The sequence below is a fragment of the Argentina anserina genome, chromosome 6 (genome assembly GCF_933775445.1).
Source record: "Argentina anserina chromosome 6, drPotAnse1.1, whole genome shotgun sequence".
NCBI lineage: Eukaryota > Viridiplantae > Streptophyta > Magnoliopsida > Rosales > Rosaceae > Argentina > Argentina anserina.
The window spans coordinates 8,394,346-8,531,255 of record NC_065877.1 but is presented as its reverse complement, the minus strand read 5'-3'; the positions used below and the strand labels follow the sequence as shown (position 1 = coordinate 8,531,255).

Here is a 136,910-nt window from a genome sequence, read left to right as displayed (position 1 = left end):
TTCAATGCGAATCGGGCTATTGGGCATGGCGCATTTGGGGTAGTTTACAAGGGGATATTATCAGAGACTGGTGACATTGTTGCGGTGAAGAGATGTAGTCATAGTACTCAAGGGAAGAATGAGTTTTTGTCCGAATTGTCCATAATTGGAACTCTTAGGCATCGGAATCTTGTTAGGCTTCAAGGTTGGTGTCATGAGAAAGGTGAGATTTTGTTAGTCTATGACTTGATGCCTAATGGTAGTCTAGACAAGGCATTGTTTGAGGCGAGAATGCCATTGCCATGGCCTCACAGGCGAAAAATTCTGTTTGGGGTTGCGTCGGCATTGACCTATTTGCATCAAGAATGTGAAAATCAGGTGATCCATAGGGATGTTAAGACCAGCAACATTATGCTAGATGAAGGGTTCAATGCGCGATTAGGTGATTTCGGGTTGGCAAGGCAAATTGAGCACGATAAGTCGCCAGACGCTACAGTGGCAGCAGGGACAATGGGTTATTTGGCGCCGGAGTACTTATTGACAGGAAGAGCAACTGAGAAAACTGATGTGTTTAGCTATGGAGCAGTGGTGCTTGAGGTGGCTACTGGAAGGAGGCCGATTGAGAGGGAAGTCAGTGGGGTAGGGAAAGCTGGTGCTTGTAGTAATTTGGTAGAGTGGGTTTGGAGCTTGCACAGAGATGAAAGGCTGCTAACTGCAGCTGATCCAAGGCTAGAGGGTCAATTCGACGAGGCGGAAATGCGGAAAGCGCTACTAATCGGACTCGCTTGCTCCCACCCTGACCCCAATGTTAGGCCTACAATGAGAATTGTAGTGCAAATGCTAGTTGGTGAAGCCGAAGTCCCAATTGTCCCAAAAACAAAACCCACCACAACTTTTAGTACTTCACATCTCTTATTGAGCTTGCAAGACAGCGTTTCTGATTGCAATGGCATGATCACCATCTCTACCTCCTCATCGGAAAACAGCTTCACTGGTCGCGGTGGTGATCATATCGTCTAAACAAACGGTCTTTGATTCATTTCATTTGTTTTTTGTATGAATGACACAATAACATCCAAGGTTAGCTAAAGCAGCAAATTTTTCCCTGTTAATTAGAATTCATGATCATACATTATACTCCATCTCCATTGAAAGTGGGTCTTATAGTTTGATGGATTAGACGACAATGGCCATATTGAAATGGGTGGGGGTCATTTTCTTAGTTTGATTGGTGGAAATTGAATGGTGGGCAACTAGTTTCTTTCACAAGCAATCGCGGTTGTCAAAAGGAGACATGTATGAGTAGGGTTTTGGTATCACATTGTATCATAGGAAGGGAAATAATTCCATATTTATGGTTAGCTTTTAGGAAACTTCTCTGATTTGTTTTGTCCGTGGTGGACCGGTGGAGGTGGGTATAACGGCAAATAATGATCTATCTATCATATATAATTGAAGTGGGATGATTTTTCCTTTCAACAAAATTTCTATTGCATTTAACTTCGAGTTGCGTTACCCTTTTAATTTTCCAAAATTGGGTACTCTTTTATTTTGCTACACTCAATCATGAAGGTCTGTTAAGTCACTCCTGGAATAATCTTATGACATTACTCCAACATTAGGAAAAGTAGTTCATAAATTGCAACTTGACCTTTAACTTTCCTTGAGGCTTTCCCACTACTTTGAGGAAAAAGATATGGTAAAAACTCAAAAAGAATATTTGGGAATAAAGGGAAGGTAAAGTTTGAAGTTTAAAGGTGAAACCACGGTCATAGTTGAACTCATTTAAGGTTTAAGTATCGTCGTATTTCACAATTTTTTTTCAACAAAAAAAGTATATCACAATTTAAACTCGTATTCAGTAACAGTTAATAGTTTGCATTTTTTAAGCCTTACATTTCATAGTTGGTTGATTGCTCATAGTTTGTAAGTAATAAAATATGTTAAATATCCGAATCCGATTATACAACGGCTGAAATGGAGTACAGGTTGTTTGTTTGTAACTTTGTATTATTACACAGTTCAATTATTGATAATATAATCTAGTTGACGATTAAAACCATAGAAATCTTTGCATAACTTATCCACAATTCCACACATGAAGATATAGAAAGAATTTCAAACATTCAACTAGTACTACATGATATTCGATTCGTGAAGATCTCTAATCTCCACTACTATAAATGGAAGTCTGACTTTGGTATCAATAGTCTCACTAAATTTTCAAACTTCCTATAATACCCATGTCCAGACAAAAAAGAATTATGCGAAAAAAACCCTGAAGGGGTAGTATGGTAAAACACATAATAAAGAAAAAATATATTAGTGTTTCAGAATGAAATAATTGTGTTTTATTGAATGATAAGGGTTGCCTATATATATGCATTACAAAATCACAATCTCGTAGGATTCGGAGTCCTAATCTATTACGGAGATGCTAATCTATCTCCTAACAAGAAACTTATTAGGCTAAGACACACATAAGAGTAGAATAGTAATTCTCCCGAAACACTCCCCCTTGTGTCGCATGCCTAGGTTGCATGGTGCACACATCGTTGCCTCGGTAAAAACTTTGTCAAGTAAAATAAAAACCTCTTGGGTAAAAACAAAAGCTTGATCGAAGGAAAAAAGAGCACAACGCACCGTCTACATTTGATAGCATCATGTGAGGTAGACTCCTCCTGAAGTCTACGAAACAACTCCCCATGATTAGTGCCATAATCGTGGAGTACAAAGAACAACGTATACAACGTTCATTACATGCTTCTCAAACTTAGTCTTGAGCTAATGATTAATCATTAATCTAGCCGCACATCCTTAGATCATTCATGCTATACTTAGCCAAACTTAGATATTAGGAAACAAGATTGCATAACAACTCAAAACAAGAGTTTGCAATGAAAATCAGATTCTAGGATAGAATGACATTCACTCACTTAAACGGCCATAACTTCTTCGTCAAAATAGGTATCAGTGAACCGTAAAATGTTCTGAAAAGTAGACACCCGTGGCTTTCCAGTGACATAAGGTTCACAACCTAATCCGATCGGAGCAGTTCACAATGCTCTGTCGAAGTTGATTGACTTGAAAATTTTTGGATAGAACTGTCCTACTTTGCTAAAACGGCCATAACTCACTCAATATGATAGTTATGAACAAATGGTTGGTGTCCCTAGAAAGTAGACACATAGGTCTTTCCAATGGTACTAATTTCACCATATTTAATCGAGCGAGCTGTTTTATAGGTCTCGTTGAAGTTAAGCTACGAAACTGGATAGATTCTGATTTGCCACATTCAATGTGTCTTTCGCAAAAAGAATGGGGGAATGGACCAATGAATGACTGATTTTGGTCAGAGACAGAACCGTACGCATCCTCTACGCTACCAGTGTCGACTACTACACCAAGGCGTACGTTGATGTTGCTGGAGCTGCTGGTGGCGTTGGTGTAGATAAGATTTGTGTTGGTTCACTAAGTATAGAACTAAACCCATGTCGAAGAAGCAATGCAAGTCCAATGACGATGCATAGGCGCATAGTTAATCACGTCATAATGAAAGCAATAGTGTCCCAACAACACTTACATATATGAATCTATAGCTCATTGAATCTCTTCATCATCTTTACTTAGACGGAATAGAGAATCAAGGATTAGCTTTCATATGAACACATATGGATATGAGTTCTTGCAACCGATTGTACTACGTTCTCTCGAACGTCGCAATCTCATTACATAAGTTCTCCGTGGTCTGGAGGCATTTAAAGTCCCTCGGGCACTCTCATATCTGCGTCAAGATCCCTTTACAGATATTTTATGACCACTATCATATGCTGCAAATCAATTTTCATGGACACTACTACTGATCAAGTAGCAGAAAACAATTATGTCCATAACGAGAGAATATAACTCATTGTAGTCAATACTAGGATAATGAGACAATGTTTGCGCCATAAGTCCTGCATATATCGCATGACTTCATCTTTCTCATTACACTTACGAACAACGATCAACATAACAAGTCTAGTTCAGCCTGTATTGATTCTTTCCACTTCGGTCAAGTTGCTCATCGTTGATACTTAGCAACGGAATAAGAGCATAAGCGAATACATCATCAATCATGGGAGATCAATCCATTAAACACACCTGCGGGCTGTATACGATTAATTTGTGAGAATTATATTCTTCTCTAACATCAACAAAAGGAGTCTGTAGTGTCCCACAGAAACTTAGTTGATACACATGTTTAGAGAATATCTCTTGATGATGGGCGACATACTTGTGCCTACGCATCTCGCTTCTTTCTAGTTTTGATTCCAGAGAATAATGGTCTCCCCCTCATCTAGGTAGGAGCCAAGACCGAAGCTATGACCCTTACTAGTCCATCTTTGCGTTTGTCGCCCTTGTTTTGTGGTGCAATACCACGGGCGCCGACAACACCACAACGTATGATGGTGCCATCGCCAACTTCCTTCCCACTGTCAGGGATGGTGCCAACGGTGCTAGGACCAGGTCATATGAAATTCTCTCATATTCTGAGAGTTCCAACCTTACCGGCACATCACAGCATTTATGTGCGATCTCATCACTTTCGCAATATCGATAAAGTCATTGAGCATCGAATCTTTGACTTTCTGGAGGTAGATAATGCGTTGCACATTTGCTCACTTTGAGTAGTGCGGGATCTTAATGAGACATAGTGCCACACCACGTCAAATCCTGGCGTTAAAACCAGAATGTGAGCATTCCATATCTCCCCCTAACAACGGGAAGTATGTCTCATCAAAGTGACCGTCTGCTAATATCGCAGGATAGAGATCAATGGTTGTAGATTGGAAATAGCGGATCGAGCTACCACTGTATTCTGCTTCAGCACTAGATCGAGCTACCACTTTTTGTTTCTTACTCTTCCATGTAACAAGATTACCCCCAACAAATGTAAAGTATCCTGATGTGGACCTTCGATCTGTAATATTTCCAGCCCAGTCTGCATCTGTGAAGCCACACACCTCAAGGATATCGTTGTGATTTGAAAACATTACTCCTCTCCCTGGAGCTGACTTCAAGTATCTCAAAATCCTCACAACAGCATCCATGTGATCCATACTTGGATTATGCATGAACTGACTTACTATACTTACTGCATATGCAACATCTGGTCTGGTATGTGACAAATAAATCAAGCGTCTAACTAGTCTCTGATAACGAGTTTTGTCGGTGGGCACTTGATCTGGGTACTCTGCTAACCGATGGTTCTGCTCGATAGGAGTATCAATGGGAGTGCAATCCAGCATACCGGTCTCTGTTAGTAGGTCAAGGATGTACTTCCTCTGACACAAATAAATACCATCACTTCCCCGGGCTACCTCAATACCCAAGAAGTACTTGAGTGTACCTAGGTCTTTCATCTCAAACTCTGTGGCTAGCTGTTTTTGTAATCTATCCACCTCAACAGTATCGTTCCCAGTAACTACCATATCATCAACATATATAATTAAAGCTATTATTTTTCCTTGTTGATGTCTGAGAAATAATGTGTGGTCTGAATTACTCTGTTTGTAGCCAATTCTCCTCATGAATTGTGAGAATCTTCCAAACCAAGCACGAGGTGACTGTTTAAGACCATACAAAGATTTTCTCAATCTGCACACAAAGTTACTTGGAGAAGCGGTCGCATACCTCGGCGGAGGATCCATGTACACTTCTTCTACAAGATCTCCATGAAGGAATGCATTTTTAACATCAAACTGTCTAAGTGGCCAGTTTTAAGTTAGCAGCAAGAGAGAGTAATACCCGAATAATGTTTATTTTTGCAACAGGCGCAAATGTCTCATCATAGTCTATGCCATATGTCTGGGTGAACCCTTTTGCTACTAGGCGTGCTTTATACCGGCTCACTGACCCATCTGGATTATGCTTCACTGTGAACACCCAACGACATCCCACAGTCTTCTTGCCATGTGGTGGAGATACAAGCTCCCAAGTATTGTTCTTCTGTAATGCTTCCATCTCTTCTTCCATTGCTTTCATCCATTTTGGGTCTCTCAATGCATCCTGCACTTTGTTAGGTACTGATACAGTAGATATTGATTCACAAATGATTCATATGACTTAGACAATCTTTTGGTAGACATAAAATTTGCCACAGGGTACTTAGTTTTAGTTTGAAGAGTAGGTTCATATTTCTTTATTGGCTGACCCCGAGTAGACCTATCTAGCAGGACATATTGTCTCATATTAGCCTCACTAGTATTAGTCCCAATAGAATGACTAACCTCAGAGGAGTGATCTTCCGTACCAGGAGTTAATTGGTCAGGTGTAGAAACAGTAGTATGAGAGACATGAGGGGCAGTTGTGTGGTCATCTTCTGGCACTTGAATATCTAGAGTGACTATACCGGAATCACCCGGTGATGCTTGTATAGTGGACACATTGGTGATCTCAATTGATCCTGTCACCATATCTTCTGGCTTTCTTGTCTCCCCCTCTCCAAGATACATCTCTTCAAAATATGAATTCTCCCCCTGAAGAGTAGTATCGGAAGAGGGAAAATAACTCATGTCTTCAAAGAAAGTAACATCCATAGTGACATAGTACTTTCCGGTAGGCGGATGATAGCACCGGTATCCTTTCTGATGTCCACCATACCCAACAAACACATATTTAACGGCCCGGGCATCCAACTTAGATCTCTGGTGTTTTGGAAGATGGACAAAAGCAACACAACCGAAAACACGGGCAGGAAGATTATGAAAAGAGGGTAAGGAGACATGAGATGCAAGCACCTCATATGGAACTTTTCCCTGAAGGACACGAGAGGGAAGACGATTAATGAGGTGGGCGGAAGTGATCACAGCATCACCCCAAAGGTATTTAGGCATATGGGCACTAAAAAGAATACACCGAGCCATTTCAAGTAAGTGACGATTTTTCCTTTCAGAAACGCCATTCTGCTCGGGTGTATAAGGACACGTTGTTTGATGAACAATGCCGTGCCTATTAAGAAACTCCAGAAAGACATGATTCACATATTCCCCCCCCCCCCATTATCAGAACGAATAATTCTAATGGTGGCATTATATTGGGTTTGGACAGTGGTATAGAAGGCTTGAAAAGCGGGAAAAACCTCATCTTTAGTTTTGAGGAGAACAATCCATGAAAGACGGGTGCAATCATCAATAACTGACACATAATACCGCATCCCTGACACAGTAGCCTCTTTGGAAGGTCCCCAAACATCAGAATGAATTAATTCGAAAGGAAGAGTATGTTTATTAGAAGTACTAGGGGAATAAGTAGATCGATGACTCTTGCCCAAAACACATGTTTCACAATGTAAAAGTGACTCATCCACACTAATGAATAAAGATGGCATAAATTTTGTTCATAACAGTAAAAGATGGATGCCCTAAGCGACGATGCCATAACCAAATTTCACTTAACTTGTCAGAAGTTGAGACTAAAGCGGTCCGAGACTGTGCCCCTGGTTTCTCCCCCGCATATGTCTGATCCAGATGAAACAACCGACCCCTCAAATACCCCCGACCAATTAACTCTCCGGTGAGAAGATCCTGAAATATCACATACATAGGAAAAAATGTCACAGAACACTTAGCGTCAGCGTTCAATTGGGGAACAGATATCAAATGATGAGATAAAGCAGGTACATAGAGCACATTGTGAAGCTCTATTGTGGGAGTAATACGAACGGACCCTTGTCCTAATACGGGGAATGCCTCACTATTAGCATTAGTAACATAAGATACTGGTGGAGGAGACAATATGGTAAAATAAGATTTGTCGTAAGTCATATGATCAGACGCACCCGAATCAATAATCCATGTATCAAAACCAACAAAGTTAGAGATATTTAAAGCCATACCAATTTTGACAGATACTTCCAATTTCGAAACTGTAGTTGCGTCTTCAGAACCCATCGAAAAGGAATTTGAAAGGATTAGGAATTAGACAGCGGAATTACCAAAAAATTGATAAAAAACCTGCCTTTGGTGCACGGACACCGTCGGTGAACGTACACTGACAATCAAGAATACCAATCTGGCCGGGTCGGGTCGGGTCGGGTCCGGTCGGTATGGGCCGGGCAGGTATGGGCCAGGCAAGTATGGGCCTGGCAGAAATGGGCCGGCAGAGATAGTGAGCCGGTTCAGGCGGGTCGATTCTGGGCCGGATCGGTCGTGTCGGATCCGAATCCGGAAAAAACGGCAGTGTGGATTAGCGGCTTGATGCGGCGGCGCTGGTAGGAGTAGGGCTCGACGCGGCGACTCGAGTGCTCTGGTGGAGAAGCGTCAGTGGAACGTTGGCAGCGGAGGATGGAGATAGCACCGGTGGAACGTTGGCAGCGGCGGAAACGAGAGGCGAGCTCGGGTGGAGCGAAATGTCACCGGTGCGAGGAGGAGCTTGAGGCGGCGATATAATCGGAGCAGTCGATCTGGATCGAGTTCTGCTTGAGCCTGACAAGGTTGCGGCCGGACTTGTCACCTACGCCGGTACACGTGGTCGGCGCCGAGGGTGTTGTTGCGGATGATGGTGCGGATGAGACCCGCGAGGAGGAGCACGGCGGGGAAGAGGAAAACCCGCGACCTTCGGTTTTAGTTCCAAGGAAAGAAACCGACTTGCTGACGTCGCCGAACCGAGCTCCAAGGTGGGTGGTGACTGCAAGCTTAGTTTCCTCTAGTTCACCCACCGGAAAACAAACTGCAACAGCAAAAAAAGAACCCAGGAAACAACAGAGCAGTGCTCTGATACCAAGAGGAAAAGTGTTTTACACAACTTGAATTACACTACTTCATGAATCGATCTATACATGATATCCTATATATAATAAAAAAAAGCAACTAAATTCCTCCACTACCTTCCCTAAATTCCTCCACTATCTTCCCTAAATTCCTCCGTGATTCACGCCAACATCATGTGTATATACTGGGTCGGGAATAAAATTGTGTACAAAAGTTGATATTTAGTAATTTGGTGGGTGAAAATTCATAGTCGACCTAATTTCATGTACTGTTATCATATTTTCCTTTTCTACAAATGAATGGCTAAACTTCTTCTACGTCCCTCTTTTATATAATTGTTCTTAAAGTCCATGGCCCCATGCGTATGTTATATAAAGATGTCTTTTATGGCTGCATTGTCGTAGGTGTACGTACATTGTTGCATATGAGCTTTTATCGCCGAATCTCCAATCTTTTTCCAAATTCTTAGATACCCCCACCAAAATAGTACATCGATTAATATTACAAACTTTTCCGAGAAAGCACTAAGTGGGTTTATCACTCCCCATATTCTTAGACTTTTAGTACTTTGATCTTTTTCTCGATCCTCTTTCATCAACCACAGTTCTTTCATGGCTGATGTTTTGAACTTTTGATGATGGATTCTATAATCCCGTTTCAAGTGAGTTCTATAATAGCAGAAATTTCATCTAACCAAATAATATCTAAATAAGATTGATAAGAAATATGAGAATTACAATGACGAAACCGATCTGCTTAGCGGCATTTTGTTATTGGATACTCAACTACCTTAAAAGAAATTCATATTTCAAAACCTAGAATCTTAGATATAGTGAAGTGTGCCTTTGTACCAACCATATATAAACGAGCGTTTTCTGGTGGCACGGGACCATCGTTGCTTTGTTAAGGTTCACAAACATGTGTAGTTGGGAATATCTTGTCTCCGCACAAAGTAATGAACTAAATACATAAACTATGATTAATATACATGTAAATACACTAGTTTACATAATATCATATGTCAATTGGTCCGTGACAGCCGCATATCACCCACCAAAAGAAGTAGCATTATCATTTATCATGGCCTTCGTTGTTTGGCATTCTAAACCACTTTTAATACTAAGAGTTGAGAAATGAATGGGGTAGCCCGCCCGTAGCCATGTTTATTTGTTTAAGCTACGCCGGCCCGCCTTTGTACCAACCATATATAAACGAGCGTTTTCTGGTGGCACGGGACCATCGTTGCTTTGTTAAGGTTCACAAACATGTGTAGTTGGGAATATCTTGTCTCCGCACAAAGTAATGAACTAAATACATAAACTATGATTAATATACATGTAAATACACTAGTTTACATAATATCATATGTCAATTGGTCCGTGACAGCCGCATATCACCCACCAAAAGAAGTAGCATTATCATTTATCATGGCCTTCGTTGTTTGGCATTCTAAACCACTTTTAATACTAAGAGTTGAGAAATGAATGGGGTAGCCCGCCCGTAGCCATGTTTATTTGTTTAAGCTACGCCGGCCCTTATGCCTTCTATTCTCCTAGTTTAATTTGTTTGTACTGCTTGAGGGCTTGAGGGTAAAGAACATCGTGAGTTTGGCTTTAGTAATAGAGCCAACCCCTTACAACTCCCCATATGAGAAATGTCGACAGTGAGTTGTTTCAGTCATTGTCGTCAGAATTGAACCTAGGCATCGTTGAAATTGATTGATGATATAAACAAGATCTCCTCATAATTCAAATCCAAGTTAGATTCGGGTTATGTACGTAGTGAACCTGACCTTCGTGTTCAGAGTTTTTGGTACTCGGCTTGTATATTTAAAACACAATATGAATGGTTAAGATATATGATTTTTGTACAGATGCACGGTGATCGCAACATATATATGTGGCTAAATAAAATTACACCAATGTATTTGCACGTTGTGCATAAAATAATCTATTGTCTATGTTTCAGACATTAATCCTCTACCTCCTCGATAAATCAAGATGAATTGCAGCGATAGCCAATTGTGTAACCACGAACATCTCCCTCAAACCCCAGTAATCCACCGTTTGGCGGTTCCTTCGTACGTCGCTTACCCAGAGAAAGAAAACTGTACACGAGTAGGGAAACCTACCACCGACTACTGGAAACTCTCTCTGCATGAAGCCGCCACACACCACATCCTTTCCCAAATTTGACTCTAACTAGTGGATTTTTCTACCACAGGTTTACCCGTCAAATGATGACATCTTGAGGACGTGTCGTCGAACAGAATCATTTAGAATTCCTTGGGATTTTATCCGGTAACCAATGTCATCTTAGTCAATTGTAGCATGAAATTTTATAAATCAGCTTATATCTTTTCGATGTAGGATGGAAGATTGTCTTCTCTAGAGAGCTGGACATAATAATGGTGTAGATTCACAGAACCCAAGCCCATAATCAGTCAACTCCACAATGAGTAGCAAAGCCCAGTTTGTTCCCAAATGTGGTAGGTAAAAACAAAAGGGCTGAAATTGGATAATTCAGAGATCGATATTTAAAAGCGAGTCGCGTGGGTAGATCTCTCGGTTGTCCTCTCCAACCTTCACTCTGGTCCAGTTGACGCAGTGACCCCGGATCTCTCTCTCTCTCAAATCTCAGAGCTTCAACCATGGCGGACGATGTCCCTCCATTCGAAGACGCGGTAATGATCATCCCCCCACCTCTCTATTGCTTCTCCGATTATTCCACATGTTGTGTTCCTCAGTCAATCGTCAATTCGATTTCTGATTTTGAGCTGGGGGATTGTCTCTGCTCATCAATGTCTTACATTCTTGGATAAATCTGTTGTATTTTTACGCGTATCGTTTTGTGTTTGGTTGATCTCGTCTCAATTGTTTCGTGGAAGATTGATTGTGGTGATCTGTGGATTAGTCTAGGAAAATTCAAGATTCAATTGAGACTTTTTTCTGTAATTTTGACTTGATTTTGGTTAATCTCTTTTAAAGCGGCTCGATCCCTCTGTGTTTGTTATTATATATGAGCTCAATGCGTGATTAAAGTCGGGTGAAGTCTGGCCTATTTATTCCATATGGGTTGTGATTATTTAAGGTTAAAATGCATGTAATTTGGTAGAACCTATGTGCATTTGTGTATTTCAAGATTTACACAGAAAATCAGTGTTATGTTGATTGTGTAATTTGGGGAACCACATGTAGGCTGTCTTGGTTAATCGGCAAGATCCTTTGAACTATGTTGGGCATACCCCTAGAAAAGATTTTATTAGTTTGGTCGGCTGAAAGAGTTCTCAGACTTTACGATTCACTATGCATAGCTCTAAGTATTTTCTTATACAGATGCTTTCCAATCGCTCTGATATGCATTTTGTTATCTGCATTTCCTAAGCCAAGATTCGTATCGGATCTCCTTTAAATGTATTGGCTTTGTTCTATTTCTGACTTGGATGAATAACCAGGAAACTATGGAACACTAGTTAGCTCACTATATTTCCTTGCATATGAATCTCATGTGATTGTGATTGTGATTGTGATGCATAAGCAGTTCACACAGGCTTCTTGTGTGGAGTCGGACAATTTAATATGCCGGTTCATTGATGCAACTTATCACTGGTTTTAATATGGTTGTTATCTGCTTTGCTAAGTTTCCTTTTGTAGTGTTTTGGTCTTTCCTTCTAGCTTTTCAGGAGTGGCAAGAATTAACTAAGTGGCTTTGAATCTGTAATTTCTAAGCCCTATAACCACAGTAATGTTGCAGTATAATTTAAAAATAAGGTTTAAGTGGAAAAGTTGTGAAAATTAATCTTCTACTTATCAGGATTGATGTAAAAAGTTTGCATAAACGGAAGTTAGTAAAGAATATTAATAGCTGTGATTTGTATGGAAGCATTAAGGAAATGTTGCTTATGTTGCAGCAGACTTTCTGTAGTTCCTTCTATATTATTTTCATCCCCCTGATTGTTGGTGTCAAAAAATAACTTGCTGTGTCCGTTGTGCAGGTGACAAAAGGGTTCAACCCTGGATTAATTGTGTTGCTTGTTGTTGTTGGGTTACTGGTGACTTTTCTTGTCGGAAACTATGTACTTTATGTTTATGCTCAGAGAACTCTTCCTCCAAAAAAGAAGAAGCCAGTGTCTAAAAAGAAGCTGAAGAAGGAGAGGCTGAAGCAAGGCGTCTCTGCTCCCGGGGAGTAAATATGGAAAAAAGATCGCAACTATGCATGTTGAACACATGTTGAAAAGTTGTTCTTTAATTTCCTTGATACTAGATGGAATTGAACTTAGTAATTGGAAGTAACCCTGTATTGGCCTAGCGAGACCAGGGAGTGAGAACGTTGTTCCTAAGACAGTTTTTACCTCTTAAATTTACTGTCTGTACTTGATTTCCTTTCCTTAAACAAATAGTCAGAACTTAGAATGAGTTACCTTTCCAAATTTATTTGGTTGTCTATTGTTTGGTTTCAATTTTCAGCTAGTTTTTGAATATGTTGGAGATACCGACAGGCAAAGGTAAGAACTTGGTCCAACTTGATGGATACCCATCTGTATGGTAAAATGAGGTATTTTAGTTGCCGAGCCAGGTTGAGTTGGTGGCTGGCGGGATTGGAGGGCCGTTCCCTTCACAATTTTAGTGCACACTGAAATGGTGACACTGCAAGGATGGGAGCATAGCGGGAGAACTGCTCCGCCCTCAACCTCGGCATTCGAAATAACCAATACAATCCCCTAGTGTTTTGTTAAAAGGCGCACTAAAAGCGGCAGGGTTTGATAGTTAAAATTGGTTAGTATCGTGAGGATAAGTGAGACAGGGTTTGATAGCGAAACTTATTCGGTACACGTGCCGTATATATACACAGGGCATCATAGCCGTTCGTTTGTCCGCGTGGAGAAAAATTTTGAGCATCTGAGTTATACTCCAATTTGGCAGAAATTTGGCGAGTGAGATCGAATGCATTCACAGATTAAAATATTGTCGTTGGGCCACAACGAATTCACCTTGTTATATCCTGAAACTGAGATCGATGATAGAGGGGTCGATGATAGGGGGGGGGGGGGGCGGGCGTAGTAGATCAGCCAGGGCCGTTCTCTAAGTCGACAGAATAGAAGGAGAAGACACAACCACCGAAGAAAGAGAGATTGATTATGTGTAGTATGCGTGTGTTCAATTGGGTTATGAAGATGGGTTGAATCCATAGGGTCAGGTCAAAATCGAGGTTGAAGGCCTCGTTCTCGATCTCAGCGGCGAGGGACGACGGGGCGAGGATGAGGGAGGTGACAGAATATAAGGAGAGGGGTTTTTCAGAAGACGAACAATCGACAAAAGGATAAAGAAAAAAAATCCTATCATCTTGTTTCTCTTTGCACCCGAGTGTTTACACTGCACCCAAACGACTGCCGACACCCACCGTCGCCGATCTCCTCCTCAACTTCTCGCCCACACTTGTTTTTGAAATAGTAAACAGCCCATGCATGACCTCCAAATCAATAATACTTCTAACCCCATGTGAGTTCAATCAGCGGAGCTGGGGCAAGGCTCTTGTCGTCGGCGGCCTCGGTTTTGAGGTTGTATTCGATTGGATAGTTTGAGGCTGCAGTGGCGCTGGAGCAGAGGACGGCTGGGAGGACTGTACAATCGAATCAACCACCGAGCATAAATAAAACCCGAAAACCAACCGACGTAAAAATCAACCTCAGAGAACCAAAACCACGAAATCAGATCTTCTTGATACGGGCCAAGGGGAGCTGGTGGTTCTTGAAGTCGTTAATCCGCTCGATCTCCGTGCTGGTAGTTGCTCTAATCTCATTCTTACGAAAGAGAAATGATGATTCAAACAGAACAAAAACGAATGAGAAAGGAAGAAAGAGAAAAGGACTGGGCCATGTTCTATATAATTAACACAATCACTGAGCAGCCCCAGTAGCATTAAAGGCGCGTGAGTGGAATTTCAACCCTGAGTGGAATTTCAACCCGTGTATATACACGGACCGTGTATGGAATAAGCTCTCGATATGAGTAACAACTAATCTGATATGTTGGAATCAGTTTGCAAAGGAACTTGACACAAAACGGGCTTTTGCCAATCTCTTCATCAGCTTCCAACCAATAGCAGAGGCAAAATCATAAAAACACGTAATACTAAGATATTAATCATACATTCCTTGAAAAGAGCAACGGAATAACCAGAAGCTGCTGAGAATCAAATCATCCTTTGAAAAGTGACTCAAAACATTCACAGCCAACTGAGGTTTCACTTTCAATAACATTTCAGATATCAAATACTACAATACGTAAATATAGGCACATAACACATAAGTCCATGCTTTCATCTTCACATTATTTATACTAGTTGGAATAAAACAAGCAAAAAGATGCAGTTCAGAGGACTTGATGCACTGTTAACATAGTTCTAGATTTCGAAGCACACGTAGATTATACACAGTGAGGGTGTCTCATGCCTGAGGAGGCACTCTTAAGCTTCACGGCCCATGCCTTGCTCTCCGGGAGGAATCATAACCAGAACAGGTTGAGCATTGAAACCGGGATGAGGCAACCTGCGACGGACCTCACGACCTTCCTGGCAAAGGGCACATGGATGGCAGAACAAATGAGTACCAACATCACAGAAGGCTTCACATTGTTCCTGATCCTCATCTCCCATTGATCCGCAGCAGCCACATGAGTTTTGAAATGTTTCGCAGCCACCCTGCTCATCACCAAAAACCAAATACACACCCACTCAAAATGTTTTCCTCTTTTGACTTTCACCTCAAATAATATATGCAATGCAAGACAAGGATATGTACCAGATGAAGGCATTATAGATTTTGAGCATTATACAACCACCATTATTAGAATATAAACAGACACAAGTGGAAATATAACTTGCCTGCAGGTTGAACTTGTGTCGCATAACAGTACGGTTACGGGCAGCAAACCATGGCGCAAGGCAGTTCCAACCAAAGAAGGCATTGCCAATTAAATACAGACCAGAGTAAGTTAAACAGTGAGAAGCAAACGAGCTCCCAGATGAAGAAAGTCTCTCGGCATTGGTTCCATACAGCACACAAGGAGCCACACTTCCAAGAAGGCCTGGAAAGATGTCACGACCATTAGTATGAAAGCCAAGGATGACATAATGTAGTAAGGAAAACTGAACAAGAACAGATACAGACTACAGAGAAATCTAAACTTAGGATCTAAAACACGCCGTTCCTACTCATATCTTGTTGTGCTACCATAGAAATGTACTAAACTATACAAGCAAAAGCTATTATTAAAACTACTTGTTTTAATCACAAATTTTCAGGAATCTAGAAATCACACAAATGCGAATCCTAAAAGTCCGTAAACAACAATCCGGCACTTCTAAAGAACATTGTCCAAAAAACAAAACCCAAATACCCTCATAATAGACCTATCATCAGCTTCAAAATCTTCAAGATCATGACTTGAGTAAAAGAGTTTTTAATCCAAACCGATAGCAAAGATAGCAACATAGCATGGCACTACAGAACACATTTTGTGCATTACAGTATTTACAAAATCGATAATTTTTCCAGATAATTCCCAAAACCTCATCCTTTCTACGAAACCACAACGAACAGATATCCAATCCAGACAATATTGCAACACAAAGTCTTGATTAATCTATTACCGGTCAAATTGCAAAGCATTCTTATCTCACAAACCCAAATTAAATCATTTCAATTGCTATCATTAAGCTAATTGAGCTAATAACTCAATACCAAATTGCGACCAAGATCTAACAAAATCAAAAGCCGAAAGAGAAAACAAAACTCACAAACTTCAAGATCGCTGCTGCAGAACTCATCATTACGGCCAAGACAGGCAAGAAGGTCCGAGTCCCACTGGCTCCGGCCCATGGGCTCACCAGCCACCACGCTGCCGTGAGTCAACGGCAGCCCATCGGCGGTCCACCCGCATCCATTACCTCCTCCGTTGACCTGCCCCATCTGAACGGGAGACTTTTCGTCGGACTGAACCGCCGGGGCGGCCTTGGCCGGCTTCACAGGCTCCGGGAATTGCTCGCTCAGAAGAGGGCTCGATTCCTCGTGGACATTGCTCTCCCCGTTTCCCGCCATGGTTTGAGAAATCAAGACAAGCCTAGAGAGAGAATTCGGAATCGGAATCGGAATTGAAAACCCTAGAAAGTTTGATTTGATTTGGTCCGAAATGAAAACAAGGGAAAGAGAAAAGCGAGGTTTGTTTTTGTTTTTTTAGGGGTCTTTCAGTCGTCGGTAGCTATAATCAAACCCACCGTGTTAACCGCGTCTTCATTCCTTTCAGCCACGTCACAGCACCAAATTTCTATTGTTTTAACTTTTAACCGCGTAACGGTTATGCTTCCCTGTGGCGCATATGTAACGTCGACTACTCATTCAGATATTGCCACGTGTAATGACGGTGACGACAAGATCTATTTTTATGTCAATTTTACTTGGTTGTCTAAACGGGGAAGGGACCGAATTTGGACTTTGGAGACAGATACCTTCTGGCAAGGGCAAAACGACCCGGTAGGGATGAAATTTCAACAAAAGGGTTGATTTTTCATGATGACATAAATTTCCTTTATTGACACCGTCTACATGCTTTAAGCACTAAGAAGACGACATGTAACTTAAGGCCATGTTTAACAATTGAAATAGGATGGATTAAGATAAATAACCGGGTTGAACTGGAGTAAGATTAGGGTTCAAGGAAAAATCCTTAACCTTATATATACTTTGTGCGTTTTATATAGATTTTGAATAGGAAATCACCTCTCTAAAGGTTTTGAGAATAACGTTTAAAGCTTAATAGCTATGTGAAACCCGGTTCTTTTCTAGGGTTTCTAAAACGCAGTTTCTTTTTTCCTTCGATGATGCTGTTGGTTGGACGGATGTTAAGGGTGTACAAGCAGTGAGAAGATTCCTACAGTGAAGGTCGTCGTTGAACTAGTTGAGTGGTGAATCGGTTGGTGGGGATGTGGAGGTGACTGGAGAGAGCGTCGAATTACAGGGAGATCGTAGTGGAGACGACATGTCCGATTCGACTACCAATCTAGCGAGGTCAAGTCTATCGTCATATATATTCTATTACAAATCTGGCAAGGGGCCGCCTATTTGCCACAAGGACTTTGCAGTCGTTGATGCGAACCCCGGGCGGCAGACTTTTGTGGTGGAGCTCTGGGACGACGTTTGAAGGTGCCCGTGGTTCTTTGGGACTAGTCATGGGGTTTTTTTTTTCCATATAGTATATTTTAGTTGAGTTAGATCGGATTTTTGTCGTCCATAGTTCCTTTTCAGTGAGGATTTAAGATTTTGGTAGGTGGTGTCATTGGACGTGTTGCATGGTGTGTCATGGCTATGGTGTTGTTCCTGGAGACATGCCCCATGGCCAATTAACAATATGAACCCAAGACATTAGGTTAAATGAGATTTATTGTGTGTTGTGGTGTGAAACGATACAACATTTTATAAGAATTAAGGAGGTCAAATGTCAAGTGTCCAAAGTGTCTTGGGAATCAAGGACTAAACTTGAATTTAGACTTCTCACGGCATGTAATTAGTAACTCATCTCATCACTCTAATGGTCTAAATAGCGGTCATCATATTGTTTTTGTAAAATAAAGATATAACTGGGATATATCGGATTTATCATTTTTACTAATTTTTAATTAAATTTAATATATTTATAAACATATACATCAAAAATATACCAAATAAATTTGAGAAATTAAAACTTATAGAAGTAAATGTACTAAATAAACTTCATAAAAATTTTTTGATTGTTTTGACAATTAAAATACATAAATAGTATTAATATATTAATAAAATAGAGGTGATCATTCATCATAAACTCTCTCATAATCGAATACTATAGACGAAACTTTCATTTTCTTTAAATTATTTTTTCAAAACGACGTGGTTTTAAAAAAAAACAAAAAAAAACACCGATATATCGCTATTTAACTTGATTTTTCGGGTTGACCGATATAATAGACCGATAAACAACTTATCGTATCGTTTTTTTAATATCAGAGATATATCGGGAATATCAAAAATATATCGGGATATTTAGAATATTACATCACCCTAAAGCTTTAGAGAGCATCTAGTGTCACAATCCACCTCAAGCCATACCCTATACCACCACAGTTTTCAACTAAATAGCATGAGGTAAACCTAAGACCCATTTGTATTCTAAACTCATGACACTTGGTGTTGCAAGATCGGGGCTTCTTTGCTCGGGTCTAATGAGAAATGGAGTTTGTTCCCGCTTGACCCTTCATTACTTAGTCTTATGACATGGTTTTCTCGACCAATGAAAGAATTATACAGGACAACTTAATCTTCATTATTAATTTTTTTCACATATAAGAACTCAGACCGTAAGGTAGTTTCCAATTTCAGTTGCCAAAACATTAACGTAAGTGCTAGTGAAATGGTCAGAACACCTACAAATCTAATATATAAGAAGACTCTCGAAGTTGCTCTTCCACTCATAATTTTCGAGCGGCTGGGCTATAGGTGGTGTACTGCCAATGCTGATGTACCGTGTACGTTATTTTGAAATGCACGGGACTGTTTAAGCATTCAGAGTTGCAGACTTTCACTCGATTGGATACAAGTCATTCAACTCACGCGCGGATGTAGTACATAGCTCGGGCACTAAGTCCCTCCAAAATTCTTGGAGCAAAAAAATTTATTACTATATATATAAATTCTCAGCTGCGGACGTCTGCAACATCCGGACGGTGCAGATTCGACGATTTCGGCAACCGGAGACTTGCAATGACGGCACGAATAGTGATGGTCGTGCTCCTCTCCTCTCGATGCTCTTATCTGTACCGACCGGAGCTACAACACTGGCCCACGGCGGTCGGAATCTCGAAGTCTCCGCACGATGCCCAGAAACTTGAAATTTTGAGATTCCGGCCAACGATGCAACTTCGATCAGCACAGGCAAGAGCGACGGGAGGAGAGGAGCATGACCAACACCATTTGCACCATCGTTGCGTGTTGGTGATCGTCGGAATTGCCGAATCCGCACGGTGCGGACTGTGCGGACATCCGCAGCAAAGACGAACTATATACATACACACACACACACACACACACACACACACATATATATATATATATATACATGGCCCTTCCACTAATGGATATTTTTATTGGGTATTTTAAAGGAATAACTCATTCACCAACTTTTCGATTACATATTCTCCACCGTTCAACTTTTAGAGTCTAATGGGTAGATCACCTCCATAAAATTTTAGCTAAAATGGTGATCGTTAAGGTATCAAACTTGGTGAAAACAATGAACGCACTAAATCTGTCAAACCAGAACCGTTCATGTTTATAAGTTTAAATTCTAGTTTTGAATGCCTTAAACACCTCCATTTTGGCTACAAGTTTATAAATGTGATCTATACTTTAGACTTTAGAAGTTGAACGGTGAAGATGTGAAAATATATCATGAAGAATAGACTCAGAAATAAGATGGAATACGAGTTTCTTGATGATTGCACGGTCCTTCACATTGAGAAGGAGTGTGCCAATTTTATTGACAATGTGGTGGTGATTCAGGATTTCGAAAATTTATCGAACCATAGAGTCAAATTTAGTTAGTTTATGCTTTTGTATTGTGTTTGAGAGGTAAGGCTCATTATTAATGTAAGTGTATTTTTTTTCTAATTAATAAAATTTTCTTGTCCCATTGAGATTTCTTATTATAACATTTTTATTTATTTAATTAACAAACTAAAAACCCCTGTACTCCAATTTATAGATCCGCCGTTAATTCAACTATGCTAGAGTTTCAGCGGATCCGTAGATCAAATAGGGAAGCATTAATATATATAAATCGAGAAGAACCAGAGGGAGAGAAGGGAAAGTACTTTTGTTCGCCCTGTGATCTCCAATTTAATCATTCGTAGGCATCTTTATCATCTACGTACGTGAAGAAACGTTGCAAAGCTCACTGCCACATTACATGTATGGCACACATGCTTACATGCCCCCAACTCAATCTAATGTGGTATCAAAACTTAGATATGCAAGCTATCATATTAATTAGCACATCTCATACATTACACCGCCAATACTTACTCATTTAACCGTTCACGTCCATATTAGAAATGAGGAATTTCAACACTCACTCTAGAGCACACTAGCGCGCACTTTTCGAGATAACAAGCAACTTTAAGAGAGCATGATCAAAATTATGAATACTAATTCTACTAATTTTTTTTACTATGGACGAGGCGCTAGGAAGTTGCATGAGACATCATATATTAAAAATTAATCAAAGATAGTTATTCCATCATAGCTATTAATTCATGATGAATCTCAGTCCATGTACTAAAATGAACCATTAACTGGCGACACTTAAACTTATATAACGTACTGATCGATCATCCATGTATATTCTTCGCCTGCAAAGCAAATTATAATAAATGAGTCCACTGTCCACAGATGATCGAGAACACAGAAATACAGTAATATATAGCAAGCAGCATCGTGGTATTAGAGCATATGATCGACAGATCGAGAACACAGATACAGTAATATAGCTGGATTAAGAAAGCTGAGCTCACAGATATACAATAAGTCAATAAATTAATACATAGCAAGCAGCATCGTGGTATTAGAGCATCAGACTCGATCAATAGATCGAGGCTTAAAACTAAAACATGTATGAAAAAACAATGCTTGACATTCCGGATGTGAAGTATTTATATGTATAACTCAACGAATGCCCTAAATTACTGGTAGGCAGCATATATACCCTAACTTCAAGCTATATAATTTGTATAAACCTCTAAACCTTTCTTCCTAATAAAATTTGTACGGGTAATATTGATAAACTTGTATCTTGTATCTAGCTTACCTTTCTTCCCATATAATAGTTGCCACCCCTAAACCTTTTAGATTTGGGACTCCCCGTGACGCTTTCTTTGTGGATCACACTAGGCGAAGGCGAAGGCTTCTTCTTCCCATGTAAGTGTCCAGGAGGTGGAATTGATGAGTGAGTCTCTGGGCCTCTGTAGTCGATTTCATAAACCTCAGTAGTACTATCTACCATCTCTGATATTCCAGTACCTTTAAAAACCCAGAAACCAGTTAGATGGACAGAAAATAATTTTCGGAAAAGAAAGATTAACCCGATATATCGATGAAGTCTACCTTTTGCAAAGAAAGGTGTGGTAAGCAGGAACAGAAGAAAGATGGTGATGAAGATAGAGTGATACGTGAGCTCCATGGCATGCCTATAATGAGGAATTGAGGATCGCCAAATATATATCAAGCTGAGTCGTGTGTCAAGAACTCAGAACCCAAAAGAGGTTTTATATAAAGAGAAGAAAGGACTCACGGAAGAAGCGAGGCAGAGGTAGATTTGGCATTTCTCTTGAGCTTCTTATTTCACAAGTGAAACCGTCGCAATCTTGCACATCAATAAGTTTAAGTTTTTTTTTTTTGAGAAAAAGTTATAACTTTATTCAGGTACGGATATTGATGCATTAGGTTGGAAACATTAATGTTATGTGCAAGTATTACCTGTATATTGCGCATATATATATATACATAGTCTATCTCATGTGCGGATTTCTATTTTGCACAACTTTTCAATTAAATTTCTTTATTTTTACCGTCTAGTACTTAGATGATATTGTGTAGATCATCTTTGTAAATTTCAGTCAATTTAGTAATCGTTAAGGCCCTTAAAATTACGTTTTTCTATTAAAAACATAAACGGTTTATATTTGAAATAATTCAGTCTGTCAATTTGTTTTTCTAGTTTGAGGGCTTTAATGATTTTAAATTGACTGAAATTTTGCAGAAATGATCTACACAATATTATCTAAATACTAAATGATAGAGATAAAAAAAAATCAATCAAAAAGTGATGTAAAAATAAAAATCCGCACTAAAATCATTGGTGCGGACCAGCACATGAATTTTCAGCCTTAATTTTTAGTACTAATTTTTTTTCTTTTTTTTCCTGTTCAATTTGTTATGGGACAAATGCATGTGTTATAGTATAATTGCAGGGGCCGTGAGGGGGACATCGCATTTCGCTCTCCTTGGCTGGATTACTACGTACTGTTACGTGGTTTTGTTTCTGCTTCTTTTTGTCATCAAAACTACATATAATGCATTTTGTTTACAAGTAGCTAAATATATATAAATTAAATTAAAAGCGATTTTGACCGATAAATTGGTACGTAGCCGCTGTTTGATGAATTCGATAGTTATCGATCTACAATGCCAAACTTTTCGATAGGAAAGAAGATGACAATCAATAATTATTTGGCGAAAGTATTATACTCGATGCATGTGTTTTTGATCTTTTTCATAAGAACATGAAGTGTTGATCGACATTCGCAGAACGAACACATAAAAGCAAGAGCGCAATCAGCCAATCAAATAGTCTAGTTCACTTAAAAAGACTAATGTGCGTACATGCAAAGAAGAAGCACATATTGAAACAAATACTTCATTTCACTTAAAAATTGAAGAGAAAAAATGACGGCAATGGATACTAAATTATTATCTCATATTTTAGTGATTTAGTGTAATTACATTATAGACCGTACGCTGCCGGACGAGCACTTCGGGATAGAAAGAGGACTGCCGCTGCTTGTTCAATTAGGTATTCAAGTTGTTATGGTCTCAAAAGTCTTGGTATCTTATGCCAAAATTGATCAAAACTTAATGAAGACCGAGTATAGGAAGGATATATATATATATTACATCTTACATCAAATACAATTTTGAACGGCTGTCTGAGCATATAAACGGTCCATCATCATATAAGAAAAAGGAGGGAAAATTTGAATTTGTGGACAAGAAAAAAAGAATTAGTCATTTACATTGTCTTGTTGACCATAATTACTTATTACAGTACTTCTCATCAAGCAAGAGAGATCGCCTGCATATCATTTTTGTTTATGTTTTTTTTGTGTGGAGAAAAGAGTTTGTGAGACTTACATTTTACATCTATTGATCCCTACCCATTATGTGACCAAATGACTCAATGACCTATCAACCTCATTTGCTCATTTGCTCATTCACAGCTTTTGGACAATTACAGGTTGAGTAGTGAAGACAAATAGACAAAGAAGAATCGACTTCTCTAATAAATTGTGTCTTTTGTCTCTCAAAAAATGAAGGAAATTATTGAAAATGAAAATTATGAAACCATTGAGCCTTATATGCATTCCTCCTATGGTACCTGATGTTTGGCTACTTTGACAATTTGATACCTGATTATATGAAAACAGACAATTTGGTACCTAAAGTTCTCAAATTTACGCCATTTTGGTACTTATGTCAATTTTGACCATATTTTCAGGGTTATTTCCGTCATTTTATCTCTACTTTACTTCATTTTTTCATAATACCTTCAAATTGCCTCTAAATTGTCACAAAAATTTGATAACTCATCCACTTAGTATTTTTGATGATTTACGTATATAATTTTTCATAATGTAGCTATCAATCTAAATTAATTTTAATTATAAGTAATTTAAAAAATATATTTTAATAAAAAATTACAATTGCATAAAGGCAATTTATTTCCTTTGTAAAAAATAATTATGATACAATAAGTATATTAAGAAAAAAAATTATTTTGATATATGCGAAGTAGATGTTAAGTGGAGTAAATATATCAATTTAATTATCTCCAAATAGGCCACAATTATATGAAGAAATAAAGAAAAATGTGAATTTAATGAGTTTAGGGCTAGAATGACGAAAATAACCCTGAAAATATGATTAAAATTGATAGAGGTACCAAATGGCCTACAAATGAGAACTTCATATACCAAATTGTCTGTTTTCATACATCGGGTACCAAATTGTCCAAATAGCCATACTTTAGGTACAATATGAGGAATTAACTCATCTTATGGTACCTTTACTAACATGGAATATAATTGAGAATAGATGAATTAATTACAGAATAAGAGAATTCCGTCGTTTATTAATACATATGAGAATTACTTTCATTTTATTATAATCTCATATTTTTCTCATAAGTTACATTTTTTCTCAGTTCAAGTATTAATTTTTGTTACCTATATAACACCCACACCCGGATTAAAAGGATTAATCCAGATTAAAGTGTTAGAAAATGGTACTAATCATCATACCATCATCGATCTCGACCCCCAATTGCGAACAACTTACCTCTGGCTACCACTTTATTCTTTGACAAATAGAGATACCCCTTTGTTTCAATCGGTACTCCATTTTTTTTTTCTTATAACCTCTCTTCACAGGAGAATTCCAAACCCTCGCTATTTTCCCCCAAGGACTCCACAGATCGAGAGAAAATATCCCTCTGTCTTTTCTGGGATTTTCCATACTTGAGAGAGAGATAGAGATAATTAAGGAGAACGAAGGGAATTTCTTTTTTCGTTTGAATTGTTAAGGTTAATTAAGGAGTTCAATGGTGTGATTGAATCAAGGAGAAAGGAAGTCGGTCGTGCCCTCTCTCAATTAATCTAGATTGGCATAACTCAATTCCAAATTCGATGGTCTAGATTGAATTCTAACAATTTCCCAAATTCTCTTCTTAATGTTTTATTTCATTTATTACCTTTAAACTTCTCTAAATTATATAATTAAACTAAAATTACATGTTATCACAACCTAAACTGTCTTAATTTAATTGAGAATATTTCTAAATTATCTAATCCAAATTAAGAATATATATATATATAGTATTGTTAAAATTCACAAATAAACAACCACATATATTCTACGGGAGTACTTAAGGTTAGTTCTTATATTTCTCTAATAATATTCTCCAATTTTTTCCTTTTGAAAGAAGAACTAAAACGACAGTTATCACACCGTTGTCATTAATGAAAACGTAAAATACAAGGAGGGGGGCTTATATGTCTATTATAAATAGCTATCAATTTAGTTGTTAAGCAAAATGCGGGGGAAGTGGAATGGAAACTTGAAATCAATCTTAAATGGAAGAAATGTAGTTGAGGTTTGATCAAGTCCACTAAGCTCAAGAACACACTTGAACCCCGTATTGTAGAAACATCCCAAAATAATATCATGAGACACAATAGAACCTATGCATTATAACACACACAATTTAGCAAAGAGTGCAACATTGAAAACTCTATTTGCTTTACAATTTTGGCGAAATACCGGAAAGAATATGCTCAAGATGAGCCATAAAATTCTATGTATATCGGTTTTCCCACTATGTTGCCACTGGAAATTTCCAGTGGCATTAAGTTTCATCATACCACTAGGAGGCTGCGACCATTTGACATCGCTGCCTAATTAGAGCAGATTTGGCACACATGGTGCAACTACCGGGACATAGCCAACTTCTTATTAAGAAAAACAACCAACTAACATCTACCTATATAAGGTAAACTAAAACAGTAAAAATAGAAGCTCTAAATAGGCTATTTTCCTTACCCCAAGACATGCCCAATAAGATGGCCCAAGCCCAAGTAAGGCCCATGAGAAAGGAGACACCACTACCAACCGAACCCCAACGATTGCCACCTCGCACCAGCCAAGCCGCCACCGCAAACTCTCTGCTACCAAGCTCGTGCGCCGATTCGATCCAAGCCAAAGAGAATAGGATCTAAAACCAAATCAATACCCTTTGCATGGAAAATCGGCCGAAAACTACTCGGATTCATGACCAAAGCCTCCACCGACAAGAGAAAACCTCGATCTGAGATCGCCTAGCCATCGATTTATCGTCCTCCAAGCCACGAAGGAAGCGTCGTGAAGCTCGGCAGCCACCATTGTCTCCCCCTCTCCTCTCATCACATACCACCACCGCTTTGAGACTCCTCCACACCACGTAGGAGCCCGACGTCCAGCCTCACACGAAGGCAACTAGCTCGTTTGACGACGGTGGGAGAGCTCGCCGCTAGACATAGAAAGGCACTGGATTTGGGTTTTTCCACCGAAGGGAGAGTCTTTTATTACACTTTTTGTTTTTCCAATTTACATAATTTATGATCAATATGTTAAATCTAATTGGAATTAGATTTGTCTTATTAGGTGTTAAAGGAAAATAAGATTAGTGTAGTGACATTTGTATGCCGTTCTACTAATAAAAATTAGTGTGGCACAGTAACACTAATGATAAGTAGAGGAAATAAGTGACTTGATATATATATATATGGGTATTTTAGTGATGGTAAGTAAACAACATCAATCGTAATTAGTATTGTTTATGTTCTAATTCCATGTTGTAAGTAAACAGTTCAATACAATTAAAATCTCCATATCTAAATCCATTTCATCTTCTACTCCTTATGAATTCCATTACTGATGAGTTTCATATCAAGTTAGTAAACGTGCCCTTAGAGAGCTTATATGCATTTTGATAAATGGAGTTTGAGTGTTTAACTACCAACTTGGAGCGGCAAGACGTATCTAATTGTAGTTTATGCGACGGGAACTAGTCTAGTACGTCACTACAGTAGTATGACTTATTGTTTTGTAACACTATGAAACTTTACCATAAATTTTCCAAGTTATGTTCTTAATTCTTGTAGTGATCAATGCTCATTAGTAAATCCAGAAGATTTACATTATATATATATATATATATATATATATATTAAATTCGAAAATTTGATGTGTGAAGATTCACCCTAAATTATGGTTTGCCGGTATAGCAGAAGCACTTCTTTGCTCCCCCGTCAGATCGGCAAAGACCACCTTCCTTTGCCTGTTCCTGGTCTCTGCAAACTTTATCGCACTCTGAGTGAGTACGGCATGCCCCTTTAAACTGTTTACTTGGCACCTTACCCTGCTTCGAGTTTGCTTCAACCATTGGCATTACTGAAACATAATAATAGATACATGAACTAACTTTACGTAAATTAGTGCTAACTTAATTGTGCAAAATGAATAATCGATTCTTAGTTTTCATCGAGTTTCTATCATATTCAAGGAATATTATCAAACAATATATGATCTATAATTAGTGATGTCGAGTCATTAGTAATGAACAAACAAACTATTAAGTATCCGTATGATGTTTAGATTTTTATAAATCACAAAAACAAAAATCTTTCGTGGTGATCGAGATTTGTAAAGGGACATTTGTAAATGGGATAATAAAAAGAATTGTAAATCCGGGAAATTTTAAAGTCAATAGATTAGAATCAAAAGATCAGAGATAGAAATCACCCTTTCAAAAAAAAATGTTTGAACCATTGATGCCCATTGTGGTATAAGAAACATTTCACCAGCAATGGCGTTGTGGTTTTGATTTCATGATCCACAACTGTTAAGGGGACGAAAACATAAAATAAAAGATGTGCAATACCATTAGAGATCAATTGGAATTTGATAAATGTTGGTTTAACTCACCCAAAGAAGCAATTAGAAGGAAAGCAACCACAAGAACCACTGTAGAGCTAACAGATTTCGCCATCTTTAAAAAAACTTTGAGGTGGAGATCTTGTTACTAGCAGTAGAATAGAAGCTCCAACCAAATTGGCAATCCTATTATAAAGTGGAAGTGAGGAATTCCAAAAAAAAATTTCAATTTATAGGACATAAGTTTTCTATTTCTACTTTTTGATTGACTTGTGGTGATGAATATTAGCCCTGTCATTAAGGAGTTGGATGGCGACGACAGTTGAGCTCGATTTTTAAGCAACATAAAATAGAACTTAGACAGGGTCAATTACTAATTTTATGAGGCTAATGGGTTGTGGTTCTAAAAACAAGCCACATTTTACAACCAGACAATTTCAAGTGTAATAAACGAGATTGTAATGCTTTTTTTTTAATAAAGGGCTAGTGCAGCTGTCTTCAAACATTCATTAATAAAACTGTCGAATATAAAAAGGACCATGAAGTCTAAACCTCGTATTACAAATACATGAAATAATATCATAAATTCCTATAAATAAGTATTTAACAAAGCACTAATTAGTAAAAAAATATTACTATAATAGAGACTCTATTTGCTTTAGAACAACGGTGATATAGTTGAGAGCACAGTAGACATGTGACCCAAAAAACGATGAAACATTGGTTACATACTCTAATATCCAATAATGCAGCTCCCAAACCATGTTGCCCTAGAAAATAAATTCAACGACACTTAGTCTCACATTGCCACTAGACGGTAACGATCATTTGACGAAATAAGAAACTCGTTATTGACCTAGAACAAACAAGTCACTTTTAGTGTACACACGGACATGATGTCTGACTAGTCCTACTAAAGGACTTATTAAACGCCGAAGTAGCAGCGTAACTAAATAAACAATGTAAATAAAAATGATAAACATATTGCAACTTAGGTCATGGGCTAGAAGCAAGGCCTAAGCCCAATCTTTATTCAAGGAAGGAGGAGTTCCATACGTCGCCGGCCAAAGTTGGTCGGATCCCGCTAGAGCCACCGTTGACGGAACACCTAAAGGCGTCACCCATCCACTCTTGTTGGAATGCCCTAACTTAGAGGTACTAAACCTACAAGGAAAGATGATGATGCTCCGAACAATTCGACAGATACCATGGAGCAGGACCTAAACCCACCTGATCCAAATCCTACTACCACAGATTCGACACTGCTGACCTTTACACCAGAAATTCGACTCCGCAAACCCGGAGAGATCAACCAAAAACCCTCTGATTGACCAACCCAGCAAGGTACCAACCAAAACATGACTCCCGACTCGAACTCCTCCTCCTAATTTCCGCGATCTCCCCGATTTTCACTCTAGCGAGGAGACCACCACCACAACGCCCACATAAAGGCAACAAAGCCTATTCGATGACGGCGCAAAGGCTCACCGCCGGAAAGGCTACAAGAACAATGTTGTTTTCCTTCAACGCGTGCACCGCGTTCTATTGAATCCTAACCTTTTTTTTCTATTTGTTTTTGCTCTTTTTTATTTTTTATGAGGAGATTGTATTGCTCTTAGTTCCTAAGGATGTGCATAGGATTGAAAAATAAATCATCAAAGGGATCTCTAGCTTCACACTCAATATTAGGTTTAGTTAGGGTTTCTCTAACATGTCCTGGGGGTTATTGTTCTTTCTGGGGTTTTTTTTTATGTAACTAGGGTTTTGCCCTGTTTGGTAGGTACTAGGTAGTTTCACATAGTTCAAATGTTTCATTGCCGGTGATAGTGTTTTGCTGTTTTCATACATTTACATCAATATATGGAGTGCAGGGCCGGCCTGAGAGATTCAAGGCCCGGTGTGGGAAGAAAAATGGGCCGATAATTTGCATAAATTTTTCAGATTTTGAAAAAAAAAAAATTCTTTTACACTAAGTCTTTATAAAAAAATTGGTCTTTTTACACCAAGCATTTTAGTTGATTTTCTTGGGCCCAGTGCGGGTGCACAACCTGCCCTCCCTCAAGGCCGGCCCTGATGTAGTGACATCTTTTTTATATTATTTTTTTTTTGGTAATGAAAAAAAAAGTAGATTATTATTATCATATCATTGTCACTATTTTTTAGATTCTTTTGATCATGAGGCCAGACTATAGCCCACAAGGACTAGATCTCATAAGAACGTTGGGAAGAACCCGATCGGGTAGACTGATACCAATATCTAGTGAAAGCACGGTCCATTGGATCCAACACTTCAGAAGTAAATCCCATGGATACCTCTATGAAATTACAACAAGGAACTTTTAAACCTCACAGATGCATCGGCTCATATCAACTGAATAAGAATCATCAAACTGGACGAGATTGATTTGGAATTTCTCTCGCTCCCGTGTGTTTAATCAAAATAGGGCTCATCATTTATATGCCAGTTTACCTTCTTCCCCTTCTTCTTTTCAGGCATCACAGAGTGAAACTTCACCATTCACATTAGGCAAGACTCTTGGTGAATTAGAACACAACTAAATAATACATCACCGCCACGTAACATCTATACTCACTGTTCTAAAAAGCGGCCGCTTAGGCGGTAGGAGGTCGGTCACCGCCGCAATTTGCGAATTAGGCGGCCGCATAGCCAGTCAAAATCAGTTGATTAAAAAAACCTAAAAGAAATTGAGATTTAGTATTGTACTTGTGTTGTTGGAAAAATGGAATTGGTCTACTCATCTTACTGCATAATCATTTTATATAGGGAGAGTATTATAATGGTAATTACTTCATATATTATGATCACAATAATGACTAAACATTACACGGTAACTATTGAATGTTGATTACTTAATCACCTCTCGCCTGTTACATTGACGAAGACACATAATGTGTTTTTTCCTTCAACACTCCCCCTTATGCCGAGTCAACAATATTATGGTGCATAATGTGTTGTCTCATAAAAAAATTTGTCAAGTAACAAAAACCCAGTGGGAGAAAATAAACTTTGGTCAAAATAGAAAAAGAGCACAACACACCTATTAGAATTGAGAATAACATATATGTGCTAGACTCCCCCTTATGTATGTACCTCACCCTGATTTTTACATTAATTGTGGGAGCTTTGATAACTTTTGCATATTTATGCGTTTCATTTGGTGCGTATTTCTTTACGCCAAATATGCAACGACGTGAATAATGTTCATTCTCATCATGTCGTTTTCTCTTTTCTTTATAGAGACTATAAACCTAAACCTTTAGGTATTGTCGTTGCATGGACGCTGAGCTATACAACGAATAAGAGGTCGAGTCAAGTATATTGTGTTAAATGCAGTAATGCATCTTTGAATTTGTATAAGGAATTTCATTTCCTAACACGTATTCGTCATCTTCCATTTAGACAAAACAGATCTATCTTTAAAGACTTCGACTGATTATGGGAGTTATATAGGTCTCACTTTTATCCTTTAGAGTGCCTAAGCCGATTGATTGATGATTAATCATTAACATTACAGTCCTCGAGATCCATATCGAGACTGTGTCTTCCCAAATATCTTTTTCATTCTCAACTACGGATTGACAATACATATTAACATCTCTTTAGTTCATTATGAGTTTATGCAAATCCATTGAATTCGCAACGGCATAATTTATCTGATTCCTATGCCAAATCAAGTATTTACTTCTTAAATGTTTCAATTCCTTTTGTAGTGCTTCATAGTCTACAACCACTTCTTCGGTTGATGAAGTTGGTTCTAGGACTTCATGTATATCTCTTAATTTCGATCCCTATATAGATATCTTATTTTACCATTCATAAGCTGATTTTATCAATTTTTCGGAAACTACCAAACTGATAAGGTAGTGGATTGTAATGACATCCGTTACGAAAATATCTCTTTGTGGTCCATTACAAAGGATTATCTCCTCGTAGTCGATTCCAGTGTGTTTGTGAGAGACCTTGCGCCATCAGGTGAGTCTAAGCTCTTATTTCTCATTATGTATCCTAACAAAAAATATGATAGGGTTTACACTTGCGGTGTCGGCTTCACTTGCCCAAATATCTATCTATTTTTCAGTGAACATTGGTTCATACTGGATCGCTTCTTTCCATTATGCCAAAATTACGACGTTGGTATTTCTCAACGAACCATTATTCGTATTAAAAATCAATATCATGTATCCTCATGTGGTTTGTATTTGTAGAGATATTTATATTTTCAAGGATTTGTTCTAACATTTGAGGCGTCCCCCAGTGATAACCAAGATCCAGAAAATTCTCATGAGACGGATTTGAGATTATGGATCAATGGATCAGATTGTGCTAAAACTTGCTTTCTTCCTTCAATTGAGTATATATTGAACTTAAGGTGGTCTCCCCCTCTTCTTTGTAGATTCACGGCCAGTGACACCATTTATATCACTTTATGACGTCACCATGCCACCATTTATGCGACTCAATGCCCAATTCCTCTTGGGTGGCGTCATGTCCTCTTCTTAGGACATTGAACATTGCAAGCATATTTTCAACTAATTTATGTGAACTCATCACTTTTTACAATAGGGGGATCAAGATGAGACATAGTGGAGACAAACCACAACAATTCATGTCGTTCCACTTAAACATTTTTTGTTCTTATCTCCCCCTCACGACGAGAAGACTGTCTCATCAAAGTGATATTCCACATATCTAGTGGAAAAAGAGATCGCTTGTCAAGATTGTAATATGGCGGACTATCTGGATGCTCGTCTCTAATAAGAACACTTATTCACATTAATTGGTTTCACCATTATGCGATGTGGCGTCGCAATTTGACACGTAGGCTAATCTGGATGAGCTAAAGGATTGTAGATTTGTGTCAATCCTAGCGAGCTCAAGGATTTCAATCCTTCGATGTCATAGATTGTAATTCCTTTTACAATGATGATAATGATGACTGAGCAGTAGTGAATAAGAGGTTGTGTATGCAAAAATTATATTACCCTAAGAGGAAAGTAGTGAATAAGAGGTTGTGTATGTAAAAATTATATTACCCTAAACGGAAATTTTAGTGCGCATTACCACTATTAAGACTATTAATACCGTAGTCGTTTTCCGTGAGACCAAATATGCTTGTAATTAACATAATTAGCATTAGTTTGAGTAGTGCATAATGTGATGACACGTTACATAATGAGAAACATAATAAGAATATATGTACGTGTCCTTTGCATAGGATGGTCTCAATCCTATTTCTTGAAGTGATAGGCTTTGAATGATTAACTTTACATACGTAATCATAATGGACATAAGAAACATAATATAGACTTAGTGCATATACTTATGCATCAAACATTTCACAGTTCTGAGGGGACGACAAAATGTGGGAATGAAATCATATCTTCAATTCCTCCATAAAATTATATTTTAAGGATTTTTATAATTCTTTGTTTCTTTTGTTTTTGCTTCTATTTATCCAAAACATGAGTGTCCTTATGCAATTCCTTAAAATATACATATACATATATCACGACTTGGGGTCTAAATCAAAGCCCAAATATGTCAAGATCCTGAAATTCATTTTCTTTTGACGTTGTGGGATTCAATTTAGCAGTTACATATATACTCGCTAAAGGGACATATAAACTTCTCTAACACTCGGTTACATCTGCAGTCATTAGAGTTAATACACAAGAAGTCAATTGTAATCTCACTTATTCTTTTCACATGAAAAAATCGTTAACTAAAAATATTTAAAAATGTAAAACGGTTTGATTGTCTCTTGTTGGCTCTTATTACATAAAATGCAAATGGACATAGTTAAGACATAAAAATAGAATGTAACCCCAAATTCTTTGGAGTAACTTGATAGAATCGTAAAACGATACTTCCATCCGATAAAGTTCATACATTGTGGATTCCAAAGGAGTAGAAATGACTGATCTTTATTAATATTACTAGTTATATCCACATATATAGTACTTTTGTTCTCAATTACTATTACTATGGGGAACACATGATGCATTTTTTTACATTTAGTTATTCATGTCATACTAATATTTTGTGAAGTTGACTTTATGCGGTACGTCGCAAAGTTAAAATATTGAAAATCAAACGACGTATATTAATATTCAATTATTCTGAATTCATTGAGAAAAATTCAGAACCTTGGTTGTATGTCTTTTTTTTTTCAACGATTACATCAAGGTTTTGTCCAATCCAAGGACTATAACTTTAATATCAAAGTCTAATTAAATTTTAAGCATGACAACCATTACAATAATATCTTGCAAAAGTAAGGGTAGACTATAATCAAAGTCTGGAACCTCATTGATTAAGCTAGGTTTTTATCGCTATTTTTGATTGAGATTCTTTTTCAATCATGTTGTTCGATATTGGATATACTTTTTTAAATCGTCGTACTCTCATTATTCTGCGTTCTTTTTGTAAGAGGGCGTTTCATTACTCATGTTTATCCTCTATGCATTTTTCACACGGTACATTGTTATCAATTGTCATTGATCAGTTTATATGAAAACTACATGTCCATAGTAATTGTCATTTGCTTTAGGGTTATTATTGTATTATTATGCAAAATGATGGAAATTTCTTTTTCATGAGAGACCTTACATTGTCATTCAAGATTTTAATAATTCTTCCAAGCTACGTGCATGAAATATGTTTGCATAATTCAATCAGGGTTGAGCCTTGACTGACTTGCAGGGGAGGTTGGTACTCAACTACTTGAGAGTCCAATATATAAAAGTCATGTTGTGCTGGTTTAGCCAACTAGAGATAGAGTATACGACATTAGTTTTGCAATCTATATAGACAAACACGACAACTAAACACACCAAGGTACATTTTGGTCACTTTGAAGCTTTGTGAAGTTACATCATTGTAACTCCTCAAACTGCACCTCACTAGTTTAAGCACGTCACAGTGCTGCGAGTCAATAAAACGTAAGCCGAAAACCTGATTTATATTTTAAATAAACGCAAGGCAATTTGTAGGAAAAGATTTCGAGTAACACAACGAAAGCTTAAATTAATTTTGAGGTGAAAATAATTATTCTTAAAATACATTTATCCGTTCAGAACTTGATACAACTGATATTCTAGAATAATAAATTGAAATAAAAGAATACCGACAAAGCTAGAATAAGAAAGTAGCTTTAATTAAGTTATGAAGACCACGAATAAGGGAATATGATCTACAATAAAACCTGGAAACGGTTTAACAAAACCTGAGTAACCCACCATGCCCCATCGTCCATTATCCCGTATCAGTGCACAGTACATGCAGACACACTGGTGTAGGGTTTTTCGATTAGCTTTGAAAACATTATTAGGTACCCAATGTAAAACCAATTTAATTAAATGAGTAAGCGAATGACAAACTTTAATAAAAATCTTGACTCGAGAATCGGTGTATAGATTCTCAATACAGCTAGCCAAAACCAAATGTTACCTGATGGCCAGTCCTATAAACCCACTACACGACCTTACCTCATAACCATTTAAAACAGGTAAGTGTAGCGAGAACGTCCACTACCAAGCTACAGAACGTTTCGAGTCCGTCCTAAAGATCGGAACTTGTACGACCAGTGCAACTAAACCCTCTGGAGGTTAAGGGGATCAAACTCAAGGAAACCAGTGTCACCCTTCGCTCTTAAGCCATCAATCACTCACGGTTCGGTCAATACATGAAGTATTAACACAACCAAACCAAAACATGCACCATTTTATAAATAAATTGTAGAAATCTCTAATCGAGATAAATAATGAATTCCTACCTGGATTCCAACAATTTCCCTCGCGTACTCTGTGAGTCACAAGCTTTCCACTTCCGTTCACCGGGTAATTGGAGTCCCTAGTCTGACATAACAGTCATTAATGACTTGACCACAGTCATATACAATTACGACGACTAATAAATCGTCTAATCCGAGAATTGATCAACTCAAAGCGAAAACACGATTTCAACAAATACCACTCAATAATGTAATATCGACAGATACTCAATTATTTACTTTTATCTTCAATATTGGTCACATAGTAATTATATAAAATTACTAAGGACACCCAGTTCCAAATTACCATTTTGGTTTGCACCCATAAATTTAATATGGGCACCCAAGACATGTTCCAATACATGTTCATAAACATACAACGACCAATTCCCCATAATTCTTTTCTTTCTCACTTAATCTTTGCCCAAAAAGAGAACACAAACAAACTGTAATGGATTGAACTTCTTCCTCCTCAAACCATCACAACCATATTCACTTAATAGATTAAAGCTTCATCCCAGATTAGCCATAATTAACTTCACAGACCAACCATTTAAACAAAGCTTCAAACTCTCTTACAAATGAACTGGACATATTAAAAACCAAGAGACTTCCTTCTATACAGTTCAAGTACAAGTACAAATTCACAGGTCCAATCTAAAACTTAATCCAATTAACATCGTATAAGCAAATCCAGGAATTATCCAATTTACAGAGAAGCATCTTCACCGAATTATCAGAAATTCCAACTTCAGATACAACAGCATAGCAGCATAATTCAATTCAATCTGCCTTTGAATTTCAAAGCTGCAATTACCTTAGAATAATCAATTCCCAGAAGCTTCTCCACGATCTCGGTGGAACAGAAATCCACCAATTCGGAGTCAAATGATCAAATCGATCCAGAAGGCTCCTAATCGGGTTCAAGGCTTCATCACAGATGCCAAAGAGGTAGAAATCAAGCCAAGAAACACCAAAACAGTCCTAACACCGAATAACACCAAGAACCCAGAAAACAATTTCATCAAAACTTCATCCAATCCAAAAAATAATTATTCAGACTTGTAAAACGTGAAGAGGAGGTGAAGATTGATACCAGAATCGACCTAATCTGTGGCCGGAGACGCCGTGAAGTCGCCGGAGAGTCCCAGAACAGTCGGCCCTTCATCCTTCTTTTCTCCTTTCTCCGGCAGCGATGGAGCAAGCCATGGCAGCAGGGAGGACGGAGACGGCGATTCGATCAAGATGGGACCAGTTCGCCGGCCGGAGATGGTCTGACGGCGGAGGAACGACGGCGCATGTCGTCGGAGTCGCGAGGAAGGAGCGTCGGACGACGCGCGACCAATTTGGGAGAAAAATCTGATTTTCTCTCTCTTTTCCCACTTCTCCTTATATATATAAAACCAGTTCATTTAAAATTCAATGGCTAAGATTTGATCGATCAAAATTGATGGCTCAGATCGCATTGTAACAATTTCTGATTTTCCAAATAGTTTTGTTATAATTCCAAATTTCGGAAAATAATTATAAATAGCTCGGTCATCCAGAGAATTCACCGAACATTTTTAAGTATTTGTCGTAACGTGTACGACTCTTAATTTAAGAGATTTAATTATCTGAAAACTCTAAAAAATATTCTCGAGTCTTTACTTTAATAATTACTAAGATCATAAAATAATCACCAAACGATCTCAATTTAACTTGTTAATTTCCGGGTCTCACAATCATCAAAGTAAAGACATACAAGTAAATTAATTTTCAAGAAATAAAAATTGAATTGCAAGACCAAGATTTGCAATGGTCATCTTTTTCGATGCTTCGTGAAAATATTTTATCACATTAATATGTTTGTCTGTAGTACAATGCATATGAAGTTCTGTTATCATGACAATGCTGATTTCGTATAAACATGCTAAATAAAATAATTATTTAAACGCAAAAAAGTCAATTTGCACCCTAAATTTGGCTATAATTGTCAGTTTGCACCCCAAACTTGAATTCGAGTCAATTTACCTTCTAAACTTGGTAAAAATTGCCGATTTGCACCTAATCCGTTAAATTTAATGTTTTATATCCAATTTTAAGTCACATGTCATGCATTTAAGGGGCAATATTGTCATTATATATTTATTTATATTTACTATTGAAATAAATTAATAAAATTAGTTAAGAGTAACACTCTGCTATTATGTTTTTTTTTGTTTTTTTTGAAACATGTTATTGATTTATATATTTATTATTTTACGTGATATGTTATGTTAAAATATATTAGAAAATTAAAAATAAATGTGTACATATAAAAATATATATACACAACACACTATTTGAATGAGTGGATATGTTGAATATATAATTCGAAGTATGGTTAAATATGTAGAAAAATAATGTAAAAAATAATTTGATTACAAAAATATTCATTCTTTAAAAGAATATTTTTATTTATTTTTAAGAAATTTATAAATAGAAAATAAGAACATTACCCTCATGTACATGATATGTGACGCAAAACTGGATACAAAAAGTTAAATTTAACGGATTGGTGCAAATCGGCATTTTTTTACCAAGTTTAGGAGGTAAATTGACTCAAATGCAAGTTCGAGGTGTAAATTGACAATTTCAGTCAAATTTAGGGTGTATTTTGGCAATTTGGCCTTATTTAAAAGAATATTAAAGAATAACATCATAAAAACATAGCATTTAACATGGTCAAATGATTTCGAAACTTGGTCAAAAAATTGTAGTCATATAACATGCTTAAGAATGTATTGATATAATACTTAAAACATAAATCATAGCATTACATGCCAAACAAAAATTAAATTGACATAGCATATAACATGTCAGAGGTTTAAGACAATACATTGCGTATGTAACATGTATAATTTCATATTTTTAAATGAAATGTAATAGAAGCATCAACTTTAATTTAGCTCTTACTTATAAGTTCGCTAAATAAATTACATATCAAGCGATTTTTGATCTCATGATTCCATGTTCCTCATCACGTGGTAATGAATAAATCACATTTGACTTACCTCTGACAAAGGTAAATTATGATTCACCATAGGTAAAAAACATTTGTGGTGAGGGCGAGTAGATCCGGTCGAGAGTGGCCAGATCGAGATTACATCGGGTCTGATCCGACAAATTATGGTCAAGCAAAAATTGTAGCCGTCAATTCTGGGTCGGAAAACGACCGTTTTAAGACGTCGTCGTCGGAGATCTGGGCGGCAAGACGGAGGGCCTAGCTTTGGGACGACATCCACGATCCCAAACGAGAAGGATTGTCTGTCGTCGATGGGCTTGGCCGGCCGAATCGTCTAGATGATTGGAGAAAATGATTTGGGTTATGGCGGATTCGGGAAAGGTTGACTCGCTTCAAAAATCCGGACCACAGTGGGGTCAACGATTTTGGATCGAGGAAGTCTAGTCCTTCGTCGATGGGTCAAGGTCTCAGCGGCGCTTAGATGCGTTGCCGGCGATGTGAGGGTAGCCATGAAGGCGTGGCGCTGCAGCGAGAGGAGGCAGCTAGCGTCATTAGTTTAGGTGCCCATAGTGGAAATCTAGGTGCCCAAGGTAAATAACGACTTTTTTTTTTACTTCTTTCGTCGGAGGAAAGGACCTAACGGTAACTGTATGAAATTCTAAGGTTTTTTTTTCTCTTTTTGTCGGAAAACTTGAAGTTAAAGTGAAGTGTTGATAACGTGTTGTAGAAAAAATGAATTTGGTCTACTCATCTTATTGCATAATCTCTTTATATAGGGACAATATTATAATGGTAATTACATCGTACATTATAATTACAATAATGACTAAACATTACACGGAAACTATTAAATGCTGATCATTTAATCACCTTTCGTCTGTTATATTGACGAAAACACATAATGTGTTTTTCTTCAAGAATTTATTTTATAATTTTTTTTTGTTTAAATATTTTTATATGGACTTTGCATTTTAGTTATTGTGAATTTAGACTATTTTCAAAATTAATATTAAACATCATTATATATTTTTAATTCTAAAAATAATTTAAATACATATATAAAAAATATTTAATAATTCGAACACGCCGACTAACCGTCTAAGAAGTGGTTGTCCACCGGCTTACGTTTTTTCGAATCTTGTCTATACTTAACCCTAAATATTATATTAGCTTCAACCCTTCGTCCAAACGGTAAAGGTTGGTCAGAGTATCCAATAAAGCATTATACTAATCCAAGTCTCATATGGCCAAAGAAACCAGAAACGCCCAAAAGGATCCATGGAAAGTGTTACCATCACAACTCCAAGACGCAGAGAAACTATTTTCTATAGTGAATGGCACTAAAGTCTGCAATAAATAAAAAGATGGACATGAGGTTGTTGATGATGGTGATACGACTCGTAGCTGAATCAAATGCACAGAGAGAAAATAATGAATTTGTTTTAGACTTATCTCTCTCTGTTTTATTTTCTTTCAGATTCCAGTTTGTACAATTTTTATATAACCAAAACTCATAGAGGTGGAGGCCATGGCCCATGGAGATTCTCTCGTACAGCCCTAAAGATTTGAAAACTATATTCACTGTTCAGTCAGATACTAACATTAAACAAACGAAATTGAAAACAGATGACCGAATTGAATACTAATTAATCACAAACACTTGGTGGGAATGAATCAAGGAATCTGGGTCGAGTTTCTCTGCCGCTGTTCTGCTTGCTGGTTCTGATTTACACCTTGTGAGGATCAAAGGCCGAGCTGACTCTGATCCAAACTCCCCTTCTTTCGAATCTTCAATGCTTGCAGACTTGGCCATTCTCTCTCTGATTGAGTTCTCCAATCCCTTGAAAAATTCAATCCTGTCCTCGTTTTTCTGCTCAATTCTCGATTCTTGATCCGAAGTGGACTCTCGTCCTGATTGGGGTCTCTCATTTTCTCTGTTTCCAATGCTCTGTTCTTCTTCTTCTTCCTCCCCTGTTTTGCTCTGTTCTTGTTCTTCTTCCCCTGTTTCTTCTTCAGCTCTGTTTGGTGAGCCCCAAAATCTACAAGCCAAAGAAGACGACCTGTACGGCGCAGATCTACACCGAGTTAATAGCAAAGCGTTCTTCGGCGGTGATGATGAAGAAGCAGCAAGAGCAAACACCTTGGCTTTTCTCTCAAATTCTTGTTCTTCACGTTCTTCTTCTTCTTCATCAGAACTAAACCCTCGGACTTCTTCCCCAATTCGGGTCTCAATTTTCGGTGGGTCATCTTCAATTTGAGCTCTGGAGCAAAACCCAGCTTGAAAAAACGGCACCCATCTCCGCCAGAGGTGCCTGCAAGATTTGGGCTTGATTTTGCCGGGAAAGTCGCTGCAGAACACGGCGTTATGGATCCACCCGCACCTTTTCCGGGTCGAAGCTCCGGCCCTTCTCCCCCTTCCGGGTCGGGAAGAAGCCGCGGAGGAGGCACGGCGGACCCGGACCTGGCCCATGCAGGTGACTTTGGGAGAAGAAGGCTCTTGGGTTTCAACAGCGGTGGCGTTCTTCTTCCTCACAAACATCGGACTCGAACGTAACCGACCTCGGCTTTTGCTCCCGGCATTGGTCCTCAGAAACCTCATCAACGGCGGCGGGAACTTGTCGCTCCGACCCGGACTCGATATGGGCTTCGCGGGTAGCATCATCTTCACCTTTGGCCTCTGTTTTTCTCTGTCTCTCTCTAATCTATGAAGCTCAAGATTGAAGCTCTTGAGAATCGGAAATGGGTGACTCTGGGAGCTCTTTACTTGAGTTTTGGTTTCTTTTAGTTTTGTTTTTTGGGTGTGAAAATTATTTTATCCTGTTATGGTTGCACGGATGGTGAATCGGAGTGTAAAGATTTTGGCTATTTTTCGAGGTCTGTTTAGATTTTGGGGGACTCCCTCTATTTGTAGCGTAAGCAATAAAATATAGCATTTTCTCTCTGCAATCACCTACATTTGTATCAGAATCTTGATGCAATCTCAAGCGTTTGATGTTGAGTAGATGGTGACTGATGCATGCCTTCTTGCCAAGGATATGCTCATTGCACTAGTCTTCCCCTAGGAGAAAACTAAATTATAAAGTTATGGCGCAAGGGCAAGTAATACAAGAAGTATCTAACAACAAAGCCATAGTGATGTAGCTATCTAGGTTATGAAAGGGAAAGAAACATGTGTGGGTTATGTGGATTTTGTGACATTTAGAATGATATAAGCAAATATGGTATATGGATTGATGCAATTCTATGTGGTTGTATCAATAAAACAGTCCAATCGACTATACCATACAATACACATGCCTTAACACCCCAAATCTGATGTGAAATTGACAAGTCAGAGCATCTAAACCCATAACTTGATTTTGCTCAAGCAATAGTTGGGGCAGAAGTAAATTTTGCTCTAAATCAAATCAGTTTCGTATTTTATTTAAGTAAATATATTTTTGCACATACTTATTCAAAAGTTGCTTGAGTAAATCAATTTTTTCTTACTGTGAAATGATAAAAAATTATTTACTGGATAGATTTACAACAAATAATAATGTGTTACGTGTCGTTATCGACTTAATAATTACACATGATTTCCTATAAGAGTTTTTACTAATAGAGAATTGATACGTGTCACTGCCACGTGTCATTGTTGGCAAAATAACTAGACCAGATTTCTGATAAGATTTTCGATTAATAGATAATTGACACGTGTCAACACAAATTAGTGTGAGTTGATAAAAAATTGAAGTAGTATTTATAGGCAAATTTTTTTAGAGAGTTTTGAAATTTTAGGGATTTTTAACTATTTTTTGGATTTATTTTCATTCTGATTAAATAGTAGTCGTTGCCTATCCTAACCGTTTGATCGAAATTTCTGATTTAAAATAAAAGGCCTAGATCTATTAAACCATTGGAGTTTGAATGGCCCAGTCGGTAATCTACGTGTCATCCGTTCATTGGTTCGTAATTTTTTTACTCTTTTACTGGTTGACAAAAAAAGAAAAAAAAAACCTGACGTCACCCACGTGTTGTGGGCTCCGCCAGGCGGTCGAGCAATTGCTCGAGAAAATTTTGCTCCACCGATCAAGTGAGCAAAACGCTTGGGTTTACTGGGTGAGCACCATTGATTCCGGTGCGAGCTCGAAACTCAGTTTGCTCGAGCAAACCCGGACGGTCCCAGTTGGTGCTCGAGCACCACCTCCCATCCTACTCGCCTGTGCGGATGCTCTCAGAGACTGATTTGGCTATACAACCAAGCAATATCCATGTTTCTAAGATTACCTATTTGCTGAAGTGTTTAGAAATATTCCCTTGTCATAGGCCTAAACAGCAGGAAGCTCAAGAATTATTCAACCAAATCTTAAACAAAAGGGAAAAGATAAACATTAGGCCACTTCCATTACTTAAATCCCATATTCGAGGAACTAATCACCATCAGTCCAAAATGAGAGCACTAATCCTAATTTAGGTAAATCGTAATCTCCCCACTATTTAGTGACAGAGACCCTAGCCATATACAGAACAAATCATCTTTGAAATTCTCCAATACGCAACTTCTTAAAAATGGCTCCACATTCCTATCAACTTGTTTCTCTGCAAGAACCAGCGACCCATCCACCACCCCACTAAAAGAAACTTTTCATTCTCATAATCAGTCTCACAGTCTCACTACTATTTTCCAACCTTAGCTCTACCCAATTCACACCAGCCTACAGTCTGCTCGATCAGTACGTACCATAATAGTAATCTGATTTGCTGCAGAATATATTATAACCCTTTAGACCAAGCAGGAAAACAGAAAGTCAGCTTGGGTTTCGGAGGCACTGAGGAAATTAAGAAACAGGGCAGGCTAGTCAATGTAGGAGTTGGAATTAACAAAAACACAGAAAAAGAAGCAAACTTTGGATCGGAGCCTATAATTGGAGTCGGAGACCGTGGACCAATCGAAGGAGTTCTGCGGCGAGGTCAGCCCGAGCTCTCTTAGTCAAAGACCCTCGATGCACCGCTCTCGGTTCCACGATATGATGGAGAACTACTTGAACTCCTCCTCCGAGTGGCCCCATTTGCATTACCAGGTCGGTGTAACTCCGGGGGAAGTACGTGGAAGTGCCACCGAGAAGCCTTGTGGAGTTGTGGATGAAGAAATGCAGCAGAAACTGAAAGAAATGCCGAAACAAGTGCAGCCTGCAACTCCAAAAGGCCCTGATTGAGTGATTGATTGCAAATGGAGAGTTGGTCCTCGCCCTTCCAAAACCGGCTTTCTGGAACTGAATGCGGAGCCGGTTGTGCCCCAGGGTTTTCCTGAGGGGAAAGAAACTATATATTCATGGGGGTACGATCAAGATGTTATCAGCATTGCAGTTTCCTTATTCAAACTGGAAAGCAGATATATATATTGGTTAACCGGTGGAGATTTCATAGCTGGAATGCATGAAGTTGTCGTAACAAACAGGACAACTGATCGATGCAATCAAACTAGCAATGGAGCAAAATCGCATCTTATGGAGAGTGTCTTCTAATTCTACATTCTTTGGCCACATAGCATCTGATGCTGTGTTGAAGCCCTTAGGCCACTTTGCCGCAAGTATCCGCCCATTTATGCTGGGGAGTTTGTTGAACAAGAGTATTCTGTAATCAATTTTAAAACAAAACAAAGGACAACTTTGAAGACATGGAGTTATGTTACAGATCCAAACAGCATCTTGCGGAGGGCCTTTGGGACGAGTTAAAATAGAAAAGGCTGAGGGCATGATTAACTGTGCTTTTAGAACACGCATGGATTTCACAGAATTTCAATATTTATGAAACATTCAAATGAAGAACGTACTGACCTTCATGGATCCTTAAATTGTCTTATTTTCCTATATTTATCAATGAACTAATTTGGGATCTTCCTTGGTTGATTCCATTTTGACTTCATATTTTAACATGGTGCACCTTGTTCAGGTTCTATTGTTATTCAAAACTCAAGATGCCTAATTGAAATAATATGATATTTCTGTGAATTTTTGCTTGCAGATTGGCGAGGTGCCAAGCTTGTTGTTTGAAGCTTTAGTTTGTAGATTCATACATATTTGGGTAGGCCTTCAGGGCATCATCCTTCAGTAAGGTTGATTCATATTAATATTAGTCAAGTTAAGAGAATGAGAAAATTTGAAATTGGATTGGCACTTTTAAAATGTATAGGAGGGTTGCTAAACCAGATTTGCATATTCATTTGTTGAGACTTGAACAAATTCATAGGGTCATGAAGGTTGTGTTTGACAAATGACAACTGCTCTACCAGCACACAATGCACGTATTTCTCCCAATTTCTGTTTTATACATCAGATCTGGAGCAAAGCTGGTGATAATGGCATCAGAAGTGTGACCTCTGGGTAGGATGGAAGTGCAAGGTTGCATGGACCTCATCGATCATCTCCTATATATTTAGTTTTTAGATCCCAGTTTTCTGTATCATTTCAGCATCATCAGTAGTCAGTGTAGTTGAAACCGAAGATGAGCCACACTAGAAGCTCCATGGTTCTTGCAACTTTTGTGCTTCTGTTAGTGATGTCAGGTTTGGAGGTGCAAGGCCAAACCTCTACTTGTGGTGTTACCTTCTTTGCATCAATAATTCAGCTAATACCTTGTAGACCAGCTGTGGTTCCTTTTAGCCCCATCCCACCAAGTGAGACTTGCTGCACTGCACTCAAAGCTCTAGGCCAGCCCTGCCTCTGCACTCTCGTCAGCGGCCCTCCGATCTCTGGCGTTGATCGCAACATGGCAATGCAGCTCCCCGATAAGTGCAATGCCAACTTTGAACCATGCTCGATTATGAATTAGGAGATTAGGCATAGAGCGGGGGAGTATCAGTTCTGGAATAAGTGCGTCTTAGAGTTCTAGGAATCCATCCTTTCTTTTGATTTTGTAACATTAGTTAATAAGAGGATGTCTATTGGAACATTAAGCTTTGATTTGAGATCTGTACTGTATTTTAGTTTGATTTGTGTTGTAATGGATTGGTAGCTCAATAATGATGTATTTGCAGTGAAAAATAAATGTAGGAGTTGGGGTTCAACTTGGTAAAGAGTGTTGAGCTCTAGACACAAAGCATGAGAATATGGACTAGAAGATTTAATATTACATGGGCAGAATGCAAGAAAGGCAATCTCCTTGTTTTGTTTACATGGGAAATTTGCACGTCTGTACACAGGTAATGTAGGCTAGCTATGATTTCATAGCCAACCCATGAGATTTAAATTGCCTGCTAACATCCTATCTATATATAATATTCTAGCAACAGGCTTCATAATCCTAAACCCTTGGCTGTATCATCAGGCTTCATAATCGATGGGTCTTTTCATCCCAACAAGTGGTTTTATTGACTCAGATCCTTCCATGTCGTGATGACAATGAGTGGTCTGCTCTTGTTCATTGTGAACCTCATTTTCATCATCTGGGAAACAAAGGTTTGTGTTAGTTAGGGATCCAAATAGAGTTCAAATTTATGCAAGGAAAATAAGCTAGGTTGAGATGAAGTCTTGCCTGAGACAGTTGAAAGAGATATCTGAGTCAGGCGTTTAACGCAGTCCTTCAATGCTTGAAGTTCAGATTCTTTTTCTTGGAGTTTTGATTGGGCAGACTGCAGTTCAGATTCCAACTCCACAATATGGCCTTCCTGCTGTTCAATGAGCACATGGCATAATTTCTGGTCTAGTTCAGCTGGTAATACTCCTTGAAATTGCTCAACATTAATACCCTGTGCTGCTTGTCCATGAAACCTTTGCGCTGAAACTTCAGAGACAATATCCTGAAATGGGAATAGGCAATTTTGTCATAAAGGAAAATAAGTTATGCACAATCTGATTTTCATTTCATTAAGATTGACAGCAAAAGCACAGTGCTACATTACACAGTCAGGTCACACAAGGAGGAGGTTTCAAAATTTGCAACATATGGTTGCTTTCGTACATCTATGGTATACTTAAAAACCTGGTGGTGATTATTTTTTACAACACTGCCCAACATGCATGATTCAGGAAGGCTAAATTTGGGTCCTCTATTTTATAAATAGTATGAGTTAACTGTTAGCTGTAGCTAATAGCAACAGCATTAAGGCACATATTCAACATTTTTGAAGATGTAATTGAATAAAAAGACTGACCTTTCCTGGATTTCTGAATCCCCCTTGATGAAGAATTTCTGTAGAGCACCAAGGAAGCTTTTGCAATTCAGATTCAAGTTCTGCTTCCAATTGATCCATGTCCATAACCTCTGGCTCTGGCTCCGGCTCCTGCTCTTCTGTAAGAACACTACTTGGGCATTCGATATCATCAGATATTTGGAAGCTGGAAGCTCTCATATAATTAGGTTCACTGTTGTCCGCATTTAGCTTCTTGAGTTCTGTTGGAGCACGCTTGCAACTAGGGCTCTGATATTGTGTATTGGCTTCACTTTCAGAGCAAGAGACTTGTTGACTTTGTGATGCTTTTCTTTTATTTAGCTCGGATTTTAACTCTTGCACAACTTTTGCAGTCTCATCCATGGTCGTGTTAAGCTTATTGATTTCATCTTTTCCAGCAGTCATCATGTACATGATCCCAATGTTAAGTCCCCAGCTAAACAATGAGGCAGTATCTGCAGAGTACAACAAAAATAAGACATCAGCATTGTAAGAGTTGCCATAGCAAGACAATAGTCACCTAAATAAGACTAAAATTTCTGGACTATTTCATAGTTTTTTATCTGATTATATCTGCAGAATAATGGAGATTAAACGCTTTCGTAGAATGTAATAAGAATTACCCTTGAAAGTTGAAACTTAAAGGATCTCAACCCTCTGATACTTTTGCGATGTGATCTTCGCGTTGTCTTGAATATGACCAACAATGTTGGCTTTTCCCTTCAATCCAAAATCTTATTCGGAAATGAAAACCGGATATGCTTAAATTTTTTTTATAGTTTCAGGGTTCACTAAAGCCTTCAGCAAAAGGAAATTTAATCATGTCAAATGAAAATCTAACTCCCTTGTAATAAGCTTGGCCCCAGAAATCTAATTCACCAAAGTGATTATATTCTAAACAAGATTCTTCCAAGATTAGTAGGTCATGGTCTCATGACATATGAGTCAAAGTATTTTCTTTTCAACATATTACCAACAACAACAACAACAACAACAACAACAACAACAACAAAAAACTCTTCTCCAAAAGAAACCTTTTCCTCCTCAAGACCCTACTTGTTTAAAATCCAATTGAGTATACTAATTCATCTAATTAAATCCAAGATCCACAGAGTTGACACTATCTAATCAAGAATCTCAACTAGTAGATGATCAAACAGAAAATCAATATCGAATCGGAAACCAATAAATTCCATAAAACAAGAACATTGATCATAATTCCTTATAAACTTTAAACAGCGGTCAAATCAAGATCAAAAGCACAAGCTAGAAATCAACCTTTGGAATTGGAAGACGATCCACATTTGGAAGCCACATTCGTCTTCCTCTTCTTCTTCAAGCAAACACCAACTCTCTTCCCACTCTTCTTCTTCTTCTTCAGCTCCTCCTCCACCGCCGCCGCCTCTTTCTTCTTCTTCTTGAGCAACAATCGCGACCTCGTCTTCTTCTTTTTCTCGCTACTCCCATCGCCGTCGCTCGAAAACCTAAAGATCCCGTCCTTGAACTGATCCTCGCAGTCGCTGTCCCACAGCAGCGTCGGCGATCGAGAAACAGAGCGCTGCGGCGTCGCGACCTCCGAGACGGCGTCGTTTCGGGGATCAGAGTCGGTGATCCCGGCGGCGGACATGGAGGAGAGGTGGTTTTTAGCGAGGAGTGCGGTGGAGGCGGCCACCGCGGCGGCGAAGAGAGCCGGCCACATTGTTTTTGACTCGGTGAAGAAGTGACTCAGTGAGTGAACAAGAACTGGAAAATGCATGCGAGTTTAGGTCCACCTAAACCACGTGATTTCCGGCTCTGAGGGTTAGTGTGCAGTTGGGGAATATTAATTTGGGGTTTGAATAGTGTCTCTCCCTCTGTTAGTCTATTCAAATTTTCAATGTGTTTGAGAGAGAGAGAGAGAGAGAGAGAGAGAGAGAGAGAGAGGTGCAGTGGTTTGGAGTCTTTTGACTGTTTTTACTTTTTGGTGTTGGTTTAGTAAATTTAAGCCAGTAGTGATTATTAAGGAAATTACACTTAAGTGAATCTCTAATTACTATTTATTTTCGCTGTCAGAATCACTAATGAAAGTCCCAAATAGATAGTAGTTATTAACCAAAAAAAAAGAAGATAGTAGTTTCTTACTTACCCATCATTATATTTTTACTTACTTCTTTTTTTACCGTGTGACCTATGAAACAGAGTGGTAAGTCATCAAGTGCAGCATATAGACCAGGGCACCAGGCCAAGTAGTTGCCAAGGAGTCTTTGAGAGATGCGGACGACTGGGAATGCTGAGTTTCCCATAGATAGATGTTTCCATCAAGATCAGACACACCTGTTTAGTGAAAGCTTTGGCCACTGAGGGATAGTCAAAGCTGTGGCTAATTAACAAGCTATTTGATAGAGAATTTTTAACTATTCTGGGGTGAAGGCTCATTTGGTTGCCTAGAGCATTTTATAAGGGTTTTCATATAGAGATGCATACAAACTGATAAGAGTTCAATTATCTCATCCATGCAAATATAAGCATCCTATATTGAGATGGATCTTGGGCTACTTACCTAGAATAAGAAGTAAGAACAGCGAAAACCGCTGAGACAAAAGGATGAGATACAGGGGAAATGGTTATAGGCAAAAGAACACAGGCAAAAAAAAACGAACACAAACACAAATAACAATCATAACATGACTACGCATAGCATCTATATACGCGGATTACATCCGAAGGCAGGTCGAAACATGACTAAGCTTAGCATCTAAGCTTCAGTTAGAAACCAATTATGCTCCTACTAAAGAGATTATGCTTAATAATGGAGACAGAAAGTCTTAACGTTGGGGTGATGCGACTGATGTCAATTGATTAATGTTGGACGACTTTGCTGTGAGCCTATGACAGAACAAAAGACTGTCCCAGATGAAACGTGCATGACCAAGCAGAATGCATTTCTAGTACTTCCAAGCTTAATTCCAACTTCCACCTAAGGGTCCTAAATATATAATAAGTTGACAGCTTCTCCTAGCTGCAAGTAGTTTTGAAAATTAAAGATGCTAATTTCTCAGATCTGAGGAAGTCTCCTCCACTGACATGTCCTCTATCATAGTATCATATATTATAAGTTGTAACTCTGTCTCTTACCATTAGTTTTGAGCCTCAGTTTATGAACCTCTCTATATCATGTTGTTGACATTTATATTTCCTTTCTATTGTTCCTCTCCTGCTTGTTATTGAGATACCGTTTTGTTCTTCTGGCTTTCAATGGCTTCAACCTCCCAAGTAGCCCCTGCATCATCAATTCCTTCATCAGCTCCTTTCTGCAAGTATGATGTGTTTTTAAGTTTTAGGGGTAAAGATACTCGCAAGGGTATAACATTCGAATTATACGATCGACTGCAAAATAGGTGTGGAATTAAAATATTCATGGATGACCAAGACCTTGAAGTAGGGGATGTTATTTCTCCAACTCTCCTTGCGGCAATTGAAGAATCAAGGTTTGCAATTGTTGTTCTCTCACAAAACTATGCATCTTCTCCTTGGTGTTTGGTGGAACTTGCAAAGATATGTCAATGCATGAAAGACAATAAGAGAATTCTGCCACTTTTTTATCACGTCGATCCCTCTGATGTACGATATCAAAAGAGGAGTTTTGAGGAGGCATTCACTAAGCATGAAATTTCTGGGAGACACAGAGAAGAGGTGCAGCAATGGAAAGATGCTTTGAAGAAAGTGGCCAATTTTTCGGGTTGGCATACACAGAATTATAAGTAAGAATCATGCTTGTGTTTTGAGTTTAGTATTGATAATGGTCATACTAGTTTACCTGATTTTTTGACCCTCAATTGTGCCTTGCAGGACTGAAAGAGAACTTATTGCAGCCGTTGTGGAATCTATGTGCAGTAAAATACGGCCTGGTGAAACTAAGTTTACAATGTCTCAGGGAGATTTTGAAGCTTATGAAGCAACGACAGAAGCCATGAATGAGGTTATGAAGGCCCTAAAAGATGATGAAGTCACTGTCATAGGACTCTATGGAATCGGAGGGGTGGGAAAGACAACCATGGTGGAACATGTTGGTGCACAAGCCCGCAGTACAGGGATTTTTCATTATGTGATTATGGCCGTTGTATCCCAAAGCCCTGACTTCAGAAAAATTCAAGGAACATTGGCAGATCTGTTGGAGGTCAAATTAGAGGGGGAGACAGAAATTGGAAGAGCTAGTAGATTACAGAAGGAGATAATTAGAAGAAATAAGGTCCTTATAATTTTGGACGACATTTGGGAGATGATAGACTTGTCCAAACTAGGAATTCCTACCTATGCCAAGCTCCAAAGATGCAATTCCAAAATCCTACTCACCACAAGGAGATTGAATGTTTGTCATTCTATGGAGAGCCAAATAAACATCCCTCTCAATATCTTATCAGAAGAAGATTCTTGGAAATTGTTTGTGAAGAAGCAAGAAAGTCTTTTGAAAAATCGACTTATTTCTATGATATTGCAAGGAAGGTCGCCAAAGAATGTGCTGGTCTACCAATTGCGTTAATAGCTGTTGCGAGGGCACTTGGAGATAAAGATTTGGATGAATGGGAGGCAGCAGCTCAACGACTGAAGGCTTCTCAACCTGTCCACCCTGAAGATGATGGGAAAGTTGTTTTGAAATGTGTCAAGTTAAGTTATGATTACTTGAGATCTAATGACGCCAGATCATGCTTCTTACTTTGCTGCCTATTTCCAGAGGATTATGATATCCCAATTGAGGACTTGCTGGGGTATGGGCTTGGCAATGGAGTATTTGAACACTGCAACACATTGCAAGAGGCCCGTGCCGCTGCTCATTCAGAGGTCAAGTACCTTAAAGCTTCTAGCTTGCTTTTGGGCGGTAAACTTGACGAACAAGTTAGGATGCATGATGTCGTTAGGGATATGGCCATACTAATTTCGTTCTCTGAAGACAGCCAACGGTTTTTTGTGAAAGCTGGTTGTGAATTAAAGAATTGGCCAAAGATTAATACACAGAACGCCTACTCTGCGATCTCACTAATGTGGAATGAAATCCGCAAGCTACCAAAAGAGTCGGTATGTCCAAGACTTCAGATTTTATCACTAAGGCATAATGTTGATTTGAATGAGATCCCAGAACCCTTTTTCTTATGTCCGAGTGCATTAAGGATCTTGGATCTGAGCGACACAAGTATTTCTATATTACCCCGGTCATTTAGTCTCTTGACCAACCTCCAAGCTTTGTATTTAGATTTTTGCGAAAAAATAACTGACATTTCCATAGTTGGACAACTTGAGAAGCTTGAGATTCTTAGTATGAAAGAGTATACTCTCAAAGAGTTGTCAAGAGAAATAGGAGGTTTGACCAATCTAAGGAAGTTGGATGTCAGTTTTGATAGTTCTCGGTTCGGAGGTATGGTCACAATTCCATCTGAAGTTATATCAAAGTTAGGTAAATTAGAAGAACTGTACATGTTGTACTGTGGATTTTGGCATTGGGGGAGTAAAGTTCTGGGAGGAGGAGAAGATACTAATGTTGACTTTGCTGAGATAACTCGCTTACCATACCTGAACATATTGACAGTTTGCATATCTGATGCAAAATGCATCCCGAATACTGTTGAGCTGGATCCGAATTGGGTTTACTTTGATATATGTATCAGCAGAGGCAGAAGAATGATACCTAGTCAGTCTCAATATGGTCATAACATACGATCTTTGATCCTTGACAAAACCATCAGTACCTTGCCGTATTGGTTTGTGAACGCGGTGACAAAGAAATCAGAGAAGCTAGAGTATGAAGACTGCAGAGAGTTAGATAACATTCTTGTGGAACATGATCATGGGATGTTACATGGACTGAAGCATCTCTCTGTAAGTGGTCCGTGTAAGAAGTTGCAGGAGTTGATGAACACAAGAACTGTTGAGAACTTTGAAGATAAACAATATCACAACAGAAACTGGATTGAATGACTTAATCTTATTGAACAAATCTGGCTCTTTAAATAGCCTTACACATCTAACAGAAAAGCTGAAATAAAACTGATGACTTAAGATAAGCTAACACAGAAAAACCTGCACTCTCCTCTATCAGTCCTAAAGACCAGGAGTTATTGAAACAGAACATGACTAAGTAAATAGGACTTAGTAAACTCCTAAAAACAAGCAACAACCTTTCAATCCCTCCCCTAAACTAACTGTGGTACACAATTAGTTTAGTTCAACTGCTTTGCAAATTCCCATCTGACTTCTAAGCTCCAGGAAAGTCTCCACCTTTAATGGCTTTGTCATTAAATCAGCAATTTGTTCCTTAGTTCCACAATGATGTAATTCAATGATCCCATCTTTGACAAGCTCTCTCAGAAAATGAAAACGCACATCAATATGCTTACTCCTTCCGTGCATGACTGGATTCTTTGACAACTTGATAGTGGAGCTGTTATCACACATAATAATAGTTCCCTTCTTTTGACCAAGCCCCAACATTTCTACAACTCTCCTCATCCACACTGCTTGACTTGCACACCCAGCTGCTGCTACAAATTCGGCCTCTGTAGTTGACAAAGTAACAATTGGCTGTTTCTTGGAGAGCCAAGATACTGCTCCAGAACTTAAAAGAAAAACATAACCAGAAGTACTTTTCCTATCATCCAAGTCACCTGCATAGTCACTGTCTGTGTAGGCAATCAAAACATATGAACTCCCCTTCTTGTACATGATTCCATAATCAAAACTACCCTTCAAATACCTCAATATTCTCTTGGCAGCTTGTAGATGAATCTCTGTAGGTTTAGCCATATATCTGCTGATTAAGCCTACACTGTACATTAAATCCGGACGAGTTGTTGTGAGATACATGAGACTCCCCACAATTTGTTTGAAGTATGATTCATCAATTGCAACTCCATCTTCATTCTTGTTAAGTTTGCACCCTGGAACAATCGGACTATTGACTTCATGACTCTCTTGCATTCCAAAACGCTTCAAAACTTCCAAAGCATATTTTTTTTGGCAAATAAAGATACCACCAGATTGTTGTGATACCTCAATGCCAAGAAAAAACCTCATTTTTCCCAGATCAGTCATTTCAAATGCTTGCATCATTGAACACTTAAAACTTCTCATCATCTCTTCATCATCACCAGTATAGATTAGATCATCAACATAAACACTTACAATAAGAACTTTACCTTCCTTGCTCCGTTTTGTGAAAAGTGTCGGCTCATTTGGACATCTTTCGAAACCCTCACTGATAAAATAAGCCTCTATACGACTGAACCAAGCTCGTGGAGCCTGTTTAAGCCCATATAAAGCCTTCTTCAACTTGTACACCTTGAGCAGATCACCATCCTTCTCATAACCTCTTGGTTGATCAACATAAACATCTTCTTTCAACTCCCCATGTAAGAAGGCTGATTTCACATCAAGTTGATAAATTGTCCAACCCTTTTGAGCTGCAAGTGCAATGATCATCCGAACTGTGTCCATCCTTGCTACTGGTGCAAATACTTCTGTATAATCAACTCCATGTTCTTGTGCATAGCCTTTTACAACCAAACGTGCCTTGTACTTATGCACCTCTCCATTCTCACTAAGCTTTGTTTTGTAGACCCATTTAACACCAATCCTCCTTGCTCCAGCTGGTAAGTCAGTCAGCACCCAAGTATCATTCTTCTCTATAGCTTCTATTTCAGAATCCATCGCCTCTCTCCAATTTCCACTTTTCACTGCATCTTCGTAATAAAGAGGATCACTTGACACCATTAGTGCCAAATTTCCTTCATCTTCAGATAACCCGAGACCTTCCCCACTAACATAATCCTTTGTCCATGCTGGCGGCTCTCTCACTCTCTTACCACCTTCATTATCTTCATTATTCTCACTATCCCCACTGCTAGTTTCTTCTACCTCACCATTTTTTTCAACTCCATCACTGCTAACCTCATCTACCTCACAATTTTTTTCAACTCCATCAATGTCTTTACCTCCTTCACCCTTATTGTCAACTTCTCCTGCTCTATCATCATTCCCCCATTCTAAATCTACTAATATCTCCTCTTTATAACTAACATCCCATTCCCACTGCCTCTCTTCTTCAAACACTACATCTCTACTCACAACAACCTTTTTAGCAACAGGATCATACAACCGGTAAGCTTTAGACTCCTCACTAACACCCAATAGTACACAAACAAAACTTTTGTCATCAAGTTTTTTTCTTTTTACCTCTGGAATACGAACATGAGCTATGCTACCAAAAACTCGGAAATGCTCTACTGAAGGCTTCACTCCACTCCAAGCCTCCTCTGGAGTAATGTCTTTGACAACCAATGTAGGACACCTGTTTAGAACATAAATACTCCAATTCACTGCCTCTGGCCAAAAAGTCTTGGGGATCTTCTTTTCAGAAAGCATTGAACGAACCATATTTAACACAGTTCTATTCTTCCTCTCAGCCACACCATTTTGTTGTGGTGTATAGGCAGCGCTCAGCTGCCTCTTAATGCCATTTTGTCTGCAAAAATTATTGAACTCATTTGAGGTGAATTCTCCTCCCCTGTCAGTACGCAAACACTTCACAAACAACCCTGTTTCTTTCTCAACCATTCTCTTAAAACATTTAAAAGAATTGAAAGCTTCTGATTTTTCTGACAAAAAATACACCCATGCTTTTCTACTGTAATCATCAATAAAGCATAAAGTGTACCTCTTCTTGCTATTGGATTTGGGAGTGATTGGACCACAAATATCAGCATGAATGAGTTCCAACTTCTGAGTTGCTCTCCAGGTACTTTTCTTAGGAATAGAGTCACGGTGTTGCTTCCCAATGATACAATCAATACAAGTTTCATTTGAGGCTGGAAAGTGTGGAAGACCTCGTACCATTTTCTTGTACTGTAAAGTTCTCAAACCCTTGTAGCTTAGATGTCCATATCTTCGATGCCAAAGCTGAGACAGATCTTGAGAACTTGTGTGAAGACATGTACCATTTTGAGCTTCAATTTGTGCTTGTGACTGAGCTAACAGGATAAACATTCTATTGGTAGTCATATTGGTTTGAATAATCAAACCCTTTCCTGGATGATAAATCTTGCACAACCCTCCCTTGATCAGAATGGCCAAGCCCTTTTCTTGTAGCTGCCCAATGCTCAAAAGATTATTTTTTAATTCTGGAACATAATATACCCCAGTAACAACATGATTAACTCCATTTAGATACAGCTTCACGTTTCCCTTTCCTATCACATTCATCCTCGAATTATTCCCCAATTTCACCAAGTGACGAAACCTTTCATCCAAATCACAAAACAAAGCTCGATCCCCACACATGTGATTAGAGCAACCTGAATCCAAGAACCAAGCATCCTCTCGCCTAGCTTCATGCAACTCCACATAGGACATCAAAAGCATTTCTTCTTCCTCATCAAGTTCTGCATAGTTAGCCTTCTTCTCCCAAGTTGGACATTCATACTGAAAATGGCCAAGCTTGTGACATTTAAAGCATTCAATTGTGGCCTTGTTGAAAAACTTGACGACCTCTCCCACGGCCTCTTCCTCTAAAGGTGTTTCTTCCACGTCCTCTTCCTCCAAATCTATCATCATATGTCACTTTCAGAGCTTGCTCCTCTCCACTGCTTCTGTTGAATTTTTGCTCATGTACAATCAACGAACTTTGTAATTCATCAATTGATAGCTGATCTATATCTTTAGACTCCTCAATTGCACAAACTATGTAATTGTATTTGTCAGTCAAGGATCTAAGAATTTTCTCAACAATTGTAACATCAGTATGCTCTCCCCTCATCTTATTAGCAACAGACATAACACGAGCAAAATAATTAGTCACAGTTTCACCTTCTTTCATTTGGAGAAGTTCCCACTCCTTTCTCAAAGCTTGAAGAGCTGCACGCTTCACCCTGGCATTTCCCTGATACTTCTTTTTCATGGAGTCCCAGATTTGCTTTGAAGTCTCCTTATTCAATATCGTCTCCAGGATTGTTCGATCAATTGTCTGAAATAAGTAACCTTTGACCTGTCGATCATTCAAAATCTGCTCCTCCACCCTCTGAGTCTGCTCCTCGGCCTGCTTACGTTGTGCCTCCACGACCTCTCCTCTCTCAGCTGCTACCACAGATGAGAAGGAGACTGATTGTTGAGCTCTTGAGTGTTGAGCTCCCTCTGTCATCGTTGGAATCCCATTCTCTACAAGACCCCAAAGCTTCTTTTGCTTCAGAAAATTCTCCATTAACATGGCCCAATGGTCATAATGACCATCAAATCGAGGAATTGACGGCGGCACAAAATTTCCTTCACTCGACATTCTCCCTTGTTTGTAAATCACTCAAAGCTGCGGCTTTCTTTTTATCAGGCCCAGTAGGGGCTCTGATACCAGATTGTTGAGAACTTTGAAGATAAACAATATCACAACAGAAACTGGATTGAATGACTTAATCTTATTGAACAAATCTGGCTCTTTAAATAGCCTTACACATCTAACAGAAAAGCTGAAATAAAGCTGATGACTTAAGATAAGCTAACACAGAAAAACCTGCACTCTCCTCTATCAGTCCTAAAGACCAGGAGTTATTGAAACAGAACATGACTAAGTAAATAGGACTTAGTAAACTCCTAAAAACAAGCAACAACCTTTCAAGAACATGGGTTCCTAATAAACCAGTGTTCGAGAACTTGGAGGAGTTGCACTTGTATGGACTGGATTGTTTGAAGGAGTTATGTGTTGGTAAATTACTACCTGGTTCCCTACACAATTTGAAGGTATTACATGTCTCTAGTTGCTGTGATTTGAAAAATGTACTTTTACCATCAAACTTGTTACAGCGTCTACCAAATCTGGAGAGATTAATTTGTCATGCTGTGGCTAGCATTAAACATGTGTTCGGATGTGAAGAGTTTGAGGCAGAACAATCAAAACTAAGAGAGATGAAGTTGTTGAATCTAGATGCAGTAAGAAGCATATGTAATGTTCCAGATCGACCTGCAATGTTCCAGAATCTCAAGAGCCTGTTCCTTTACAAATGCAAGTTTATGCGAAATATTTTCACATCTGATGTAGGTCATTGTCCTTTTCAATTGGAAGACCTTTTTGTAGAGAGTTGCCCTTGCTTTGAAGGAGTAATTAAAGCAGGCAAGGAAACCATGAACACCAAAATCCTTCTTCCGAAATTGAAGAACTTAGTTTTGGTGGATCTTCCTGTGTTGTACTTTGGCAGGGATACTATTGATATCAACTGTCCTTCACTGGATCACGTTTATGTCAAGCGCTGCCCCCTGTTTCCGTTTTCCACCTTTTCTTCTAAATTATTCAGCAGGATCCATTTCAATGATAAACAACATTACTACTTTCTTCGGAAGAGGTATGTAGCTAGCTGTTCCCTGGATAGAGTGACCAGTAATTTTGCTTTATATATTCATTTTCTCTAAATCAAGTAAATTTTGTCTTTTCTTTTCATTTTTACATTATTATAACATTTGTTCGGTGCACTCGTAATGGATGAAAAAAAATAGGTGGAAAAGACAACACTAAACAAAAAACTTCCTGCTTATGATGATTTCTTTGGAACTCAAAATCTGCAACTCAAATTACATGTATAGATTGTATAGATGGCATAGGCAATCGGGGTCCTTGTACACATTACATGTCGATTTGTATCTAACAGTATTGGGGTTGAAAAGATGTGTGACATAGTGTTTTTTTTTGTTTTCTGGAAATGCTGTGGAAGATTGTATAGTTTACTCTGATCTGAATGATGGTTTACTTTTGTATTTAATAGTTTTACCGAATTATACTCTGTTTCTTTCTTTGAAACTTAGATATTAGTTTTACAAGGAATGTGGTATTCAGTTTTTGACAACTTGACATGACTGACATTAACCGCCTCATATTTCACTTTGACTCTTTAGAATGCTGGAAGAGTTTGGAGAAGACAAATGCTTATAGAGAGCGGAGAAGAACATTCGCGAGTGGTAGTACTTAATCTATCGACAATCTTCACCAGTTCATACGGTGGATTCTGTATAGATTCCTGCAGTGCTTAAATAATTGTTCTGAGTTATTTTACTTTCTCCAGTGTTGAACATGAAAACGGACATGGCATATGTCGTTTCGCCTAATTTCCACCTCCAATAGAAGAGGATTTTTGTTCTTTCCATCCAGTATCGCACTTCCATCAACTTTTTTCCATAGATTGTGATGAAAGATTAATGCCAAGAAAAGGCAAGCTTTTGAAGAGAAGAGTCATCAGCTTCTGCAGCCACTGATTCTTGAAACATAAAATGTATGCATGCAGTTTCTTCTATTTCACGTGTGGAATACATAAATTTAGCATACCAAGTTCTAGTCTTGAATCAATCAATTAGACTTGGCAGCCATTTCGCTCCTCGCCTTCCGCGCATTATCATACTCAAAGTTCAACACATTGGGTATATGAGAAGTATCCTTAACATTATAATTGGGTTGTGAAGATAAATCAGTAAAATTACATCCTTCCATGGATCACTAAACCTATAATATGATGATATAAGGTATTTAGAACCTGTTGTGTGCAGTTTCGTTTACCAGGTCACTAACTACGCTTGGTTATCCTCCATTCGCCCATTTGATACTTCTACCAATCAATAAACAAGTCTGTCGTGATATTCCTCTATTTCAATTTCAATTGCTACACATGTCAAAGTCCTCCAAGTCATATTATTAGCAAAGATATATATATATATATATATATATAAAGAGTTTTTACACCCATGGATAAAGGATCTTATTCTGTAATCACATTAATATGAAGAAATTAGGTATGCCTAAATACCTTTATTCTAGCTTTTCAAAATCAGCGAAAGTACTAGCTTTAAAAAAAAAAGAGCTAATAAATTCCTAGCTTATTACTAAGTTTTAGTTAAATTCCCTCTCCTCTCTAGCTAAATATAGCTAATTACTAACATTTAAGCGATCAAAGAGAAGGAACCAAACTACCCCATCCCTAGTAGCGGCACGACCACAACGAGTTTAGGTTGCGTTTGGGAGAGCTTATAAGCACCGAACATTTTTTTTGTTTGGTTACACCAAGAGAAGTAACTTCTTGAAAAAAGTCGGGGTCCAATTTAAAGAACAATGAGAAGTTGCTCCTACCCACCTTTTACTTATAAGTTACTGTGTTTTTCCTAGTCACCTTTTACTTATAACCCTAATTCGCGAGTTTTTAAAATTACATTGAGTACCCTCTTCAATGCCAATTAATTACAAGATTACCATCATATAAACTTATGCAAACCCTCGCCTCCATTTCGCATTTCTCCTTCTATATAACCCGAAAGACAACTGCTCAGCCTATACAAGAAACTAGGGCTCACATGTGTGGATCTATAGTTTTTTTTTTCTGGGTTTATTTCTTCTTCTTTTTCTGGGTTTTGGCTCACAATTACTCTGTTTGATTGCTCATTCATTTCAATTTCTATGCGAAGCTCTGTTAGCCTTCGTGTATAGATTATATATCTGATTTCGTCTATTTGGGGATTTTAGCTCCAGGCTTTCATGTATGCACGAATTGTTCTCTATATATTCACTATGATAAATCATTACCCTGCTATTTCTTCTGACAATTTGCTTTTCTCTTGAAATCTTATCAATAATTGAGTTATTAGTTATGTGGTATTAAATCTCACGCAAATTAGGGATTAGTTATTCTGTTTGTTTATTGTATTATTGGTCAGTCTATGTAGAACTATTGCGAATTGATTATAGAATGATACCTAATAACCCATAAGAAATAGAAACACGCATGTAGGTAGTGCATTTGATGATATTGACCTAAAGAAAGGGCAATGATAAGTAGAGAAGGTGAAATATTTGCTGATTTGTGTCATTAATCTTTTGTCTACTTAGATGGGAAAAGAGTCGGCGGGTTGGAATGATGCACTAGTTGATGTGCTTTATAACATATGTATCAAGGAGGTGGAAAAAGAAATGGCATATTTTAAGAAACATGGAAGGATATTCATTTGAGAAGCAAGTGAAAATTGTCATAGCAACCATGACTCTTTATAATTATATACGGAGGCATGCCACTCGTGATCGGCATTTTGTCCAAATTGAAGAAGGTTTAAGAAGCATATCAAGGTCGCGTCTGGAGATCGATGATAATATGGAAGGAGAATATCATGGTCATGGTCAACAAGAAATGGAAACCATAAGAAGGATAAATTACTGAACGTTTATTGAGTGAGTGTGGTACTAAGGGATTCTTAGATGTGCCAAGATATTCTTTGTGGGTACTTAATGCAAGCAATGAAGGTGTATTTTGTCAAATGGTCTTTTATTTCTAGTTTATGCTAATTAAAATATAGTTTGTAATTGATGTTAAGATATGTTTTGTTGCCAATTGATGCCAATGTAAATGTACTTTGTTATTAATGTTGGTTACAGTTCATTTATGTGTGAAGAGATTGCGTTAGAATATTGATGCTATTCAAATACTTACTACAACTCACACAAAAATTGTCCAATTCTTCATTTATAGAATCTCCACAATAATGTAAATTCTAAATATAAGAAAAAATTTAACACTCACAATATTTATTATATTATAAGTCAGTTTACCAAACACTCAATCACTTTACTTATTAGTAACTTATTTTCATAAATAAGTATGAATCAGTTTTTTTATAAGTCACAGCTGTGCCAAATATACCCATATATATCTATAACAATCGTCTCCAACACCCAAGAAATGTTCTCTTTGATTAATACAGAAGAGCTTCTAAATTTCAATTGCTGTCAAACTCGCTCCAGGCCTCCAGTCTTCTCGTACAACGGTGTTTATATAGCGACTCAAACAAAATGATAAGAGTCTAATCATGTCATCTATGCAAATAAGCATGCTAATGAGATGGATCTTGAGCTACTCACCTGGAATGCAACAGGGAAATTTTATGATACTATATGTGAATAGCAAAAGAATGAGGCAGATGATATTTGTAACAATACTGCATACTGATCTTAAAATCATCAATAACACAATTAATACTGTGTTTCAATGAAAAAGAGAACCATCTTCCATGATGGAATAATAAAAGTCAATGCGATCTATAAATGACACATTCCCTCTGCGTTTCAATGAAAAAGAGAACCATCTTCCATGATGGGATAATAAAACTGATACCTCAAATCCAGGTAACAAAAAAAATGTCAAAGAAATCTATAAATGACACTCTCCCTCATCCCTTATAGGGACATAAAAAAACAGAAGAACAAATTCCAAGTCAAATATTATTCAAGCTCTCCAAATGACTTAGAAATGATCACCCATTAAAGGGATATGAGAGTTTAGATGCTGCGTAAAACCCTATAAGCATCAAAGAGGAGGTTTGAATTCATCACTTCATCCTAATTTCTTATCCCCCAACCAGTGACTTAATGAGGCTATACCAGCTAGCTTCAAAGATAGATACAACTCTGTCATGCAGTAACTTCAATAACTTGACAGTGTTCTGAGATCCTAAAGTTCATCCAATTTTCAAATTTATTCATGTTATTTTTTATTTTGAGCATTTTCTTTTACTCTCTACCTTGAAAATATTAGTTTTATCTTAGACTAACTCAAAAGAGTTTATATGAATTGTGATGGCCTCTATAAATAGGTGCCATTGTGTTTCGGTTTATGAAGGCACATGAATTGCATCTCTCGTCTAATTCTCTGCACTCGTTCTCCTACGGTTTCTTCCAAGTACCATCTCTGCCTCTCTTTTAATCAGTTCATGGTACTTCACTATTTAATAACAACTGACATACTATTTCACTTACCAAGATTATTATGATCAAGATCGCTATATATACTAGTTAATAGTTAATACCCATTATTCCATTAATAGAGCACAAGGAATATATAAACATAAAAACAAATGGCAAATAACATATAATGTGAAGCCTATCTAATGATCGCCAAGGTCCTCCATACAATACAACATAATGTAGTGTTACCAATTCTACAGAAAGAGATCACGTAAAACAACCAATATATTACCACGTATAAAAACACTATTATCACGCAAATTCTTTTTAACAAGCATTTCTCAAAACTCACTTCCATTTGATAAACCAAGTTGGCACTCTGACAATTCACAGCATATACCCTTCAAGAAAGAATTTCAGACAAGCCAAGCTATGTTCATAATCACAATCCAAATCTAAAACCCACGTTCCCTTTTCATTCTCTAACATATTCAAATCAACCTTAATAAAGCTGAAACACACTTATCTACATCAAAATAATCTCCAAAACAACATAATCCAATCACAAACCAATACTCAATCTAAGTACTGAAAATGCAAAACAATGTCAATGCATACATCCAACATACCAAGTTCAAGTCTTGAATCACTCAATCGCACTTGGCAGCCATTTCGCTCCTCGCCTTCCTCGCATTATCATACTCAAACTCCAACACATTGGGTATATGAGAAGTATCCTTAACATAAAAGAACCTCCCAAACGCACTCTCCTCAATCATTGGAAAGAAACAAACCAACACAGAATTCACAACCCAAAACCACAACCCCCCAAGAAAAACCCCCAACCCCGACCCAGCAAACACCTGCCCCACAGTATGGTACCCCAAGTACACCCTCGACCACATCGTCAGCAAAGCCAAGCACCACGGCAAGAAAATCACGGCCAACTTGTTGTTGGTATCTCGCAGACCAATCCCTTTGTAGGTCAAGAGAGTGAAGTAGACAGCGAAGAAGAACATGTACTGGGAGTGGCTGGAGGGCCAGCCGTGGGAGTCGCACATTTCGAGGAGGGCACACGTGGCGGGACGGGCTTGCTGGAAGAAGTCCTTGATGAGTTCGTTGATGAGTTGGGAGATGATGAGGCCGATGGCAAAGAACATGCCTTGAAGCTCGCGGCGGAAGATGAAGTGGGAGACGAAGCCGCCGAGGGAGATGAAGACTGGGATGAGGGATATCCAGGCCAAGAAGTGGCCTAAAAGGTCGCCCTTCTCGTACCGGACGTGGGTCAGCGTCACGGCTTTGTGGGGCGCCATCGGAGAGAAGAGAGAAGATCGAATCTGGGGAGATTGGGATCGGAGTAGGAGCGAATCTGAGGTCGAAGTGTTGAGTCGTTGACGAGGAAACTGGTTTGGTTTGTTTGGCTGATAAACGCAACAGTGTGGGAGACAACAGTTCCGTCTGATTGATTGAGTAAAGCAGAGTACAACTTTAAAGCTGAGCTTAGAAAGCTATCGAATCCTTTTACTTTTGTGAATTACATGTGCCGGTCTAGCCGGTTGTCAAGTCCCGTTTTCGTGAGTGTCTACTATGCATCGCTGGTTAAATGTGCTTCATGTATATGTGGGATTGCTCCAAGGCTAGAAGGTGTGGGAGATATATGGCTGCTCCTTCCTAGGGGTTCAGGCAGGCCGACCCGGTTCAATTCGGAGAGCTTGTCGTTAGTCGGGGACTTAACGTCGAAGAAGGGAGTTGGCCACCCTACACACTGGTCGGGGTCTGGAGCCGATCCCTGATGAGCCCAAGGCAGGGCGAAACCAGTGCATTGCCCCGTTAGGCTGGCTCCATGGGGATGGAGCACCGCATGAACCAAGTGTGGCAGCCGAATGGCTAGATCCGTGACAAGTGGTATCAGAGCCGCCTCAACATCGCTGTCGTTGTGTTCGCCAAGCGCTCACACGTGTCGTCGTGCCCCAAGATACGGGGGGCTCCGCGAGGGAGTCGAGTAGGCATGGTCGCCTCTAGGGGGAGGACCAGATGAGAGGATCTGTGGCAAAGGCCAAGACAAGAGATTCGACGCGAAGTCATTGTTGGGCGATCTTTGGGAACTCCTTTTCGTCGCTCTAGGCATCGCGGGCGTACAAAGGATACGCGTGCCGCGAGTGGGGATGCTGTGTACGAGGACGTACACCAAGTTTGGTGGGGGAGGATGTCACGTCCCATTTTCGAGAGTGTCTATTGTGGGCATCGCTGGTTAAATGTGCTTCATGCATACGTGGGATTGCTCCAAGGCCAGAAGGTGTGGGAGATATATGGCTGCTCCTTCCTAGGGGTTCAGGCAGGCCGACCCGGTTCAATTCGGAGAGCTTGTCGCTAGTCGGGGACTTAACGTCGAAGAATGGAGTTGGCCGCCCTACACACTGGTCGGGGTCTGGAGCCAATCCCCTGATGAGCCCAAGGCAGGCGAAACCAGTGCATTGCCCCGTTGAATAAGGCTGGCTTCATGGGGATGGAGCGCCGCATAGACAAAGTGTGGCAGCCGAATGGCTATGTCCGTGACAAGTGTCACATCCCGCCAAACTTAGTCAAATTTTACCTTGAGCATTCTAGACGAATCCGGCATATGGCAGAACTCTTTGGAAGATCCTAGAAGGCGTTAGAAGTCTCAAGAAGCCTTGGGATGTTTCCAGACATCTCTAGAACCTTAAAGAGGCTAGGAGAACTAGACCACTCAAGAATTCTCTAGAACACTCAAGGTTCATCTTAGACTTGTGTAGAATTGTATAGAACTCTCTAGAGTCATCTACATTGTACATAGTCCTAGAATTCTCTAAAACTAGTGAGGTAGGATGAGGATGCCTATAAATAGCAAGACACCCCTCTCATTTCATCAATCAAGCAAGAAGCAAGCAATCAAGCTATCAAGCATACTTATAAGTTTTCTTGTTCCATATAAGTTCTGTTTCGAGATATTCTCTTGCCTTTCAATTGTTCTAGCAGGGCGTTTGCGAGATTAAGGCTGACTTAGCATAAGGGAGTTGCTAAGGCCGCACGAGATGCATAGCAAAAGAGTAAGCTCGTGACAGTTGGTATCAGAGCCGAAGTTCGATCAAGAGGCTAGCTCGACATAATGGCAAAGAATGGCAATCCTATTGGTAGTGTTTCCGACGACACGCAAGAGAAGGGTCATGAGGAACTTGTCAACCCGACGGTTCCAAAGAAGGAACGAGTGAAGGACATTTTAGCTGCAATCGACTCATGACTAACTCAAGTGGAAGAGAGTGTGAGCAACATGGGAGCCCAGGTGGAAGATTTGGGGCGGAGGACGCCACAATCCACACTTCGATCAAGGGCATGATGCTCAAGCTAGAGGAGTCCTTGCGGTGTGAGATAGACAAAGTTCGCGAGGAGTTCATGGGGGTATTCGCCCGGATGCGTGAAGTGCAAGAAAGGGAGTGCAATAGCATGCTTGCACGCATGGAGGAGATGCAGGAAAATTTTGCACGCATGGAGGCAATGTAGGCAGATCTTGCCCTTTACAAGCGCGCACTAGCCGCGGGGGCTAGCACCAACAGCAGCGTAGAGGCCAAGCGGATCGAGGTGCCAAAGCCAAAGAGCTTCGGAGGCATGCGCAACGCTCGAGAAGTAGACAACTTCTTATGGGGGCTAGATCAATACTTTGGGGCCGTAGGCATCATAGAGGAGGATGTCAAGATAAAGACCGCGACTCTTTATCTCACCGACACCGCCATGTTATGGTGGAGGAGAAGGCGAGGAGATGTCGAAAGAGGTATGTGCACCATCTCTACCTTTGATGACTTTGTTAAAGAGCTCAAGAATCAATTTTATCCCAAAAATGTCGAGGATGAGGAAAGAGCTCGCTTGCGAAGGCTCAAGCACATCGGGCCAATTTGTGATTATGTTAGAGAATTCACTAATTTGGTGCTTGAGATTCCCGACCTATCCGACAAGGATGTTCTCTTCAATTTCATGGATGGTCTCCAATCATGGGCCAAGACGGAACTAAGGCGACGATGAGTGCAAGACCTTGCCACCGCCATAGCCGTGGCCGAGGGCTTAGTTGATTTCTCAAGTCTGAGAGAGTCCATCAAGCTAAAGGAGAAGAAGAGCAACTATGCCAAAGGTGGGGGAGACAAAACCCAATGCAAGGAGGAGCCACGCCGTGAGAGCTACTCAGCAAGGTTCAAGGATAAAGGCAAGTCAAGGGACATGCGGAGCTCGGACAAGCCTAACGACAATAAGTGCTTCCTATGCGATGATCCGCATTGGGCTAGGCATTGCCCACAATGGAGAGCACTAAGTGCACTCTTAGGAAGTCATCAAAGCGAGAGTGAAGCCGAGGGTGGCAATGGAGGTGCACACTTGGGGTCTTTGCAGGTGCTTAATGCAATCCGCTCTACACCCAAGGTCCAAGCCAAGGGTTTGCTCTTCACAGATATTAGTATAGGTGGGAAGCCAACAACGGCAATGCTCGACACGGGGGCAACCCACAACTTCATTTCCATTGAGGAGGCACGTAGGCTAGGACTAAAGGCAAGCAATGGAGGGGGCTCCATCAAGGCGGTTAACTCACATGCCCGCCCTATACAAGGAGTAGCTCGAGGAGTCAAGACAAGCGTGAGAGCTTGGTGTGGGAGCCTAGACTTCTCGATAGTAGCGATGGATGACTACAAGGTAATCTTGGGGTTGGAGTTCCATGATCATGTCAAGACATTCCCGGTGCCATTCGCCAATAGCTTAAGCATTATGGATGGCGAGAGGTCGTGTGTAGTGCCAACAACCTGAGGAGCAAAGCAAGACATCAAGGTCTTGTTGGAATTGCAATTCAAGAAAGGCATCAAGAGGTAAGAGGAAAGCTACTTGGCCATCCTTAGTGAGTTTGATGATGAGGAGCCAAGGCCACAAGATGACATGCCCAAGGAGGTAGCAGCAGTTCTTGAAGAGTTCAAAGATGTATCACCCACGGAGCTGCCCAAGAGACTACCCCCAAAGAGAGAGATCGACCACGAGATCGAGTTGGAACCAGGGACAAAACCACCCTCCATGGGCGCATACCGCATGGCGCCACTGGAGTTAGCGGAACTAAGGAGGCAATTGAAGGAGCTCTTGGATGCGGGGTTCATTAGACTTTCGAAAGCCCCGTTCAGCGCCCCGGTCTTGTTCCAAAAGAAGAATGATGGATCTCTACGTATGTGCATCGACTATAGGGCGCTCAACAAGATCACGGTAAAGAACAAGTACCATATCCCTCTCATTGCCGATCTCTTTGATCAATTGGGTCATGCACACTACTTCTCAAAGTTAGACCTTCGTTCGGAGTACTACCAAGTGCGCATTGCGGAGTAAGATGAGCCGAAGACCGCATGCATCACAATGTATGGATCTTATGAATTTTTGGTCATGCCTTTCGGTCTAACTAATGCACCGGCGATATTTTGCACCTTGATGAACAAGTTATTCCACCCCTACCTTGATCGGTTTGTAGTCGTTGACTTGGACGACATAGTGGTGTGTAGCAAGACCATGTAGGAGCATGTTGAACACTTGCGGGAAGTGCTTAAGGTTTTATGGGAAAACCAGCTATACATCAAGATGGAAAAGTGCTCATTCGCAAAGCCGGAGGTGTCATTCTTGGGACATAAAATCAAGGACGGCAAGCTTATGATGGAGGATTGCAAGGTGCATTCCATCCAAGAATGGGAGCCACCCACCAAGGTACATGACCTGCGATCTTTTCTTGGGCTGGTTAACTATTACCGCCGCTTTTATCAAGGGATACTCGGCGAGGGCTGCACCATTAATCGACCTTCTCAAGAAGAACAAGGCATGGGATTGGACAACGGGGTGTCAAGAAGCCTTTGAAGACTTGAAGAAGGCAATATGCGAGGAGCCCGTACTTAGCCTACCGGATCACTCCAAGCCATACGAAGTGCACACCGATGCTTCCGACTTTGCCATCGGTGGAGTTCTCATGCAAGAGGGGCATCCAATTGCTTATGAGAGTCGGAAGCTCAATGATACGGAGCGGCGCTACACCGTGCAAGAGAAAGAGATGACTGCCATCATCCATTGCCTTCGAGTGTGGTGACATTACATGCTTGGGACCAAGTTCCTTATCATGACCAACAATGTAGCAACAAGCTACTTCCAAATTCAAAAGAAGCTAAGTCCAAAGCAAGCAAGGTGGCAAGATTTCTTGGCAGAGTTTGACTACACCATGGAGTACAAGCCCGGGAAGGCGAACGTGGTAGCGGATGCACTAAGCCGCAAAGCGGAGTTTGCAAGCATTTCACAAGTCACTAGCCCGCTGATAAGTAAGATCAAGGAGGGACTAAGGGTAGACCCTCAAGCACAAAGCCTCATTACCTTAGTGAAGGAAGGTAAAACTCGGAGGTTTTGGCTAGACGACGACCTTCTCTACACGAGAGGCCGCCGCATTTACGTACCGAAGTGGGGCAGCTTACGAAGGGAGCTAACCAACGAATGCCATGATTCCAAATGGGCCAGCCACCCAGGTATGAAACGCACACTTGCCTTGTTGAAGTCCATGTATTATTGGCCTAGGATGCGAGACAGGGTCGAAGAGTATGTGCGGACGTGTCTAGTTTGCTAACAAGACAAAGTAGTCCAACAGCAGCCCGGGGGCTTTCTTGACCCCTTACCCATATCAGAGAGACCGTGGGAGAGTGTCTCTATGGACTTCATCACTTGCCTACCGAATTCCGAGGAGTTTGGGAGCATCATTGACGTGGTAGACAGATTTAGCAAGTATGCAACCTTCATGGCCGCATCAGCCGACTGCACAGCGGAGGAGACAGCAAGGCTATTCCTACGCAATGTAGTCAAGCTTTGGGGAGTTCCAAGAAACATTGTCAGCGATAGAGACCCGCGCTTCACGGGAAGATTTTGGACGGAGCTGTTCAATATGTTGGGGTCAGATTTGAACTTTTCAACAAGCTTCCATCCACAAAGTGACGGTCAAACGGAGCGCGTCAATGCACTCTTGGAGCTATACTTACGGTACTACGTGAGTGCCAACCAAAAGGATTGGGCCAAGCTTCTAGACGTGGCGCAGTTTTCCTACAACCTGCGGCAAAGCGAGGCCACCAACAAGAGTCCTTTTGAGATCGTGTTGGGACAACAGCCTACAACCCCTCTATCCCTTGCCACTCGCTTTGAAGGGAAGAGTCCAGCCGCGTTCAAGTTTGCCAAGTCTTGGCATGAGCAAGCGGAGTAGCTCGAGCGGCGTTGCACAAGTCTTAATTGTCGACTTGTCGCTAATGAGAGTTTGTCTGACGTGTTTTGAGCATACCCTATGGTTCGTTGGTTCGTTGGTTCGTTGAGTGAAGATCCCAAAGTCAGCTAGCTTCGTTTTTCCAATTTTGTTCCGAATACTATCGTTTTTTATTTGAAGGTAAGAAGAGGTGGCGGTGCAAGAGACTTTCTTTCGCTTCTCTTAAAAAGAGGTTTAGGTGGTTTCCGCCTTGTTGGGCGTAGCCGTGGTTAACGGTGGCATCTATTCTCTTTCGGCGAGCATTTCTAATGGCTTTGCAGTGTTACTTCTTTTTTGTTTAGTGTTGCTTCGGCATTGACAATGTGATGAAGTAGAAAATTCACTACAATCGCCACCCCTTATGAGTTCGAGTGAACTAGTTGTGATATTTGAGTTCTCAAAGGTTTTCTAGATCAACAGCCTAACCTGCAATGGAATCATGTTAAAACGATTCCTTATCATAATCACCAGAAATAAATAAATTGGTATGATGGTATTGAGCGTCGACGGAATCCAAACATATGTATTAGGAGTAGCCATTAGGGTTCCACACCTAAGCCCTATTAACTCGACTAACTTGTGTCTTGTGGTGTGGACGTGTGGCATAGACGTATAGACGGTATAGTCGATTAATTTGATTTAATTACGAAAATACCCACAGAAAAGGGTGCGCTCACATTTCTTTGAAGGGAGAAAAGGAATTTCCACATCAGCCCCATCACACCGCGGCGCGCACAGCACCTCCGTCACGGCGTCACCCCACTTCACATTCAAAACCCTCTCCCCATTTCTCCTCTGCTCCAAGACTCTCTCTCTCTCTCTCTCTCTCTCTCTCTCTCTCTCTCTCTCTCTCTCTCCAATGGCCGATGATACTGTGGCTTCTCAGAGAAGAGACCCTGTCAAATCCTCAGGTACGTCACTTATTAACTATTCCTGCTTAGCTTTCTTCGGTTGCTCAGAAATTTAGGGAAACAGAAAGGCATGATCATGAGCTCTAAGTCATATGCTTTATCGGTTTATGTGATATATATGTGTGTTGTTCAAGTAAGCCATGTCTTAAAATTAGCTCAGTTAAATCGAGATTTTGATACTAAGAAACCAAATTAAAGAAACTATAAGAACTGCTTGCTTCCAATTGTTGATTTAGAGATAATTAGGATGTTAGGGTTTTGTATGATTTGTGTCAAGTCTGTTAGGTCACACCAAGTTTTCAGATTTATATTTCTGATTGTTTATGAGCTGTATTGAACACAATCCTGATTATGTGGGATTTTTTTTCAGTTGGAAATGTTGCAGGACAGCGGAGGCGGCAGACTGCAATTACAGTGGGAAAAGAAAGAAGGGAATCATTGATTCGGGCAAAGCGTTTGTGTAGAGTGGGGACTAATGGTGAAAGTGCTGATCCCCTTGATGGTGAAATGATGATTGATGAAGAGCAGCCGATTTTGGATGCTCAGACTTCTGCAGCTGTGGAAGAGTTGAAGTATGCTGTTGCACATCAGTAAGTGAATCCTGATTTCTCCTAAGGAAGATGGCATGGTATAAAATCTTGTGTTCTCCTATGTGGGGATATAAGTCAGAAAGGGTGACCATCAGGGATTAGCAAAACAAAAAACATGAGAACATCCAGCTGCTCAGTGATTTCTTAAATCCATTTGACACCAACTTTGTTGTTTACTTTGTAGGGGGAAAGGTGCATGGCAAAAGAGGGTGAGTGCCCTGCGTGAACTCAGGCGCTTATTATCTCGATCGGAATTCCCTCCTGTTGATGCTGCTCTTAAAGCTGGTGCAGTGCCTTTACTAGTGCAATGCCTTTCATTTGGCTCGCCAGATGAACAGGTAGAGATATTTTCATGTGAAATGGTTCTATTTGAGCTTACTGTGTCATTCTAAGTTGTATGCAATTTTTATCTCGACACAAATAGTAGGGTTTGTTTGAAAAAATATAAAATATAATGGAAGGAGGGGAGAGCTTGATTACGTTCTACTAGGGTATGTTATTATTTTCAAGAGGGACTGATAGGATGTATTCCGACCATTTCATATTTGCTTGATATGTTGCAGTTGCTTGAGGCAGCTTGGTGTCTTACAAACATAGCGGCAGGGAAACCTGAGGAAACAAAAGCTTTGTTGCCAGCCTTACCACTACTTATTGCTCATCTTGGAGGTGAATGGCTCCCCTGATCTTTCTTCTTAGATTTCATTTTACGATTTCAATTGGCTTACAAGTACCATATGCTTTTAAGCAATTGTAAGCTACCACCTTACCTCTGAAGTTTCACTTCAAAGTTTAAGCATAGAGGGATGGATGTTTGAGATATATTTGATCAGGTGGTTGCTCTTGATATCGCATCTATAGCTGTACATCTTTTGCAGAAAAGAGTTCCCCACCTGTTGCTGAGCAATGTGCTTGGGCAATCGGTAATGTCGCTGGTGAAGGAGAAGAGCTGAGAGATGTTCTGCTTTCTCAGGGTGCCTTACCACCTCTTGCAAGAATGTTGCTTCCAAACAAGGGCTCAACTGTGAGAACAGCTGCTTGGGCACTGTCAAACCTAATCAAGGTGCCAAAATCAATCAGCAATCTTATAACACATGCAAACAAAATTCTGTAGAAATGCAATCTTTGCTCCTTGCTCAAATTTCCTGAGTAGCTATTATGATCTAGATATTATATTACCTTCGAGCTGCTTTTTAAATTTTTTTTTTGCTCTATTTTTTACGTTTTTCCTCATCTTGTTTTTCGTAGTTGGTAATTTTCACTGCAACGATTAGTGGTTCTAAATTATATATACAGGCATCAATGTTTCCATTTATATTTGGTTGCAACCTCTCATTTGGTATGTTAAAAATGCAGGGACCCAACCCAAAGGCTGCAAATGAGCTCATTAGAGTTGAAGGAGTACTGGATGCAATTATACGGCACCTGAAAAAGGCGTAAGTAGAATTTAAATATTTTTTATGTAGTTCTGGTATCACCTTTTTTTGCCATTACACATCTGGATTGTCTTCCCATAAGATGAATTGTGTATATTAACAGAGATGAGGAGTTAGCAACTGAAGTTGCATGGGTGGTTGTGTATCTCTCAGCCCTTTCAAATATTGCTACCAGTATGCTAGTGAAGAATGATGTCCTTCAACTGCTTGCGGAAAGATTGGCAACATCCAATAGTTTACAGTTACTTATTCCGGTAAGGTGAAAAAAACTTAATGTATATGCTTTTATTTGACCTTGTCTTATGTTTTTTGGGTGACCTTGTTTCAATAATGCTTGTGGAGTAATTTGTATGTATCTGTATAAAAATTAGAAGTAGTTTACATTCTGAAAGTCAGTTTTGATTAATTGCTGCTAGTCCCATATTTCATTGGCCGCTTTCCTTTTTAATGGCTGTACTTTCTCCTATCATGTTTAGGTTGCATATAATTTGGGTGGAGTACATGTATTGATATAATTTATATTTTTCTCTTATATTGATTTGTTTACTCACAATTGGTTTCCATCTAGGTGCTAAGGAGTTTAGGTAATTTTATAGCTGGTGATTCACAGACTACCCATGCTATTATTGTCCCTGGGAATGAAATCACAGGCTAGTGAACTACTTGTTCCTCTTTGATGGTTTGATAACATAATTATGTGAATTGTTCATTTTCATATAATAGTGCCACCTTTTCAGGTAACATCATAGAAGTCCTGGTGAAATGTTTGGGGAGTGAACACCGGGTCCTAAAGAAGGTAAATAAACATCTCTTTATAATATCAGGTTGACCATATTTACACCCATACTTATTACTAGCTAAATCATTAATGTAGGAAGCTGCGTGGGTGCTGTCTAATATAGCTGCTGGTTCTATAGAGCACAAACAGTTGATATACTTGAGCGAGGCCGTGCCTTTGCTGATACGACTTCTTTCCACAGCACCATTAGATATACGAAAAGAAGTAGCATATGTACTGGGAAACCTGTGTGTTTCCCCTATTACACCAACAGAAGGCGATGGAAAGCCGATTCTGATTCTGGAGCACTTGGTCTCACTTGTTGGTAGAGGATGCCTTCCGGGTTTCGTTGATTTGGTTAGCTCTGCTGATACTGAAGCTGGAAAAGTAGGTTTACAATTCATAGAAATGGTGCGTAAAACATTGACCCTTTGGTGGTGAAACTATTATGTATTAGATCCCCATTTATATGTAATTGGAAGCATATTGACATTGTCAGTATTTATATCATTTTCTCCTTGCAGGTTTTGAGAGGGATGCCGAATGGTGAGGGGCCAAAGCTTGTTGAGCAAGAGAATGGGATTGAAGCAATGGAAAGGTTTCAGTTTCATGAAAACGAAGACTTGAGAAATATGGCAAATAGTCTAGTAGATAAGTACTTTGGAGAGGACTATGGGCTTGATGACTAGCCTAACTGGTGGTGCATGAAGTTCCAAAGATTTTCTTCTTTTACCTTCCAAGACCCCCTTACCCATGTATGATGTACTGTTGTAAGAACTAAGAAGTGTAAAATTGTGGTGTGCATTGTATCAAGTGTTATCTCGTTCAGACCAATAAAGGTTCAAATGAATTTAGAAATTTGGTTGAAAGGCTTCCCAATACTAAAATTCATGCATTGTCCAAATCTCTTGCTACTTGACCTATCATCTGAATCTTTTGATTTTCAGGTTGGTGTTTCTCAGAGTGAATGATTTTCTGATTTACGTTGAATTCGAACAGTAAGTTCCATCTCAACAAGCAATCAATTGAACGTTTGAAACCTATGTTTACACTATCTTATTCCAAATCCACCCAACCATCCTATTCTACATCACTTATGGTTATTTCCCACAATGCTGAAATCTAAAGCCATGAAACATGCATTTGTTTAACCAAGATTGGCAATTGAAGAAAAGGCACAGCCTTTTTGCCAAGAACCAATAAATCTGAAGTGGGCTAAATATAAATTTTGGAGAAACTATGGGGCAACTAACAGTTCCTTAGAAGTCAAAGGACTTCTTTGTAATTAACTAAAAAACGAAGGTAAAAAGGCAGGAAGGGTTTTAGTGTGTGTGAAACCCAAAAATCAAAGCCTCAACAGAGAAAAGAAGAACACCTCCGACTCGCCGCCTGTTGAAGCAATCGGAGAAGCTCAATCTGATGGCGGAAGGCGCTTCATTCTTGTTCGGCGGCATTCACTTCAACCGGAGGAAGTTCGCCACTGACTTCTCCCGCTTCCAGGTGCCTCAAATCTCTCAATGCTCTCAACAAGTTTGCAACTTTATTCAATTCGATTATGAACTCATACTTCGAAGAATCTAATTCAGGCCAAAAAGAAAGATATAAGCAATTCAAACCCGGTCGAAATCGCAGAAGCTGAACCAGAAGAAGAGGAGGAGAAGGAGGAAGAGCCAGTAGCAGTTTCTGTTAAGAAGAGGAAGAGGAAGGCAGAGGTTTCAGGTAAAGGAATGAACTTTGGTATTGGATTATTGGATTATGTATGCAATTGTTGAGGTCTTAAGATTATTTTTGCTTATTTGTTTATTTATTTATTTTGGTGATATTTAAGAGTCTGGGGATGGAATCAGTCTGTTTAAGAAGTCGAAATCGGCAAAGGCAGCTAAGAAAGATAAAGAGAAGCCTGCGAAGGCGCGTGCCAAGCAGAAAAAGAAAATCAACAGACAGCTTGAGGTGGCTTCTTGTTACTACATTGATCTTGTTTATGTGTGTTTGAGTGGTTTATTGTGCTTAAGGTTGAATGCTTTTTTATTTTTTTGTGTGATAGCGGGATGCGATACTCCGAAAGAAGCATAATGTGCATGTGTCTGGGAATAATATTCCTTCCCCTCTTGAGAATTTTTCGCAGTTGAGATCAAGGTATGGTATGCATCTGGTACCTGTTTAGAGATATGTTTTGGAAGATTCTTGTGTAGGTGATGTTTTTGTTTTGAATGCTGAGTAGCTTTTCTTGCTTCATCGCATATGAGCGTGTAGCTTATCCACTATAAACTTGAATGCAAGTGGAAATGAGAGTCTGTTGTCGATTGTTTTCAGATTCGGATGTGAAGAGTATCTACTTCGTAATTTGGCAGAGCTTGGATTTGAAGAGCCAACACCAATCCAAAGGCAGGCTATTCCAGTCCTCTTATCTGTATGATCTCTTAAATCTGCTGTTGAGCATTTTTTTTATAGATGATGAATTGTTATGAGGACAGGTTTCTGCAAAATGTGTGGGAACATGCTCTGATTAGTCATTGTGTTTTTTTTTCCATTGTTCATATGCAGGGCAGGGAATGCTTTGCTTGTGCTCCAACTGGGTCTGGAAAAACTCTTGCTTTTGTGGTTCCCATGCTTATGAAACTTAAGGTATTGTTCATGCATTTGATTGTTTCTGCAAATCTTGATCCCTGAGTTACTCTGATGGAAAATGTGCCATATTTCCAGCATGCATCTAAGGATGGAATTCGAGCTGTGATTCTTTGTCCGACGCGTGAATTAGCTGCGCAGACAACCAGAGAGTGCAAAAAGTTGGCTAAAGGAAATAAATTTTACATTAAGTTAATGACTAAGGAGCTTGTTAGAAGTTTTGATTTTTCCAAAGACCCTTGTGATGTACTCATTTCTACTCCACAACGGTTACGGATGGCTATTAAGAAAAAGAAGCTCAATTTAAGCAGGTGGGTTAATGAATGTATTGATTTTTAAAACTTAAACATGATGTTAGGGAAAACAATAACTATCTGAGCTACTGATGATAATCTGTTGCAAAAGATCCTTAACAGGCAAAGAAATGTGCAAATGGCACTAAAGTAAATAGCCCAAACTTTAATTATTCTTTAAATTACTAAAGGAAAACCATTGCAAAATCTTATTCAAGCTTATTTAAAAGAAACTCCCAATATGTGTTAAATGGTGGGTAAACATTATCATTTCTCATGAGGTTTGTGTTTTGCAGGGTGGAATATCTTGTCTTAGATGAGTCTGATAAGCTCTTTGAGCTTGGCCTTTTAAAGCAGATTGATTCCGTGGTGAAAGCATGCTCAAACCCTTCAATAGTTCGCTCTTTGTTTAGTGCTACGTTACCTGATTTTGTTGAGGACCTTGCACGTACTATAATGCATGATGCTGTTCGAGTCATCATTGGCAGGAAGTAAGTGTGACTTTATCTCATGAAATCATGGAGTAGTTTCACAATTCACATTGACTTACATTTGTATGTCTTTACCCATACAGAAATACTGCTTCTGAGACTATTAAGCAAAAATTGGTATATGCTGGAAGTGAACAAGGGAAATTTCTTGCACTTCGACAAAGCTTTACAGAGGTATGTGCATATAGTGTGTGCCATCCCGTATTACCCTGTATATTTCTAGGAAGAAAGCTTATTTTTCTCACTTATCCGCGTGATTCATCAATGTGGTAGGGACACATTTCATAATGAATAGAGGTATGTTTTACCCTTCTTAGGAGTCCCTTAGTGACCAATCCATTTGTGACAGACTGACAGATAATTTATTTTTCTCCATACAAATACTCCTTGGTTCACTACTGCCTTTTTAGAACTGTGGACCTCATGAAGGCTAATTTCTAGTGTAGATCCTTCACTGAATACATAAATGATAGTGAGAGCAGAATACAGGCAAGGTCTGAATGTTGATAGAATCAGCGAACATAATAAGTTTTTACAACAGTAACCAATTTTCACTCAATCTATTTCCACCTATTGTTAACATCAAAAATGAAAAATCATGGGAGGTGGGTCATTGGCATTTGTTTTCAGTTCAAGCTCTCTAGTAAAAGTTGGACCAGTTTTGGCTAATTTTTTTTAATCTTGTTACTAGAGTCTAAATCCACCAGTGTTGATCTTCGTCCAAAGCAAAGAGCGAGCGAAGGAACTCTATGGAGAGCTGTTGTGTGAGAACATAAGAGTTGGTGCGATCCATTCTGATATGTCCCAATCTGAGGTAAATTTATTGCCATCATTTTCAGTCAACTTGTCGAGATGTTATTATTCATTGTACAGTATACTTGCCCATTTGTAACTTGGATTGTTGCCACTAAACAGAAGATATAAATGAAACAAAATCTTAACAAACCTGATTATGCATCAGATGGTGGACTTGGATTCTGTCACTAAGTTACTAGTATCTGGGCTCATCTTGAGTTTAGTCATCAATTACTATATTGTCATCTATTGCCTATTTATTACTTTCATATACTTGAACAGTCATTACTGTGTTCTGTATGAATGTATTACAGCGAGAAAATGCTGTCGACGACTTCAGAGCTGGAAAAACATGGGTTTTGATTGCCACTGATGTTATTGCTCGGGGTATGGATTTCAAAGGCATCAACTGTGTGATTAACTATGATTTTCCAGATTCTTCTGCTGCCTACATTCACCGTATTGGTATGTTGTTCTCTCCTTTCAAAATAATATTCAATATTCTTTTTGGGGATCGAGTATCGTGACAAAGTTTATATTTTCTCTGTGAAGGTCGCTGTGGCAGAGCGGGGAGGAGTGGAGAAGCTATAACTTTCTACACAGATGATGATATTCCATTTTTACGGAATATAGCTAATGTTATGGCATCATCAGGTTGTGAGGTTCCATCTTGGATCATGGTCCTGCCCAAAAAGAAGTGGAGAAAGCACAGACCTGGAAGAGGAGGGTCAGTATTAGCTGGCCCAAAAGATGACGTGAAAAAGAAGTGGACAAAGAAGAAGGCAAAAAAATCTCAGAAGACAAACTTAGATGAAGGGGAGGATGAGCAAGAATGAATTGAGTCAGCTACATCTAGGGAGTTCTATTAAGTTGGCACACCAGGACTATATTGAGTGATCTAGAGTATTCATTCCATTGTTGATGAACATTTGGTTGCTAGAGGGACAATGATAATGTAGTTATTTGAGGACGAGGGAGAGCTGTTGTCGATGTTGTAGCATGAGGTTTAATATACAATTTAAGAATCACAGGATCACAAGGAAAAGAATGTTTTGAGGTCTATTCTGTTTTCAGCCTAGGCCTCTGCTCATGACTAAGTCCCTCCTTCCCTGCTTGCATATGGTTAATGTTTTTTTTCCTGTGAATTTTTCCTGTTCTCTCTAGTGCAGAGCTAGAGCATGGTGACATGGTCTAGGCTTTCTTTTCCATAAACAGCGAGCATGAGCTTTATTTGCATCAGAAAAATGGTATATTTATTATTTTTCTTGTCGGTTTCAATATGCGATGTGTGTACAAAAATCTTGATTGCTGTCTACAGAATGAGTCCATAATCTTCCCCTGCATAAGCAAAGTATAAGTACCTAGTTAAAACTTAAAAGACAATAATTCACCAAAACCTATGACAGTCCACAGATAGATTTCCAATTATAGCCAGAAAGTGAACGATGTTGTTGTAGTTTCATACGAAAACATAAGATGAATGACTCTCCACAAGAAGCCCAATAAGGGCGCTCTCCACTTCATCAACACCTAAACACTTGTTTTGACGAACTGAACTTTTTTCATTGCTGGTGACAAGACTGACAACTATGACCTCTTATTTTCGGCTGAAGAACTCATTGACTACAAGTCTACAACCATATGCATCTTGTACCGCCTCAGCCATGTCAGCCTTTTTAAACAGAATCTTTGAATCTGTTTCTAGCTTGAATGATATACAGAAGGCCATGGGACACCGGTCTTTCCTCAGCATTCAGAGCATGTTTGGCACCTGAACTAGTCGCATATCCAATGGACCAGATCCTGAGTGCATTTTCTGCTCTGCCATGCTCTTCCAAGGGAAGTAAAAGTCAGATAATTCTGCTGAAAGATAAAGCATGGCATGCGGTCCAATACTATACATTGTCATGAATCATCTTCGACAACTGGAGATACTAAAAAATTGTTGTAAACGGAAGTTTCAGCAAGAGGTGATCTGCAGCATGAGGCTCGAATACTCGGTATCACTCCTTACTGCTTGTGAATGGGACTGGTGTACTTGAATGTTTGACTCTCAATGATTTCTAGACATTCGAGTAATGGATCATCGGGAAGAGAAGTGCAATATGGTTGGCAACTTGGCAAGTTCCCTTCGATAAAAAAAAATATAACAGCGTAGCCGGCCTTCAAAATGTCTTCTATGGAAGCTGCTCCTCTCTGATCAGAGCTGAAGTTGTCAATGTAGTGAACACATCATTCCTCCAAGGAATCATGGCACCACCAGAGGTTACACAAACCACCCTCCTAGCTCCTTCTTTTCCAGAAGGCTGCAAATTCTTTTTAACAAATGCCTCCATAACTTCAATGAGCACTTTACTCGCGTATTCATGGCACTAAATTGAGTATTACCCTTCTTCATTGGATCAGAAGTTCAGAACACAGGCGCAATCTTCTGTACCTTCTTAATTTGTGGTAATTTAGTGGCTTCTGCAAAGTACTGAAGAAGATTTGTTCTTATACTGTGATGTAACCTATCTCGCTTTGTCTTCCTCTTGTTTCTGAACAGACAGTTATAACTTCAGCTTTGGCACTGTAGCTTATGGCTGAAGTGGAACACAACCATCATCCAACATCTGCAACCACAACTCCTCTAGCATTCCGTATATTTGACCCCTCTCAGGGTGTGAACTATCTTCAACCAAAAATACATGGATCCTATCCTTGATTTCAATCCAGCTCTGACCTGGAACTTTCTTGACGCCACTTTCTCTCATCAAATTTCTCAATCTGGCAACTTCATCCCATCTTCCAGAAGACGCATTGATGTTGCAAAGTAATACGAGAGCAGCAGGATTGGAAGGATCTAATTCTAGTACCTTCTCTGCAGCCTGTTTTCCTATTTCAGTGTTCCCACGTGTTCTGCAGGAGGCCAGTAGAGTCTTCCATACCACAATGTCCGGTTCAACTGTCATCTGCTTGATGAAGTCCACAGCTTCATGTAAGCATCCTGCACGAGCAAGTAAGTCAACCATACAAGAACAGTGCTCTCTTGTTGGCACAATACCATGTTCAGATTCCATGATTTTATACAACTTCCGCCCTTCTTCTACCAGTCCAATATGACTGCAAGCAGTAAGGACCCCCACCATTGTAACTTCATTTGGTTTCACCCCCACTGCATTCATTGCTTTAAACAGCTCGAGAGCTTCCTCTCCACATCCAGACTGAGCATAACCCAAAATTAAAGTACTCCATGATACAACATCTGGAATCTCTATCAAACTAAAAAGCTTTTGGGCACTTTCAAGTGATCCACACTTTGTATACATGTCAATCAATCCATTGCTGACAGTGACACCAAGTACTAGCCCACTTTTTACGATAAAACAATGAATTTGATTCCCAACTTCCAGAGATTCTACATCTGCACACACTCCGATTACATTACTTAAAGTTATAAAATCAGGCCTAATTTCAGAAACAAGCATTAACTTCAGTAATCTGAAAACTTCTCCAGCCTGGTTGTGCTGCGTGCACGCAGTCAAAATGGCATTCCAAGAAACTGAATCAGCATGATTTCTCATATCTTTAAACACAACAAATGCATCATCGAGATTTGAACACTTTGCATACATTGTTAGCAAAGCATTACATACAGATACAGTAAAATCAAGTGCTGTCTTGATAATGTAGGAGTGAACCTGCCTACCCTGAGACAGTGCTGGAAAGCTCATGCAAGCAGAAAGTGCGGAGAGAACACTAACTTCATCTGGAATCAAGAAATTGTGCTGCATCCTAGAAAAGAATGATATGGCTCCATCAGCATCTCCAACACTAGAAAATCCCGTAATCATTGCATTCCAGGACACCAAATCAGGCCGGTCTATGTGACAAAATACAATTCTTGCAGCTTCTAAATGTCCACATTTTGCATACATGTCACAAAGAGAGCATCCAGCAAAATTGTCTCTCCCTAAACCAAACTTTATGCATATCCCATGTATCTGCCTTCCATATTCTGGTTGAACAAGTCCAGTACATGCACTAAAAGCACTTCCAAATATAAACTCATTAGGCGTATAAGCACCCTGCAACAGCATCTCCTTGAAATGAGCCAAAGCTTCTTCGTCATAACCAAGTTGCGAAAACCCTGCAATGATTGAACCCCAAGAAATCAAATCCTTTCTCTCAACACGCTTAAACACATCAAATGCATCTTCAATTGATCCAAACTTGGTATACATTGAAGTAAGCGCATTTTGCGCAATAGAATGTGAACCAGTCTCTGATTTCACAACATGGGCATGAAGCTGTCTCCCCAACAACGCATTCCCCAAACCCGAACATGCTTTCACAACACTTCCAAAAGTGAACTGATCAGGCCTACAACCCGATCGAAGCATTTGTAAGTACAACTCAACTGCCTTATCCTCTTTCCTGTTCTGTGAATACCCAGCAATGAGTGAAGTCCAAGACACCACATTTCTCTCACGCATTTTATCAAATACCTTCCTTGCATCCCAAAATGATCCACATTTCCCATACATGTTGAGAATGTGATTCTGAAGAACAATGTCTTGCTCGCATTTGGAACCCAATAGATGATCATGGATTCTCCTACCATGTTCTATGGACCTTAGACATGAGCAAGCGGAGACTAAACTGGCATAAGTGTTGGGAAAGACTTTGAAGTTGGTGTTCTTGTCCAGAAAGTCAAATGCTTGAAGGGCTTCTCTGTAGAGCTTTTGTCTACATAAGGAGATTATGTAGTCATTGCTAAACAGTTCATTCTTGAAGTGTGGTGAAAGGGTTGAAGGTGGTTGACTGTAGTTGAAAGCCAGTGGTTTTGAGGCCTTGAATATTTTCATCATGGTAAACAGGGTTTAAGGGTCAAAGTTAAAACCGAAATGGAGTGGTTTTTGTATCTCTCGAGCAGAGTTCGAAAACGGCGTCGTTTTACTGAAGAAAGATATATATTTGATGATGGAGATGAAATGTCAATTATTGGTTGCTTCAAATGTTGGGGAATGTTTGTGATTGCTTTGGATTTGTAATCATGGCATGATGACAAGAGACTATACACAGGAGAGGACATATTCTTGTCACAAATATTCTTGTTACAACTTTCGGTTAATTTACATCAAGAATCACCCTTGATAAAGGTTCCAATACTCAACATTTTTTTGTGTTCAAGTGAATTTCTTCCTTCTTTTCCTTGGTGTTTCATGGCATGAATGCTGCAAACAACGGTTTTGTTTGTTCATGTAACAAGTAATAAATCATAATGCCACTCTTTTCAAGACAAACAAAAAAACATCCTGTCAATTGGTGAATATCGCAGTGCAAGTCAGTAACTATTTTAATAAAAATCATTATTATTCATCTTCGATTTTTATATTTGAGATTTGAATGTTTGATGAATTGATGTGGAAAAAATTGATAATAACTATAAACTATCTATTAACCTAACCGACCTTGTTCTCCTAATCATCATCCTTTTCCATGAAGATTTCCGGTCACACCAAACTGAAATGACTGATTAAGAAATTCAAGCTTTGTTTTCATTGTCTTTACATCCCCCTCAATTAGTTTTGATTGTGGACTTGTTCCCATGTGACTTGGAAGTTCATTCAATTTTGATTTTTGAGCTTCAAAAACATTGCCATACACCAGAATATATAAGACCACAAGTATCAAATATTATCTTAGTCATATTGATCCCTAGGCTTTATAGAGTTTAGAAGACTTCAAATTACAACAAATCCGCACTGCAACCAGTTGAACTTTGATACTAATAATTTGTTGATGGGTTCCATCCCAACAACTATTAGGTGCAGAGAAAGCAACTCAAGCCCTCAATTTTATTTGTCCTTCATACTTTTGCTTCAAGCAACAACATGAGGGAATGCCTCACCCAAAAACAACACAATGAAAACAAGAACAATTTTGCACAGAGGAAGTTCCCTTTATTTTGTAATAAAGAACCAATTTGGTATAGAAGGTTACTTAAACACTTTTCCTTATATATATATATATATATATATTACATTGATACACTACTTCCTTGATATCTATGACCAAAACACACCTAAATTCAGTAACCCAGATACCTTTTATATCTCTGTAAGTTTTGGGAGACATGGGTACAACTGAGAGATCAAAGAAGAGGGTTCAACTATGGAAGAAAGCTGCTGTCCATTTTGCTTTGTGTTTTGTTATGGGATTCTTCACAGGCTTTGCTCCAACATTCAAACCTTCCAACTCATCTAAACCTGCAGCTATGAGTACATCAAAAAGAGTAGAGTTTTCGCCTCAACCAGTTGAACGGCCGCAACAAGTAGCAAATGCCGATAGAAGTTTGATTGCAGAAGCAGAAAATTTGACTATGGCAGCATCCACATGGTCTGAAGAAAACTACTCGGAAACTGAAAGGAGGATGTCAGAAGATGAAGAAGACGAAGTGAAAGAACCCAGTTTGACACCAAGAAGGTTCATAATCATAGTCACACCAACAAGCACCAGAAACCCCCTAAAATGTGTGTTTCTTAGAAGATTGGCCAACACCATAAAGTTGGTTCCTCAGCCATTGTTGTGGATTGTGGTGGAAGGGAAGACCGAGTCTAATGAGGTTTCTGAAGTGCTTAGGAAAACAGGTATCATGTATAGGCATTTGGTTTTCAAAGAGAACTTCACAGATACTGAAGCTGAAATGGATCATCAGAGGAATGTTGCTCTTAAGCACATTGAGCAGCACAAGCTTAGTGGGATTGTTCACTTTGCTGGGCTTTCCAATGTATATGATCTTGACTTCTTTGATCAGCTCAGAGAAATTGAGTATGTGATCCAACTCTTTTTCCATTTCTGTTCAATCATATCTCAACCATTATTTCAGTTTTTAAAGTTTAAAAATCTACCATAAAAATTTCAAACATTTTTATTTGGACGTAAGAACCTATGAGGGGATTTTGAGTAGCTTTTAAGGAAAAGGATCGATCTAATTGCTGGAAAAATGAGTAGGTTTTTTTTTATCCACTTTTAGATGCATGTGAATTCATAGACTCACATGCATCAACGGTTGATAGTCGTTCATGTGTACATGAATGATCACACTTATTTGAAAATATTTACATATATTTGATGATATGTGGTAAAAGAGCAATTTATACTATCATTTGATCGTCTGGAGATTAAAACACAAACACCTGAATCTCTAATCTATTAGTTTATAGACTTTGGGCAGATATGACCAGATTAACAAAATGGTTAATTTAAGGGATTTCAAGGACAATATATTTATAGCAATGCTGAGGTGATAACCCATGCATGTTGATAAGTCATATTCCGAAATTTTATGATTTTAATTGATCTTTGACGACTTAGTTGGAGTATTGTCACCACCATTAGACATTTGATGTTCTTATTTAAAGAGTTTTGTTTTTTACAGTTGCTCATAATGTGGCGAGTTTTTCTTGAATTATACTAGCAATATAACATCATCGATCAGCGATTAGATTACATGATATTGAAATGTAATTATGAGAAATGACATTATAGGAATGTAACTGGTTCGACTAAACTACATTTCATTCATGTCCCTAATGAAGAACATCTCACTTGTTTAATTTGCAGGGTGTTTGGGACATGGCCAATGGCAATACTAGCAGCAAACAAGAAAAAAGTGATCATTGAAGGACCTGTATGTGATTCTTCACAAGTGATAGGATGGCATATCCTCAGGAAAATGAACAGTAGTACTGATCAAACAGATGATACTAATAGACTTCGCATTCATATTTCAAGCTTTGCATTCAATAGCTCGATTCTTTGGGACCCCGAAAGATGGGGTCGCACTTCATCTTTTCAAAGCACTTCTCAGGTAATATGATAACATCAAAGTTATAATAAGCTTTTGTTCAATATCAAGTATACTAGGCAAAGTTGCATGATAATTACATGAGGGTTGAACTTAGAATCGATCATGCGCCCGTGCTCAATCTCGAGTCATACTTTGTTAAACTAAGCTGGAAATATTTTCTTTATATCTAATTTGGGAGCCTTGATGTTGATTTCAGTTTCTTTTTCTAGAAGAAACTGGTTCATAGATACCCTTGCTAATTATTCCATTGCTGTAATTGGGTCCTGTCACACCAAGCTGTTAGGAAATTCATGCTCAATGAACAACTAAGCTGGTTTAGTTGAGGTTTGGCTAACGACCTCCGACCATTTTAAATTGTAGACACACATTAGGTGTATGGATGAATTGATATGAATAGCTCATAATCTTCTGATAATAAGAATGAGTATGGTATCTAAAACAAATCTTCCTAAACATTTATGTATGTATATATCATTGACCCACTTGAGTAGATTATATGTTTCTCTCTTTACTTCAAATTTAGGAGAAAAAATGATTGAGAGCATGTGCATATATGTCTTCTTAATTTGCATCCTACATTGAATATGTGTACTTATCAATCAGCGTTTTCTTTGCTGTTTTTTCTCGACAGAATTCAATGAAATTTGTAAAGCAAGTGGTTCTTGAAGACGAAACAAAACTAAAGGGAATCCCACCAGAAGACTGCTCCAAGATCATGCTTTGGTCCCTTCATTAAGTCACACCAAACAATCTATCAAAGGGAAAATTCAATTACCAAAAGAAAAGATTCAATCTTTTGTTTTTTAAGTAATCTCTATAACTTCATTTGTTCCCTTCATTTCTTCTCCTTTTCTAAATTTTTGATCAGATAGGTATTCAAATATGTAGCTGAAATCACCAAAATTATATGAGCTGTTTATGTTCCGTGTCATAAAAATGCAAAGAAAGAGGATCATTTACCATTTTTTTCGTTTCTTTGGTACGCTACACTATAATGAGAGATCTACCGCAAGTGTAAATATTTTCATCCTCGTGTTACATATCCATACTTTCCCATTAAAAATTAGAATTCTAATTGTTACAACTATACCTTGACAATGGTGTCTGATATGTTCTAACAATTGAGCCTTCATGTGTCTAAGACACATCCATCATTTTTGATTTATTGTGTCTTCTGATTGTCCCTTCCTTAATGTGTCACCATTAGTCATCATCAAAATAACAATTGTACTTGATCGAGTTTAAATCATATCCAAGCCTCTCTCGGCCTTCACTTTCATAGTGTTATGACTGTTATCCAACTGGATTTTTCTTTTCCTTTTACAACTAGGAGTCGCAATTGAGATAAGCACAAAGATTTCAAGGTCTTCTCTTGTTTTCTCTCCTCTTTTTATTTTTATTTAATCTATTAAGCGTGTTAGGGGGTTTTTGCTCCTTTCACTCATATTTCAGCCAAAAAAAAAGAAGAACATGCAGCCTCGCTTAATATGCTTGAATGCCTCACCACAGTTGGGCTCCACATTAGCTCTGAGGCTAATTGTGATACAAACTTTCAACTGCATGTTTCATCCTGCACAGTACAAAAATCTTATATCCATGAAAAAGATTTCAACTCGATCTTATCCTTCTTTTAAAATAATGTGATCTCCAAACCTTCACAAGTTTGATGCATGCTGATCGGCTCCCATTTGGCAACTCTGAATTGACATGCACACTTGAATGTGTGCCTATATCAACGCGTTTTGCAGCTTCACGGATTGGTGATGATCATGTCTACTGTTGGGTAGTTTACAAAACAGGTCTTTTTCTCTGTATAAAAACAATTAAAAGTAGTCAATTCACAGCAAATAGGGGGGCCAATCCTGAATCGATCTGTTTTAATAATAGAAGATTTGTTGAGAGTTTTAAACACCAAAACCAACTCATTTGTGTTAGAGAGCGAGTTTGCCCCGCTCAAATTATAGATTCTTGACTTATTAATTAATTTAAGTTGGTTGATGTGTTTGGGAAATCAATAATCCAATAGTTTATTTCATAAGCTCCATTTTGGTGCTTCTGCGGTGAGAATCGGCTTAACTTATGGGAATGTTAGTGAAATGTCAACTGCCAGACAATGCCACTCCATTTTTGCACAACACTATTTTTTAATTTCATGTCATTTTTAGTTTTTATTTAAACTCATCACGTTCTATTTTAATATTTACCAAACACTTTAACACTCATAATTGATTATTCTCACATCACAGTTGCAGTTGATTATTCTCAAAGTACCGCTGAATTTGATTATAAAAAAAACTCATATCGGGGCCAAATTCGCCCTTAGTACTTTCATTTTCATACTATTCCTTAGAAACCGATGACCCATTTATTAATCTGGAATGAAATTAAGGATGAATGAATTGATTACGGGATGAGTAAATTCCATCATTTACTAACACATGGAGGAATTAGAATTAATGTGTGACTCACCTGGTAATTAGGAATCGATTCCTGACAAACCCCCTAACTTGATACCCAAAGAGGGAGGTGGGTATTGATATCAAAGCTCAAGTATCAATTTTTCTTACCAAAATTACTCTCATTTAATTTCAATATTTCATAATTGTCCAACTTTATATATGCTATTGTTAAGACTCAAAAGCAAACAACATATTTCGCAAGACTCAAAGTTAGTGACAATTTATGTCAAGTAGAAATTAAGGAAGATATATATACACACACACATACATACAATATGTGACATCTAGTTTATACTATAAGATTATGAAAAGCAAACAGAATATGAATAAAGTCTTGTGTTTGATCATTTTCGAAAGGTACAAGTTCTTATTGTGTGGTAAGTTAAAAAAAATGTGTGACTTCATTTATATGTGGGTATTTTAGTAATTAGATTGGTTTTAGTTCTAATTCCCTTACGGTAAATAAACAACATAAATCATAATTCATTGAATTTCTGATCTGATTCCATGTGATAAGTAAACAACTCAATGAAATTAAATCCCCACATACAATTTCATTATATCTCTCATTTCAGATGAATTCTATTTATATAGATTTCAATTCCAACTTAATAAACGTGCCCCGAGTTGAATGATCACTCGATCATATACCCATCTTGGAGAACTGGAGTTATAGAAGTACAACTGGAATGAAACGAAAAATTAGTAATTTTCTTTGTTTTTATGATTTTATCGATCTGTTTCTGTTGCTACATTTTTCGGAAGCTTTGTTAAACGCTTTCGCATTAATCTTTGCATGGATCATCGTAATTAATACTAATTCATTGTATGATCATTGTTGGTATACATGCACTGATAAAATTACTTATCAAGTCATGAGTTCATGATCTTTTGTGCCGTTACAAGAATATTGGATCAAATTTATTTTTTAATTTTTCAATTAGATGCATATGCATTGTATTAAGAAACATTCGAATACTATACGTGTATGATTAATTAATGGACAAAAAAAATATTAAAAGAGAAGATATTTGAGAGGAATAATACTACGTACCAAATATGAATGCATGGATACAATAGTCATGAGCAACTTGACAAGTGAGAAGAAAATCACACACACAAAATTTCCAGCAGTTATGTGGCAAATTGAAATGTGTCTTTGGTGGGCGAATATGAATACTTGACAAACATACGATGGAGTATTACCGTCTAAATTTGTTTTTTTTTTACTAAAGTCGCACAAAATGCGTTCTTACACTTTCATTACAAGAATACGAAAATGGTGCAGAAAAGAAAAGAGAAATACTGGTAGTGAGCTCAAACACAGAGATGCTATAATGGCGGGGTGTTTTACTTACGTGGTAACGGTTGGTGAGGGGGACAAACAGTTAGCCGCAAGACCAGTAACAGTATCACAGTCAGTTACTTCTAACCTGCGACGGTGAAAGGTCGTTAATTTACTTCCAGCTTTGAAATAAGAGCAACTGAAGGATAGAGTGTCGGAGACAAGACACAGAGAAATAAGAAGAAGGAAAGAAGAGGCATCTGATCCATCCATCCATCCCATCCATCTCAGATCAAAAGTCTTCTGTTAAATCTGTGGGACCCACTTCTTTGCCAAACGTGAGGGAGAGAGTGGGGTCACACTAGCAAAACCCAGCTGGGCTTTCATTTCCCCTCAATATCATATATTGCTACCAATCCCCCTTTGTGCCCTTGAAATGTTCTTCTGTATCAAGATCTGATTTTTTTTCTCTTCCCTTCTATTCCCTTTACAAAGGGGGAGAGAGAGAGAGAGAGAGAGAGAGAGAGAGAGAGAGAGAGAGTTTGGGCTATTATTAAAGGTTGCTTCTAGTCTTCTTCAAGTCTTGAATTGAAGAAGTCCCCCTTTTGTTGGTTTCTTGAAGAAGAAAAACAAAACAGAAGAGAGCCATTTGAGATCTGCCACACTTTGTTCAAAGGTTAGTTCTTTCAGACCCCCCAGTTGAATCCACTCAATGGTTGCTCTCAAATGTTGGGTTTTGTTTGTAATTCTTCTACAGTTTTGAACTGGGTTTCTAAATTTGGCCCCAAGTAAGAGACTTTGACATCTGGCTCTTCTGCCATGCTGATTTGGAAGCTCACCCAGTTCTTGCTGGACTTAATTACTATGGAGAGTTTTCCTTCTTTATTGATTTGTTGAGAGAGTGTAGGAAATTGTAGTGGAGACATAAATTTGGTAGAGAACTTCTCTGATGTATGGTCAATCAATGTTTAGCTAATTTGTTTCTGGTCTGATGTCAGTTATAAATCTAGCAACAGTTCTCTTTTCAATCAGTTCTATGATTTTTTTTATCAAAATAAGGAAAGGATGAATTTTAGGTAAAATTCTCTCTTTTTCTTGTTCCCCCAGTTTATGCATCTAACGGACTAATATGATCATTAAGAGCGTTTATTTTGAGGGCTTGGCATTGTTCTCTCCTTTTCCCTTGAATTCTGTAAATTTATATAATGATATTCCTAATTCTACGCAAGTGGTTTCTGAAACGAAACTGGTTTTTGTTCTCCGAAGGTTTTGCATTAGGGGAATGTTAAGGAGATGGGGAGGAAAGGAAACTGGTTTTCTTCAGTAAAGAAAGCTCTCAGCCCTGATTCCAAAGAGAAGAAAGAACAGGTTTGTCTATATGTTCTAATTTGGCCAGCACCTTGTGTTTTTTATCTTCTATTTATAGGTTTCTAATAAGAGTAACTTTTTTTTTTTGCAGAGATCAGATAAGTCTAAGAAGAAATGGTTTGGGAAGCAAAAACAGCCAGAATTCGAGTCTTCCTCTTTAGCACCACCACCCACATTGCCACCTCTTCCTCCACAAGAAGAGGTGAAACTAACCAACGTGGTGAATGAGCAACAAACTCATGCTTACCCTGTTGCAGTCACTGCTACTGCAATAGTTGAGCCAGAGGTTCCTGCACCTCCTCCAGCTCAAGCTGCCCCGGAGGTTGTCAGATTGCCTATAGTGACTCGATATGCTGGAAAATCAAGGGAGGAAGTGGCAGCAATTAAGATTCAAACAGCATTCCGAGGATACCTGGTATGTACCGTACATAAGCTATATTTGGCCTACGATAACTTTATGCCAGTGTTTATAAGAATATCTTGGTTGATAGAAAAAAAACTTGCAGGACGCTTTTAGATATATATAATGAGTAGTTTCTGTACTTTTCAGGCGAGAAGGGCACTGAGGGCCTTACGAGGGCTGGTAAGGCTGAAAACATTGATTGAGGGATCTGTTGTGAAACGGCAAGCCACAAATACACTCAAATGCATGCAGACTCTATCTCGTGTGCAAGCTCAAATACGTTCCAGGAGGATCAGAATGTTAGAGGAGAACCAGGCTCTCCAAAGACAACTCCTACTTAAACATGCAAAAGAGACTCTGCAGGTGTGCTTTGTGACTCTTACCCTTTTCTGTTTGCTTTCTTCTTAAAAAAAAAAAAAAAATTGGAGCTACTAGTCCACTAATTGGAATAGTTTACAAGTTTGAACTAATTCGACATTAATTGGAATTTTCTGACCTTGATTTGTATCTCTATTCATATTAGTAAATAATTAGTTGTATTTTGAAACTATTAACTAGTATTAAACATTGTTACAGCTTGGGGATGAATGGGATGACAGCTTACAGTCAAAGGAGCAAGTTGACGCAAACCTATTAAGCAAACATGAAGCAGCAATGAGAAGGGAAAGAGCACTCGCTTATGCCTTCTCTCATCAGGTAATCCTAATCCCATAAACGAACTGAAAGGAGGACATGACTAAGTTATGCATATTAACTTCCGTGTTTGAGTTATGGTGTTGTGATGAAAGTCATACGGGACATTAATATATTATTACCAACTTGTTATGCTTTTCAGTTAGCCATGAGTTTGGTTACCCTTTAAAAGCCTGAAACCAAATAGTACTACACAAACAGCCAGTGAAAAGCCAAGCCACCCTGGATTCCGGTCACCTTCAACTCCTTCTAGGCCAGGTTCTACACAAACACACAAACCCTTTTTCTTTCAATTCTGCAGTAACCACTAAAATTTCCTCCCGCCTTGTTTGTTTGGCCTTCCTGTTTCTTTGTTTTTTCGTTAACTATGAACTAGGTTGCCAGTTTCATAATGTATGCATTATTAGATGAGATGAAAGGGTTTAAAACTTCAGCTTGAACTTGTAATTATAAGTGTACAAAACGCTGTAATTAGATGATTGTAAGAAAAATTTCGGGGCCTACCTTTGAGACCTCGTATGTGTACCTATACGTGTGTATATTGTTAACTTTTCTGAATGTCAAGATACGTGTGTATATTGTTAACTTTTCTGAATGTCAAGTCACCTCTAACCTTGGTTCACTACAGAAAAACGGGAAGAATTCTGCAAAATCTGTTAACCCAATGTTCATGGATCCAAGCAATCCCACCTGGGGTTGGAGCTGGTTGGAACGGTGGATGGCTGCCCGGCCTTGGGAGAGTCGTGGCATGACAGATAAAGAAATCCACGACGACCGCTCATCTGTTAAGAGTGTCATTTCTCGTAGCATTTCCCCTGGAGAAATCAACAAGTCATATGCTCGATACCTCCTCAATTCGGATAAGCAATCCCCTACAGCTAGTGAAAAGCCCAGCCACCCTGGATTCCGGTCACCTTCAACTCCTTCTAGGCCAGGTTCTACAAAAGTGGCTCGAAAATTGAAGCCATCACCAAGCCCAAGGGGTAGTGTTCGTACCCCAGATGAAGACACAAAGAGCATGGCTAGTGTGCAGTCAGTTCAGTTTAGGAGGCACAGCATTGCTGGCTCATCGGTAAGGGATGATGAAAGCATGGACAGTTCTCCATCACTACCAAGTTACATGGTACCAACTAAATCTGCAAGAGCCAAGTCCAGGTTGCAGAGTCCAGCAGAAAAGAATGGGATCACTGAAAAGGATACTGAGTCTGTTAAGAAGCGGTTATCCTTCCCAGCCTCACCGGCTAGACCAAGGCGGCATTCTGGTCCTCCAAAGGTGGATACTACATTGATTACTACAGAAAGCAACGTGAGCAGTGTTGAAGTTGGAAGCTGATTGTAACCAGCAGGAGAATACAGGAAGAACAGCTGTTTCATGAACTGTTGGTGAGTTCATGGACAAAAGAAAAATAAAGGTTACGTATTCCTTTAATTTGTTAATCCTCAAGAATTGGTGTGGGTTAAAATTGGTTGCAGGGGTTGACATGCTGCTGCAGGCTATGGTTATTTATTCATATTTGTTCATTTATATTTTCTGTAATACAATACTTCTGTTATGTGGGTGCTTGACTGCTTGGCATGGTCATATATCAGGACCCAATTCATAGATACTGATAGTGTTGCTGATTTTTAATGATTTCTTGACTTGGTGAATAATATATGTATTTAATTCATGAGTTATTGTTTATTTGATGTTGGGATAAAAGGTGTTCATTGTCTTGCCAGAAGAGTAGGTTTTCCATTTCAATAAAACCCAAATTTGGTTCCAATTCAATTCAATTCAATTCAATGAATTACTAGAATATGTCAATCCTACCAACTTGAAGCAATAGTTTTCATGTTTCCTCAACTTACATAATCAATTCATCAACTTAGAAATGACTGTGTCATTGATGAAGCGCTTAGGAGTCCTGGTCTCACCACGGCTCTGATTTTTGAACACCACATCATCATCCCATGGTTCCCATCTTCTTACACTTTTATGCACTGATGGGTTTCCTCCAAGCACATCTGCAGCAGCCAAGAGTTGGGTTGGTAACTTCTCAAGCTCATGTTAGTTTTTTGATATTATCAATGTCGGTATTTTCCAAGGCTTTCTAGGCCCAGAGACTAATTCACGCCGAGAGGTCATATCAAACGCTTTCTCCTCTTTGGCCACCAAGATTAATTTGAGATTTAAACTCCAATTAATGTTGACTATAGATTCGAACCTGGGTATGAGAGATTCTCACATTAGTAATTCGATCACATGTGATGGTTATAATATATTGATTATAAGCTCTCGTTAAAAAATTTAATAAGAATTATGACATTCTATAAACACAATAATTTTTAGGAAGCCAACTTTTTATCGAAACTATCAAGTTTTACCGTCGCGATTTCTCCAGCAAGAGATGGATCAAGTGATCAACTGCTTCTCTAGCTCGTGAAACTTCTTTCCATATAGATGAATTTCTTTTTGTTATAGATATTTTAAAAAAGAATTAGGTTCATTCCGCCACGTCATACATTAGCGACTTTGTCATTGCCTTCTTCCCCAAGGGGTCGGCGGGGTTCTTCTCCAAAAAAAAAAAAGGGGTCGGCGGGGGTTTTATATCTTCACGGAAAAGAAAGTTTCATATATCTAAAGCGCCATAAACCCTTCACCCTTGTGTTGCCGACCGAACTATTTCTTCGACCTCCAAACTCGACCAAACATGGTGAGCATTCTCTTCATCTTCCTCATCTATCTCGCTTTGTTTTCTCGGAAAAAAAGAAAGAAAGAATGAAGCTTTATGATGAACATTGAGAATCTAATTTGAAATCGATTATTCGTTTGTGCCTAATGAATGTTGGGTTTATCGATTCTAATTTCTGGGCTTAATGGGTTCTACATTCGGATCATAAAGGAGTATTCTTTGTGTTGCATGTGTGAAATTGATGAACTTTGTATCCATTTAGCTAGTTTGTGTTTGAATTTACAGCTAGTTTGTGTTTTGTTGTTGTTGCAATTGTAGAAGATTAACATATGAGTATTGTAATTGGATTAGGTGACTCCGTTGATAGGGGGAGCGGCTGTGGCGGCTGCTGCTTATGCTGGTAGATATGGCATTACGGCTTGGCAAGCATGGAAGGCAAGACCGCCAACTGCTAGATTGAGGAAATTTTACGAAGGCGGTTTTCAACCTACTATGACTCGGAGGGAGGCAGCTCTGATTCTTGGAGTCAGGTATCACGTTGCATAATGTCTAATGTTGGATTTTAGTAGTGATTAAAGTCATGTAAGATGTGTGTTCGATATCGATGATAGGGTGGTATGGGAGGTGCTGTGTTTAGTGTACTTTACAGCAAAATGGCATAGATGTTGCATTATTGTTGTTTCTGCAAGTATGGGTCTGTTATAGGGTTTGCCAAGTTTCACAAATCGTTGCAACTCTACTTAATCTTTGGTAGATTTACCCTATTTGATCTCTGGTGGGGTAGAACAGATGGGCCAGAATGTTTGATTGAAATAACTATATGATGTTAGTCCTAGAGAGTTGCTCTTGTTGAACCCTCTTCATATCCTTAGTCTTCAATTCATATTTGTGGCTTAAACTGAGTGTCTGTATTCAGAGAGGTTGAGGCACAGGTCGGTTGCCAACATATGTCTGGCTCAGCCTGTGCTCAAGTTAGGTTCTAAAATGCTTTTTGGCCTGCATGGCTGTTAGCCTGTTACAGTATCAGAACACTTCTATGCAATCCTCAAACCTAACTGAATATGTAGATGTAAACCAAGTGCAAACTTAACCAGTTCTTTAGAGAACTTTCTTTGTTAAAGTGGTTGTAGAACACACCAGACAGGAACTGACAAGTTTCTGAAAGTGAAAATGTAAACCGGAGAGGTCTCAGGAAATAATGCTTCTGAACTCTGTGAGGGCAATGTCTATAGTTTACTAGCAGCTGATACTGTGTTAGTTTGAGCTCAGCTTGTTATGTAGATGAGCCAAGACTTGGTCTTAAGCTTCTAAGCCGATTTTTTTTTTTTAGTGAAGCTGAATATCTTTTTACCCAACATGAGCTCAGCCATGCTACCGCTGGCCCAAGCAATTTTGGAGCAAGTCCTAATTTACGATCCTGAATCTCTGTTGTATTACATTTGTTCTCTACCTGATGTATTTTTTTTTTCAGGGAGAGTGTTCCCATAACCAAGGTCAGGGAAGCCCATAGGAGGGTGATGGTCGCTAACCATCCAGATGCAGGCGGTAGCCATTACCTTGCATCTAAAATTAACGAAGCCAAAGAAACCTTACTTGGAAGAACCAAAGGCAGCGGCTCTGCATTTTGATTGTACTCACTAGTGCTAGTGCTCCAAGGGAATAGACTTGGTTCTCGATATTTGAGTTTAAGGAGCATCATCGCTGTTTCAGATTGATGATTTATGATGTATATTAGTTGGAAATTTCTGTAGAAGCAAATTCATTTTATGAAGGTCACCGCGTATTGGCAGAAGCCTTGTACTCTTTATTTCATGATTTTGCTTAGCAGGAATAAGTTTAATCTGTATTGATATTGAAAGGTACCCAATTCTTTAGTCAATTGGATTTTGTTTTCGCTAGTAATCGAACATGCTGTTGATTCACATGCTACTACCCACCAGACATTTTACCTCACTATTAAAGTAGCAGAGTGAAAAGGTAACTGGTAACATGTAAAGAAGAGTAAATTAGTGTAACTAATGGGTTTAACCCCAAAATTATTCATATTTTGTGGCGTACATATTCTATAAAAGAGCTCTATTTTCCTTTCTCTGGCCGCACAAAAGCTTGAAGCTTCCGCTGGAGATGTCAAACAGGTTCATACAAATGATCATGTAAATTGGACCATCATGTTTCTTCTAAGTAGCTGTTGCGTCAAAAGTGCTAAACTTACAAATTTGGGAAAACTCTGGTCTTTTATGCTCCTGCGCGAACTGTGGTATATACATCAGAATTTTAAACTGAACAAATTAGCAGACTGTGTCATTCCCTGTGAGAATCAATGTTTGATGTTGATAGCTGTTCCGGATTGCCTTCCAATCTAGATGGAGTAACATCTGCCTCAACTGGACCTTGAGGGCTTCCAAAAAGAGTAGCGAACATCTGTCTATGGCATTCATCACAGAAATACAAGTAGGACAAGTGGCCTTCATTTGGGAGCTTATGCACATAAGCTCCAGGTAAAACCCGTGAAATGTAGTCAGTCACTGATGGTGGTATTATCTGATCATCCATCCCCTGTTTGCAATGATAAATTATGAATAACAGAAATATATATCACTAAAATAAGTTCTAGCCAAGAGGCATGCTTTTTTTTTTTTTGTGAGTTTATATTAGTTATGAATGTAATATAACATCTGTCGTTGGCATTTATGGAATTAAGACATGTTCTTCACCACCTCCTCCCAACGAAAGCAGGAGGTGAAGACTTGATCTGATGTTTATTGAGAACATAATATAGTATCTGGATTTCACATGTACACCAAGAATGGTACATGTTTTTAAAGACCATGCCATAAGAAATGATAAAGAACTGACCGTTGAAATAGATAAAACAAGGAAAATATATGAACAAACCTGCCATATGTGTATCTGACCTAGAAATCCAGTCAGTTCGCATTCTGCCTCACTGTAGAAGGACCTGAGCCAAGTTAGAATTCCTGTTTGATGACACTTTTTCTGCACCTGAAGATCTGCGAGACTAAACCCCCACTTGGATACTTGTAGCACAGCTTCCTCTATAAAGGGTTTAGTACTGCCCTGGCGAATTGACTCTTCCACATCCCTTTGCAAATGTTGTTCAACTTTTGGTTCTTCAAGTAGAATTTCATCCTGCACACATCAAGATTTTGAAAGTTGGTATCTCGTGCATTCAACTGAAGATGCACAATCATCTATGATAAATCATAAAAATCTGACTCCAATATTATAAGAAAAAGAAATTTAATTCCCACGAAAGCATTCCCCATGTAATCATTATGCATTAGCTGAAAAGGAGAAAAATATGTACTCAAGCTGGCGTTGGTTCCTTCTCGCTCACCACTATATAAAGAAGGCAAATAAACTTCGAATTAAATGAACTTACCCTCTTGCCCAGTGAGAGAGATAACCACTTGTCAATTCTGTCATGCTTTCCTGATAGGAAGCCTCGGCGGTAATAAGACGTTAGAAACTTTGGAAACCTACGAGCTAAGAAGTACATTGTTTTCCTTCTAAGAACCCATGGTTCCCAAGTTCTTTTCATCTCTTCCTTAGTCATGCCAGCTTCATAAGGATTAATTATTGGGGCCACCATAGCTGCACCTGCAAATGTACTAAAGATAATTACCAATAAAGTAAATGTAATAAGAATTGAGAGAAGTTAGATTAATCAATAGATGAACATTAAATAAGGTCCAGGCCTCCAAGGGTTGCTAATTAAATAAGATGATGCTAACCATGCGCAGAACCAAATTGGTTCAAAATAAAATTTATAGGAATGATGAGTATAGTATACCTGCAACTTTGTCAGGAATGTATCTGAGAGCAGCCCAAGCATGCATAGCTCCACTTGAGTGGCCCAGTACCCAGAACTTGTCTTCAATACCAATGGCATTGGCTAAACACAGAATATCCAATGCAGATGAGTTCAGATTCCTGCTGGGATGAGGATCACTCTCCCCAAAGCCAGGGAGATCATATGTGATCAAGCGGATACCAAACTCCTCAAGCAACGATATTTTAATTCCCGGCATAGCTTCAAAAATAAAAAAAGAGAAAGTTTTGGAACACAACAAAGTGAGTTGAATTCCTATGATTTTCACCAAGATTACAGATATATCATCAAATCAAATTTCGAAGCGTCACTTACCTGCAAGTCGTGATGACAGAAACGAATGAGGAGCAATCAGTGAAATTCGAGTTGTTTTAGCTGGGACACCTTGCTCGTGATATGCTAATCGTCTTCCATCTGGAAGTAGCACATGACTAGCACTAGGAGGATGCATCTGTACTCTCTTCACTTGTCGAACCAAGGTTTTGTGTTCGGTATTTATACTTATAGCTGCACACATTCGACAATATATGCAAACCATATCAAGCTTAGACCATTTTGGAGTAATAATGTATATTGCAGTCAAATTTTAGTCACTCTCAAAGTCTAGAGTTCACAGGAAAATGATGGCAAGTATAGAACAACTTTCTATGACACTTAAAATGTTGAGGACAGATCAAAAGACAAAGAAATGATTGGGAACAAGAATTAAAATCACCATCAAAAAACTGTAGAACAGAACTATGAGTCTAAATTGTTATATGAATGACTCTTTCTTTTTGAGATTTTTTCTTTTGTTCATTCATATAACGAAAACTATAACAATCACCAGAGTAGCACCACACTAGTACAGCCAAACTGTATACAAGACCCGACTTTAAGTTGGTACACTAACATCATCACTCACAAAGTCACATCCGTATTTATAAGATTCCTGTTTCTTGGCAGCATAGTGCCAAGTACAGCAAACAACTTATTTTGGCAACTACTAAATCCTCACACAGGTTTAGCTGATGCAACAAACCCAAGTGAAAGGACCTAAAATTATCAATACATGTCAAGAAGGCAAACTGCAGAACTTCCCATATAATCTCATAAATGTTCCAGGAAGGAAAAGAATTTGGTTTTTGAAATTAACTTCAGAGTGTATAATTGACTGCATAATCATATGACAACAGAAAAATTGGCATTCGGTGAATGAGTCGGTGATCACGCACATAAAAATTATAGCTCAGCAAGAACACAATATTCGACTTTGTAGTATAATTATATCACATGAACACACTGACCAAAAGAGTAACAAAATCAGGAAACAACACACCATAACAAATAACTTCGCGATACCAACACAATTCAAAACACATGTAAATGCTGAAGTAATCATAAATAGAATAACAAGTTGACAACACATTCAATTTTCACGAGTAGCAGCAAGAACACTATGCTCACCTGTAAGAGCAAGAATGAAAACAAAGAGAATCACCGGCCAAGCGTGCGCCGGATCCCGATCCTCCGGCAAGAACTCATTCAAGTAGCTCAACTTGGCCTTCGCCTTAGCACAAGGCTTCTCCAGCTTCCTCACAACGTACGAGTCCTCAGTCAACAAGCTCTGCCGCACAATGTCCTTACATCCCCTCCCCAAATCCAGCAGAATCTCCCCCCACGCCATCGCGAACCCCTTCACCTGATCCCTCAAACTCTCCGACTGCTCCTCCTCCGCCGCCGGCGCTGCGAACGACGGCGTCGAGATTCCGACAGGATCGCCTAACAGACTCGCCAGCTCGTCCCGGAACGAGTTCGATCCTCCCGCCTCCGACATTTCCGCTGCAAAACGGCGCAGTTTAGTGGAGACGAAGGAGAAGATGAAGCTTGAAATAGAGCTCCGCAGTAACGAAATGGTTGTGTGATTTATATGATATACTTTTCAAGCGTGACATTCAAGCAAAGCTTAGTTTAATCCAAATCCAGATTAGTATAAAGAAGAAATAAGCGACCACGATTCAAAGCAAAACCGAATCGGAAAAACTAATACATCAACAAAAGTAAAAGGCCAAAAGCACCTGCGGCTTTCGCTCGGCTCCTCTCTTTTTTATCTTCTACTTTCCGATGATGAAACCGTCGGCTCTGATCTGAGTCGTGTACGTAATTGACTGCTCACTCATTTTTCACTTTTTACCTGACAATTGACTGCTCAACTGAAACCTCCGGCTCTCCGCCATTGATGGTTTCTCACTCCCTGTCCTCTCTCTGTGGGCTCACTGGTGGGTGGTTTTATTAGTGAAGGAGGTGGATTTGACGGGTTGGGTCTGTCCACGTCAGCAAGTGATACGCCGTGCGCTTAACGGATGGCGAGCGGTTCGGCCGGCGTGTCGTCAGAGATTGCCGGTTTGGTGTGCATGTGACATGGGAATGTTTGCTCATATTTTTTTAGGGTTGTCTGTGATACGGTGTCGTTCCGAGGAGTACGTTTCTATTCAACATCCACCGTCAACCAAAAAAATTAATGGCAACCAGAGGCGAAACCAGCCCTTGAGCCGATAAGCTTCATACAAAAAAAATGGTGAAATTGTTCTTACTGTTGGTGGAATGATTTTTACTGTAGGCGAAGTACTTAACTCCGAGGGTTAACAGAGCTAGAGAGACGTTTTCGTAAATATTGGTTTAAAACAGTGGCAAAAACTCAAAACAGCCCTAACTCAGTCTCCGTCTAAATCAAAACGGTGCGTACCGGACCTCTTCTTCTTCGCGCCGCTGAAGTTTCTGGTTGAAGTCACCCAAGGCTTTCCGTTCTCGTTCTGGTTTCCATGGCCGGTGAGCCGATGGTTCAGGACCAAAGGCAGCGCACTTTGCAGGCACTGGAGAGAAGGTTCGAGGCTGCCAAAGCCGAACTCGATTTCCACCAAACGAAGAACACAAAGAGATTGAAAACCGAAGGACCCCCAAGATTGAAACCACATGCCGCAATTTCTTCAGCTATTGATTCTTCACCCAAGTTAGCCAACACACCAAAAGCAACTCCATCGAAGAAAGGTTAATTTGTGTTTTTCACTGTATATATGAGCTTTGTTACTGTGTGTGTATTTAGTTGATCCTGATTAGTTTTACTTGTTGTTGATAGGGAATTTCACATTTACTGGCTATGTGAATTCACAAGGTATATATTTTAAGCTTATGTGAATTTAATCTGAACTGAGAAAATAGTAGTATATGTGTGAATTTGTTTGCTTGAAATTTATGAAGATATCGACGAGAATGGTCCAACGTATGCTAAACTATCGCACCCTATAGATGAGCGTCTACTAGCAGCTAGTAATGTTGAGGTACTTGATCATTTGTTTTGTAGATTGATGTAAAAGGTAATTTGTTTAACTTGTGGGCTTAATATTTTGCGTTGCGAAAATGTAGGTCTCTGGTAGAGAAGAAAGTAAAGTTAGAAATGTGTTGCATGAGCTTTTTCAGAGTGGCGACTCTGCGCAGAAGTATATGCAAGGATCAAAACGCAAAGACATCGGCAACTGGATGCTCCTTGATAATTATGTGAAAGGACGTGGAGCTTCTGGCTTCCGTGCCAGGGCGTTGCAGAGGAATTCAAAGCGATCGAGGAAGCGTATGTCGATGAAGCAGCAAAAGAAGAATGGATTGTTTGATTTTCCTCGAGAGCTGCATAGGTGAGCTTAATATTTCTCAGTGTATACTCTTTTATTTTTTTAGTCTGTGGTTCAGTCAATGGCTTATTTAACCCATGAGTAGTACTATATTTGATTTGAAGTTGGTGGAGAGATGTAGTCTGTGATAATATGATTTAACAATTTTTTAATGCCTGCTTTTCAAACTGTTAGCTCACACATTTTTTTGGATGCAGCTATGATAAATTTAAGCCAATGCATGAGATGTGGAAAGGCTATATCACACAACTTCTCAAAACTACTGGGTACAAATGCCCTGTTCTTTGTCAGTATTCTTGGGTATTTAAATATTTGTACTTTATTTTTGGTGTTTGACGATGTAACCATAATTTACTTCAATCATGTAGGAAAACACAGCTGGCTCAGTCTCTTCTTATTGCAGATCTACATGGTGCTATTATTTCAGGTCACATGTTCTTAAATTTTTTTCTTTAACAAGGTGTTCAGATGAATACTTTATATGCCACGTAAAAGATGAAAATTCCATGCCTCTTTTTTTGGAAACCACACGTAGAACTGTAGAAGACATATATGCCATTTATAAGTTGAAAATTCATCAAGATAGTGTAAACTATGATCAATTAAGTTTGAAGAAGGATATATGTAGAAGTTTAATCTAACCATTCTTACCCTTACAGTAAGATTCTTTTGCTGTTTTGTGGTTATATGAATGGCTACGAGATAAATACATCTTGCCTTCCAATGAGTAATATTCCATCACTTATCTGACTGAAATTTGAAATGTCTGGACTGACACTTGATTTCACTTAACCAGTCAGCATATTAATACTCACTATAATTAGCTGTCTATTTTGGCAGTTGTTGACTGTAAAGTGACTTCCTACACTGGAGTGAGTGGTATCATGATCCGTGAAACAGCAGAAACATTTGGCATAATTACAGAAGATGATAAATTCCGAGGTAATTCTGCTGCTGTTTCAAACTTCAAAGTTAACTGTATCTGATAAGGCCCTTGTATATATAAGGAAGTTAGGCAAGCCCACCTGCATGTTGTAGGATGTAAAGGCTGGCTATGACCATACTGCAGTTTGGCTCTTTGTGTTATGTTTTGTCTAATTGCAGCTTTACTACTGTTAAAGAAAAAAAAAATCTCTTGTGCTGAGTTATTTATGTAACGTATTTGTTTTACTTCTTCTCTTGCATGATTTCTTCTACATTATCAACGAGTTATCCGTCCAGTTTCTTTTATATCTGGTTATAATTGATGAATGATAACTGGCCATATGTGATTTTGTTGACGCTGATAGATTTATTTATTATTTTGTTTGGGTATATAATGCAGTGGTGCCAAAAAGGTTTTCTGTTTTTGTATTTCAAGTGGATTGCTTGAAGATTACCTTGCATGGGGACAAACTGACTTCAAGAAACTTGGGTTCATGATCTCAGACATGATCATTGCAGGACAGATGATCGTCATCTTGTAATATAGATAGTCAGTATTTGTCATGTTACAGCTTTCAGGGTATGATTGACTTCATTAATAGTATTGTCCCTTAGGATAAAAAAATAGTTTGGTTCATTTTGCAAAGTAGACAATTGGTGTTATGGAAAGAATATAAGAGATCATTTGTACTAGCTTGACTAATCACTAGGTTTTTAAATGTGGTGAACTCAATGCCTTAATCACATGGGATGGACCTGCCCTCCTTTTTTTCAAATATTGATCCTAGCCTTTATGCTGTGAAGATTATGTTCTCTTTAACTTGCTTAAACATCCAGACCCATAAAAAATATTGCTCAAGGCATGGTGTACATCTCTCCTTCTAGTATCCGTATTTAGTCTAATGATGAAAATGTATATTAAGTGATTTCAGAGCTAAATGATGTTTGACTTATTGATTGATTTGCTGGCCTTCTGAATTTGATGCACTGTGTCTTGTAAAATGGATGGGTGTATCAGGTTCCATCTTGCATATATCAACCGCTAGGAAGTTGGAAGCATCTTAGATATCAAAGATGTGATAATGAATCAGCTTTATCAGATTCTTCTCTATTTCAATATCCAGCTTTCTGAGATGACTTTATTTAAATTCCTAGCATGCTATATTGCAGAACATATAGACTTCGAAGTAATTATTATTGACTGTCATAACAGAGTTTCATTGAAGTTAATGCCGAAATGTCAAGTTTATCGATTGAACAGCAGGATGAGCAGCTGGGAGGGCTTTGGCATCAACGTTCAAAGGGTACTGAATATGACATGAAGACTGGAGACTCACAATTGCCAGTTGGTATTTGACATGATTGCCGGCCACAAAATACAGAATGAGAAAAACCACAAAGTTGTCGGAGTTTAGGAAAGGATCTAATACTTGTCTCTTACTCCTCTTAGGTGGTCTTCTGGTGCATCCTAATTTTTGTCTCTTAGGGGGTCTTCTGTTTCATCATGTTTCAGTTATAAGCAGTACGACATTCAAAGAAGATTATGTATGATATGCTTGATTTAATAACAATCTGTATACTGATCATACCATCACATCTCTAATGTTTCCATCTCTAATTAAACAGTCTGCTTTCACTACTCAAATAACTGCAAATTCTATTAGCTGAAATTGAAGATAGGGACTTGTATGTGAATCTATTCCTCCTTGGGAATTGAAGAAAATCAGCAACTGAAAAAAATTTGTGCTTCTGAATCATGAAGGCTTATCGACATTATATATGATCACAAAGCAAGGAAGAACAGCCTCCGAATTCAAAATCAAGAGCTCTTTGGAATCGCTAAACTGATTCCCGTTCCATGCCATCACAGAATCAAACTCACCTCCGTCGTTGTCCATGAGTCCATGTGCATGAAAATGAGCAATTCGACCTGCAATCACTTTACATATCACCAGGGCCTTCCTTGCAGTCATCTTTTTCTTCAAGCATTCCCTACTCACCTTCTGATGAGCCATCCAGCTGGTCCCGAAAAACGAGATTGTTCCATCGTCGTCTGAAAGCTCTGAAGTTATCATTCTGCAAACTTGGCAACATTTCCGCTGACAAATGCTAGTGTCACCATTGATGCCTAGAGAGCAAGTAACTGTTGCCCCATGGAATTGCAAAAGCTCATTCCCATCCACCACCAACTTCTCCATCCTCTTTAAAATCCTACCCTTTTTGTAAGTAGCTTTCACGTCTTCTCTGTACTCTTCGAGCCTTCGAAGCACATTTTTACTATGATTTACCCTCAACACCTTCTCAATCTTGAGGCCTACTTCACTACTAGCCCAGCCTGATCTCACAATACTCTCTACAATCCCAACAGGATGATCTTTCTCAACAAGCTCTGAAAATGCCTTGATCAATTTCTTCTCCTTGAGCTTTGAAGAAGAACGACTTGCATGGTGGGGGTGGAGGTTTTCCTGGTGTTTCGAAGGTAGTATTACTACTTTTTCTTCCTCTTCTTCCTTGAAAAGAAGTCGTTTTGAGTCTTTTGGTGAAGAACAGAGGTGTCGTTTTGAGTGGTCTTCTTGTGGCGATCGTGGCTTGGGTTTGAAGCATTTTATGGTGGAACTTGGGTGACAAACCAAAGCTGCCAAAGAAGCTGCGATAAGACACCTTTCAACCATGGCTTCTTTGGTTTTGGGGGACACAGGCCATTTGTGCAAATGGTTGAAAATCAGAGAGATAAGAAACTCAGAATCCAAAATTTTGCCCTATAATTTCGTCAACTTCAATGCAGAGATTGGATATCCAATCTAATTGCTTGAATTTTGGGTGCCAATTTAATGCTAATAAGGCCGTACGGATTTACCATAATATAGTTGATCTTTGATCAATATACACGAGAATATTCGATCAAAAACCACGTTAATTTGATCGGAGTCCATTAATTTGAGTTTATGGACTTTATTGCACTTGCAATATATGCATATAAATGCCACATTACCCGCAGGCATTCCATTCTTTATGGCTACAATATCCTTTTAGATTAGATTAAAATAAATGTTGGATGTGCAACACCTTTTTTTTTTTTTTTTTAGATATTGCAATGTGTGAATTTAAGAAGATCAGAGTTAGAACAACGAAAATAATGCCAAAAAATAACTCTGGAAAGTGAAAACATTATCAAAATTGACAGAATTACCAAAATGACTTATAAATGAGAATTTTATGTCATTTGATTTTTCATCCATCAGGTATTAAATTGTCTGATTAGCCATATATCAGGTACCATAAGAGATATTCACCTATTATTTTATAAGTATTTTTTATTCGAGAAATTTTAAATACACACTCATACTCAATACACAACCAATTTAAATTTATATTCCAATATTTTTACTAAATACACCACATAAAGAACCTAAAATGCCCTTAAATAAAAATCATCAAATACCCTCATTATATATATAGGGCTACTATTTAGTGTGATTAATATATTGATTGATTTACGTTAACATCTTCCAAATGTTCATGTCGGTTCAGTCTAAAAAATCATAGGTCATTTATATCGATTATTATTAGTTCTTGTGAATAATTATAGGTTGTTCTTTTCATATTCTTCAAACATGATAATGATAAACAAAATGAAATATATATATATATAATTATATATATACACAATGTCGATGACATTGATGAAGAAAACAATGAAGAAGATGAACTTATTTTTTGTTGATTGTAAGAAGATGAAATCTAATTAAATGAAAAATCAGAATTTTCGTACACGAATTACCTTGTTCGAAATTCTAAAATAGAATTTTCTATTGTTTTGAGAAAATTAAGGAATGAATTGATTGTTTGGATTGATTTCCAATCAAAATAGATGCTACATTAAAAATTCTTATTTTCTTTGTTTCCAAAAGTAAATATTCCGTCTTTGATGATTTAATTTATTTTTTATTTTCGTGAGTATTATGTATGTCTATTTTGTTCATTTAACATTCGTGCAAAATGTTATTTGAAATATAAATTGATAGGAGTGTGTATTAAATATTTAAGGGTGTGTATTTAAAACTTCTCTTTCTATTCATGTCAATCGATGATTGAGAATATGTGTACGAAATTAATAATGCCTCATAACGTCTCTCTATGCTAGACCGTTTTTCGGTATATCTTCCATGAGACAAATTTTGTAGTTGATCGTTTGGTTAACTTCCATCACGATCGTGCTACTCCTACTATTTGGTTTAATTGCTTTTCCCGTTTATGAGCTCCTAGCGGTTCCATTTGATCAGCAGGGGGTTGTTCTCCTGGATTTTCGTTGTAGTTTTTTTCTTCTTCCTTAAAATAAAAGAAAAATGCTATAGCTAGACTGGTCTATTCTATAGTCATGGTCTTAGACAATCGACGCCCGATAGCGCCGGCCTCTGTGCTGGAAGAAACGAACCCCCGATTGTTGGGCGGTCTTGTCCGACTTATAGTTTCTTCTGGCGAGAATTGCGTTTAGCTCCTACCCAAAGAAACAACTGGGAAAACGAGTGTCACTTAAACCTTGCAAATGTAAGATCTATGGACTGCAAGACGCGTGCATTACTTGCATGCTAGCTACGTGCATGTTCCTACTGGAACCCAGCAGCTCTGTTGAACAACTATTTTGCACAAGTTTCTCATCTCATATTCCAGGCCATCTTTTACACACACACACTCTCTCTCTCTCTCTCTCTCTCTCTCTCTCTCTCTCTAGCTCTCTTATTTCTATCTCTCTCTGATCGGCGCAGACTGCTGAGCTTGTAATCATGGGCGCATGCGCGACGTGCTGTGAGCTCCTCCTCGCCATATTACTTCCACCACTCGGCGTCGTCTTCCGCTATGGCTGTGGCGTAAGCGACCCAACATATATCCCAAACTAGCTATGTTCTTCTCGTCAGTTAAGTTTTCTTTTTTCTTTCTGGTAATATATATGATCGAGCTTCATCGATCACGTTTGTTGAAATTGCAGGTAGAGTTTTGGATCTGCTTGTTGCTGACGATTTGCGGTTATATACCTGGAATTATATATGCTGTTTGTATCTTGTGTCAGTAAATAAATAGTTTTTGTTTGTGTTGGATCGGATTGGTTTAAGTTTAGTTGTATGTAGTAAGGAATTATTGTTACAGCTTAATTATTTTGGTTCTAAAGTACGTGAAAGACATGTTTTTGTAATTTTCCCCAACAATTTCGAGTTCTTTTGTTATCATTCGCATGGATCGATGTAGTATTGTCTCTCGTAGGTATGAATCCCAGGCTCCCCATGCCAGCTCCAAATCATTACTGAAGTTTAAGGTGTGTAGCTTTTATGGTGGAGGCATTCTGAATATATACAATATATACAGAATATAGCTAGAGTACTCCAGTGTTTCTTGGCAATATAGTTGAAAGCGCATTCCGGCATCTGAAATAAGATGTGCATGCTGTACTGGATCTATACGTACAATGGACTTTGAAGTGCTACGGGTTCTTGAAACTTGCTTCTAACTAGCTTGCATGACATATGCGATTTTAGGTATGTTGAAAACGCTTTCAGTTTGTAGTTAATTTGTGTTTGACATAGTTATGAGTATTTCTTTCAAGTATTACACAAGTACATTAGGTGCGTGTTTCCGCAAGAAAACTAGGTGCGTGTTTCCGCAAGAAAACATGTTCATCATCCACCACGTACATGATCGAATCACAAGATATAGCCATTGTGTGCTTCTACGCAAATAAGTGATGTTGAAGCAGACCTTACGTACATGTTCCACTGAAAGCATGCATCAAAGCTTTGTGGCTGTTGAACATTCACGTTATCTAAGCTAGAACAAGCTCTACGTACATAAAGATTTCCACTGAAAGGGTTTCAATTAATTATTGGATAGGATGGCCCCGATGATCATATTCATCACGCTCGATTCTTAATTATTGACGTACATTTAACAAGACATTTGAAAATGGCGTGAATATTATGGACCTTATAATTATTCATATTCCCTGGACCATAGGCAAGTCTGTCGTGAGTGTCGATAGTTCTTAACTTCAGGTCATTATTTTCCAGAGCGATTCTGAGGAGTGGTGTAATGTGGAGACAAAGAACTTGATCTCTCTTTAGTTTATATAAATAAACTGTAGCTCCTACAAATTAATTGGTATGCCACTCCACCGTCTGTCTTACTATTTATTAATAATAATTATTCTTATCAAAAATCTTATGGGTAAAATGTCACATATCTCACGTGACGTGTAAAATTAATCTTATTCCCAATTAAATTTTGGGAAAAAATATCGTTTGTCCCAATTGAAAGTTTTTCTATCTCTACTCTCTAACATCTATCAGCGGATGAGTTCTTAACAACAATACTTTTAAGAGGCAAAATTAAAATTTTTGTCCCTAATAAGGTGTTTGAGTGATGAAAATTAGTTCCGTCCCAAAAAAACCGTCTTTAATTGTAGTGGATGTTCGTGGACAGGTTTTGAACACGTGAAACAGCACAGTTTAACAACAACTAATTAGCTATCGTATAGCTAGTTTCCAATGCGCTTTCATTTTCAGGAATGAGTGTCAGTACTTTTCCCATTGCTTATAAAAGGGTATTGCTCATGTTAGTTGCTTTGTTCCTAGAAAATGATCACACATTATAAGCCATTCAAATACGGGTTCATCTGGGGTACATCGTTGTACACCATACAGCAGGTGTTGAATGGCTGGGAAGAACTGTCATTTTCTGCACGCAGTGTGGTGTGCTTCAGCGGTTGAATTTGCCGGCGTATCCCATACAACCGCGTAGGATAGAATTTTCTTTCAAATACTACCTTCGCTTTCTTTGCAAACAAACTAGAGAGGCATGCAAACAAGTGTGACATATGGTGTACGATATTCAATTTAATTAAGTGGGTAGAATGCATTATATACTATCCCAAAATATAAAAGGAAATGTGATTAATGTGCCATACCGTACGTAACCTTTAATGAGGTTGATGCGATTGTCTCATGTGACGTAGACTAGTTCAATTAAAGAGTGTCACGTTACTGGCATAGATGTGATCGAGCGAATGCACCCTTTGATGACACAGTACAATGTTGATAAACTTTGCTACTAATATGGAATAACAACATTTGGTGAATAGCTAACACAAGTAGATTAGGTGCAACTCGATCCGATCCACTATGTTACATCTTGTTAATCTACAATAGAAATTAAGAACAAAGAGATTGGACAGACTAGCAAAACAGAATTGCAATTTAAAACACATCATATATAGAGCCATAAAGCCAGAGGTAAAAAAATTATGGATTTGACATATTGTATAGTTTTCCAGTAGGAACAAGGTTCAGTCGGTTAGGGCTCAGCTGCATACATCACTGCACTCAACCACATATTATATGGGCCAAATTGTCAAAATACACCCCAAATTTAGCTGAAATTGTCAATTTACACCCCGAACTTGCATTTGAGTCAATTTATCTCATAAACTTGGTAAAAAAATGCCGATTTGCACCTCATTCGTTAAATTTAACTATTTGTATCCAATTTTGCGTCACCATATCATGTACATGAGGGGTAATATTGTTATTTTCTATTTATAATTTTCTTAAAAACAAATAAAAATATTCTTTTAAAAGAGGATTATTTTTTAATCAAATTATTTATTTACATCATTTTTCTACATATTTAACCATACTTCGAATTATATATTCAACATATCCACCCATTCAAATAGTGTGTTGTGTATATATATTTTTATATGTACACATTTATTTCTAATTTTCTAATATCTTTTAACATACCATATCACATAAAATAATAAATATATAAATTAGTAACATGTTTCGAAAAAAAACAAAAAAACATAGTAGCAAGTGTTACTCTTAACTAATTTTATTAATTTATTTCATTAGTAAATATAAATAAATATATAATTACAATAATGCCTCTCAAATGCATGACATGTGACTTAAAATTGGATGAAAAACATTAAATTTAACGGATGGGGTGCAAATTGACAATTTTTACCAAGTTTAGGAGGTAAATTGATTTGAATGCAAGTTTGGGGTGCAAACTGACAATTATGGCCAAATTTATGGTGCAAATTGACATTTTTGCCTATTATATGTGATATTAGCTGATTTAGCTCCTCTGCAACTGCTAATTTGGGGCGTTAAGCAACCCCCTAGCATTAGTCTCCCGCTCATATTCCTGAAGAAAGGGGGCCGGCATCGTCCTAACCGAGAAATTTTTCAATTCTCCTAGAGAACCACGTGACAATGTCATGTTGTCGTCCTCACTTGTTATATTTTGACACGTGAATTTATTACATCAAAATTATAATTTTATATATTTTTTATTATCTGCGAAATGACCATCTTGAGTATTAATGATTTTGAACTAGGATTTCAGATTTAGAGTTTAGAGTTTAGAGTTTAGGGTTTAGAGTTTAGGATTTAGGGTATTAGAGTGTAGGGTTTATGGTTTAGGGTTTTAAGATTTAGGGTATTAGAGAGCATAGTGTAGGGTTTTAGAAAAAAAACCCAAAATAGTTTCGATAAAATAGCTTAAATATGATTTTTTTTCTTTTAAATCCTACGTGATTCTTCGTGAGAACTGAAAAATTCACCGTCTTAATCAGAAATCCACCACATGTTAATTTAATTTAATTTATTAAAAAAATAATGCGTTGCCAATAAAAAAGCGTGATGTGATATACATCAAAATAAAAGGTATACATGCATCAGGTAGACATAAACTACGTACACATACCATAAGCAACCCAAACTTTTACAATAAAAACTCTTTTTGCTCGCAAACCCCAACGACATTTTTTCCTGTTCCTCCCTCTCCCTTACCCATGATATGGATCCTTTTGATCAGGATATTTGGCTTTGGAGTAGGGAGCTGGTTGTTTCCTTTCTGCTTCTCTTCTGTTCTTTTCGTTTTTTGTTTTTCGATTTTCTCCATGCTAGTCGTTGTTGGCGTTTTTTCTTCCAAACTAGACTGTCTCTTATATTTCCGAAAAATAGGCCTCTTTGTGAAGCAAATGGAGTAGCCATTGTTTCACTTTTTGTTAAAATGTGTGTTTGAATGCATATATATATATATATATATATATATATATATATATATATTGTTGTGACTCTTAATGTTATTACGAGACGTTGTTATAAATTGTATTATACCGTTTCATTAATGATGATCCAAATAGCCTCAGGGCTAGTGTTTTTGTCATTTTATAGAAAAAATAAAAATAAAAAACTACTTGCACCAAACATGGATGGTCCATGGCTCCATGCACAAGGTACTTTTTCCTGTAATAGACACATACGTTGTTAATTTAAAAGAACTTATCAGGCTTGACAAAGCCATCCTCCAACTCAGTTTAGGACTTTTGGTGGTTGCTATATTTGTTCCTTTTGTCTCATCTTAGTTTCAATAGTGCAGTTTGGGAGGACCCCCCATGAATCATCAATAGTCAGAGATCTAGCTCACAAATCCCATTATCACTGTCCTGAAACCCCAATATAAGGGCTTGTAGCACATGCCATGGTTGAAGGGAAAGCTTAAATGTATGACCTTGACCCATTTAATCAGTTTTCATAGTTAGATAGCAGTTATATTGACCCTGTATTGAGTCCTTAGTCGAGGGACAGTTGAGAAAGGTTCAAGGAAAAAAAAATCTGGGGATCAATAAAACTGTGATCGATCTACGCTTCGGTTTGTGCAGAGAAGCCTCTGTATATTATCAATGAGGCAAAACAGAAGCATTTACAAAGCCCTTAGATTGTGCAAACCAGCTGTTAAGTGATGGATGCATGAAGCTAGGATGCTTCATCCAATAAACCTGCCAATTTATAAACTTGGAGATGAGAAGAACTTTCAACTCTGTCATTTTAAGCAGTGGCTTCTGGTTTGGACAATCTTACATGTGTGTATGAGTGAACGTTTAACTGTTCATGTGGGTGTCAAAAATTGACTGCTACACTTTTGTCAAACAACCAACCTGCTACAAATTGACTTGCGAATTCTTAACACCATATAGTTATCCATGATTACTTCAACCAATTTAAGATTAAAACTTATACTAATGTGGAAAATGAAATTGATCAATAGTGTAGATTGTAAAAGATGAGAGTTTAGAGAACTCTTTCTTTAATTCTTCACTAACCTATGAGAGGTTTAGTGTGAAGACAAGACTTTCCGTTATTGAATTAGAAGAGACTCAAGAGACAATCTGTATGTTTAGTGCGGACAAGAGTTTCTAAATCCCACTCTATGAAGATTCCTATTGCATGCACCGAAAACAAAGAAAATTGAGACCCCAAGGCAGGCCTAATAGGAACAGCTTAATAGGGATTAGTTTATAAGCAGCACTAAACAATAAATAATCATAGTAATCCATTTGTTTTTTCATGCTGGAACTTGGATGAGAGCTGGGCACTTATGACCTTCCTCGGTTCATCTTCACCAAAAAAAAAATTGGGTAGCTGTAGAAATCACAAATACAGACCCACCACCATACCCCATGTGATTTGGAGCGTTAGAGATAGAGAGAGACACAGAGGCTCCGAGTATTCATAAGAGCTCTCATTTATGCTCATGAATAAATATAAAAGTCATTGCTTTGCTCTACTTCTTCACTTCCCTCCACCACTGACAAAAGCAAAGACCTGAGAAGAGAGAAGGACTCATTTCTCAATCATTTGGGTACTTGAGCATAGAAAAGAAAGGAACCCATGAACCTACCAAACTGAACAAAACCCTCCCAATGCTTAAAACAACTACATGAGACAAACCCGCCTCACCTTTTTCTTCTCTTTCTCAAAGCTCAAAGCTTTAGGTCGACTTCTGGCAGTTTGACAATAACTAGGTGAAGTTTACACCTGTACTTCATATCGAGTTGGTTTTAGTTGGTACTTAGAAAGCAGAGGGCAGCCGCCACCCTGAGCCCTATGTTTTGATCTTTCTGGTAAGACCAAACCTTCATCCTTCTCAATCTTAAGTCTTTCCCATTTTATACCAGCCCTCCTTGTGGTTTGTGTTCATTATGTCTTGTGCTTTCTGGGTTTTGAGTAAGCTTGTGATTTTAGGCAGTTTCAGCTACCGGGTGCATGCCTTTGGGTTTGGTTTTTCTGTTTTTTGAGTTTGAACTTTGAAGTTTTGGGGAACTTGATTTAACATAAAAGAAGTGCTGTTGTGCTGAAGGCTCTTTCTTTACGATTTTTAAAATTGCCAGCATTCTATGGTTTCGAATGTAACTGGAGAAGAAGAGTTAAAGTCCGTTTCTTTCATGTTTTGGTTCAGCAAGCACAATACTCTGTTTTCACAGTTTCGCTTAAAGCTGTTCAAGTGCTGATTTTGCATTAGATCTGTCATACAAGCCCAGTCTCGCATAGATCCAAGTAAAAATCCAGGAAAAAGGAACCTTGAAGAACTGTTGACATTTTAAAAGCTTGTAATTGATGCATGTCGAAGAAATGTCTTGTTTTTGTTTTTACTTTTTTAGTTATAGAAATGTTAATTGAAAAACTGTGCATCATCAACTAAACAAAAATTTGTTTCACTGCCCCACACCCATTTAGTATTAGAGCCTTAGTATTCACACAAAGACGTGTTTTTGCCATGAGCCAAGAGCAAACCTATGTGGTCACTTTTGTCATTTACTAATTGGCAGTTGGCCTGTTGTTGGATCTCATGTATGTCACAGATTAAAAAGGAGGGAAAAGGAGAAGGGGAATTGAAAAAGTTATGACATAGTTTGCTTCATGATACTCAATGAATCTTGCAGATGCAGCTTTCCTATACTTTTATCTTTCAATATTGTTGAGCTTTGTTTGGTAGTAGTGGTGGTAGTTTTTGTTAACTTCCTTTCAAGGCAGGTGTGTTGTTTGTTAGTTAAATTGTGTACTTGATACGGATCTAAGGTGGTCTTGCTCCTTATGAAGCCTATACTATTCTTGTGCTTCCATACACATCTCTATATATATGAAACGTTTTGGTTTATGTGTCTTCCTCTTACAAAGAGTTTTCTGAAACAGTGCAGGTGTTTCAGGTAGCTGGATTTGAAAGGAAGATCACAAGGACAGCAGAAACAGCAGTTTCACCTAATAGTAAAAGAACATGCAGACACCAAAAGCAAAGTAAGATTACCATATTCTTGTTTCTGATGTCTTCTGATAATCTGTATCAGTCTTCTAGTCACTTGCTTTTTTGACAAGAAAATTTAAAAACTGCAGGTAAATTTAAATGATCACTTATAAGAACGAATCTAAGGAATGTATTGCTTAATAAGGCTTACTCTGAACTAGGACAGTTTCCAGTATTTTCAACAGATAGTGGCACCAAATGGTTACCGAATCGGATATGTGTCATCAACTTCAAACATATTAGCATAAAAATAGTTCACTTTCTTACTTTATCTCTGTTAAGATATGAATGTGAACCCCAGATTACTCTATCAATATCCTTTCATTATGTTCTCCTCTTTACCTCTTGTTCTTGATCAGTTTTTGCCATTATATTGCAGCATGTTGTCCCTTTTCTTGATCTATCATGCATGTCTTTTGATTTTTAATTTTATTATGTGAGAACAGAAGTGGCCCTTTGGAAGTCCCTCAGAGGAAATCGCCAGCAACATCTAGAACTGCCAAGACATCTGGATCAAATCCTGATTCAGTATCCTCTCCCAATATGGCAACTAGAACCCCAAAAGGAAGTCCAAAAGTTGCTGAACGCAGGTCACCACGAAGTCCAATAGCCGAGGTATTGTGTGATTTTTTATGAATCACAGGCTGTAGTATGTTTCTTATCATCCTAACCGTAGCTAGTTGCATCCAGCATTGTTCATTCTAATGGTCTAACTGGCCTCTCTTCAATACAGACGTTATTGGTTTCTATTATGCATAGTTGTTTTAGAGGTGACTTGCTTATTTCAGTTATTTGATTTCCATTCATTATGAGCTACAGAGAAAGCTGCCAAGAAGAGTGTCAGAATTGGAAGCACAACTTTCTCAATTGCAAGAGGATCTGAAGAGGGCAAAGGACCAGTTAAACTCATCTGAGTCAGCAAAGAGACGATGCCAGAAGGAGGCTGAAGAAGCCAAGAACCGGCTATTAACAATGTCTGCAAAGCTTGAAGAGTCTGAACAGCAACTTCAGGAAATTTCTGCTTCTGAAGATGCTCGTATTCAAGAGCTCCGTCAACTTTCTCAGGACCGAGACAGAGCATGGGAATCTGAACTGCAGGCTGTTCAGCAGCAACGTTTGATGGATTCAACTGCGTTGGCTTCTGCTAATAATGAAATTCAGAAGCTAAAAGATCAGCTGGAAATGGCTGCGGACTCTGAAGCCACCCAGAGCAGGCATGCAGATTCAGCAGATGCCGAGGTCCATACCTTGAGAATGGAACTTTCTGAAACTCTCTCCGTAGTTGAGAAATTGAAAACTGACCTGAGTGATTGCAAAGAATCTGAAGCAAGGGCGGTAGAACTTATAGACAGTACCCGTCTGCAATTGGAGAGGGCGAATGCAACCATTGAATCGCTCCAATCTGAAAGGACCAAAGGCTCAGAGTTTTACAACTCTCTATCAATGGAGTTGGATCAGTCTAAAAATCGCATTAAATCACTGGAGAGTCTTGTAAGCAAACTTCAGGCAGAAGTTGCTGTTAGTAACAGCAATCAATTGGTAAACTCTTCAGGCAATTCTACACTGGCTCGGGCAGATGAAGTAAATGAAGAAACAGAACAGTTAAAGGAAGAGCTGAACTGTTTAAAATCTGAAGTGAGTCAATTGAGGTCTGCATTAGATGCGGCGGAGATGAGGTACCAAGAAGAATATATTCAGACCACACTGCAGATTAGAAGTGCATATGATGAAGTTGAATCTACAAAATCTGAATCATGTCGGAGGGAAACTGAATGGGCATCAGAACTGAAGCAAGTAAGGGATCATGTTGAAGACTTGAAAACTCAGCTGATGGGTAAAGAAAATGAAATGCAGAGTATATTGGAGGAAAAGGACAGGCTGAGCTCGCAAATTGAGGAAAAACAATCAAGTCAAGGCGAGCGATCTGAACTTGCAATGGAGCTGAAGAAGACGGAAACTGCACTGGTAGAGTTGAAGGCCAGTTTGATGGATAAGGAGACAGAATTGCAGAACATCGCTGAGGAAAATGAAACGTTGAAGATTGAACTTAAAAACAAGGAAATGGAGAGCAACAAAGCTATTGATAGCGCTGTTGTTTCAACTGAAGCAGCAAGGGAGGCAGAGCAAGAGGCTTTAATGAAGATTGACCACTTAACTGAAGAAGCTGATAAAAGTACACAGAAAGTTGCACGAGTGACTGAACAGCTGGATGCAGCACAGGCTGCAAATTCTGAATTGGAGGCTGAGTTAAGGAGATTAAAGGTGCAGTCGGACCAGTGGAGGAAGGCTGCTGAGGCGGCTGCTGCTATTCTTTCAACAGGAAACAATGGAAAGTTTGTTGAGAGAACAGGTTCGCTTGGCAGCCACTACAATCCCTTGAGCTCACCTTATTCAGACGACTTGGACGATGACTCACCAAAGAAGAAAAATGTGACCATGTTGAAGAAGATTGGTGTTTTATGGAAGAAGGGCCAAAAGTAGATGGAATCATGCTGCAGATCTCATATCATTATCGGTTATTATCGTTATGTTTTGCTCTGTATGTCCTGTTCTGTAATTTTCCTAAAAACTGTTTTCTTGACGGTCTCAAAGGTGTCAGCACCTGAGTTTCAGATGAAGTTCAAGACGATTCATTGCAGATTGTATAGATGTGTGGAAACTACCGAATTATCAACTATTAAGGCACCCCTTTCCCTTTTGTATGCTGTGGCCTATTGATGAACTTGATTAGTTTTGTATCTAGATTATATTTCAGTTAAAAGTTTATCTTAGAATATATGTATGAACAGGCCAGACGATAATAAAATGGAAAGAAGCATATTATTTTGCTAGCTATTGGCATGGAGATGTCTCATTGATTGGTATATATATACTTGGCTGAATGAATTTGCTATGATGATTGATGCACATGATGAAATGCCTTCCTATCTGTGTTTGCTTCAGCATTTCAATCATGCAGTTTAGTTTTGTATGAATTCCATGATTCCAAATTAATAATTGGACTATTTTACTTAGCAGCAAGGTGTACTTAGACAATTCAATCAGTCTTTAAAGAAGTAATTTTTCTTTTTCTTGAAAATATTAAGTCGAGTGAAGAATAGCAACGATTTTCACTTGATCCGTAAGAAAGAAATTACACAGGTTTCTTGCATCACTATACTAATGCGAAAGAATGAAAACTCCTAAAACAATAGATAATTAAAGATTTGCACGAAATTTCAACCAATCATGGAGACAAAAAATATCTAATACAAACCAAATTGAGGTTTTTTAACCATGAAAGAAAGACAAAAAAAATGATATGCAATTATGATCCATGCACACATGCAGCACACCAGAAATGACATTCTCTTTATATTTGTTATGACCTTCAAATGTTGAATCAAATACTGCAAAAATCACGCCGTATACTAATATTCGAAAACCGCAGACCAAATTCCACGAACATTTGGAGCTTTTGAAAATATAGAGGATTCTTAGCAAGTTGTCAAATCAAACAAGTTTGAAGACTATGGACTAATAATCCCAAAACCCATTTGTCTCTATAGATTGGGACATTTACAAAGTCAATATCACTCCAACTCATACGTAAGGGTATTTTTCTTTTGCTCTCAATGTGTATGTGTAGGGTTGATGCTAAGAACCCGAGGGATCAAAACGAAAAAGAGAGAGAAAAGAACAGCCTCTAGTTATTGATCAGATAAGGTCTCAGTTAAAAGAAAGGATTTAGTATGTGGAGTACCTAACTAGCAAGACTAATTAAGCTAAACACAGACAAGACTCACAAGAGATCCGTGAATCACTACGATCAACTTTCTACCCTAACCCCTGTTCAGTTTCTGCTACGTACCACTCTTGGTTTGATCCAAAATCACTCCTCAAGTTGTTCAGACTCCACAGGAGGATCTTTAACATCCTAAAGTGCTTTCAGGATTCAGTTATGCAGCACAACAACTCCAACGATGGCCCAAACGAGACGAGGTTGAGGTCAGTGCGTTTCTTTCACTACTCCTAAAGACCGTAACCAGTGTACCACCCTTTCTCTTTTTTAATCTGCTTGACCGTAGTCATCGTACTAGGGGAGGGGACTTCATTCTTTGGCAGGTGAGCTGAGAGTGGAACTTCAGATCATGCTCTCTTTTTTTTTTCCTGAGATAAAAAAAAATTGAGATCAATATTTGGTTTTAGTCAATTACTTGAGCTACTAAGCATAAAATTTGAGATCAAATTTCAATGTTTGTTGAAGTCATTGCTGGTTATCCAGAGCTTGAGCAAGAATGAATCTTGTTGAATCTCTTTGGCTTGTACTGTTGTACATAAATATATAAAGAGAATTGACTGATGATGTCTCGGCATTTGGTGAAAAATTAACATGTTTGGTAAAGTTTTGTTGCTCACTACGTACGTACAAGATGACAGTTATTTATCAGAATGAAAAACTGAATTGCATTGTTCTTCAACTATACACAACAGCGGTTTATTATTATTTTTAATTATTATCATTTTCTTGGAGTAGCCATAGCTAGCTAATTTGAATGGTTATTTCCTTCAATATGGCTCCAATGTTTTTACTGAGGCACACTTACATGTCTGCTGTGGATGTTTTATTCAGTATTCGGGATTGGAATCATCTGGATGTGGAGGGGAAAGCAAAGAAGATTCAGCAAGCCAACTTGATTTCTGGTGGGAAATATAGGCCAAGGGATGCGATATTTGTACTGTCTTGCGTTGTTGGATTCTTCATAGATCCTTTCTTCTTCTACATTTGGATCATTGACGACAATAAAAAGTGTATATTCGAAGAGAGCAAGCTGCGGATATCATTTCTCGTTTCACGATCTGTAGTAGATTTCTTCTATGTTGCGGCCATTATGCGAAATTGTGGCACACGAAGTTCCGGCTACACATCTCGGCGCATTAAACTACTTCGCTTTCTTTTGGCATTTAATCTTGCTTTCCCCTACCCTCAGGTATACTCACTATACTCTCCACACTCCACAACTGAATTTTTAAGGATCATTTATGCATAATTTTAATCAAATCAAATAATCAGTGACCCTTAGGACTAGTTTGATTTTGCTGCAACTTTTTAAAAAATCTGCTTCTATTGTACTCCGAAAAAAAAAACAGCTGTAAATTAAAACAAATTTGTATTTGGTAAATATAAATTTTACAAGTGTTGTCGATGAATAAATTATTTGGTAATAACTCTTATGTAGGCATGGTTAATGACTAAAAAATGACATAAGTTTTTTAACATATTGAGAATGATTATAGATAAATATGTTAATTTGAGAATTTACAGAAAAATATCAATATTTATTGAGTTTTGAGTAAAATCAGTTTTTAAAAACAACATTTTGGTTGTTTCTAAAAACTGTTGTATATAAATTCTAAAAAAAGTTATTTTTCTAAACTTACCAAACACTATAAATTTTTGATCTTTGATCGCCTTCTTGAGGTCTCTCCATTGGCCTTCCTTTGGTTGATTGTTCCTTCTGCCCTCCCCGAGTTCGCTTGGTGTCATCATAAGGTTTTTGATCTAGATCGGTTGGGCAGCGGAATGCGTTTGGTGCCATCGGGGTTAGTCTCGCAACTCACATCAATCATGTGGCGTCCCATGGATGCAGATCGGTGGTTGCCGAGCTTTGGGGGTACGGGTGAGATTTGGCTCTTGGATTTGGGACCCGGGTTTACTTTTGCAAGTGATTGCAATCACCATGGATGCAAAGTTATTGATTCCTGATATGATGTTAGGGGTGTCAGTTTGGGCTCCTTCTGTCGTAGGCATGCGGTGTGGTAGCGGTGGCGGCGGTCTGACATTCAATTCGATCGACGAAAGGTTAGTGGAGGTGGTTATGCTTGAAAAGTTGGTCAGCGGGTTGCCAACCTGGAAAGGTAATGCCGACGGGTTTGCCTTGGTTACCTAGGGTTTGCTTCGCCTTCCCTTGGTGTTGGGCTGAGATGGAACTTGTTGGGGAGTGGGCTTTGTGCTCAAGGACCACTCACATTTGGTTTCGGATTTGGGACCCAGGTGACAAGTGTTTGCAGGTTTGGGCTTCAAATTCTACTTGAGTCGGAAGCCCAGATCTTGGGTTACAGTTACTTCAAATAAGTTGGTTGATACTGACAAAGCATTGTTATTGAGATTTAACATTGAGATGTTGATTTCTAGTTCTAGTTTTCTAGTTTGGTAGGAGTTTTCATTTAACAAACTCTTAATTATCGTTGCTTCCGGATAAAGAGTGAGAGTTTGTTTAAATTGTTTCGTACATTACATTTTTCTATTATATGACAATTCATCGTGTCTTAAAAAAACTATTGAAGGGTAATTTTGGCCGTTTTGGTTACTTAAAATGGTCCATCAACTACTACACCATATGCATTAGCGAATATGATGACACATTTGTTAGTTTTTCTGTTAATCCAATATATATAAGAGCTCGTGACTTCGATTCACAATAGACTTGTTGTAACATATGTTTTTTATATTTGTCAAAAATATATTTATAATTTTTTTTTACCTTTAGTTTTTTTTAATTTAGTGGAAATTCGTGAGAATTTAAACGAAAATATATATATATATTTTAGATAATTCAAATTTTCAGAAGAAAAGTTTCAAATGCACATTATAATGACATTTTAATGGTACTTTTTCGTTTTTTACTCACCTAGAAGGCTAGAACAAAAAAAGAAACGGTTTGGTCCTAAATGTGAGATCAGCACATACTTTCGAAAGTACAAAAATTAGAACAATTTTCAAGTGTTGGGGCTGATATTTGCCTTTTGATGTACCTTCAGTTGGCTGTTCTGGCCGACGACCCTACTGGGCCTACTCTACTCCTTTTCTACTCCCAATATATGTCCCGGATTAGTCAAATCTACGAATGGGTCAAACACATTAACATTGAGACTCGATACGGAAGATGGGTTAAAGGGGTATCGGATCTTTGTCCTTTCTTCCTCACTGCTCATGTAAGTTTCAAATTCCTTTCTACTCCCCCAAAATTTGTATCGAGTTAATTTGCTGCAAATTGAATAATCTAAGATATTGCATGTGAATTGTGAAGCTAGCTTTCCATATAGAATCCGTTTCATTTTGACAAGTTCAAATGATTACGTTGTGAGCTTATAAGATGTTCCTATGAATACTTGTTATCTGTATTGCCTACAGCTTGTCGGAGCGATGTGGTATTTTTTCGCTATTCATAAGGAGACGAGCTGTTGGCTAAAAGCCTGTCGAAATAATGCACCGTATGCTCCTGGACTTACTTATGTATACTGTAGAGGACGAGAGACTCTGTCAAAAAGAAATTGTACTGATGTCATAAATAAATCATGCCCTACAAATCCATCGGTGTCGCACTTTGGTATGTATCTTGATCTTATTAAGTTTAATACAACGAGGACAACAAATTGCGGGTCAAAGCTGTTGCAGTGCTTCACGTGGGGTTTGCGAAATTTGAGGTTACTATTCTTTTTTGCTACCTATAATTTTTCTTTCTCATTCTTATGTTGTACGGTTGGTTCATGTTTATTAATTAAAAAATATTTACTGTGTTTCATGTACATGAATTGTTGATACCGGATCATATCATGAAATTTAAGGGTAACATTAACAGCTTTTAGTGGTGTATTTAGTAAAAAATTGAACAAGAATGAGGTTGGAGGTATATCTAATAAAGGGGTGTAAATCGTGTAAATACAATTTATCTTTGGATTTAAGCAAATTAAAATGCCAGTAAATTAGTAATTTGTCTTTGGAGTAAATGTCATTTTAGGAAGGTACTGTTGCAACCTATATTATTTGTGCTTGTGCACTTTTAGATTGATATTGTAATTAATGTATGTTTCTATAAAATAAAAAGATTGATCGATATTTTAATGACTGAATTACATCATGCAGGCAGTTTGTTAGTAATTTGTTTTTCTTCTTTGTCAATCCGTGCAGTTCTTTAGGTTCAAACTTAGAGGCGAGTTCAGACACAGAGCAAAACGTCTTTATAATTTTCATTTCTATAAGCGGCATAATACTATACTTGATATATATCAACGAACAAATGCAGGTATACAATATAGATATACATGACTCTTCTAGTGAGAGATTTTTTTTTTGTTTTAAAAATGTATAGGTCACTTGACCAACTTTTCGATTATATTTTCACATCCCCACTGTTCAACTTTTAGAGTACAATACACATATATATGATTAAGAAGTAAGAGTTTGGATCGATGTAAATAAATGGTAATTGCATGCATATTTGTATTTTTTTTTAAAAAAATACATGTATACTCGACAATAATCAACTCTGCAGACACAATATTACATACTGTAGTTGATCTACTATTGTACATGGCTAATTTAGACAAGTTATTTAGACATTAACTTAGGTGGAGTTATTGACACACCCTTAATTGTTATTAACACACCCCACTAATGATATAAACCAATAAGATCCAAGTAAAAGTTGTAGGGTGTATTAGAAAAGTAATAAAAAAAAAATATAAGGTGTGTTAATAATAAAAAAGGGTGTGTTAATCTCTGTTCGAAATATCGGCGATATGGCCGATATATCCCCGATATATCGCTGATATTTCGAATCCGATACGATAAGAGCATATCGGTCAAAATTTATCGGTCAACGCAAAAATGATGGTCAACGGTCAAATATCGGTCATACTTTGATTTTTTATTATTTTTTCAATTTTTGTTTAATTTTTTAATATTTATTTCCTTTTTTTTTGAAAAACTTATATTTTTTTTCATTTTTTCATATATATTTTTAATTTATATAAATTTTAAATATATATGATGAATTTCAAGTCTAAATAATCATTCTTAAATACCTAATTTTATTATTAGATGTCGTTCGTGTATTTTAATTGTCATTAAATCAAGTATTTATTTTCTTTAGTTTACTTAGTACCGTTTTTTTAGTTTATTTGGTACATATTGAAGTATAATTTTATAAATTTTATTGAAAATAAGCAAATCCGATAAAACCGATATATCCCCGATAAAACCGATATATCCTCCGATATATCGTTTTACCTCTCGACCGATACGATGCCGAAAACGATATTTAGACCATTGGTGTTAATAAAAATTCCCTTAACTTATACATTATTAACTTATTTAGAGCAAAGGTACGTTGTCCAAACCTAACACTCCGCGTCCAACTTTTTTTTTTTCTTTTTGGAGAAGAAAACGTACCTGACTACCTATACTTTACACATATTAAAAAAAAATTGAAAAGTTCAAAAAAAAAAAACAAAATGTATTTAGAGAATGGATCCCTTTCTGATATTGAGAGTTCTTTCTTATTTGAGGTTCAGAGTTTTTTAGTTCAAAATTAAAGACCCTTGTTTGTTAATTGTTATGCTACGTACGTGCTACAGACATATAGGCAGTTGGCAAAGAAGCTATCAAAGAAGCTTAAATTCAACCGGAAGATACAACAGATATCTCCAGACGTAGATTTGTGGTTGTACAAAAATGCCGATATCCCAAAGAAGATGAAGACGGTGATCATGGATACTGTACGATATAGAGTGGAAGAGGACAAAGATTTTCATGTGGAAGATATCATCTCTATTCTTAACCCAGTTCATAGAAGATTCATCATGCGCCCTCTTTGCCTGGATATTCTAAAGACAGTAAGTTTACATCTATAATTACAAATATGCATGGAATTGCCATATACATCGATCCAAACCCTTACTTCTTAATCATATATATGTGTATTTAAGGTGCCACTGCTTGAACACATGGACGCTCAAGTGTTGACAGCAATCTCCGAGCATATTAACTGGGTGTTCTATGCCGTAGACAGCTATATTATTCGAGAGGGGGAACCACTCCGAAAGATGTTCTTCATCAGGCAAGGAACTGCATTGACCTACACAACTTGCATAGATCGGAGTCATCAATATCGGGCCAGCGGAGGAAGCACGAGTGGTTCTTCGATCACCAACAACCTTGAGAAAGATGATCTCTATGGGGCAGAGCTTCTAGAGTGGGCGTTCAGTTTTGGCTCCTTTACGAACTTGCCAGCTTCAACAAGAACTGTTGTGCCCCAAGAAAGAGTTGAAGCTTTTGTCATCAGGGCCAAAGATTTGAAGAAAATTGTCTCAATGTTCTGGTGGCAGTTCAGCAGGAATCTCCAACTCAATGACATAGAGGATTCTCTGTTGAGGCAGTTGAAGTTTATGGCAATTTCTTCACTGTTACGCCAACGAAAAGCAATGGCAAATAGAGGAACTGGCTGGGATCAAGTTTACAACAAATTAATCAAAAGTGACTAGACAAACTATATATCTGGTTAGTCACATGTGATTTTGTAATCCGTTTTATTACTCTAGATGGCTTCTCTAGACAAATCTTTGTTTGTAAAACTGTTTATTGGCAATTTTATAGTTCCAAAAATTGGTATGGCCTTATTGACAATCTATAATCTTTCAAGTTTCACTATCATTTCGCCAGGTAAAATTTCTTACTAAATATAAAAATGTAGGATACCTTTCCTCAACGATCATCTGATCAGCTAATGCCAAACTCTTAAGACCTCTGTAGCTTCCTCTAGCAGAATTTGTCATCAAAACTTGAGGCCTCATTTTGTTCTTGGAAAAAAATGGAGTGACTTCAGTTGAAAGCATTAGTTCGAGGCTAATCAATTACATTTACGCTTTTCCCTCTCCTAAAACCTTAAGCATCATTTTGTACTTTTTGTTCTCTATGAGGAAAGCAACCTTTTTGTCCAAACGAGATTATCAGAAGGGATACTAATCGTGCATTAGCTTAAACGAGTAATCACACACAACCCGTTAATTTCCTGTTACAGAGCATTTTTGAATATATATATATATATATATATATACATATATATATATGCACTAAAATAACAAAATTTACAATAAAATTGGAGGACAGGTCCAATTACAAAGTCCTACAAGACACTCTATTGAACAAGTCTAATTTCAGCATACCATTAACCATGCATCGTCAGAACACAATCAACATCTGGAAATTCTATTTAAGGACTTCATCCATCTGAATCCTAGATAAGTAATATATAGCTTCTGCACATTCGCACTATTTCATGGTTATTGTCATTGCTGAAACTGAGTAGAGGAAAGAGACTCACCAACAAGGATTTGCTGAGTCTCGGCACTTGTGTCCATAGCTCCAACTTGTCTGCTCAAGTTGTGAACTTGCTCTTCAACTTGCGATTCTTTCCTCTCCTCAAAGGCATTCAGGCTATGTGAATCGTGCTTCACATTATGTGGTTCCAATACTGCAACTTTGCCCACTTTCACAGAAGCAATTTTTTGGTCAGCATCGGTAGTGGAGAATGGCTCACAGAGACTAGTAGAGTCTCCATTGATAGGAGTGACTTTTGCAGCCTTTACAGGTGTATCCTTTAGTTCTGACGTCACTTGATCAATTGATATAGCAACGCTAGTATTCTTCTCAACAAAACAGTTTTCTTCCTCCTTGATGTCAATGCCATGTCCTTCAGTTCCAGTTTTCTCATCCTTCAACTGATTTTTCATGCCAGTTTTAGGATCTACTTTACAATCAACTTTGGGAGATATGCTCTTCCTTGAAGGAGTCAGGACTTCCTTTGCAGCTTTTAATGAATGCTGACCAGGTACTGAAGATGTAGGTTTCATATTAACGGCCATCTGTCTAATATCGAGCTTTTTACTACCCACCTTCGTTACAGTTCTAGCAGGTTGAAGTGTTCCCAGATGTCCCTTGCTTTGGCCCCCAGTCAGGCTAGCAGTTCCTGTCCCAGACTTAGGCGAGATACTAGGAATGAGCTGATGAGGTTGCTTACTTCCATTGGGAGTGGATCCAGCCGACTTCACCTACGTAAAGTAGAAACACCACATAGGTTAAATACAAAAAAAAGGTATAGGAAAAAGAACAAGTGATTTGGCCAAAAAAATGTTCATTTCAAAACAAACCCCATCAAAGAAGCCAATTTTTGGTGATGGCAATCGCAATCCAGAAGGTTTTGAAGTTGGAGGGACTGCACCATTTCTCTCCATAGGGGCTTTCACCACGGATCTACGGAGCAGTCCACTTGCCTGAGTCTCATGTCCAAGAGAGCTTAGATCCTTAGCATGGTTTTCCATATCCGAAATCAGTGGTGCATCAAAATCAACAGAACCACTTTTAAGAGATACCGTGTCTAGGCTAGCTCTTGATGACTCTGAGGACCATTCGCTGACAGAGCTGGCAGGTGATATGCTAGAGAGCAGCTTTGTCACAGGAATCAAATTAGACGAGCGAAGCGATTTCCCAGACTGACTTTTATTTCTTGATTCAATTCGAGGTGATGTTTTGAAGGTTGAAGCAGAGGAAGGTGTATTGTCAGTCCTGGAATCAGTTTTCCTTTTGGAGTTGAAAGGAGATTTATTAATGTTGTTGGATGCAGTACCGCCAGAACTATTGAATGAGGAAGCTGCTTCTCTCCTGGCAGGAGCACCCAAGGTGGTAGTCTTAGTTGATGGTCTGGGCTTGGGCACTACTCGAGCACTTAAAGGTGCTTTTGGCACTGGAGCCCCTCTACCTGCAGTAGTCATATCAGGATAAGAGACTGATGACTGATAAATACAACTACACACCACTAACTTTGAGATATGTAGATATATAAATACGGCCAAAAGGAGGGTTCAACTTACTAGTTGTGCTTTTGACACTGTCCTTTTCAATTTTGAGAAGGGCACCACCTGTAGAAGCTCTCTTAGTTAAAGCTGATGAGCTAGGATTAGGATTCCCCAATACCTTTGGTCGCTTCAAAAGAGATGTAGTTGACTCTCCACTTGAAGAAACAGACTTCATTTAAAGAAAATAAGAGTTGTGTCAATTACACAATATACAGGTTTACTTTCATAGTGTTTACCAGTTCTTAATCGGCAAAAGGGTAGAAAACAGTGAAATGAATCAAAAGGTTTAAAAAGTAGGGCAATTGTTATATAGTTAAATAGACTGTAAAAATATATTTCAGTGGTAGGTATTCCAGTTTAAGATGTTACATACAATTAATGCAGATATGTGAGAGCCTATTATTGTTCATACCTGTAATACCTGTGAGCATCTGGAAGCCTGCCTTCTCAATATCCCTGGTTTTTGTACGTCGATGCTTGTCTTCTTAGAAGCGAGCCTAGACCTTCCCTGGATATATACAAAATTATCTCTTATAATCATATTCTGACAATTAGAGAGTCCCGGTATAAACACAAAATACCTTATCTTGAGAAGCCGAATCCACCCCCTTTGAAGCTGAAAAGAAACAAGGCTATGTTAGTCTAAAGTACATCTCCACAATAAAACATCTTCAAATCCTCTGCTACCAAATACAATATTGTCCGGCATAAAACCAGAAAGTCAACAATCTGTTTATTTATACGCCAAATACAAATCACATAAGCTTGCTTACCAGTGGCACTACTGTCTTCTGGAACTCCTGAACCCACTTTAGTACTTTCATCCACTAATTTTGATGCATTGCTTGATCTCTGGATTGAAGCTCTGACATCTTCAAACAAATTGGCCTCAACACTTTCGAGTGTCAAAGTGTCACTTTCTACGGTGGAGATTGTATCAGTAGACCTATAAACTTCTTCCTGAATCCCAGGTAACATCCTTGTTTCACTCTTATCTCCATCAATCATGCTCGACAGCTCCTCAGCATCAAGAACACCTGAATCACAATATAATACCCCCTCCTACTAAAAATTCTTAATGCAAACCGACAATACCCAAACGACATTACTTATAGACTTCCAAACATCAAACCAACCTGGACCAGTAAGAAAAGCACTATTCCAAGCTATACTTTCGCGCAAGTTATACTTTCCCTTCTTCTTCTTCACTTCCGGTTCCAGCGACTTCAAAGGTTGCATAGCTTGCTCATCGAGCTCCAGGTTTTCAGGAACCGCATCTAACTTGTTAGCCGCAGCGCCCCCGAACAACTCAAGACTTCTATTAACTTGGTCTTCTGAATTGCCCAAAGCCGCAAACCAACATTACGAAAATATTAGATGCAAATGTGACGGAAATTTCATACTTTTGTGGTGAAATTATCAAAATTTAAACTCAGATAAACAAAATCAAGTACTGTACAGTTTTCATGGTCTAATTCAGCACCAAAAACCTAGCATGCTAACAAGAACAAATCAAGATCAGTCTTTTCACTAAAACTAGCATCAAAACTCCACAAACCTAACTAGGTATCCAAAAAGCTTAAAAGCCCCAAATTAACATATCGGAAAAGACTAAATCAACTTGAATTTGAATATCCAGAAACAAAATCAAAGCGCAGGCAACAAGATCAATCAGCTTTGGCAACGAGAACGGAAACTCGAAGTCGTCGGAAAACCTAAGGGAATTAAAGAAGGGGCGAAAGGAGGAGGACCTGAAAACTTGAAGTCACCGGTGAAGGAATCGATGAGGGAATCGTCCTCACAAGAAACATCGATGAGGCTGAGGCGTCTGGGATGGAGGTCGGAATTGGGGAGCGAATCGGAATCTTCCATATCGGAGATCGGGTCGGAGTGGGATTGGATCGGAGTTTGAGATTGGGTAGTGGCGGAAGCGTAGGTCTTTTTTTGTTTGGGAGTGGAGATACGAGTGTGTGTGTGTGTGTGTATTTTTTGAATTACGGAGAAGCGGCGGTTCAATAATCTGAAATTGGAATTTAAATTAATTGGGGATACGAAAAGGTAAAGTGAAGTGGGCGTTACTCGTACCTTTTTTTTCTTTGTTTTTTTTTTTTTTGGCTATTTGTCTCTCATTTGGCTATCAGAGTTTTTTAGTGATAGGAATGAGAGTGTTGATTAGGTAAATGGGGATCATAATTATGAAAAGGACGGTTGAGATTAAGTCACGACTTAGATCATGGGTTAGTCGTAAGTCGAAGTATTGTTGGTTACAAGTTACAACTAAATTAGTGAAAAGACTGTCAATTACGTAGTTATCAAGCTATAGTGAAGTTGATAGCAAATAACGTTTGGTTAAATGTTTGGTTGATTTCTTTTTGCTTTTGCTAACACCTGAAACAACACAATTAACAAGAAGTTGTGGATCGATTATTACACAGGGTCTGGTCATAATTTCCTACATTTCAATTAACAAGAAGCACCATAGATCTGTATCTAACTTATGAGCATACACACAGGAGGAAGAAGCCATTGAAGAGAAACTGATCTGATTAGTACTCACAAATCGACATATGCATTAGCAGTAACCCAGTTGGGAACATACTGTAGTTATAAACCCAACACTAAATCCAGGCTATACATAGTTTCCACTGCATTGCTTCCATTGGAAAGAAGAAAATTCAACAAGACGGCACAACTACAGATATTATCAACTAGTATCAAAAGCCAGATGCAAGGGGTGAATACAGAACCGCACTTAACAGTGAGGTTAAAAAATATAAATCCAGATGGTAAGTCATAACATAACAACGATATTTAGGGTACTGTAACATATATATCAAGAAAAAAAAACAGAAAAGATGACAAGAATATACAGCATCTGTTGAGGCAAAGACGATGTTCTATTGCATTAGAGTAACTGTAATTGATAATGGAGTTCTGAATACTTCTCTTACAGCCAATTAAGAAATGAACTGTACTACTGCACTAACAAAATCATTAGGGGCTTCAAGGTATTTCTCACATCTCACAGCTGATTAAGAAACAAACTACATGGATGTACATATGCTTGTCAAATCTTGGCCCTAGCAATTTAAAAAAAAATATATCGATGCAACTACCCACTCTCCTATAGTTTCTTACTTGTAAGCCTGGTTAAAGAAAAAACTAATAGAAACTGATTGTACCACATGTCCATCAAACTGATCAAAGTTCCCTAGCTGTATCACCTTCTACAGATGCATCCATTTTTCCTTGCTTTGCCACCTTTGGAGAAGAAGAAGAAGCTTTACTTGGTGATAGCGGATACTTGAGCCGATAACTTTGAAGTGAAGGTCCAAAGGTACTGTATTTCCCAGCACTACTGAAAGCTTTTTGAGCGTCAGATCGCCGCTTGAAAACCACTTTGGCCCGGTTAGTCTTCTTCAGCAATTCGGTTTGAGATTCATTTAAAGGACCAAAGCAGCTAAAAATTCTGTTCAGATTCACTTCAGAGGGGAGAGACTCCAAGTCTGAAAAGTTCAAAATCAGAGCTGCGGGAGAATCTTCCTCAGAAGTCTCACTTAGGAGAGCTGGCTTCACTGATTCCAAACCATGATCTCCATCAGCAAATGTCTGTGCAGAATCCATATTGGGGTTAAACTCGAGACTTGCTTGTGACTCCACAGCACAAGCATCCTCATTACTTAAAGCTCCAGCCACCAATTCTCCACTTTCAGTATCAACATCTGGCCTCACTGCTTCCAAATCAGTACCTCCACCTCCATTTTCCTGTTCAGAATCCAAATTGGGTTTCAACTTGGGAGTTTCTTGGCATTCAGCAGCAGCAATATCCTCATCATTTGGAACTCCTGCTATGAGCTCTTCATTTTCGTTGTCAAGAGCTGACTTCATTGCTTCTGAACCAGTACCACCAGCAGCAGTTTCCTGTTCAGGATTCAAATTGGGGTTTACTTTGGGATCTGCTGGTGATTCAACAACAGAGCTGAGCTCACAATCTAATGCTCCATTTTCCTTGCCTAGAACTGGCTTCACTGCTTTTGGATCGAGATCTCCACAAGCAATGTTCTGTTCAGAATCCAAAATGGCTTTTAATCCAAGACTTGCTTGCGGAACAACAGTAGAAGTATCCTTATCACTTGTAGCAGCCCCGCCCACCAACTCTCCATTTTCTATGTCAATACCTGGCTTCAGAGCTTCTGAATTTAGACTTGATTGCAACTCCACAATACAGGAATCTTTATCGTTTGCAGTTCCAAGCAACAACTCGCCATTGTCATTTGGAGTCTTGACTATCTTGTCAGAAGATGAGTCTTTGACCAATCCCAGGTCAGATTTTGTAGAGGTGCATGCTTTGATTGATTTCTTTCCAGTCTTGCTTGATTTCTTACCAAGCTTGCCACCAAATATTTTTCTCAAAGGCAATTGATCCTCATCTGGACTGGGAGGCTCCAGGCATACAGTATTCCTATATTTTGAGAAGCAGGGCAGCAAGGAATTCATCATGCTGTACCCTTTATTGGGATTCATGGCGGCTAAGCAGAGGTGAGACAGCTTCTCATCAGGAGAAGGATCCTCCATATCAATCAACTTTTCAGTTTGTGGTTCCTGTGATGTAGATTTTTCTTTGCCTTCATCCTCAACTTCGGCATCTGCAGGTGCTGCATTGGTCTGCTTAAATATTGGACTTGACCCATTAAGTAGGGTTGCAACCCTACAGATTCTATCTCCAACTTTAAAAGTCTGCTTTTTCTGAGGAGAAACACAATCCTCCACTGCTGATGAAGAAATTTTAGTTATTTTACTATGCTTCACCGCAGAGTCATCAGGCTTTGCGCCATCAACTGCATTTCGCTTCTTAATTACAGATTGTGGAACCATTTTACAGCCAGATTTCCTTTCTGATACATACTCTCTTTCGGGAGTAGACAAACACTTCTCAGCAGTTACATTTGATAACTTTTTCCCTTTTTTACTTGGTTGGGAGTTATCTCCAGATATGTGTTTACGCTTATACACTGCGGAACTTTTCCCTTTTGATTTCTGCTCCAATTCTTTATCCTTAACTATTGGAAGTGCATCTTCCCGTAGTACATTAACTTGCTCCTTTTGTCTCAATAGTGAAATATCAGCATCATGCTCCAGCAACCCACCAAGAAAATTGAACTCCGGCAGCTGCGAATAACCCTTCCATCGATTGAAAGATGATAATTGAGCCCGTGATGCAACAAGTTCTAGTCTGTCAGCTCTGCCGAGTGGCAACTTGGCGGCTTGCTTTGCAAACTTAATGAGTTTTAAGGGTTCAAAAGAAGCAGCACCCAGAGAACTATCACCACCATCTCTTCTACTTGCTTCTTCCTTAATTCCACCATTCATGATTGTCTGAGTTTTGAGCTTTGCATAAACTTCTTCAGAAATGCAAGAACAGGTCAAGCCAAATTCTACCCGCCTTGAGACTTCATCCAAGGCACAACCAACTGCATCTTGAAATTCCTCCATATTGCTCTGCTTCTCCATTTGCGAGAAGTTCTCCCAGAAGGGCTTAATTTGTGAAGCTTCATTCCAAGCAAATGTACAATCCCAAAAATAAGCTATCAGGTACCTGTGCTTCTTAAAATACTTCTTTGCCTGTCTCGACGAAGTGGAAGGATCACATATCTGCCCAGGCCACCAGGGATGGCTCCTAACTTTGCCCCATACTAGATCCCAAGCTTGAAATTTTGGTTTTGATGAACCAGAAACATCAATATCATCAGAATCACTCTCATCTGTTTCAGAATACGGCTCCAAATCAACAGCCATAACAGAAGAATCCCCTGCTGGAGGAACATTTTCAGGCAATTTTACGTCTTCACTAGTCTTTACACCCACATTAACTTCCAACGTCTGAGAACCAGGGCTTACATTAAGGTCTCCATCACGCACAGACTCATCGACACTGGCAACTTTCACTTCCACAGCTGGAATGTCCTGCTGTATTTCCTCAAGTAAACCAGTCGCCACATGCTCCACCTTAGAACACTCCACGTTCTGTTCTCTTTCCTTCTCTTCCTCACCTACTCGCACAACTTCCTCTTCCTTCACATCCCTCATCAACTCATCCTCTCCCTCAACTGTCACCTCCTCCTTCGCCTCGACATGCATCGAATCACTCCCCTCCACAGCACCCACAACTCCGGTCTCCAGGCATTCCCTCAACACCTCATCTTTCCCACCATCCTTATCAACAACAACAACTAAACCTTCAACCTCCTTAGAATCATCTTTCGACTCCGAGACCAACCCTTTCCCACTCTCAGCATTCACATCACTACCCCCAACCTGGGCCCCATCCAAACCCTCCCTACCTTTCCCATCAATCTCCATGTCTACAGGCCCTAATTTTTCTCTCTCTTCAGAACCCTCATTAGTCTCCTCACCCACTAAATCACTATCATCAACTCCTCCCTCCCCGGAGAAATCAACCCCGTGCTTCCTTATCCGAGCCATTCAAAAACGACGCGTCGTACAGGCACAGACAGAAGAGCTCTAACAAAACCCTAGAAAGCAGAACAGTTTCTAATAAGCCCTAAATCACGGTGAAAATAACTGCGGGAAAAGTGAAATTAGAGAAGGGGAGAGAAAGAGGTACCTTGAAGGAGCTGGGCGCGGTTTGAATTTGACGGCTTCAGTTCTGAGAATTAGGGGTATAACTGTATAAGTTTGGAACGAAGAAGCTGAGGGTTTGGGATTTTCTGCGTTTCAAAATGTCGGAGACGTGAAGACCCTGGTATCTTATGGGACACGTGGTGCACTACCGGCGGGAGTCGCGTCTTTTTCTGGGTCTAATAGTTTTAGGCCCAATTTCGTTTTCTAAAAAGTATTAGGCCCAATAAAAGGAATTCGATCATGAACACAAAAGTTTGGTATAAATATTAGGGGAAATTTTGGAAACCATACATGAAGTTTAGGCCACTATGAATTTCAGTACATTAATTTTGAAAACATACGCTATTGTACATCAAGTTTCAAACTCGATCTAATTTCAGTTTACGACGTTAATAACAGTGGGAGTTTGAGGGGTAAATTTGTCTTAGCAAATTTTTGCACATCTATCTCTCTCTCACTAGAGTGACTAGACCCAAACACCTCCCACCACGAGTACCAGATCTCCACTTTCCATATCCACACCAACCAAAACTCAACATTAATCTTATATCACCCCGATACAAAACTTCAACTCGATATGGAGATTAATGAATTAAGATGTCAATGACTCGTCCGCTCGTCACAGTTGTTGACAATCTCTCCTTCTTCGGGCTCGTTTTCATCTTTAGGGTTGTTTTCGTTTTGCTTTGATCTTGTGAACTTGAAGTTTTAGCCTTTGTGTGCATCCTTATATTGTTCTTCCTTTTAAGATTGTTCTCAGAGATCATTTGGAACCACATAATCTGTTTAAGTAGATTTAAGGTTTTCGGTGGATGGGGCTTTTCTACTTTTGGTAGCTTTCTTATATGGGGCACCAAGGGAATCTAGGTTTTACTATATTTGGGGGTTTTGGTGGCTTTATGGTTTAATCGAATGATATGTCGGAGAAATTGATGAATTTGTGCTATGGAGAAAACTGATGATGAAAAGGATGAGGTGTTGCAGTGTTACTGCATTGTGTGAGGGATGGAGATGTTGGTGCCTAGAGTGAGAGAGGTAGAGAATTAGGTGCTCTCCATATTAAAGTGTGAAGAGTCGAAATTACCCTTCAACTTATGTCATGAGGTTGCTTTTTTTAATGGCGTTACTGACGTCGTGTGCTATTAGTGGGTTGAAATTTTAAGTTTGTGTACTTAAATTTAGGGAACTTCTATTCATACCTCACAAAATGGCACTTGGACCTCCATTTTTTTCTATATAGTTTTGACTTAGTCAATGCATATGAAATTACCAAAAAATATATAACAATAAAAATACAAGAATGGAAATAATTTTTTACTTATTTATTATAAAATACAAATGTAGATAATTATCTTTTATATTTATTGCTAGACAATCTAAAATAGGATATTAAATTAAATGTGGACGATTTAATGTATAAACTATATAACTATATAGAATTTCTCATAAACTTTGATTTGAGCAAAAAAATAAAACTCATTCATTAGAGGTTAGAATATTTTATATATGTTGATGAACAAAACTCGTTAATTAGAGGTTAAAATATTTCATATACGTTGATGTTACTATTAATGAATGAAAAATATAGTTTACCAATTTATTATAAATTTAGAAAACGAGTAAAAGCGTGATCGGATTAATTCGAGAATATAATTTGTGTGATTATTATGCATTTTTCGAGTTGTATATAATAAATGAATTTGAAATAGAGTAGAAAAGAAATTAATAGATAGTAGTATAATTTGATATATCAAATTAGATAATGGGCATTTTAAGAAAACTTTGGAGGTCTAAATAGTATATTAAGTATCTATAAAAGCAAAATGGAGGTCTACTGAGTAACGAGGTATAAATACCCTTTTTAGAGGTATAAATAGTAGCTCCCTAAATTTATGTTATATAACTTGAGGTATAGAAAATTTTAGTGGCTTAAATTTCGTGTACTGTTTGTAAATAATTTCTTAAATATTGTCATTCAGTCTCATAACTCTCATTAGCCTCTTTATATAAAGGTAGTGTTGTTGTATTTACATAATTAAATATTCTACGTAGACTACCGTATAATTTGCATATTATTTACAACAAAAGTGAATAACTTTGCATACTAATAATGGTGAACAACCATTAGAAGACTCCCATCTCCGTTTTCCGATCCAGCAGTCTTAATATAATGGTGAGAGATGTTTACTCTTGATCTCATAAATTTTCGGCCTTCTTTCTTCGGCTCCAAAGTAGTGCTCCCTCTTTAGAAAACATGTTATACTGCTCAACATCCCCAGCTGATAAGTAGCTTTCCAAATCTTTCAGTGCAAAGTCATTAGCTGTAGGATCGACTTCCTTTTGTACTAGAGGGGTGCAAA

General features: G+C 38.5%; 24 protein-coding genes and 1 pseudogene across 35 annotated transcripts in view; 13 read left to right on the top strand and 12 right to left on the bottom strand.

Annotated features, from left to right (window-relative positions):
• LOC126798222 (L-type lectin-domain containing receptor kinase VIII.1) overlaps window positions 1-1,448 on the top strand; it is a 2,702-nt gene extending 1,254 nt beyond the window's left edge. The window contains exon 1 of the mRNA XM_050525114.1: window positions 1-1,448. This exon is cut by the window's left edge and continues 1,254 nt beyond it. Within this exon, the coding sequence (XP_050381071.1) occupies window positions 1-999 (999 nt within the window). The 3' untranslated portion in view covers window positions 1,000-1,448.
• A 9,806-nt stretch (window positions 1,449-11,254) lies between these two features.
• Window positions 11,255-13,163, top strand: LOC126799066 (DNA-binding protein S1FA-like). The gene is made up of 2 exons (XM_050526182.1): window positions 11,255-11,415; window positions 12,727-13,163. Exons 1-2 carry the CDS (start codon window positions 11,383-11,385, stop codon window positions 12,919-12,921), a joined length of 228 nt encoding a protein of 75 aa, XP_050382139.1. The 5' UTR covers window positions 11,255-11,382; the 3' UTR covers window positions 12,922-13,163.
• Window positions 13,164-14,852: 1,689 nt separating this feature from the next.
• LOC126798139 (cell number regulator 8) lies at window positions 14,853-16,966 on the bottom strand. The gene is made up of 3 exons (XM_050524988.1): window positions 16,530-16,966; window positions 15,615-15,817; window positions 14,853-15,431 (listed from the first exon to the last, which is right to left on the bottom strand). The coding sequence occupies exons 1-3, from the start codon at window positions 16,828-16,830 to the stop codon at window positions 15,198-15,200; spliced, it is 738 nt and encodes a 245-aa protein (XP_050380945.1). The 5' UTR covers window positions 16,831-16,966; the 3' UTR covers window positions 14,853-15,197.
• A 4,073-nt stretch (window positions 16,967-21,039) lies between these two features.
• LOC126800406 (uncharacterized) lies at window positions 21,040-22,053 on the bottom strand. The gene is made up of 3 exons (XM_050527775.1): window positions 21,919-22,053; window positions 21,623-21,834; window positions 21,040-21,167 (listed from the first exon to the last, which is right to left on the bottom strand). Exons 1-3 carry the CDS (start codon window positions 21,992-21,994, stop codon window positions 21,147-21,149), a joined length of 309 nt encoding a protein of 102 aa, XP_050383732.1. The 5' UTR covers window positions 21,995-22,053; the 3' UTR covers window positions 21,040-21,146.
• Window positions 22,054-35,325: 13,272 nt separating this feature from the next.
• LOC126799502 (uncharacterized) lies at window positions 35,326-37,199 on the bottom strand. Of its 2 annotated transcripts, XM_050526714.1 has the most exons (4): window positions 36,949-37,199; window positions 36,670-36,836; window positions 35,856-35,932; window positions 35,326-35,370 (listed from the first exon to the last, which is right to left on the bottom strand). In XM_050526714.1, exons 1-4 carry the CDS (start codon window positions 37,018-37,020, stop codon window positions 35,336-35,338), a joined length of 351 nt encoding a protein of 116 aa, XP_050382671.1. In that variant the 5' UTR covers window positions 37,021-37,199; the 3' UTR covers window positions 35,326-35,335. The 2 variants fall into 2 exon arrangements, with proteins under 2 accessions (XP_050382671.1, XP_050382672.1); XM_050526715.1 differs by lacking the exon at window positions 35,326-35,370 and having other exon boundaries at window positions 35,856-35,937.
• A 3,199-nt stretch (window positions 37,200-40,398) lies between these two features.
• Window positions 40,399-41,680, bottom strand: LOC126799834 (uncharacterized). Its single transcript, XM_050527089.1, has one exon. It carries the CDS (start codon window positions 41,498-41,500, stop codon window positions 40,481-40,483), a length of 1,020 nt encoding a protein of 339 aa, XP_050383046.1. The 5' UTR covers window positions 41,501-41,680; the 3' UTR covers window positions 40,399-40,480.
• A 3,644-nt stretch (window positions 41,681-45,324) lies between these two features.
• Window positions 45,325-45,651, top strand: LOC126796803 (protein LIM1-like). The gene has a single exon (XM_050523527.1). It carries the CDS (start codon window positions 45,325-45,327, stop codon window positions 45,649-45,651), a length of 327 nt encoding a protein of 108 aa, XP_050379484.1.
• Window positions 45,652-45,923: 272 nt separating this feature from the next.
• Window positions 45,924-49,342, bottom strand: LOC126799504 (uncharacterized). The gene is made up of 4 exons (XM_050526716.1): window positions 48,269-49,342; window positions 46,973-47,445; window positions 46,354-46,618; window positions 45,924-46,264 (listed from the first exon to the last, which is right to left on the bottom strand). Exons 1-4 carry the CDS (start codon window positions 48,744-48,746, stop codon window positions 46,143-46,145), a joined length of 1,338 nt encoding a protein of 445 aa, XP_050382673.1. The 5' UTR covers window positions 48,747-49,342; the 3' UTR covers window positions 45,924-46,142.
• A 363-nt stretch (window positions 49,343-49,705) lies between these two features.
• LOC126799247 (probable disease resistance protein At4g27220) lies at window positions 49,706-59,008 on the top strand. Its single transcript, XM_050526409.1, is given in 5 exon segments — window positions 49,706-50,730; window positions 50,819-51,420; window positions 51,423-52,889; window positions 57,627-58,341; window positions 58,889-59,008. Coding segments are annotated over 5 exon segments (3,327 nt in total). The 5' UTR covers window positions 49,706-50,224; the 3' UTR covers window positions 58,926-59,008.
• A 2,691-nt stretch (window positions 59,009-61,699) lies between these two features.
• On the bottom strand, window positions 61,700-64,183 carry LOC126798964 (lipid phosphate phosphatase gamma). The gene is made up of 2 exons (XM_050526065.1): window positions 63,338-64,183; window positions 61,700-61,886 (listed from the first exon to the last, which is right to left on the bottom strand). The coding sequence occupies exon 1, from the start codon at window positions 64,019-64,021 to the stop codon at window positions 63,359-63,361; it is 663 nt and encodes a 220-aa protein (XP_050382022.1). The 5' UTR covers window positions 64,022-64,183; the 3' UTR covers window positions 61,700-61,886; window positions 63,338-63,358.
• A 6,554-nt stretch (window positions 64,184-70,737) lies between these two features.
• Window positions 70,738-74,580, top strand: LOC126799039 (importin subunit alpha-9). Its single transcript, XM_050526148.1, has 11 exons — window positions 70,738-70,910; window positions 71,281-71,500; window positions 71,685-71,838; window positions 72,064-72,166; window positions 72,376-72,560; window positions 72,854-72,933; window positions 73,037-73,187; window positions 73,502-73,583; window positions 73,671-73,729; window positions 73,808-74,122; window positions 74,236-74,580. Exons 1-11 carry the CDS (start codon window positions 70,859-70,861, stop codon window positions 74,398-74,400), a joined length of 1,566 nt encoding a protein of 521 aa, XP_050382105.1. The 5' UTR covers window positions 70,738-70,858; the 3' UTR covers window positions 74,401-74,580.
• Window positions 74,581-75,061: 481 nt separating this feature from the next.
• LOC126798827 (DEAD-box ATP-dependent RNA helicase 57) lies at window positions 75,062-79,185 on the top strand. The gene is made up of 12 exons (XM_050525890.1): window positions 75,062-75,211; window positions 75,298-75,430; window positions 75,540-75,661; window positions 75,756-75,847; window positions 76,025-76,121; window positions 76,256-76,336; window positions 76,415-76,647; window positions 76,926-77,120; window positions 77,204-77,294; window positions 77,812-77,934; window positions 78,230-78,380; window positions 78,468-79,185. The coding sequence occupies exons 1-12, from the start codon at window positions 75,131-75,133 to the stop codon at window positions 78,749-78,751; spliced, it is 1,683 nt and encodes a 560-aa protein (XP_050381847.1). The 5' UTR covers window positions 75,062-75,130; the 3' UTR covers window positions 78,752-79,185.
• A 276-nt stretch (window positions 79,186-79,461) lies between these two features.
• LOC126799316 (phosphopantothenate--cysteine ligase 2-like) lies at window positions 79,462-80,251 on the bottom strand (annotated as a pseudogene).
• LOC126799315 (pentatricopeptide repeat-containing protein At3g53360, mitochondrial) lies at window positions 80,103-82,762 on the bottom strand. The gene has a single exon (XM_050526496.1). The coding sequence runs from the start codon at window positions 82,760-82,762 to the stop codon at window positions 80,492-80,494; it is 2,271 nt and encodes a 756-aa protein (XP_050382453.1). The 3' UTR covers window positions 80,103-80,491.
• A 1,216-nt stretch (window positions 82,763-83,978) lies between these two features.
• Window positions 83,979-86,734, top strand: LOC126799638 (beta-1,4-xylosyltransferase IRX9). The gene is made up of 3 exons (XM_050526877.1): window positions 83,979-84,728; window positions 85,524-85,770; window positions 86,402-86,734. The coding sequence occupies exons 1-3, from the start codon at window positions 84,034-84,036 to the stop codon at window positions 86,504-86,506; spliced, it is 1,047 nt and encodes a 348-aa protein (XP_050382834.1). The 5' UTR covers window positions 83,979-84,033; the 3' UTR covers window positions 86,507-86,734.
• A 3,213-nt stretch (window positions 86,735-89,947) lies between these two features.
• On the top strand, window positions 89,948-93,660 carry LOC126797495 (protein IQ-DOMAIN 2-like). 2 transcript variants are annotated; one of them, XM_050524117.1, is made up of 6 exons: window positions 89,948-90,190; window positions 90,793-90,882; window positions 90,974-91,297; window positions 91,433-91,648; window positions 91,862-91,981; window positions 92,607-93,660. In XM_050524117.1, exons 2-6 carry the CDS (start codon window positions 90,808-90,810, stop codon window positions 93,309-93,311), a joined length of 1,440 nt encoding a protein of 479 aa, XP_050380074.1. In that variant the 5' UTR covers window positions 89,948-90,190; window positions 90,793-90,807; the 3' UTR covers window positions 93,312-93,660. The 2 variants fall into 2 exon arrangements, with proteins under 2 accessions (XP_050380074.1, XP_050380072.1); XM_050524115.1 differs by having other exon boundaries at window positions 89,949-90,190; window positions 90,781-90,882.
• Window positions 93,661-94,527: 867 nt separating this feature from the next.
• Window positions 94,528-96,445, top strand: LOC126797615 (mitochondrial import inner membrane translocase subunit TIM14-1-like). The gene is made up of 3 exons (XM_050524281.1): window positions 94,528-94,674; window positions 95,005-95,183; window positions 96,125-96,445. Exons 1-3 carry the CDS (start codon window positions 94,672-94,674, stop codon window positions 96,279-96,281), a joined length of 339 nt encoding a protein of 112 aa, XP_050380238.1. The 5' UTR covers window positions 94,528-94,671; the 3' UTR covers window positions 96,282-96,445.
• A 178-nt stretch (window positions 96,446-96,623) lies between these two features.
• Window positions 96,624-100,765, bottom strand: LOC126797614 (uncharacterized). Of its 3 annotated transcripts, none has more exons than XM_050524278.1 (7): window positions 100,564-100,765; window positions 99,953-100,327; window positions 98,822-99,013; window positions 98,468-98,707; window positions 98,057-98,274; window positions 97,549-97,803; window positions 96,624-97,209 (listed from the first exon to the last, which is right to left on the bottom strand). In XM_050524278.1, exons 2-7 carry the CDS (start codon window positions 100,320-100,322, stop codon window positions 96,955-96,957), a joined length of 1,530 nt encoding a protein of 509 aa, XP_050380235.1. In that variant the 5' UTR covers window positions 100,323-100,327; window positions 100,564-100,765; the 3' UTR covers window positions 96,624-96,954. The 3 variants fall into 3 exon arrangements, with proteins under 3 accessions (XP_050380235.1, XP_050380234.1, XP_050380237.1); XM_050524277.1 differs by lacking the exon at window positions 100,564-100,765 and adding an exon at window positions 100,425-100,442; XM_050524280.1 differs by lacking the exon at window positions 100,564-100,765 and having other exon boundaries at window positions 99,953-100,411.
• A 444-nt stretch (window positions 100,766-101,209) lies between these two features.
• Window positions 101,210-104,692, top strand: LOC126798460 (ribonuclease MRP protein subunit POP4). Of its 4 annotated transcripts, none has more exons than XR_007672522.1 (9): window positions 101,210-101,533; window positions 101,622-101,657; window positions 101,744-101,823; window positions 101,909-102,171; window positions 102,366-102,434; window positions 102,537-102,595; window positions 103,006-103,110; window positions 103,493-103,672; window positions 104,354-104,692. XR_007672522.1 is itself a non-coding variant. In XM_050525439.1 (8 exons), exons 1-8 carry the CDS (start codon window positions 101,308-101,310, stop codon window positions 103,588-103,590), a joined length of 933 nt encoding a protein of 310 aa, XP_050381396.1. In that variant the 5' UTR covers window positions 101,210-101,307; the 3' UTR covers window positions 103,591-103,795. The 4 variants fall into 4 exon arrangements, 2 of the variants coding, with proteins under 2 accessions (XP_050381396.1, XP_050381395.1); XR_007672521.1 differs by having other exon boundaries at window positions 104,306-104,692; XM_050525439.1 differs by lacking the exon at window positions 104,354-104,692 and having other exon boundaries at window positions 103,009-103,110; window positions 103,493-103,795.
• Window positions 104,693-104,846: 154 nt separating this feature from the next.
• Window positions 104,847-105,764, bottom strand: LOC126796802 (uncharacterized). Its single transcript, XM_050523526.1, has one exon. It carries the CDS (start codon window positions 105,762-105,764, stop codon window positions 104,847-104,849), a length of 918 nt encoding a protein of 305 aa, XP_050379483.1.
• A 2,109-nt stretch (window positions 105,765-107,873) lies between these two features.
• LOC126799898 (hydrophobic protein RCI2A-like) lies at window positions 107,874-108,163 on the top strand. The gene is made up of 2 exons (XM_050527160.1): window positions 107,874-107,960; window positions 108,080-108,163. The coding sequence occupies exons 1-2, from the start codon at window positions 107,877-107,879 to the stop codon at window positions 108,161-108,163; spliced, it is 168 nt and encodes a 55-aa protein (XP_050383117.1). The 5' UTR covers window positions 107,874-107,876.
• A 5,527-nt stretch (window positions 108,164-113,690) lies between these two features.
• LOC126798861 (interactor of constitutive active ROPs 2, chloroplastic) lies at window positions 113,691-118,052 on the top strand. 3 transcript variants are annotated; one of them, XM_050525937.1, is made up of 4 exons: window positions 113,691-114,055; window positions 115,130-115,226; window positions 115,680-115,848; window positions 116,053-118,052. In XM_050525937.1, exons 2-4 carry the CDS (start codon window positions 115,207-115,209, stop codon window positions 117,712-117,714), a joined length of 1,851 nt encoding a protein of 616 aa, XP_050381894.1. In that variant the 5' UTR covers window positions 113,691-114,055; window positions 115,130-115,206; the 3' UTR covers window positions 117,715-118,052. The 3 variants fall into 3 exon arrangements, with proteins under 3 accessions (XP_050381894.1, XP_050381892.1, XP_050381893.1); XM_050525935.1 differs by having other exon boundaries at window positions 115,125-115,226; XM_050525936.1 differs by lacking the exon at window positions 113,691-114,055 and having other exon boundaries at window positions 115,082-115,226.
• An 824-nt stretch (window positions 118,053-118,876) lies between these two features.
• On the top strand, window positions 118,877-125,621 carry LOC126799455 (cyclic nucleotide-gated ion channel 1-like). The gene is made up of 7 exons (XM_050526660.1): window positions 118,877-119,220; window positions 119,846-120,203; window positions 122,035-122,208; window positions 122,408-122,700; window positions 123,185-123,299; window positions 124,633-124,890; window positions 124,984-125,621. The coding sequence occupies exons 1-7, from the start codon at window positions 119,174-119,176 to the stop codon at window positions 125,536-125,538; spliced, it is 1,800 nt and encodes a 599-aa protein (XP_050382617.1). The 5' UTR covers window positions 118,877-119,173; the 3' UTR covers window positions 125,539-125,621.
• A 484-nt stretch (window positions 125,622-126,105) lies between these two features.
• On the bottom strand, window positions 126,106-129,893 carry LOC126798776 (flocculation protein FLO11-like). Of its 3 annotated transcripts, none has more exons than XM_050525830.1 (8): window positions 129,660-129,893; window positions 129,045-129,242; window positions 128,682-128,945; window positions 128,490-128,524; window positions 128,321-128,416; window positions 127,920-128,077; window positions 127,204-127,807; window positions 126,106-127,104 (listed from the first exon to the last, which is right to left on the bottom strand). In XM_050525830.1, the coding sequence occupies exons 1-8, from the start codon at window positions 129,778-129,780 to the stop codon at window positions 126,343-126,345; spliced, it is 2,238 nt and encodes a 745-aa protein (XP_050381787.1). In that variant the 5' UTR covers window positions 129,781-129,893; the 3' UTR covers window positions 126,106-126,342. The 3 variants fall into 3 exon arrangements, with proteins under 3 accessions (XP_050381787.1, XP_050381788.1, XP_050381786.1); XM_050525831.1 differs by having other exon boundaries at window positions 127,204-127,811; window positions 127,924-128,077; window positions 128,330-128,416; XM_050525829.1 differs by having other exon boundaries at window positions 126,107-127,104; window positions 127,204-127,811; window positions 127,924-128,077.
• An 899-nt stretch (window positions 129,894-130,792) lies between these two features.
• LOC126797634 (uncharacterized) lies at window positions 130,793-134,629 on the bottom strand. The gene is made up of 2 exons (XM_050524307.1): window positions 134,534-134,629; window positions 130,793-134,441 (listed from the first exon to the last, which is right to left on the bottom strand). Exon 2 carries the CDS (start codon window positions 134,389-134,391, stop codon window positions 131,110-131,112), a length of 3,282 nt encoding a protein of 1,093 aa, XP_050380264.1. The 5' UTR covers window positions 134,392-134,441; window positions 134,534-134,629; the 3' UTR covers window positions 130,793-131,109.
• Between the last annotated feature and the right edge of the window lie 2,281 nt (window positions 134,630-136,910).

Coding starts and splice junctions, on each gene's coding strand:
- LOC126798460 (XM_050525438.1), top strand. CDS start 101,308: ATGGCCGGTGAGCCGATGGTTCAGGACCAAAGGCAGCGCACTTTGCAG. Junction 102,435..102,536: donor CAACTTCTCAAAACTACTGG/GTACAAATGCCC, acceptor TCAATCATGTAG/GAAAACACAGCTGGCTCAGT. Junction 102,596..103,005: donor ACATGGTGCTATTATTTCAG/GTCACATGTTCT, acceptor TGTCTATTTTGG/CAGTTGTTGACTGTAAAGTG.
- LOC126797495 (XM_050524117.1), top strand. CDS start 90,808: ATGGGGAGGAAAGGAAACTGGTTTTCTTCAGTAAAGAAAGCTCTCAGC. Junction 91,298..91,432: donor CAGCATTCCGAGGATACCTG/GTATGTACCGTA, acceptor TGTACTTTTCAG/GCGAGAAGGGCACTGAGGGC. Junction 91,982..92,606: donor CTTATGCCTTCTCTCATCAG/GTAATCCTAATC, acceptor GGTTCACTACAG/AAAAACGGGAAGAATTCTGC.
- LOC126798861 (XM_050525937.1), top strand. CDS start 115,207: ATGCAGACACCAAAAGCAAA. Junction 115,227..115,679: donor ATGCAGACACCAAAAGCAAA/GTAAGATTACCA, acceptor ATGTGAGAACAG/AAGTGGCCCTTTGGAAGTCC. Junction 115,849..116,052: donor CACGAAGTCCAATAGCCGAG/GTATTGTGTGAT, acceptor TATGAGCTACAG/AGAAAGCTGCCAAGAAGAGT.
- LOC126798139 (XM_050524988.1), bottom strand. CDS start 16,830: ATGGCGGGAAACGGGGAGAGCAATGTCCACGAGGAATCGAGCCCTCTT. Junction 15,818..16,529: donor CAGCAGCGATCTTGAAGTTT/GTGAGTTTTGTT, acceptor ACATCTTTCCAG/GCCTTCTTGGAAGTGTGGCT. Junction 15,432..15,614: donor GACACAAGTTCAACCTGCAG/GCAAGTTATATT, acceptor GGTGATGAGCAG/GGTGGCTGCGAAACATTTCA.
- LOC126797634 (XM_050524307.1), bottom strand. CDS start 134,391: ATGGCTCGGATAAGGAAGCACGGGGTTGATTTCTCCGGGGAGGGAGGA.
- LOC126799834 (XM_050527089.1), bottom strand. CDS start 41,500: ATGATGCTACCCGCGAAGCCCATATCGAGTCCGGGTCGGAGCGACAAG.
- LOC126799039 (XM_050526148.1), top strand. CDS start 70,859: ATGGCCGATGATACTGTGGCTTCTCAGAGAAGAGACCCTGTCAAATCC. Junction 73,188..73,501: donor GTTTACAGTTACTTATTCCG/GTAAGGTGAAAA, acceptor GTTTCCATCTAG/GTGCTAAGGAGTTTAGGTAA. Junction 74,123..74,235: donor GTTTACAATTCATAGAAATG/GTGCGTAAAACA, acceptor TTCTCCTTGCAG/GTTTTGAGAGGGATGCCGAA.
- LOC126799898 (XM_050527160.1), top strand. CDS start 107,877: ATGGGCGCATGCGCGACGTGCTGTGAGCTCCTCCTCGCCATATTACTT. Junction 107,961..108,079: donor TCTTCCGCTATGGCTGTGGC/GTAAGCGACCCA, acceptor TTGAAATTGCAG/GTAGAGTTTTGGATCTGCTT.
- LOC126798964 (XM_050526065.1), bottom strand. CDS start 64,021: ATGGCGCCCCACAAAGCCGTGACGCTGACCCACGTCCGGTACGAGAAG.
- LOC126799315 (XM_050526496.1), bottom strand. CDS start 82,762: ATGAAAATATTCAAGGCCTCAAAACCACTGGCTTTCAACTACAGTCAA.
- LOC126799504 (XM_050526716.1), bottom strand. CDS start 48,746: ATGCATTTTCCAGTTCTTGTTCACTCACTGAGTCACTTCTTCACCGAG. Junction 47,446..48,268: donor ATCGTCTTCCAATTCCAAAG/GTTGATTTCTAG, acceptor TGTACTCTGCAG/ATACTGCCTCATTGTTTAGC. Junction 46,619..46,972: donor GATTCAGAAATCCAGGAAAG/GTCAGTCTTTTT, acceptor TTCCCATTTCAG/GATATTGTCTCTGAAGTTTC.
- LOC126799502 (XM_050526714.1), bottom strand. CDS start 37,020: ATGAAGGGCCGACTGTTCTGGGACTCTCCGGCGACTTCACGGCGTCTC. Junction 36,837..36,948: donor CACAGATTAGGTCGATTCTG/GTATCAATCTTC, acceptor ATTCGGTGTTAG/GACTGTTTTGGTGTTTCTTG. Junction 35,933..36,669: donor TGGGAATTGATTATTCTAAG/GTAATTGCAGCT, acceptor ATGTCAGACTAG/GGACTCCAATTACCCGGTGA.
- LOC126799638 (XM_050526877.1), top strand. CDS start 84,034: ATGGGTACAACTGAGAGATCAAAGAAGAGGGTTCAACTATGGAAGAAA. Junction 84,729..85,523: donor GATCAGCTCAGAGAAATTGA/GTATGTGATCCA, acceptor TTTAATTTGCAG/GGTGTTTGGGACATGGCCAA. Junction 85,771..86,401: donor CTTTTCAAAGCACTTCTCAG/GTAATATGATAA, acceptor TTTTCTCGACAG/AATTCAATGAAATTTGTAAA.
- LOC126799455 (XM_050526660.1), top strand. CDS start 119,174: ATGCAGCACAACAACTCCAACGATGGCCCAAACGAGACGAGGTTGAG. Junction 120,204..122,034: donor TTGCTTTCCCCTACCCTCAG/GTATACTCACTA, acceptor ATGTACCTTCAG/TTGGCTGTTCTGGCCGACGA. Junction 123,300..124,632: donor ATATCAACGAACAAATGCAG/GTATACAATATA, acceptor TACGTGCTACAG/ACATATAGGCAGTTGGCAAA.
- LOC126799066 (XM_050526182.1), top strand. CDS start 11,383: ATGGCGGACGATGTCCCTCCATTCGAAGACGCG. Junction 11,416..12,726: donor TCCCTCCATTCGAAGACGCG/GTAATGATCATC, acceptor TCCGTTGTGCAG/GTGACAAAAGGGTTCAACCC.
- LOC126798776 (XM_050525830.1), bottom strand. CDS start 129,780: ATGGAAGATTCCGATTCGCTCCCCAATTCCGACCTCCATCCCAGACGC. Junction 128,525..128,681: donor AGAAGACAGTAGTGCCACTG/GTAAGCAAGCTT, acceptor GTTTCTTTTCAG/CTTCAAAGGGGGTGGATTCG. Junction 128,417..128,489: donor ATTCGGCTTCTCAAGATAAG/GTATTTTGTGTT, acceptor GTATATATCCAG/GGAAGGTCTAGGCTCGCTTC.
- LOC126800406 (XM_050527775.1), bottom strand. CDS start 21,994: ATGGAGCTCACGTATCACTCTATCTTCATCACCATCTTTCTTCTGTTC. Junction 21,835..21,918: donor CACACCTTTCTTTGCAAAAG/GTAGACTTCATC, acceptor GGGTTTTTAAAG/GTACTGGAATATCAGAGATG. Junction 21,168..21,622: donor ACTATTATATGGGAAGAAAG/GTAAGCTAGATA, acceptor TTTGCTTTGCAG/GCGAAGAATATACATGGATG.
- LOC126797615 (XM_050524281.1), top strand. Junction 95,184..96,124: donor GCTCTGATTCTTGGAGTCAG/GTATCACGTTGC, acceptor TTTTTTTTTCAG/GGAGAGTGTTCCCATAACCA.
- LOC126796802 (XM_050523526.1), bottom strand. CDS start 105,764: ATGGTTGAAAGGTGTCTTATCGCAGCTTCTTTGGCAGCTTTGGTTTGT.
- LOC126796803 (XM_050523527.1), top strand. CDS start 45,325: ATGAGCCACACTAGAAGCTCCATGGTTCTTGCAACTTTTGTGCTTCTG.
- LOC126797614 (XM_050524277.1), bottom strand. Junction 97,804..98,056: donor CTCTCTCACTGGGCAAGAGG/GTAAGTTCATTT, acceptor TGATGTGTGCAG/GATGAAATTCTACTTGAAGA. Junction 97,210..97,548: donor GTCAGATACACATATGGCAG/GTTTGTTCATAT, acceptor CATTGCAAACAG/GGGATGGATGATCAGATAAT.
- LOC126798827 (XM_050525890.1), top strand. CDS start 75,131: ATGGCGGAAGGCGCTTCATTCTTGTTCGGCGGCATTCACTTCAACCGG. Junction 76,648..76,925: donor AAGAAGCTCAATTTAAGCAG/GTGGGTTAATGA, acceptor TGTGTTTTGCAG/GGTGGAATATCTTGTCTTAG. Junction 77,295..77,811: donor TTCGACAAAGCTTTACAGAG/GTATGTGCATAT, acceptor TCTTGTTACTAG/AGTCTAAATCCACCAGTGTT.